The sequence below is a fragment of the Bombyx mori genome, chromosome 15 (genome assembly GCF_030269925.1).
Source record: "Bombyx mori chromosome 15, ASM3026992v2".
In the NCBI taxonomy this organism is placed as follows: domain Eukaryota; kingdom Metazoa; phylum Arthropoda; class Insecta; order Lepidoptera; family Bombycidae; genus Bombyx; species Bombyx mori.
In genome coordinates this window covers 6,537,748-6,648,898 of record NC_085121.1, presented here as the reverse complement: position 1 = coordinate 6,648,898, position 111,151 = coordinate 6,537,748, and the positions used below count along the sequence as shown (strand labels likewise).

General features: G+C 39.5%; 2 protein-coding genes and 1 long non-coding RNA gene across 3 annotated transcripts; 2 read left to right on the top strand and 1 right to left on the bottom strand.

The window, feature by feature from the left end:
• Positions 1–11,926: 11,926 nt before the first annotated feature.
• LOC101735884 (nose resistant to fluoxetine protein 6) lies at positions 11,927–107,453 on the bottom strand. Its single transcript, XM_012692552.4, has 13 exons — positions 107,045–107,453; positions 80,490–80,817; positions 47,905–48,086; positions 45,510–45,709; positions 40,177–40,303; positions 36,435–36,507; positions 31,994–32,102; positions 31,281–31,436; positions 29,792–30,277; positions 29,055–29,224; positions 22,645–22,821; positions 17,110–17,306; positions 11,927–13,410 (listed from the first exon to the last, which is right to left on the bottom strand). Exons 2-13 carry the CDS (start codon positions 80,737–80,739, stop codon positions 13,279–13,281), a joined length of 2,259 nt encoding a protein of 752 aa, XP_012548006.1. The 5' UTR covers positions 80,740–80,817; positions 107,045–107,453; the 3' UTR covers positions 11,927–13,278.
• LOC119629592 (uncharacterized) lies at positions 56,896–61,258 on the top strand. Its single transcript, XR_009975100.1, has 2 exons — positions 56,896–59,873; positions 60,876–61,258. It is a non-coding gene; the product is annotated as an uncharacterized LOC119629592 (long non-coding RNA).
• On the top strand, positions 75,444–76,193 carry LOC134200273 (uncharacterized; the record flags this gene model as incomplete). The annotated part of the gene is made up of 1 exon (XM_062672823.1): positions 75,444–76,193. A coding segment is annotated over one exon (540 nt), but the record flags the coding sequence as incomplete, so codon positions are not given.
• Positions 107,454–111,151: the final 3,698 nt, after the last annotated feature.

Sequence of the window (111,151 nt, the reverse complement as noted above, 5' to 3'; positions counted from 1 at the left end):
AGACTTTGTACAGAATACGTGCTACCTAAATATTTATTAACATTTAAAAATTAAATTTTAATCTGCGTAGCTACCCAAAACTTTAGGGTAAGTGGCGAAATTTAAATCTCACTTTTGTTCGTATGTTAAATAGTTTTAAATGAAAACGAGTCTCGTCACTAGCTTTATTATTTAAACCGGCGGCACGGCCACATTCAACTTCCATACAAATTGCAGCAATTAATTAATCTCGTATTCATTAATCTTTATAATTGCGCAAAAAAATGTCCCCGAATACAAATCCTTTTCGAAGTCTAATTTGTTTTGGCTTCGTCCAGTTTTCGTTTTAATAAATAAAGCAGCTTTCGAACAATTCAGGCTAAATTATCGCGGCAGAGCATCGTTCACGAAAATTTTCTTCGAAATTTATCAGGAATGGTTTACGACATAATGTTTTCCAGTAAATAATAAATCAATTATTACGTTTTTCGAGTAGCAGTCTCGTGAGCTGGGTCCATATTTCATAGCCACGCGAGATCGTCGGGATTTTTCCTAATTTATGGTTGTTTGTTGAGAACGTAACGTGTACACGTTGAGATTGCTTAAGAGAAATACATTATGTATCCGTTTTCACATACTATTCACCTGTCTAAGTGTGTGAGTCGTGGCGTAAGATAATTCAGCAATACGTTTTAGATGGGTCCGCTTAAAGCAGTTTGTAGGCAGCGGCATAGCTCTGCTCCTGGAATTTCTGAAGTCCATGGGCGACGGTAACCACTCACCATCATGTGGGTTCATCTGCAATAAAAAAAAAATGCTCCCTTTTGCTGGTTTCAACGGAATTTCATATGTACATCTACATAGAGCAGCAGCGCGTAGACTTGATCAAGAAACGATGGAGTTACTTATAGTAAACATGTTTAGAACGTAAACACACTGTTCTTGAATAGTAAGACATTTCTTCGCAATGTGAAGCATTTCGCAAGCCTATTTCTGTCGTGAAGCAGTAATGCGTTTGAGTTTGAAGGGTGAAGCAGCCGTTGTAACTATACTTGAGACCTTAGAACTTATATCTCAAGGTGGGTGGCGTATTTACGTTGCACATGTCTATGGGCTTCAATAACCACTTAACACCAGGTGAGCTGTGAGTTCGTCCACCCATCTAAGGCAACAAAAAAAAATCTGTATCTCTGAGGATGCCTCAAGCATTAATATTAACATTTTTGTGCGTTAATATTTCCATGTCGATGGGTTGGCTAACTCACACATAAGCTTATGTTAAGTGGTTCCTAGAGCTCGTAGATGTTTCGATATCGTAGTCAGCACCTATATGTACCGATATTGTCAGCCTTAATTGCATTGTGATGACACCTTTATGACTTTTCAAAGCACCAATATTTTGTCTTGCGCCAAGAACATGCTGAGACTATACGAGCACCGGAAAATAATCAAAGCGTCAAAATATCCATTATATACATAAAGATCTTTCTTTTAATAATTAAAATAAAACCACTGGAACAAACTCAATCATTGGGATTGATCAAAAGGCAAAAACATGAAAGCAAATCAATCATCTAAACGGGAAAGAGGTATCGTATTTTCGCTTTATCAAAAATTCGCTGTTGCTTTCGTGGATAAAGTTTGAACATTGATGATAGAGCATTCTTAAAGCGTTTGTTTGATTAAATTAGTTACATTGCGTCAGGTTGAATTACATTAAATTAATTTAAGAATTTGTATTGATAATCAAGCCGTTGATTTTCGTTTAAGTTTTCCCATAAACTGAGTATGATCTCTCAATTTTCGTTCGAAAATAAACGAAGATTTCTAGACATGTCAAAATTTTTTTTAACTAAAAATAAAGGTATTTGTAGGTTTTCTCGAAGCAAATAATTTCAAAGTGATGCAGTTCGAAACTTTAATTAATTATGATTTAAATTTGTCTGACAAAATCGAAATTTGTTTCGTTGCGCTAGACTTACTGTAACAGATTCCAGACATGAAATATTTACCTACAATTATATACTATTATACACAATTATATAATACAATTACATTTACCTACAAAATGTCTACCAACAGACGCGAGAGTGATCTTGTATTTTAAACACTTTTTGTATTAGAAGCAAAAAGAAGATATGAAATAAACTAGATGATGACCGAGCTATGCTCGTTTTTTTTTTTGATAACGCCATCTTGTTGTCTTTAAAGCGGTTAGTTGCCCTCAATTAAGAAAAATAGTATTATTATTCGCCAATAGATGTCGGGAAGAGTTGATTATTGAAAATACGAATTTTATGAAAATCGTTGGAGCCGTGTCCGAGATTCAGATTATATATATTAATATACAAGAATTGCTCGTTTAAAGATATAAGATAAATGCTTTTAAACGATATCTGATTAGTTACAAGTTAGTACGAGTTAGCTATCGTGTGAGTGCGGTGGTTAATGTTCTAATTTTATCGAAGGTAGCGGTGAGAACATTGGGCGTGACAAGGGGACCATCAGATAAGGAGCTCGATGACCTGCGCCCTACGAGTTCCTCCCTGATTGTACCGCTTGTTCCTACTTAATGGGTTAGATAGTGAGCATGATGTCTGTCCCTAAGTAAAACGACATAGTTTATCATCAATTTTACGCGGTCTTCCTTAATGCTCATAAATTATGCTGCGTCACAATCAACTATTAGCGACGTCGGGGCTACGGCAGAAGAGATTTGAGCTTAAATAAAGTTTCCGCTCTGGTTTTAATGCACCATGATACCTTTTTTTTTACGCCTTAAAAATCTCATCTCATTTTTATTGTAAAATATTTTTTTCTCGACAACATCGCCTTTGCTACAGCCTTGTCTTGGTTTACGAAATGTTATTTGGGCATTTTAAGACCCGTAAACTGTGAAGGACCTAGAATGAGAGAAATAAAATGGAAATCTCACCTGACATAAAAACGAGAATGAGGCGGTATTATTCTCTTAGTTTGTTACGTGATTAAAAATTGAGTAAAATAACAACAGTCTAAAATAAAATGATTAAAAGTAGTATTGCAAAGTAAAGCGATGGTTTTGGCGTTTAATTTTCGCGGATCAAATTATAGATCTCGAATAACTAGGCTTGTGGTGGTAAGATCTTCCGTTACGCTTACGAGTTGTTAGAGTCAGATTGATGGCATTTCATCGCTTTGTAAATAATCTAGTTATTAATGATTTTGACGTTGACAGCTCCGACTGTGTTCTCTGCTGAATAATATTCTGTAGGAATGCGGGATAATTTATATCCTGATTTGTATACTATGGCAATTGATTCTACGATTTTCAAAGAACTACGAAATGTATCTATGTTTTAAGAAATCTAACGAAAACGTTAGATCTATTAAAGCAAAATACATCGAACAAAAACATCTTACCCCAAAACTGATAATTTAATTTTATGTAAGAGAATAAATAGTATTTTACCATATTATGTCATCAGCCCAGAATGAAGTTTAAATTGACTAAAATTGGACTAAGTACATTTCTTTGCAATTGCAGCAATTGATAGATGACACAGACATGGAAGATATTTAATTTGAACCAGAATCGCTCTAACGACATTTTTAAAGTTACTTTGCATACAAGGTCTTAATAGCACTCGGATGGTCGGTCTATCGAGTAATGACGGAAGATCTTCCCTTCATTGTATCATTTATAATGTTCCTTAGATCCGGCGATAGAAATGACATTTTTAACAAAAATACTCTTCAACTAGGAATCGAATTCAGACCCAGTGGTACAATTGTCAGAAGCATTCAACGAGATTTTCAAAGACTTACGACATGAAATGTACACACAGATTATTATCTCATTATGTAGATATTTATAATGTGTTTAAGTTTTAATTTTTTATTTAAAAACCGTTGACAAAATAAATTTTCAAAAGAAAATTTAATCAAACTGTCATCAATCTCTCTCATATAAACGTTTGCTTCACAAAAAATATGCCAAAGTTTTTCCATTTAACGGTAGTCGATAAATGATACTTCCATTGTTTCTGCTTTTACATTAGTTTTTAACATGTTTTTATTTATTGCTTTGATGGGTGGACGAGCTCACAGCCCACCTGGTGTTAATTGGTTACTGGAGCCCATAGACATCTACAACGTAAATGCGCCACCCACCTTGAGATGTAAGTTCTAAGGTCTCAGTATAGTTACAACGGCTGCCCTACCCTTCAAACCGAAACGCATTACTGCTTCACGGCAGAAATAAGCAGGGCGGTGGTACCTACCCGTGCGGACTCACTAGAGGTCCTACCACCAGTAAAAAACCAGTGAAAACTGTATATCTAGATTGCTGTTACAAGTAGTGTTTTTTATAATTTAATTTAAGTTAAATTAACTTGTTTCCTTTCAAATTCAATCCTAAAAGGGATTGTTCTTTTCGGTCGGCACAATTTGATAATGTAAAGATATTTTGGAATTTATTTGAACAGAGCGATATTATTCGGCAAGCCCGTAAAGGCCCGGAGGCGACTGAGAACTCATTACACAGCGTATCTATGGGCCAATCTGGGCTTTGTTTTGTTTTATTACTTTTATCGTCCTTTGAATTTAAAGCTATTTCACTGCTGCAAACCTTTGGTATGGAAATATACTCTGTGTGCAATTATTACAACTATTTATTATAACTTTTTATTTTTTACGCTTTCTCGTATCACATGCATATATCATAGTCATTTATCTGTTTTTGTATGATATTATATGTTTAACAGTAATTCTTAATAATAACCTTCACAACTAATAACAAAAGATTACCTCTGTTTCTTCTCTGTTTTGCATATAGAAAAAATTAAATCCATACCGCGTAATTTTCCTAATTTGTGTCCAAATGACAGAAGCAACTTTAGAACCAAATAACAAAATACTTAACATCTCCCACCAAAATCAAACCTAACGATAATATGATGTAACAATACTTCGAACTGTTCAGACATATTTACGCTAATGAAATATATTATGGTATTTACTTGACTTATGGATGTACTGAAATATAGAGAAAAAATAGGAATATATTATAAATTATCAGATTATATGAATGATATGATTATGCGTTTTATGTTTTATGTAAAAAAGTATTTTATGCCGCGATCTTCGAATACAATTGCGTGCGACTTATGATTAAATATTTTATCAGGATTCTTGTCATTATTCTAATCCCATATTTTATCAAAAAGATATTTCCTTTTCAGAACGAGATGATAGTATGTTATTTTTATTTATTAAATTAGCAGATTGTATTCGACCATAATGTAACTTTATTGCGAGCGGGTTATTGATTCGATGTAACTAGAATAGTAGTTGTCGACGTGATTGGGCGAGGGTCGTGATACAGCCGCAAACGACGTGACTTATCCTTCACTAATTTATTGGAAAACTTTCGCAAATTCACACAACATTAGTTTCTGAGAACATCGATATTAATTACTTGACTGGCGAGGCAAAGGAAAATTTATTAATGTCTTAACATCTACATTTTTTTTAATTCACAACGACTTGCATCATTTCATATAACGTCTATCTAATCATCTGATTTAAAAAAAAGTTAAATATTTTAGATTGTTTCCCCTATCTAATCGCTGGTAGCCTAAGGGGATGTTCCAGAAATTTAGTACTAATAAAACATTTTCTATTTAACTAGAAACGTGACAACAAAATGTAATGTTACGCGCTGAGATTCGGGATAAATAAAATTCTACCGAATTACAAGTTAACACCGTATTAGCACTTAGACCACTTAAACTCTTCACTATACTTTAACATTCTCAAATCGCTTCTTTCGCTTCGCTTCAGGTGATCCGTTCGCTGTTTGGCGTCGAGTAATTCCCCCATCCCTGCAACGCTTTTATAGTCGATACCACATCCCTAGAAGTATCGAGAATATTCAACACATCTCTAGTATTGTGTTTCCGCTATCTGACAATAGATGGCGTTGTACTTCTCGAGCGTTCTAGGTGCTACTAGATCCTTCGATATTCGTTCGACTATTCAGCGATAGATGGCGTTACTCTTCCCGGCGTAACAGTAATAATTTTACTTTAATGCTATAGTACCATTGCTCAACTAAATCTGATACCTGGTTCGATGTGTTAGTGCATGTGATAAGATAACTGTTTTTTAAAACTGACTTCGAGGTATCTTTAAAATATTTAATATTGATTAGAAATTTCAAATTGACGAGAATCATGGAGATGTGAAGATATCGATCTCTTTTATGAAACGACTCGCGCTTTCACTAAGGGGCAGAAATGTCTTTAATTAACAGTCAGAGCGCTTTTTTCAGTTGAATCGGCCGAGCAATTAGTAGATCTTCGAGTTAACCAGCGCCGCTCTTCGCTCGGCACTTTATCTTAAAGAACTCGTTCAAGAAAAATATTTTTCACGCCGTTAAATGAAAAAAAAAAATCTTTAAAGCGTATAAATGTGGCTCTTTTGTAATTTGATTAAAGATTAAATAAAGCTATTGTAAATATGTCTTTTGTACATAGACCTATCGAAAACCTATCGAAAACGTTTGGTGGAAATAGAAAAACTTAAATTTTATTTTATGGCACTAGACTGATAAAGTAGCCATACGGCCCATCTGTGGGTATTATTTCCCGAAGCACGTAGAAGCGGAAAACTGAGTGACACTACTCAACTTGAGACATTAGGTGAAAGTTTCAAGTGTCTTGTTTCCACACCGACCCGTTTGGGCTCATGATTTACCCAATAAAAAATACCTGAATTAATAAGGACTGTTACATGTGCATCCTGCTGGGTAAATTGGAACGAACCAGCAGAGAAATGGGGCTTCTCATAAACAGAGCAAAGACCAAAGTTATGGTGGTCAATCGCAGCCATTCTCTCACTATGACCAATAAGCTAAACCTCTAAGTCGTAGAAGATTTCATTTATCTGGGCTCCGTCATAGCTAGTAATGGATCCTCCGAAAAGGACATCAGAAGGCGAATTCGTATGGCAAAGAGAGCTATGTCCCAAATGGACCGTTTGGGCGGACAGAAACATCTCGAGGAATACCAAAAAGGAGCTCATCACCTCCCTTGTCTTTTCCATTTTTCTCTACGGCGCAGAGACTTGGACCCTCAAGAAAGCCGACCGCCACCGCATCGACGCGTTTGAGATGTAGTGCTGGAGGAAGATGCTCGGGATTCGTTGGACAGAACACAGAACCAACGAATCCATTCTTACCGAGCTCAAGATTCCAATGCGCCTCAGCACTACATGCGCGCGGAGGAGTTTCGAGTTCTTTGGACATATCGCCAGAAAGAGAGGTGACAATCTGGAAAAGCTGCTGGTAACAGGCAAGGTATGCGGAATAAGGCACAGAGGCAGAAATTCAATGTGCTGGTCGGACCAAATGCGCTCCACTCTCAATACCTCAGTCCACGTTGCTATCCACACAGCCGAGGACAGGCAGGAATGGCGCAAGATAATGCAGGAGAAAGTTATTAGAGGAGGCCACGACCCTCAGCACTGAGGATTATCGACGCAAGGAGTTACATTGAATTAGAATTCGTAAAGGTATCTACTGTTTTGCGTGGCGTGATCGTACAACAACCCACATAACATCCTTGAATGAAGCAGAACCCATGACTGGATGCAAGGCGAGGCGTTTCGAGTGGAGCAAATGTTTTCCGCTACTGCTCCACCATTTAGCTTCAGAGATGTGCTGATGGATCCACCAGATCCACTCTAGGGGTTATTAGATTATTGTTATTTTTTTTTTTTATTGCCCTGGCAGGCAGCACGAGCATACGGCCCACCTGATGGTGAGTGGTTACCGTCGCCCGTGGATTTCAGCAATGCCAGGGGCAGAGCCAAGCCGCTGCCTACCGCTTAATACTCTCCACAAGCCTCGTTTGAAGAAGGACGTGTCATAACGCTCGGGAAACACCGTGGAGGGGAGCTCATTCCATAGTCGGATGGTACGTGGCAAAAAAGACCTCTGGAAACGCACTGTCGATGAACGCAGCGGTTCCAGATGACATATCATCCATAGATGAACCCTGGTCAGATGATGACTAATTCTAATGCATCAATACAGGTCATCGCACTCATTGAACTCGTCGTATAGTTTGATTTGATACTTACCCCTTGCACCAGCCCGGTGAGATTCTCGCTGGATCCTTAGAGGGTTGAAATTTACGAAGCAGCGGTCCTCGAGCCTAAGAAGACCTCAAACTTCTTCGAAGACGTTCAACCACTATTAGAAAACTTACGATTTCATCTACCTATCATACTGAACGGCGTCAGAGCTTACTACATCTATCGATTTAAAAAACCTCAAAGCGCCATATGATAAAAAATCTCGCATTTCTATAATTATTTAAAACTAGCGGATTCGGCAGACTTCGTAGTGCCTCAATCTATAAATAAAAGACCCAAACTTTTGTATAAAATAAACTTAAAACAAACAAAAGGAATCCGTCCAACGGGGGACACATCAAAGGAAAAACAAAATTGTTATTTCTATTTAAATGCCAGCATTTTCATATTTATCTACCTTTTAAACCTTCTCTGGACTTCCACAAATAATTAAGACCAAAATTAGCCAAATCGGTCCAGCCTTTCTCGAGTTTTAGCGAGACTAACGAACAGCAATTCATTTTTATAATCTATACTTATTATATAGATGAGTCTATTACTACGCTGTTCTCTGGTATAAAATCAAAATGAATTCTCTCTTAATTCTCGCTCGGGAACAGTGATGACATTACGAATGGAAACCACATTTTTGACTGAACTAAGGAAATAAAATGCTCGTTAACATCACAGACCGTACAGACCTAAGTACGTACGTGATCTGCATTTTAATTCACGAGCCTCGACCCGTGAGAGCTCTCGAAGTTAATCAGAAACCGTTCCCTGTATTATACATACATTTTAATACGTACAGGATAAGTCAGATGTCGAATTGAGCTATTTTACTAAAAAAAGAAAAAATGCTAGTAAATCTTTGGAGTCTACAATTCTATATCACAATTCCTCTTGATTAAATTTCGAAGTAGGGAGTCGTGTCCTTCGACTTGTGAATTGTGAAGTTTGAAACTCCTTTTAGCTCGCCATGTAAGTTCACGGCACGTTTGATTGCTTCGAACCGCCTTTTGTTTTCGATTCCAATAGTAGTTTGCGATTGTTTCGATTCCCTTTTCTTATTACACTCTTGTTTGTGTATGTAGATACACTTATGTATGTAGCACACGAAAAAATCTGAGATTCAGATGAGTTCAGGAAATAATTAAAAAAAAATATTTCGTAAATTCTTTGAATATCACCAAAAGCTACCTAGATTCAGATGAGTTCAGAAAATAATAAAAAAAAAATATTTCGTAAATTCTTTGAATATCACCAGAAGCTACCTACGAAGTTACTAGAATTCTAGTTTAAGCCAGATAGCGTTTGTGTTGAAGTTAAAATATTGTAGCTATTATTTAAAGTTTCCCTCAATATTTGTAGCTCAAACACATTGACATAGCGATTTCATTAAAGCTTGCGGTTTTTAAACTCATTATATTATTTCCGAGGTTCCATGTACAATAGAATAAAAGAAATGACGATAGGGTCGATTTGTCCGTAACTATGAAGGCTGTAAAATATTCATTATCAACATCAGCGGCCAAAAGTTGTCCACAGCTGGACATAGGCCTCTCCCAATCCACACTGAGTCCGATCTTCGGCTTTCCTAATTCACCCCTTAGAGGTCATCCTTCGAAGGTCATCGCACCACCTACCCGGGGAGCGTTCCACGTGACGTTTGCCACTGCAGTCTCCACTCAAGAACCCGTCTACTCCAGTAACGTAAAATATTCAAAAAGTTCGAAACATTACAGCGACAATAAAAACGTGAAATTAAATCGTGAAAAGTAGTTGTATTTGCAGTAACTGGGAGATCTTTTTTTTTATTGCTTAGTTGGGTGGACGAGCTCATAGCCCACCTGATGTTAAGTGGTTACTGGAACCCATATACATCTAGAACGTAAATGCGTCAAGTATAGTTACAACGGCTGCCCCACCCTTCAAACCGAAACGCATTACTGCTACACGACAGAAATAGGCAGGGTGGTGGTACCTACCCGCGCGGACTCACAAGAGGTCCTACCACCAGTAGTTACGCAAATTATAATTTTGCGGGATTTTTATTACACGATGTTATTCCTTCACCGTGGAAGTCAATCGTGAAGATTTGTTGAGTACGTATTTCATTAGAAACATTGGTACCCGCCTAGGATTCGAGCACCGGTGTATCACTTAACACGAATGCACCGGACGACTTATCCTTTAGGCCACGACGACTCGACGACATAATACAAAATTTTCTGAACGGGGTTTTGTTGTGAGAATACGTTAACAATACTACAATTTGTGTAATACGGTAAATGTTTTAGTTGATAAAATCACTCACACAGAATTTTGCGTATAACAATAGGGTACATACGAGAGTGTGGCCTTATTAATCTGAATAGGAGCTTGGGATTATAAAGGGCATTTTAACTGGCGTAAATGTAACAACGGATAAGTGGTAGCGGCAGATAGATCGTCTGTGTTTGTGTTTATGGAAGATATAAGGCAATCTCGTATACAATCAATAATTCCGAGTATATATAATGGATCTCCTCCTCCTTGCGTCGTTTCCTCACTGCTGAGGGTCGTGACCATTATACTTCGACATGATTTTACTCCTTGTAATGTCCCGCCAGCTAATAGGAGATGTATGGAAATGGTAGTGCAAGGTAGAGGGGGAAGAGGTCGACCGAAGAAGACATGGATGGAGTGTGTGAGTGACGATATGAGAGAGAGAGGAGTGAGTGTTGAGATGACGGCTGATAGAAGAGAATGGAAGAGAAAAATTAGCTGTGCCGACCCCACCTAGTGGGATAAGGTGGAGAAAAAGAAGAGAATGTCCTGCCAGCGCCTCTGATCATGGGCCGCATGAAGGGCGTATAATGGATATCAACGTCAAAAACGTTCTGTTGTTAGCTTATCTTTTTTTCCCTACCTATACCGATAGCCTTGAGAGGCTATTTTAGCTTCACCCTAACATGTAGGTGAGCTTACGAGGCTCAAACCGGAAGTGTTGCTAACACTGGCCCTAGCAAGAGCAGTGCTTCGCAGAATCTATTACCGGATCGGAAACGCGACCCACTCACTGAGAAGATCCGGCGAGAAATTCAGTGGGCTGTGTCTATGGGTTAGCTTATCATTTTAGTTTATTCATATGAAACACGAAGATTGGAGACTTGACGCATCAGCTGCTCATAGTTCTCTAAAATCAACAAAATCAAACATAATTTAATTTTAACGGCAGAGTTCCCTCAGCGCTGTCACGGTACACAGCGGCCAATCTTTGTTTCGGACATTGCCGTTGTCCACGGGCGGCGGAAACGGCATACGCCTCGCGCTTCGTTCAATCTGCGACGTTAATAAAGAAAATAAACAATAAGGCACCGGCGCAAACCGTCTCACGTAGTTAATTTGTTATACAAACGAACAAACCAAATATTACAATATCTAATTCGATTATATTGCTTATTTATTGAACGTCGTTTGAATCACTTCTAATACTGATTGAATAAATGTACTAGTATCATTTTCATTATTTGACACTAACTTTTACTGGTGGTAAGACGTTTTGTGAGTCCGCACGGGTAGGTATCACCACCCTGCCTATTTCTGCCGTGATGCGTAATGCGTTTCGGTTTGAAGGGTGGGCCAGCCGTTGTAACTATACTGAGACCTTAGAACTTATATCTCAAGGTGGGTGGCGCATTTACGTTGTAGATGTCTATGGGTTCCAGTAACCACTTAACAACCAGGTGGGCTGTGAGCTCGTCCACCCATCTAAGCAATAAAAAAAATATATTTCTTTACATACGAGGACATTATCCTACTTTCGAATTATAAATGAAAGTTATAATTTTCTTTGTCTTCTTTGTTTATTTTTTACATTTATCTTAAGTAGAATATTTGTGATGAATGTCATTCACAATACAGATATGAGGTAACTATATTTTAAAAGTAGGTACTATTGTTCACAAACCTTTCAAAACACAAGATTACCTAAATATTTTTCACAGGACACTAATAATTATGAGTATTGTTTACTAATACAAATTAAGATAATCATTGAAAGTAAAAATAAGGTGAACGATTGAGAGTATTTATTTATTTATTTATTACATATTCGTCAAAATTCATTAATTTTAAAACTCTAAAACTCGCGTAAGGGTTTTAATAGCAACACAACGTACATTTTAATGACTGAGTTAAGTTATATGGTTCACATGTTTTCACGAACATAAAAGTAGCAACTCAGTTGAATATATGATTAAAAAGTGCGGTTGGTAGTTGTGTACGAGAATAACTGGGTCAATGAGGTCTGCGACCCACGGAGGGGAGTTGTTTCTCAAGCACCATGCACACTTGTAAGCTGGGCTCGATAATACAAAATCAAATAGATTCGATTGTATTAGTTAATGTTTCATACATATACGTTCGTAAATTATACAAGATTATTATTGCACAAAAAAATCAATACATACGTCGTCTTATTCTATAAGCCGACAGACAATACGCTTTCAGTCTAGCGCTCGGTAAAACCTTTCCAGAAACTACTTCCAAACAGCGATTTCGAATCCGAAACTATTTGACAGGACGTGAGCTCATACGGTGACTTATGAGGAGTTTTGAGTGTCGTGTGAAACTACAAGAGGCACGGGTTCTGAATATAATATTAAGTAAACTTTAAAAGTAATGATCATCAGGAATGAAACGTGCAATAAGTTCAGCTTTCAAAATTACAACGGTACGCAATGAAGTACATACATAAAAATATCTATGTCGTCACTACACTTTTTTTTTCCTACCTAAGCTGATAGCCTTGAGAGGCTATTTCAGCATAACCTTAACTAGTAGGTGAGCTCACGGGGCTCAAACCGGAGTGATGCTAACACTGATCCTAGCAAGAGCAGCACTGCTCTCCCATGGTGGTGGCTGCGGTCTGAAGTCGCCGATGAAGCAACGCCTTCTTCCTACACGAGTAGTAGATGGCCGTGTCATCGGCGAAGAGCAGCACTGCTCTTGCTAGCTGTGAAGAGAAGCACTTCACAGAATCTACCACCGGATCGGAAACGCGACCCACTGAGAAGATCCGGCGAGAAACTCAGTCAAAATATTTACACGAATTTATGCGGTTGCTAGTTAACTAAGTTACAGATTAAACGTTGTAATATAACATAGCCTTATAGTATATGTATGTCGGAGGTGTTTTCAGTGGTTCTTCATTCTCCTTGTCTCGCCGCTGAGGATCTTGAGTAGTCTGACGGCCGGCGCCTCGAACGCGATTGAAATAGCTAGCGACGCTAAGAAGGCCATTACCGCATACCCCGCATAAACCGCCAGCTGCAATCATATACATTTATTAATTATTTGATCAGAATCGTTTCTATCGATTGGTGCCGCAAGCCAAACGCGTATTTCTTCTTTTAATCGAAGTGAATAATAATAAAAATCTGTTTTCTTAGAAATCGACTGAATATTGTCTTATAATACCGCATTCTCTTCGGATTTTTGCAAATCTTAGACATAATTAAAACTACTTTTAGGGTCTTATAATCTTGCATTTATTAATAATCATTATAATATTTCTGTTGTTTCGAATACTTTTTTACTATTTTCACGTTCACTAATCTAATCTAATTTAAGTCATATTAGATCTGGTAATAAACGGAAATTTCGGTACGCGATATGAATACACTTTCCCTTTTATATATGTACTCACGTGTTTTCATTTATCTAGTAAGACGTAGGCGTGAAAATAGAATTGGTAGCGATTTGTAATTAGCCCCATTAAGCAGTCGCGCGGCTGGCAAAGGAATAACGCGACGTTAGCAGTAAGTTAGTCGGGCAACTGCTTGTAATTATGCACCGGAGCGTGTGCTAATACACAGGTACGTGTTCGTCGTCGTGGGAAACGAGTTAGAAAGGTCGCGTTTTCCTCAAACTTGAGCCAACAGTCGGGCGTTACGTAAGCCAAGGAAACGGTCACATCGGATTCATCCAAATGATTCTTGGAATCCGTTCTCAAAGCCCTTACGTGTTTCTCTGTAAAACCGGAATATTTGCTTCACAATGACAACCCGGCTAACTTGATTGATGATCAAAGTTCAAAAGGAAATACTTCTGTAGTTCGAGTCGAACCTTGTTAGGGGAAACTACCCAAATTACGTGTAGCAAGTTGCTATAAAGACGATCCAAAATTTATACGGAGAACTTAACAAATATTTCTGAAGGCCTGATCTATGAAATTGTTTATTTGAAACAGCAAGTTTATTAGCCTTAACTAATAACTAATTGTTACAGTTAACTTATGATACCTAATCAAATTCCAAACACGAAATAACAATTATCATGATTCGGCTTTAGAGTATTTTCGGTAAAATGATGAAATTTATATTGTATGTCTTCGAATGACAAATATATACATACACCTTTAGTGATATCGAGACTATTGTTATACGGTTTTGGTCTATTTGTTTTTACCCTTTAACAATATTTGACGTAGGTGCGTATATTTTTGATGTCTTAAACAAGACTCGAACTAATAGAAAAACCATTTAGGCCTAATTCAATACGGCTCCGAGGCTGTAACGATATTCAAAAGAAATCTCCAAAGAAAAGGTCAAAGGCCATTACAAATCCATTGGGATAATATGAAACCGATGTTTGTGTTTTTAATATTAGAAGAACGGGTTTAACCGTAGTATAAATAATTATAAGATCTGCAGAATATCTTAATCATATTGTAGTGTTATATAGAAAAATAACAATAAAAGTAAGATAACGAGATTTACAATGTCATTGATTTACGGTAAACATTTGATCACGAGATGTATGTGCTTGTGTAAATCGAACGATAACTAAATATGATATAGAGGTTGGAATTTTATCCGATTCTATCTCTTTCCCACTTATTAGTTGGCCGTACGCGTGAACAGACTTTAAAAGATAAAGTAACAGACTTTAAGATCTCTCACTAAGTCGCGGTTTTAACGGATAATCTCACGCTCAACATCGCAGTGGCGCAGCGCTAATTGCCGAGCATTGTATTTCAGAATAAAAGCAGCGCGTTTAAGGCGCAATCCAGATCCAGACATCGCACTTGCTAATGTGTTAATTAAACACTTCGTATTTACTTTTGTAGTTTATCGGCTCTTCAAGATACATTTTTAATTTAGAAGGATGGATAATTTCATAGCCTATCAGATGCTAAGCGGCACTGGAGTACATAGACGTGAATACTGCTACCGTGAGACATTAAACTGAGGTCTGAAGTGTATGAAGAAAATTAAAGTTGTTAGTAATCTTCTTTTAAGCGAAACGTATGACTGCTTCGCGGCAGAAATATTCTGGATGTTGGTACCTACCCGCACGGGCAGCGGCTCTCAATACGACAATTATTAAAGTATTCTTCTAAGGGAGCTCTTTAGAAACATTGTCCTATATTCATGAACCAGAGAGTGTCACGAGCGACTCTTTATCCCGGCAAAATGTAACGTATTTCATTATTTCTGAATTACTTTATTATTTAAAGCGGGTGAAACCGCTCGTCGCCTCTCCCTGGACACAAAGCCAAAGGGAACACATAGTCCGTATTCCAATTAAATTATCCAAAAATATGTTTACAAAGGTTACACTGATGTTTATATATAATTTGCACGTTTGCCAAGGTTCGGTCTTGGCGTTTATTTTCGGGTGTAAGTTGGGTTGTCGCCGTGTGAAATTTATTGCCGCAATAAGACACGGCCGCGATTTAATCTCATCCTGAATTCCGACTCAAATCGATAAACCTTTGTTTTAATAACGTTGACTTTTTGTTTGGAAGCGATACTATCGGATTACGTTGAACGAAATAAATTGTTAAAAATAAGCTTTTCGTATTTTAGATTCATATGTTGCGACAGCGATAGCCACGTATAATTTACAAGGATTATAATAATGTTTATATTAATTACTGTCGCCCAATATATGACCTTTCTTCATTATGGATAATTTAAATTAAAAATTACGAGTATTTGAAACCTAGTTATAACGTATCAGAAATTAAAAGTAATTAGAAGTAAGGAGTTTTTTTTTTTTTTTTGCTTATATGGGTGGACGAGCTCACAGCCCACCTGGTGTTAAGTGGTTACTGGAGCCCATAGACATCTACAACGTAAATGCGCCACCCACCTCGAGATATAAGTTCTAAGATCTCAGTATAGTTACAACGAGTTAATTAGAAGTAATGTTTTATTGAACATAACTATATAGAAGTGGATGACTTACCAACGAAATAACTTATACTTTTAATCGGTAGTTAGGTTTAACAGCAATTTAAGAAACTTGCGTAATTTTCAGTGCTTTTAAGTTTAATAGCCGAGTTGAATTTCACTAGTTTCGCAATTAACTATTTAGTGCCCGGTGCGCTTTTCTTAACGTACAAAACCATATTAGTTGGTATTCCAATGCCACCACATGCATATCTATATATTAATACGTGAAGCAGAAACTTTGTACTCCTTTTTACGAAAATTGCGCGGGCGGAGGAGTATGAAATTTCCCACACTTATAGAGAATACAGAGAAGGAGTGCAGAATACTAATATATTTTTTAAATCATGCATCAATAATACATTAAATCAATAAAAAAAACACGACACACACTAACATGTATTCGACATACACACACATATTTCAATTCTTTGCTTATTGTCAAACTTTTGTCATTGCTTTATTTTAGTCTGTGGTCAAATTGAGAATGGGTTAAATAGGTATTGTTTATCTTTATATTTATTTGTCTATAGTGTAATCGAAATCTGTGATTATGGAAGTATAATAATCTTTGACAATAAGATCCTTAATAATGTTCAAACTTATAATTTCAGTTAATTATAGTCGAATTTCGACTACTGCGGGACCACTAGTATATAAAATTTCATATTAACTCGACCTATTGTTCCAAAATTAAAATCACTGTCAAAGAGCTTATAACACACCCACACACACATACACATACACACATATTACAGTATCTACATGATAAAAAAATTAGAATACTCACAACGGTAGAGTTTTCCATGTGAAATGGTCCGTCGAGTAAGAAGGATGTGTACATCATAATGGTTGGATGCACGAGGTATGCGCAGTACGTGAGCCGACTCAGCGGCAGTAGTCCGCGGTACGACAGTGCCGAGTTCACTAGACCACCATATCCGCTGCAGCATGAGACAGCCACCCACGCTATAGCTACGCCCCAAGCTGGAGTAACAACACAACAATTAGTAATTTTGAAGTCGTCGTGGCCTAAAGGATAAGACGTCCGGTGCATTCGTGTTGAGCGATGCACCGGTGTTCGAATCCCGCAGGCAGGTACCAATTTTTCTAATGAAATACGTATTCGACAAATGTTCACGATTGACTTCCACGGTGAAGGAATAACATCGTGTAATAAAAATCAATCAATCAATTTTTTACTGGTGGTAGGACGTCTTTTCAGTCCGCACGGGTAGGTGCCATCCTGCCTATTTCTGCCGTGAAGCAGTAATGCGTTTCGCTTTGAGGAGTGGGGCAGCCGTTGTATCGTTAAAATTGAGACCTTAGAACACTTGTCCTAAAGTGGGTTTCGGCATTTACTTTATATTATAGATATGTATGGGTTCCGGTAACCACTTAACATCAGGTGGGCCGTAAGCTCGTTCAACCATCTAAGCATAAAAAAGTAATTTGTTTTTATCTTATAAATGCAAAAAGTTTTGGGATGTTTTAAATGAATAACAGACCATTCGGATTTTTGTAAAACTACCATTTGAACGAACGTTTAGAGAAAATACTTTATGCTAAGCAGCACACGGTAACTGATTCTGCCATGCGCCGATGTCAATGGGTAGTGATGATAACACGCCATCATCGATGAGGTAACTCAACTCAACTGTTTTAATCAGCTAAAAAACACTGTATTAAAGCCGCAAAAAACACTCTATTAAAGCCGCAAAAAATGCCTAAAGAATGAAAATAAGATAATTTTTGCATAAGATGTACAAAAGTTCTTTTTAGAAATAATACATTTTTTCACTAGATTAGTAAATATGTAGTAGTTAAGTATAATCGTTGACCTCCAAGATTGGTACGCTTTACAATGCGGCCACACAACGTTATTACTTAACATAATTACTTAAAGGAAAGTAGGTGAGCTTGAATCAGCAAATTACTATTGTTTTATGTTATGAGATCATTACTAAAGTTAAATTATATATTATGATTACGGGTCCGGTTTCGGCATCAACCTCCATTACATTTCGTATACTTAATAGGCGACAAAAAAGGCAAATTACGACAAACTTTTTTCTTAAATGGAAAATTAGACGAATTACGCAGGAGCTTTTATGCGTTTCGGCCTGAAGGGTAGGGCAGCCGTTGTAACTATACTTGAAACTTTAATCTCAAGGTTGGTGGCGCATTTAAGTTGTAGATGTCTATGGGCACCAGTAACCACTTAACACCAGGTGGGCTGTGAGCTCGTCCATCCATCTAAGCAACAAAAAAAAAAGCTTCTGCATGATAAAACTAAAAGGTTATTTATTCTACAGTACATGTAACCTTGGTAGCAACACATAAATCGAAGTTATGTACCGAACGCCGAATATGTGTAGGCAATTTGAGTGACAGTTTATCTCGTAGTTCGACACAAGAAAATCATTTGTAGCTCGCGAAAAGTGACTTTATGTGAAGTGTATAGACTTTCTGTCACTTTTCCCCAGTCGACAGTCGTTTATTGGTCACGTAAATTGATAAGAATTTAATGTTAATACAATTTTTTTTATTTTCTCTATAACAATCCACGCATTTCAAAGCATCAGCTACTTTTATAAATGTTGTTTAATACGTTTGTATATAAATGAAATTGCGAAGTCGCCGTCCACGCGTGTTTCGTATTTGTGACCTGATAATAATCCCTGGCGGGTCATATAGGAATAATTAATTGAGTTCAGAACAAGTGCCGTTGGATAAATTTTATAAAATACACGACAAGCCTACTTAGTTACTACGAGCCTACTAAGAACGTTTACTTTGCTTCTCCGCTTACATTTGACACAAGAAACTATACGCTAACTGAAAAGGTTAAGAGGAAATAAATAATTATCTGAAGTAATTTGACATTCGCACATATAGCCAATCATTAATAAACATTTTCTTTGTTGCCCCTTTATTAATTTGGATGTGAGCTTAGTACAAGGAATAAGATATATTATTTGATATTTAGACTGCATATAAGCGTATACTCGTTCGAAATGTTTTCATTAAAGCTCTTGACTTATCAGCCGATTTAAACAACATTCAGAATCCGATTTATTCAGCCGTTGCACGTATCTACACGAGGCTTTAATAGGAATTATGGAGACTATTCCAGAGGGGGAAACGCTGCATTCGAAGATTTAGTACCAAGACGCTCATGTTTAATGTATTCGGAGACTCCCAGGACATGACGCCGAAACACATATGTTGCAGCTCACCGCATACTACATTATTTCATATTATGTACACATATTTTCGACAAAATATTGACTAGTATTCATCCAATTATTTTTTACCCTATCTGTCAGATAAGTTGCAGAATTATGGTTCTAGTCATTACCAAAGAAAAACTGTCACTTATAGATTATTATTTTAGTGTTAGTTGATTAAGTAAAGCGCTATCTAAAAAGTGGGTAGTATCAACAGTTTTTTTTTTTTTTTTTTTTTCTCTTTCGGGCCGAGTGTCAACAGTGCCTTAATCCCATTACTTGTTTGCATCTTCTAAAAGTTCTTATTCACAATTAATTCTGTTGCACGCCCCATCAAAGACAGGCACGCGGCAACACAATGAAAAAGCGACGTGAATAGACTCGACTTAGATACTTTTTTACATATATAGTTAAACAGATTTGTCTTTAGTTCGATAACTATTTATATTTGTTAAATTCCATTTTCATTATTATTTTCTGAATTAGCTAGTCGACGAGCTAGTGTTATAATAAGAAAAAAAGAAAATAATTAGATATTTCCTACCATTACAAAAAAAAGTACCTAAATTAATACATATAAATCTTAAGGCGATTAAGGTGGGCGGACACTAGTTGGAACAAACTTTAACATCTATTTTCTACACACGTTCAACTTATGTATTTTGTGTGTTATAGTTTTCGGGGTTCGATTTCTTATGTGCTATTGGAAGTAAAAAAAAAATAGTTCCGTCGATCTCAACTAAAATGTTAAATGGGCTCAAACATTAAGAATATGTCTGTACATAATACGTACGTACACCCAGCGATCTTGGCATTGTCTATACTTAATATTTAAAGAGAAAAGATTTGTTTGTTTGTTAGTATTGAATAGGCTCCGAAACTACTGAACCGATTTGAAAAATTCTTTCACTGTTTGGAAGCTACACTATTCTCGAGTAATATAGGCTATAATCTTTTTTCGAAATAATTAGAGATCCTTACTAAAACTCCAATAATGGAACCCAAGGTGTAAAAAATTACCTAAAATATTCTTTACATTGCGTGCCCTGCGAAAACTATTGATGATAGAATAAAATAATGTACAGCGACTTTGTGGAACACATTATTATTTACAAAAAGTGTCCCGACAGCGTATGTCTAACTATTATAGTTATGCCGCAATAAGTGTTCTATTTTATTTAAAAAAAATAAAACATTGTCAAATATCGTTGAAATTTTTGTTAAAGACCCGAGCGGAGTCGGAGAGGGCCGCTAGTGTATAATAAAATGGAACGTGAATAAGACGTTTTTAATGCGTCGGATTAAACGTATACGAGAGTCTTGTAAGTGGGTACATGTTGAGACGCAGGTGCATTTTCCACGGTCTCAATTTCGACAAATTCCGTAATATGCGCGAAATCTCTTACAATTTGTTAGCAGACGGGCGAGATTGCAGTCGGGATGAAACAATTTGCCTTTTCATCGGTTATTGTTGTTTTCAAAAGATGAACTTCGGAGAGAAGATTTGATTATTTTTACGCTAAGAAAATTGGTTACGTAAAGAAAATATATATTTTTTCTAGATGTTGTTCGTGTCTTTTAGTCAGCTTCATTTTGAGGTTGACATCATTATTGACACTTGGAAAATGTGTCACACATCTATTCGTTTTCATAATAATTTATGAAATGAAAAACTGTTTATTATAAATATTTGTTAGTATAAAGAGCAACAAAACTTAGAAACTATCGGGGATCAGTGACATAACGTCCTGAGAAAGTTTTTGATTTAATTGAGTTCTAGTTTCATCATCATTATACTGAACTCTTATATTAGCATGTTTAGGTCTCTAATTAATGTAATCATATTACATATTAAAGTGAAACTTTTTTAGGCGCGTTGAGAGTAAAATTTAACTCGCGACAGATTCGTTACGGCTAGAGAGAAAAGATACAATTTAGGAAGAGCGAGAGTGAGAAAATAGATAGAACGTCTCGCGAACCACTCGACCGTGGAGAGAGATATACACGCAGCATTTTCTATTTTAAGATAATTTTGATTAGGGGATTAAAAACGGAGAAAACCACAATACCGCACACCGCAAAAGAAGTTTCAATTTTTTCACGTGCACCAGTTGCACCCTCATCTTATTTTTTTTTTATTCTTGTGGCATCTCAATCCACCTGACCTTAAGTAGTTATTGGAGCCCAAAGACATCATAGCGTGACTACCGATTATTTGAGACACGAGGTATATCTTTAAATTATATTGTACAAGTTGCGAGTCGGTTTTTTTTATTTTATTGCTTCGCTGGTAGGACGAACTCACAGCCCACCTGCTGTTAAGTGGTTACTGGAGCCCATAGAAATCTACAACGTAAATGCGCCACCCACCTTGAGATATAAGTTCTAAAGTTTCAAGTATAGTTACAACGGCTGCCCCACCCTTCAAACCGAAACGCATTACTGCTTCACGGCAGAAATAGGCAGGGTGGTGGTACCTACCCGCGCGGGCTCACAAGAGGTCCTACCACCAGTAATTACGCAAATTTGGTTTTTATTATACGACGTTATTCCTTCACCGTGGAAGTCAATCGTGAACATTTGTTGAGTGCGACGTACTTCATTAGAAAAATTGGTACCCGCTTGAGATTCGAACATCGGTGTATCGCTCAACACGAATGAACCGGACGTCTTATCCTTTAGGCCACGATGACTTCATTGTGTGTGGGATGTAACAAAATGTATGGGTTTGTACTTGAAATAATTAAGACTTAATAAAATCATAAATAGATAAATGTTATGATTTGTAGATCCTGTTTGGATATTACAGTTGTGGCTAGTTTAATTTATTTATTGTAATGTTTATTAGCGACCAAACATTTTATAGGTAACACTATTTATATTATATTAAAATGTGATATTTTTTTATTGTGATTCTACCCAAGATTTGCAATAGTGTAATCTTACTCTGAATTTTTCCAAGTTGTATAAATGTCGTCAAATTCATATAGAATTTTATTAATATTTAGAGCGTTAAGCGGTCATTCTACTCTTGTTACATTTCATTGTATAATTACAATGTATGAATAAATAATTTAAGAGTAATAAGTGCGTACCGGTATGTCCAATGCTGATGTAGAAGGCAGTGGGCCACACGTCGAAGTATCCGTCGACCATGCTGAAGATGAGACAGGCGATGATGGCGAGGGCGCTCGGCCAGCCCAACGCCACCAGCCAGTAAGGGATCCGCTTCTGACATCTAGTCTTGTGCAGGTACCAGCCCACTATCATACCTATACGTTATAATGTTCGTTATGGTTATCAATGTTCCTTTCTAATTTTATACATAATTAGGTAGTTTTTTTTTTATTACAATTCATGTAAAATTTACATTGGCGGACTTAATGCCTAAGGCAGTGAATAGTGGTAGGTGCAATGAAATTTATATTAATTTACAAATACATACACAAAAAAGAAGTATATACATACATATATACAAAATCACATATTATTATACATACATACATTAATACATACTTACATACATACAGACATATAATAGTTTATACAGTATTAAAAGGAATATATTAATAAATTTCCTTAACAAATAACTTCATCTTAATAAGTTCATGACGATTCCGCTAACTTTTCCAACAAAATTCGCCGAACCCTTAACTTGAACGCGCAACGGTTAGTAACAGTCCTGATCTCGAGAGGAAGCGCATTCCATAGCAGAACAGATTGCACGACGAAAGAGTTACGAACATAACTAGAACTATGTGTGGGACAACGAATTAATAGGCTATGAAGAGAACGTAGGGCCTGCTCATAGCTGGAGTGAAGATATTGAAAATAGGGAGTTAGATAGGAAAGAGGTCCGGGAGACATAAGTAAGGAATGGAGAGTCGTCAGTGCACGTAAATTACGACGCTGGCGAATCGGTAGAAGTTTGAGCTGACCACGATAGGAAGATATATGATCATATTTACGAAGATTAAAAATAAATCGAATGCAGTTGTTATGAAGACGATCAAGTTTATTAAGAAGGTCTGCATTCAGGTCAAAATAACACACATCACCGTAATCAGTTATAGAGAAGATCAAGGCTTGTACTAGCATAGTAGATGTGGTTTAAAATTTTACACGTAGACTAAAAACTTTTTACAACTTCTGACACCAGTTAGAATGTATTTCTTAGTCGTTTCTGAGGTTATCGGAAATCACATCTCAAATGCGGCCTTGAGACAAAAAGCCGTAGATTAGTATAACGACCCGAGTCGATCTTCAAACAAAATCTCCTGAAATTGATTTAAACTCATTTACGTTATAGGCCGAAGCGAAACCGAGTTATTCTGATTACGTCCTTCAAAATTCACCGTCCACGACAAAACGAGAGATCGTTGAAATGACAACGTCGAGTTGAAACATTCCAACGACTTGTTATCGAATACTCGAGTCGTCCATTCGGTTTTTTTTCAGAGGGTTTTTACGAGCGGCACCCTGACCTACGGAGAGGAGCTGAAACGTTACGAGAACTCTTTCAAAAGGATCGATAAGAACGTAAAAGAGACGCTTCTCGTGCGATTCCAATTTCCAAAGGCCCGTGATAGAGTTCTTTGTTTGCCTAAGAATATTTTTAAGTGCACGTAATTCGTTGTTTATACTGAAATTGTGTTTAAGAACAAATAATATAAATTTTGTGAACAGTACTAATAGATTTAAAACTGATGTATTTATAATATCTTTTTAATTTATTCGTATGTATAAATTATGCTAAATTTAATACTCTTCGTACGCGAAATATGCTTAAAAAGAGGACAAAGTCGTATACGTTTCAACATTTATTATTAAATCATTTAAATCTCTATTTAGCATATTTGTATTTATAAATACTGAATTATAGATATTTTAGGTAAAATGTAGTATAATTTCACTGCGAGCCGTTTCTAACATCATGAATTTGAATGAAAAAGTTTTTTTAAATACAAAAATCTACAATAAGTGATGTGACAATTCCGAATTTTGAACATTGAGATACACTTATATGGCCTATAGGGTTGTATGACGTATAATATTCAATAAGTTGGTGCTATTGTAATGCTTTATTTGTTATTATTGTTTTCTGTATTCTCCATCCATATCGACTTATTCTTCAACTTTAATGACATGGGGAAGAAAGATTGAAGCATTCGCATCGCATTCCAACCAAAGTTTTGGGCTCAAAGTTTTGTTTCACATAAACTACGCCATTTTATTTGTTTCAACAGTAAGTTCCTTGTCATTGTATTTATAGGAGTGGATCAATGTTATTCAATACCAAAATACTGATAAAAGGCAAATTGTTTGGAACGTAAGCCATAAGTCAATTTCGGTATTAATCGAAGTGTTATTATAAAAACTAGTGGTCCCGCAGTAGTCGAAATTCGACTATAATTAACTGAAATTGTAAGTTTGTACACTATTATGTTTGTTTTTTATACTTCTGTAATCACAAATTTCGCCAAGACTACATTATAAAAAATATTAACAAAGACGAACAATATTTAATCTATTCTCAATTTGACAACAGACGTCAAGAACAAAAGTTTGACAATAAATAGTATGCATGCGTGTGTGCGTCAAATACATGGTATGTAGTGTGTGTAATGTTTTATTTATTGATTTAATGTACCTTTTATGCATTATTTAAAAAAAAATTAGCATTGTGCACTTCTTCTCTATATTCTCTATAGGTGTAGAAAAATTTCATACTCCTTTATGCGCAATTTTCGTAAAAAGGGATACAAAGTTTTTGCTTAAAATAAATATATAAATAGTTATTCAGATTTAGTCTCCGTAAATTTACTTTGGAAGCGACAGTCGTATCGAACAAATAAGATATTGATTTACAGATCAATTGAATTGCCGAAAGGTAAATTCGGATGATTACGTCACGTATTCAATTTCATACCGGGAGGGTGTCTCGGAATTCAACGTCATGTTAAATTCGGGTTCATATTTGATTTGACCATCCTTAAAATATTGTAAAATTGGAAATTTAAATTTTACCGATCTTATTTATGAATCTTTCAAATCGATACCTTTCAAATCGATACAATTTTGGTAAGTTTCGGATTTCATAAACTAACAACGCTAACTCTGACAGGCTATTCGTAAATGGCAATACTTAATTTGAAAACTGCACAAGCAAGTTTTTATCTCGCATTTATATATTTTAATTTTATTACTTCCGACATTGTGTTCGTATGAAAAGGAACGAAATTTATCAAGAATATTTTTTATAGAACAAAGGCGGTAGTTAGCACGACATTCAAATGTTGACGAATAACACGTCACACGACCACGAAAACTGTAGTCCTCAAAACAACAAAGACAACAAACCAACGTAGTTTTAATTATGTCTATGACCACTAACAAAAACCGAAGAAAATGGCAATGCTTAGTTTGATCACAATTCCAAACAAAGCGAGAATAACAAAAGTCTAAACAAATGTTCTTTGATAATATTTAAAAAAATAATTGAAGCTAGCCTAATAATCTTAATAGACTCTAATATAATATTATTTTTCAAGCCTCTCTATTTCACAAGGAAAAATATAGCTCGAATATTAACAATCGAACCTGAACATGTACTGAAAAGTTTTTCAAAGGGAGTAGTAATAAAGTGCCCTTTGAAAAACTTTTCTATAGCATCCAATTTGGAGAGAAAGAACACCTCTTGTTTTAATTTCGTTCAGCAGAATGTCGTGTATGGCTCTCGATTCGTTTTGATAACTTTTCTACCTACATCTCGTTCATAATAAGTCCGGTCTTAATAGAGACTCTTTTAACGAGGAAATATAGAGAGTATTAAATTCAAATTTAAGAGTTGTGATTGCACGGGAAAAGCGGACTTAAAGATTTGATTGCAAAGGGTATTTTTTACGACGGTGCTTAGTTTATGAATTACCACTGTTTAGGGATTATTATTATCAAATAAAGTCATTGATAATTTAAAAAAAAATGTGGTGTCGTGGGACACCATGTAGGAACGAAGTTCCTTCGGCTAATGTAGAATCGACACAATTTGCAAAAAAAAACCGTGCTTAATTTTATGTTGGTTTTCTTGATTTTCCTCTTAAATTTTGCTGATTAGTTTTTATTTAAGTACAGGAAAGTATTTAAGAAATTCAGTATTTTAGGAAATAATAAGTTACGTAAAATAAAAATAATATCAATTAAAATAACAAAATATGTCTCTTTATTTTTGTTTGACAACATAAAATTACATAGAAATAGAAATAATTACAAAATAGAGAGAGAAGGGATGAGAGAACGAAAAGAAAGAGGGAGAAAGAGAAAGGTATTATACACTACTCGCTTGTGTATACGACTGTCGCGCCTGCGCACGTCTCATTTAACGGTTTTATTCCACGCACTTTTTTCCACGGATTTTTTCCACGCACTTTTTCCACGGATTTTTTCTTACGGTTTTACTATCACATTTTTTTCAGTTCGGTCGCGCAGCAAAATCCCTATCCCCTCCAAGCCTGCCGTAAGGAACTTCGTTCCAAAAATTCAAACAAAATATGTTTGTAATGTACAGAAAAATTTAACTTGTATGTTTCAAATTAAAATTGAATCAAATTTCACAGTGTTCCTAAATACAACTAAATAATAAGTAGCAGAAGCATTTTTTTTTAAATATTTTTTTTGCTTAGGTGGATGGACGAGCTCACACAGCCCACCTGGTGTTAAGTGGTTGCTGGAGCCCATAGACATCTACAATGTAAATGCGCCACCCACCTTGAGACATAAGTTCTAAGATCTCAGTATAGTTACAACGGCTGCCCCACCTTTCAAACCGAAACACATTACTGCTTCACGGCAGAAATAGACAGGGCGGAAATTTATTTAGCAGAATTATGTGATAACGTATTTGTCCCTAAAAAGTTTTATTACATTTGAATGTTTTTTCGAGTCCAACGAAACGTGAAGTGACAAAACCCAATAATGGAGTTAAACCGATTCCCGGACAGATAGGATTACGGGATCGGGCGGCCGGGAACAGTTAGCATCGCACAGGGGAACAATAAACGAGAATTAACATGACTTATTTAACGTTTTTTTTTTCTTTCTTTTTTTGTCATATTATTATCAGTATCATACAGTATGTTATGTAATACATATTCTATTTGTATGGTTTTTAAATAGTCATCTGTGTTTTTCAAAATTGTGTTGCAAGTATTTAAATGTTATTCGCAATCTACAATGTGAGTTACAAAAAAAAGTTCAATGTAATCCGAATAAAACATTACTATTACAATATTTGTCAGAGACGTTCAGTAGTTTGGTAGCTAAATGAAACGCAGCACGATTCCCGAGAGATCCCGGCTAACTTCGTGCTACGACAGAGCCTAACCGATAGAGGCGCGTAGACGCCATCACAGTCACACATACAATCCAGCCTTCTTGAAGAGCGGTGCCTCCGTCCTAAGAACTGTCATTCAAGAGAAGAGAGAAGAGAAGTCAAGAGAAAATTTCTAAATTGTTCTAAGACAACAAACGTGATTGGTGTACTCAATATTTTTCTTAGCTCGATCACCCTATTTGCCCCTACGATGTCTGACGCTGGTACATGGTAAAACTATAAGGTATGGGTATACTTGTATAACTAATTAAAAATAGAAATATAATCTGTCTATATGTTTGAAAGAACAAAGGTCGAATATATATATTTAGAAGAAATAAAAAGGAATTGCCAAGCTAAGGTTTCGTCTTAATCCCGAAATAGAATTCAATTAACTCTGTGATAATTCACGCATTTCGTATCTATATGTATCGAATTACACTGCTAGTTATAAAATTTAAAGATCTATTTTTTATTGCTTCAACTGCTGTTGAGCTACTGAGGCCCATTGACATTAACAACGCTGTCACCTATCTTGAGAACTCATGTTCTAAGCCTCAGTTTTATTGTCTTTTCTTTCTTTATGATTGAAGAATTGCTGGTGCCCTAGAGGCCTTTCCAGTTTCACCAAGAAAGGTGGGCGAGCAAAGGTTCAGCCAGGAGGGGTGGGATTTGCTAACAGCTGGCCGAGCGCCTCCGAAGGAGACCTAACAACTCAAGAGCAGCTGCTTCGCGAATGAATCTACAACCGGATCGGAATCGCGATCAGCTGAGAAGATCCAGCGAGAAGCTCAGCGGGCTGATGTGCTCCTAGTGTTAGAGCTGAAGGCGTTTAATGCAAGAGTTATATAGCATTTGACCACGCATTTCGTACATTTCAAATTACATTGCTAATAGTATTAAAGAAGCAATTAAAGAGGTTATTAAAATAACAGATTTAAATTACGCTAGAGACATGTATTTACGGGGAATATATCCTCACAAAAAAGCACTACATCCGTATTAAAATCTCAACTAATCAATGACCGGTTTATTTATAGCAAACCAAGCTTTATACGACCGCAGTACGCTTTCGGAACGGTCATTGAATAGTCTACGTGAGGTTTGTAAATGTTAGATTAGTTTTTATCCGCTTACCGACTAAATACGGTCCGATCCTTGACCAGGGCTTATCGTATAAAGGGTCGAACATTTCAAAGGGCTCCTGTATCCTCGCTTTGTACTGTAGCCAAACAGATATATAGATGGTCGTCGCCCAAGAACTCAACATGATCACGCCTAATGACCCGAACGCGATTTTCGGATGTCTGAAACAAACAAAAAAAACAATAATCTATACATATAAATAAAATTAGAGTGTCTGTTTGTAATATTGAAATAACCGCTTTTTACTACATGCATATGAATATATATACGGTACATACACCAAAATAACATTTTTTACAAATTTTTGTCTGTCTGTCTGTCTGTTTGTTCCGGCTAATCTCTGGAACGGCTGAACCGATTTTGATGAGACTTTCACTAATAGGTAGCTGATGATATAAGTAGTAACTTAGGCTACTTTTTTTAGACTAGCTTCGCCCCGCGGCGTCACCCGCAGTTATTTTCGTAGCGCGCGCAACATGGCAGGACTCGCCTATCAATCAATAATAAAATTTAATGGTTCCGAAGCGAAGTGAGGGCGGGTCGCTAGTAAGTAATACTTTTGTGGGAATAGTTTTGTTCTCAACAATCGGCTGATTGCCGTCTCCACCAATCAGGGGAGCCTAATTGAATAAAATGTGGTTGTCGAGAATAATAACTTGCGAGGAATAGAGTAGCTTTGGAAACTAAGAGGTCGTTATATTACATAAATAATGTAAAAAAATACATACTTAACAGAAATGAGCAGCAATATGATCCCGACGACATAGAACTGTGTGTCATTGGCCATGTACCACGACCAGACCATGCACATCTCTCGTTGTGGATACAAATTGTTGATGTACAATAGGTTCCTCCACCACCAGTTGTCGCAGGTGATATGGTCGAAGATCGCCGGCTCGAACACTGTGTGATCGTGGGTGTACCTTAAAGCGATTTCATTAACGCCGATCACGAAGGCGTAAGCTGGTGTGAGTCTAACCACGCGATACGATAATAAAATCATAAAGGATTTTATCATCTTAAATATTTCCTCTTTGGTGTACGATTGAGTCTTTGATTCAGTTATGAATGTGTCTTGGCTGATCACTGAAATGGAGAGCGCGGGGCTGGTGAACCCGTTCATGTTTTTGTTGATGTCCTGTTTATCTTCTACGACTTTCGGCTTGGACTTTTTCTCTTCTGTCCGCAAAAACAGAATCGTGACAAGTATCCCACTGAAACGAAAATAATAATTTCATAAAGACGGACTCGGTGACGCAGTAATTAGCGACCCTGAATGTTGCGCCGAGGGTCGTGGGTTCGATTCCCACGTCGGGTAAGCGTTGTGTGCTGAACTAGTTTGTTTGCTCTTTGCATTGTTGTTTATTATCTATATATTTATACGTTTAAATGTTTATAAGGACGGCTATCAGACTCTAGTACCCATTGCACGGAATTCTAAATTGGGGATGACCGTGTACTATTTGTTCCCTGTTATTATAAGTTATTATTATAAGTAATTTTTTCTTCCTTTATTCGTATAATATTGAAATTATTTTTTTTATTTTTTTTCAATGTACTACGCCTAATAAATTCTATTCAAGAGAACGAAAGGCGGGGTCAATTTCAAACTACATTGTAATCCACTTTATGTCGTTATAGAAGGCTTTATATTTTACCCCAAGTGCGCTGAAATGTATTACCGTAATAGTGTTGGATCGAGGTCGGTCACGATTTTCTTTCACAGTACATGAACTATGTACCGGAAGATATAATACAATGTTTTACACACAAAACTAACCATATACTAAAAGAGATTGGGATCAAAATTAAGAAAGATTAATTGTGTATTACTTGGAGCATTAAAACGAACTGTGATTAACCACATGACATCTCACACCGATGACTTCTTTGCAATAATGCGGAAGAGAAGTGCATCGTTATTGCGTCGAGTCAGAGATAGTGGCAACAGTCTTCTGAAAATCATATCGATGGACTGCTGATTAATAGCTTTTGCAGCAGGCACTTGGAGAAAAAAAAAAGGAATGATATAAAATGTATGTGTTAAAAAAAAAATCCTTCTTTTAGGTTACTAACATAGATTATAAGTAATTCTTACTAACGAAATGTTATGGTTTAAAAAAACTGAAATAAAGTAAAAATAAAATAAATAAATTAATGAGGTTTTACATCAGGGCTTAGTGTGGTTAGGATTGGATCCTAAAATAGATAGAATACCTGATAACGAAGAAGGTGTCGACGCAATAAGAGGCGTTCCCAACGGACTGATACCAGAAACTGCGTTCTGTGATTACACGCATCGCCTTGTTGTCAGCCACATAGAATATTGTCAGGTAAGTGTGAACCATTATCACCCATAACACCGACATGAACCTGGAATATTATAAATTAACCGGTGTTAATCGCGTCTCAACGCGAACACAGGGATCCCAGTAATTTGGCGAATTAATTTAAAGACATTTGCGTCTGCTTAGCTTGCATTAATCAAATATACAGTAAAACTTATATTCTCGCTTGGATCTCAGTTGTGAGACCTATAGTCTAGTATAATGGAGGACATTATTTTTACAAACGATACTTTTGCGTGTTCCACAATATTCTTTTTACTATTTAGTAGTTTATTTTCAGTAAAATTCAGTCGTAGTAAAATTTCAATCTTTTTATAGGACTGGTGGTAGGACCCCTTATGAGTCCGCACGGGTAGGTACTACCACCCCGCCTATTTCTACCGTGAAGCAGTAATGCGTTTCGGTTTGAAGAGTGTGGCAGCCGTTGTACTGTCAAAAAAGTGAGACCTTACAACTCATGTCTCAAGGTGGGTGGCGGCATTTACATTGTAGATGTCTATACCAGATGGGCCGTGAGTTCGTCCATCAAAGCAATAAAAAAAGTACGTTAAATATGAAATATATAATTAAGGACGCGCTAACCTCATTCCATGAAGACACGTGAGAGCGCCGTCGCTAGGGGTGTCCGTGCTGAGGATCGTACGACCGTTCGATAATATCGAGAAGGATAACAATACCTCCGAACATACACCTGTCAAAAGATATGAGAACAAATTTTAATCCATTTTTTTTCTATATTGTGTTCTAAATAGACGGTAATGTGAGGAGAAGGCACCCTAAAGAATCTTGGATGAGCTTTCCGATAGATGAATGATAGGCCTAAATGGGAAAAAAGGACACGCTGTGCCGACCGGTTATCGATATGCGACCGGTACATAATTTGGGATAAGGGCAAGGTGATCTTTGTAATTTTGATTTGTTTGTTGCTTGGTTTTCTATGCAACCCATTGGATAATTAATCGGAGCCACATGAGGACAAAATCTCATTTGTCCAAAATAACAGCTGACTGTATGGTAAGAACGGAACACATGACTGCATTGCAGCAGGAAACAGCAGGATAATCTCATGCTATATCAGGGTAAATCAGTAAAAATTTATTTTTTTTGTTTTATGTTTAATTCCGTCATCCTGAAAGACATTTATGCTGCTAACCCTAACGTCGGGTGGTTGGACAGCCAGCACAGTCGCATCACTCGATAGGAGTAGATCGGGCGTCTTACTCACACTACGACGGTAGATAGAAAAAAATCAAAACCCACGAAAAACTACATCCTACTGCTAAGATAAATTCGTATTTAACTTCTGAACCAAAGACTATTATTATCTTTCAAGTGGCGATAACACGGTAATTACAAAACTACCGTGGAAACTTTGTCTGATATTAGCAAAAAGTACGAATATCCTGCAGAATAATCTTTATGGCATGACAAAAAGAAAAACCGCAGTGCACTAACTTTGCGCGTGTTGTCATAAACTTTACTTTGTAGAAGCTACCTGAGTGTAGTTATGACAGTAAAGCTTAACTTTTTTTTTATATTGCTTAGACTGGTAGACGAGCTCACAGCCCACCTGGTGTTAAGTGGTTACTGGAGCCCATAGACATCACGCAAATGCGCCACCCACCTTGTGATATAAGTTCTAAGGTCTCAAGTATAGTTACAACGGCTGCCCCACCCTTCCAACCGAAACGCATTACTGCTTCACGGTAGAAATAGGCAGGGTGGTGGTACCCACCCGCGCGGACTCACAAGAGGTCCTACCACCAGTACAAAACTTCCTTGTTACATCACTAAAGTTGTTTTATAGAGTAAATATTTATCCGAAATCGGTCCATTATAGACAACAATAATTGAAACCCATGTCGACTTGGAGCATTAATTTCATAATGTTCTGTCGAAATTTTAAATTAATCGTTTTGATGTAAATTCCATATCAAATTTAAATTACTTCCTAACTCTATATTTGTTCAGATAATATATTCTTATTTTAATTTGAATCCTGTTTGAACATAAATGAAAGTTACGAGACTCTTAGGAAGGCGCTCGTGTTCCTAATATCACATTCATTAAGTGAATTACGTGTGAAACTGCCTCAGGGGCTCACAGCGAGCCTCTTACACACTAGGCGGTATTAACTGAGCTCCTACACACTGTATTGTACTCTTTGCACATTACATTATGAATTCACATAGATGAAATAAAATCAAATTTGTACTGATCCGAATGGGCTACAGGTATTTGGGAATTTACTCAACTTAATGAATATAAAAAAAAAAAACATCGCATTATGTTTTCTTTTGTTTTCTTAGCTAAAGTTGACAGATGAGTACATCTATACTAATATCTACAGTGATTTTTACGGATGTTCCGTTATAACTACTGAACCGTGCATCCGATTGACTTGAAACTTGGTATCCATGTAGAAAATACATGTACTTAATGGATAGGCTAATATTTATATGAGTGTTGGACTCCCCTACACCAGTTTCGGGGGCGTTAATGATGAGAATCTTTGCGGGGGTGAGAAATAATAATGTTAATTTTAAATGCCCAGCAAAGCGAACGGGTACAGCTAGTGAACTCATAACTGAGTCCAAGGTAAATATCGCCACATTTTGAGATATGAGGTCGAAGTTGTATTGTAACAATAGATAAAAATATAGATTTGTATGTAGTGTAATATTAAGAAGATTCTATTTCTTTTAATCTTTTGTTCCAAAAACAGATTTGTATTTATAATTATTTTTTATAATAATTATAGAATCTTCAGAAACCAAAGTGGGAGACTTGAATGATTAATTAAAAAGAAGCATTTTTAGAGCTATTTTTTCTATAACTCTGATACTTGTTGAAGTTCAATTGATTAATTTTTTTATGATTGAAGGATTATACTGGTATCCCGGAGGCCTTTCCTAAGATTAACTAGCAGCTGCCTGAGCGCCTCCGAAGGAGACCTAGTGACTCAAAAGCAGCTGCTTCGCGAATGAATCTACTACCGGATCGGAATCGCGACCCGCTGTGAAGATCCGGCGAGAAACTCAGCGAGCTGATGCGTGAGTTAAGTTGCCCGTCGAGCTCTTTGCCGAGTTCGGTAAGTACGGCTACCGGGGTCCCTAAGCCTGCTCCTAGCGTTAGACCTGAAGGCGTCTAATACAAGAGTTATTGGATCTGATGGATCCGTAAGGACATATCTAGAGCGTCGACGGTGACTGGTTTCTGCGTGATTAGGATTCGGGGAGTAGTCAGCGGTGTCAACGGTAAAGCGGTTATTATGACGCATTTCCATATCGAAGTAATGCTCCGACGCTGACTTCAAGTGTTTTCGGATCGATCCGAGGCCCTAGGTCGTCGTGTAAGTCGACGTTCCTCACGAACTACGAAGCTACATCGGTTAACCTGCAAAGCCGGGATTATCCGCTTACAGATCACAGGGTGGATAGAGTCTGCCGAGAATAAACGCGGCACGGTCGCAGACTTATGATTGATTATTTATGTCTTTCATTAAAAAGTTAAGATTTTTTATAAAAATAGTTTATCATCAACCTTTAGATGTCCAATGCTAACCATAATCTAACAGTAGTGGTGAACAGTTTCGAAGAAATAACATATCTTTGCCTCATGCCAACCAGTTCCATAATATTGTATTGAAATATTGCTTGAATTCGCTGTTACACCAGTTCGTTCCACTAAAACAATGAACATGTCACCTACACAGGACAGAATTCAAACTAACTTAAATAAGACAACTTTGTGCAAGTTATTCGAAGTTTCCAGGTAGGTTCCCACATTCATTTCGTTAACCACATTCTTCATACAACAAAACAGAATGTTTATCAAGCGGTATCCACAACAGACTTGTCTCAGTAATTTCGTTTTTAAGTTTTTTTTTTTTATTGCTTAGGATGGTGGACGAGCTCACAGCCCACCTAGTGTTAAGTGCTTACTGGAGCCCATAGACATCCACAACGTAAATGCGCCACCCAACTTGAGATATAAGTTCTAAGGTCTCAGTATAGTTACAACGGCTGCCCCACCCTTCAAACCGAAACGCATTACTGCTTCACGGCAGAAATAGGCAGGGCGGTGGTACCCACCCGCGCGGACTCACAAGAGGTCCTACTACCAGTAATTACGCAAATTATAATTTTGCGGGTTTCATTTTTATTACACGATGTTATTCCTTCACCGTGGAAGTCAATCGTGAACATTTGTTGAGTACGTATTTCATTAGAAAAATTGGTACCCGCCTGAGATTCGAACATCGGTGCATCGCTCAACACGAATACACCGGACGTCTTATCCGTTAGGCCACGACGACTTCAAGTTAAAAAAATTTCTTCACTAATTGTTATTATATTATTTGCCAAGTCCCGGGGCGGTCATCGGTGATCAACTTTATCTAAACACCATCAATTAATTATTGAACTTGTACATGTTAATGCTAGAACTTCAAAAATTGAGTGTTATTTTAACATTAATGCTGATAGTGTAGTTAATATCAATGTTCATATTTGGAAGATGACATGCAATATTTAGGAAGTGTGAAAGCTACAACTAGAGAAAGATAATTCAAACGAATACTGTGTGATGAAAGGTATAAATATAACAAGGAAGATAAGACTGTATATAAGAATCACTAACTGAGAAAATAACCAATGGGTTTGTGTAGAAAATGTTAGGTACAAGTTTTTATGAATTGATAGATTAAATAATAATTGTGACGAATAAGACAGGAATAAATTGATTAAATAATATGATCAATTTATTCCTGTCTTATTCGTCACAATTATTATTTAGTATACAAAATATAAAGGAGAAAGATAATGCATAATTATTAAGGATACCACGAAAATAAGTCACTAAAAACATAAAAAGATTGAATTGGAAAACATTTGGTAATAATTATGTTTAACAGATGTGGTGAGGAAATAGCGTTCGTGTTTCCAATAAATGTTGTATAATAGATCCTATACAATTGTTCGTTGATGAATCTTTTATTAATATGTGAGAAGATTGCACTCACCACATGTTTCCCTGCGAAGGTCTTTGTCTCCATTGTTACGAGTTTTCTCACTGCTTTGCACGCCGTTATTGCCCTGTACAATATTGTTACGGCTTAATACTTGGATCATAATGGTTAACGATGTCTCTGTATTACGATATATCATAATCTTTTGATCTCATTACAGTCATGAAAATAAAGATCACGTTCGAATAATTTAGTTAATTAATTAATTGTTGACTGTGGTTCAATTTTGGATATCTATACTAATATTATAAAGAGGAAAGATTTGTTTGTTTCGAATAGGCTCCGAAACTATTGGACCGATTTGAAAAATTCTTTATCCATTAGAAGCCGACATTGTCCCTGATGAACATAGGCTACTTTTTATTAATTTTTTTTTATTTTATTTTTTTGTTTTCATCTGTGTTTTAATGTTTCCGAAGCGAAGCGAGGGCGGGTCGCTAGTTAGAATATATATTGCATTATCATTTTTTTTCTTTGGTGATTGAAGAATTACTGGTGGCTTGGAGACCTTTCCAGTTTCACCAGGACAGGTGACAGGAATGATCATATCGAGAGTTGAAAGGCAATTTAGTTTAAGCGACGTTTTTTCAACTTTACAGGAGAGCCATTTAAAGCTTAAAATTTGAAAAAAATATCATAAGAACAATACTTTTTCAGCTATTTCATTGTACTGGTGGTAGGACCTCGTGTGAGTCCGCACGGGTAGGTACCACTACTCTGTCTATTTCTGCCGTGAAGCAGTAATGCGTTTCGGTTTGAAAACTTATATCTCAAGGTGGGTGGCGCATTTATGTTGTAGATGTCGATGGGGTCCTGTTAAGGTGGGTTGTGAGCTCGTCCACCCATCTAAGCAATAAAAAAAGAAGAGTAAACTTAGTTGAAATTCAATTCAAAATATCGAACGATTGATACTAACACCAAATAAAACGCACCTTTAATTACAAAGATAGCTGTCGCGTATTAAGCGAAATGTTCCCTAAACCAAGCCTTTCACCCCACGATATTCTTAACGAAAACGGTAGACAGTTACATAATCATATTGAAATGTAATTAAATTTGTTTTGAGCTATCTTGTAAGTTATAATTTATTGTAAGCTATATTTTATTGCGTAGACGGAAGAACGAGGACAGGGCCCGACTGGTCTTAAGAGGTTACAGGAACAAAAAGATATCACAACGTGAATGTCACCACCCATCTTGAGACATGCAGTCGATTGTATAACTGACTAGCTGACCCGACAGATTTCTTAGTGCCCCAATCGATAAATAAAAGACCTAAACTTTTGTATAAAATAAACTTAAAACAAACAAAAGGAATCCGTCCGACGGGGACATATCAAAGGAAAAACAAAATTGTTATTTTTATTTCATTCCGAGCATTTTCATATTTATCTACCTTTTAAACCTTCTCTGGACTTCCACAAATAGTTCAGTAACAAAATTAACCAAATCGGTTCAGCCGTTCTCGAGTTTTAGCGAGACTAACGAACACCAATTCATTTTTAGATTATATCAAAGCGAAAAGTATGACTGCTTCGCGGCAAAAATAGGCAGGATGGTATCAATCCGTGCATAATTACAATACGGCCTGCCTCCACTAATAACTAAATTTAAAATTCAAGTGATTTAATTAACAAAATGTTTCATAAGTTAAGAATTTGCTTTAGTACATATTTAAGTGCCTGTTATCAGCTCACTTTTCCTCATGCCTATAATATCATATTTGAACTTTCATTCATGCGACCGTGATCTACTTCCGAAACCTGAAGGTAGGTACTAATTTTTTATGCCAAGTGAAAGGCCTCGTGTATCCAAATGGGGGCGAGACTGACATTTCAAAGTTCGTAAATTCCAGTGACCATTAAACGCCAGGTGTATGTAGCATGTATGTCCAATCCAAGTCCAATCCAAGTGTAGGTCCAAAAACCAATCGAATCATTATTGAAATAGCCATGACGTAGTTCTATTTTCACCGGCTCGTGTAGACCGACTATATTATAGTACCCCTTAACAGAATTAATTCTCTTTTTATGGAGGTGGATTGTAAAATGTCAAGGTAAAACCCACTTCTCTTAATTTTTTTGTTAAATATAATTATATACATATGTGAAAGTTAATTTAAGTGGCAAATTTACAATAGGTAATCAGACACTAACCATAATCTACAGTAGTTCTAAGCGATCTTATTTTGATTCAAAAACATTTTCTGAAATTATATCAGCTGTTATCAGCGGATTCGCTCCTTTAGAAAAAAATCTATCCCTCGAGAATGGTACTTTTATTGGATGAAAAGCATTCTATTTGTTTTTTGTTCACCTTACAAATTGTTTGGTGACGATGATCGGTTGAGTAGTTAAGATTTGAAAGCGTAATAAACAAACAAAAAACAAACTCACTTTCGTATTAATAATAATGATAATAGATGCTATAAGTATAGATTATATGGGAAAGAAAATTGAAACAATCTAATACTTTTTTACGTTAAGCTGAACAGTAATCACGAAGCAATTTCGGCTAGCCATTGTCCGTTATTTGTGTAATCCACTGTTGATCGCTCATTGATTTTGGCCTCAAATGACGTCACGCGTAATGAAGTTGCTTTCATCGAAGTATTTTGAAATGAGAGCGGTCCAGTCCTCTAATATAAAACACACAGCAGGTGTTTTTATTACCTATTCTGATTCCTATGTTAATTGACGGGCCTTTACATAACAGCCAGTAGATGTGGAGTAAAACAAAGAAGTGGATTTATATGTACAGTTGCTGTTAATTATTTTAATCGGTTATTTGGCCGAGGTCAAGTCGTAATTACGTTACATATGGATGATGGAATATAAGCACTTTTTATTGGGTTCCAACACGAGATTCCATTAATGACGTCAGAGTCAAAATCTGGGACCGGCGATAATATTAAACCAACTGAACAGAACACATATCACTTCGTATCATAAAAATGTAAAAATTCATTTTGTTTGTATTGTATTTTTAAGCCGTTAATATCAATTTAAAGGACGCGCTGTGAAACGATATGAATTGAAAAGATCAGTGAGCCGGTGAATTGCGTGATAGCTCCCACCGCTAACGGTTCGGAGGCTCGCTGCCTTTATCCTGCTCAAACAAATAGGCATTTATATTGCTCAACGATTCTTATGACCAAACCGAGAATTGCTTTTTTTTATTTTATTCTTTTATTGCTCTTGTAGGCAGACGAGCATACGGTCCACCTGATGGTGAGTGGTTACCGTCGTCCAGGGACTTCAGCAATGCCAGGGGCAGAGGCAAGCCGCTGCCTACCGCTTAATACTCTCCACAAGCATCTTTTGAAGAAGGACATGTCATACCGCTCGGGAAACACCGTGGAAGGATGGTACGTGGCAAAAAAGACCTCTGGAAACGCACTATCGATGAACGCAGTGGTTCCAGATAATATGGATGAACTCTGCTCCGATGGCGGGAGGTGCGATAATAAAAAGGAAATGAAAAGATCATCTCAGACAATTCCTTGCTTTAACCAATACGGAATTATTTTTGTGTTATGACACACAAGTCGCTGATATCAACAAAGAAGTAGGTTGTAATGTAAGTTAAATCTGGAATAAACTATGTTTCTAAACAAACATCTTGCTTAACATGTTAAAGTATTTTACAATGTCAACAACTTCTTAAAACCAAATTCATCATGCCTAAAGTTATAGAAAATATGAACTATTTAAAATAAATGTAAGAGAGTACCAACAGGCTTATGATTATCTTGCGCCAGTTCTAGATCCTTAGTAGCTTTGATCATCCGATATCTTCTCTCCAAGTACCCCTCGTAGAATGAAGCCACCAACATCAGTACACAGACTGCCAAAGTCACCGATCTGTTTAAAAGACAAAGGTTATTTTAGAGATGTAAAATTACTAAATTACTACATTACTAAATTACTAAATTACTAAATTACTGACTCAATTTTTAACTAAATTACTGACTCAATTTTTAATGTAAACATAATTGATGATGAGAGGAAAAGGTAGACCTAAGGAGAAATGGATAGATTGCGTGAAAGACGATATGTGTAAGAGGGGAGTGAGCGAAGAAATGGTATATGATAGTGGAGTTTGGAAGGAAAAAACATGTTGCGCCGACCTCAGGTGACTAAGAGAAGGACAGGAGAATGATGATAATTGATGATTTATATTTATGCTTAGAATTACACGGAGACATAAAATCAGAATAATTATTAACATTACTAACAAACTAGATTGAATAATCCAGTTAAAAATGTAATAATTTGATGATTATTTATTAAATACTAGTCAAACTTGTCAGGTTCCGCGCCGCTTACTGACAGTAACTATGTTAGCGATTATTAAAGTAAGAAATAGTTTTAACTCAGTCATATTTAATTCCTATCAGAAGATATAATAAGTTTATTGATAACTAGCGGCCCGCTCCGGCTCCGCTCGGGTCTTTAACAAAAATTTCAAAGATATTTGACGTTGTTTTATTTTTAAAAATACTAGAACACTTATTGCGGTATAACTATAATAGTTGACATATGCTGTTGCGACACTTTTTGTAAATAATAATGTCTTCTACAAAGTCGTTGTACATCATTTTATTCTATCATGAATAATTTTCGCAGGGCACGCGATGTAAAGAATATTTTAGGTAATTTTTTTACACCTTGGGCTTATAATACATTATTGGAGTTTTAGTAAGGATCCCTAATTTTTTTCAAAAAAGATTATTAGGCTATAGCTTCCAAAAAGTGAAAGAATTTTTCAATTCGGTTCAGTAATTTCGGTGCCTATTCAATACAAAGAAACAAACAAATCTTTCCTCTTTATAATATTAGTATAGATAATAAGTCGAAAATAATTGCGGGACGTTAAGCTTAAATAGTTAATTGAACTATTACGACTAGACTCGAAACAATCTGTATCTGACACCACAGCCTTGCAGAGATGATCTAATAGCCTCATCTTTCCGGTTTGAAGCGCCACAATTCGCACGCTAGATTTCGTAGATTTGTTGCATAAACATTATTATAGGTCAAGTTTCTTATTCGAATACATTATTGTTATTTCAATATCATCTGCATATTTTATTATGTCTGTTTACAAATCACCAAGCAAATAAATTATCTCTTGGACGCTATCTCCGCGCAATCATTAACTCGTGAAATTAATTATTCAAATTGGAATTTTATTGGGAATCAGAACGAAGAATCAACGTAAATCACGATAATTTAAAACACAAGATAGTTATGAATAAGTGTTGTCTAGGAATACATGGTATTTATGCGGTGAGATCTTAGAACTCATATCTCAAAGTGGGTGGCGACATTTACGTTGTAGATGTCCATGGGCTCCGGTAACAACTTAACACCAGGTGGACCGTGAGCTCGTTTAACCATCTAAGCAAAAAAATATATAAAAAAATAATGGAATGAAAATATTCAAATTGACTATGCGACGGTGTACAATCAATATGAATAGTGAGAATGCACCATCGGCGTATCTAATGAATTTTCTTACAGGGAACAGTCAATCAGTCGATTAGTGGATTATTTTTGTAATGTCATTACAATTATCTATACTTCTATACTAATATATAAATCTACATGGTTTTTACGGATGTTCCGTTATTACTACTGAACCATGCATTCCAATTGACTTGAAACTTGGTATCCATGTAGAAAATACATGTAGTTAATGGATAGGCTAATATTTATATGAGTGTTGGACTCCCTACACCAGTTGCGGGGGCGTTAATAATGAGAATCTTTGTGGGGGTGCGAAATAATAATGTTAATTTTAAATGCCAAGCGAAGCTCACGGGTACAGCTAGCACACCATATGGTCATACAGTTTCTAAAACAAAATCTACTAATTTGAATTGTTCGTCTTTGCTTGTTTTTTCAGGTTGGCTAGGTAAGCTTTCATTAACTTAATTTATATATGTATTCTATTTGCATTAATTGAAATAAAGCATGTTATCTAAAAGCGTTTATATATTATTTGTTTTCGCTTTGGATCGGCTCCGTTGGCGTCTAGCTTACCCAGTTCATTATCGTAAGTAACGATAAAGAATTAGGACACACTGCTTAAGCACGATAGTTAATGTAGGACTGTGAACTTGTTTTTTTCGGATAAATATATTAAAAACAAGCCTGTATTGTGCCTTTAAATAAGTTATTTTATCAATGATTTTTGAGTAAAACAAATGTCACAAAAAATGCAATTGAATGAATGATGATTTGACAAATATAACTATACTAGGTAGGCAGTGGTTTGGCTGCAACCCTATCATTACTGACGTCCATCATGGACGGTAACCACTTACAATCACATCATCAATCAATAATCACCATCGATCAATCATAAGACGTCCGCTTTGAGTTTTAGATAATGTTGTATCTACATATTCAAAACTCATGGGGTATGCTTCGCCGACCGCATATTATATGGGATAAGTACATGAAGATGAAGATTGTGTTTACATACATCGCTTAGCAAAAGCAATAGCTTTAACATTGTCTTTTGTGAAATCACTTTTACCTTTTTTTTTTTTTTTATTGTCCTTGCAGGCAGACGAGCATACGGCCCACCACGGTGAGTGGTTACCGTCGCCCATGGAATTCAGCAATGCCAGGGGTAGAGCCAAACCGATGCCTACCGTTTCATTGCCTTGTTTTAAGGTAACGAATGATTATTGAAATTCAGAACAACTCCAAATATTAATTTTGTTTTTTCGTTTGTCCTCTCTAGCTAGAAGTCGCTTGACTTGTTTAGTTATTGGGTTCTTATAATTTAGTAAAGTATTTCAGGCGTTCAAAGAGTCATCTGTCTGTTCATTTGATTACTTACTGTGATGTCAGAGACAGGCGTTATGAGCAGCGAGATTAATGTACGTACTAACTGTGTTGCGGTTTGAAGAACCACATTATCTCCGTACATAATGTAATAATTATTACGAGCATCACAGACTGTTACAGAATTAATAGCGGTTGGTTATACACTGATCGCATTATGCGTCTACAGCTTACGCATTTGCTTTGTACGTATTTATTTGCCTCCTGAAATCTGTAGAGCACTACAGAATAGAATAGAATAGCTACTTTATATTTTTTATTTGAGAATATGGAATATGCGATTAATGCCTATAATGACATTTAAAAAAAGAACAGTTTTCAAAAACTGAAGATTTGTAGCTACTACCTAGCAAATATGCCATCAATAATAAAATACTTTTATTTATATAAATTTTACTGCTCATGGTTGAACGAGCTCATGGCCTTACTGATGTTAAGAAGCAATCGGAGTTTATAGACATTTCAACGTGAATGCACCCACCTACCAAGCGACATGAAGTCTCAATGATATTTTATAATGGCTATCATGCTCTTCAAGCAGAACTCTCGACTGGTTCGTTGCAGAAATAGGCAGGATAGTATCTACCTTTACGGGCTTACAAACGACAAGTACATGTTTGGGCAGTTGATGATGATACAAATATGTGTTCGTTTATATCTTACTAGAGATACACGTACAAAATATAGACATTAGAAACAGCAACATGGGAAAGACTGATAGGCAAAAGAAAAAGAGGGCGTTCAAAGAGCAGATGGATCGACGAGATAATATGAATAAAGCAATATCAATAGAAGCAAAGCAAAACCTAGGGAAAATGGAGTAAGCTGTAAGAAGTTTTATACCTTAGTCTTATACGAAGTAGGGTTCTATTTTACTGGTGGTAGGATCTCTTGTGAGTCAGCGCGGGTAGGTACCACCGCCCTGCCTATTTCTGCCGTGAAGCAGTAATGCGTTTCGGTTTGAAGGGTGCGGCATCGTTGTAACTATACTGAGACCTTAGAACTTATATCTCAAGGTGGGTGGCGCATTTACGTCATAGATGTGTATGGGCTCCAGTAACAACTTAACATCAGGTGGGCTGTGAGCTCGTCCATCTATCTAAGCAATAAAAACAAGTTTTATATTGGTAACTTTTAAGAAAAAACCTCTTTTGTACGGTTGTTGGAAATAAAAAGGGCTTATTATTTATTTTTATTACTTTACTAACTAAACGTATTTATATTATAATATTAACTGTACATTCATAAAGCGAGCAAACAAGGCTTGTGCTTGCATGAATGAATTTCAATAAATTTCTCTGCTCCGATGCTCCTTTCAAATAGAAAACTATTGGTAAGTACTCGGCAGTCTACTCTGTCGGGCATTTAATAAAAGGAATATAATATTTGACATTAGCAAATAAATTGCATAGCTTAGTACCTACATATATATATAAATTACGTGATACTTAAATTTTAGTTGTTATACATATGTTTGAAATTTCCGGAATAATTATTTTACCTATTTAGTAAATATTGTGGAAAACAATGTAACATATTGCCAGAAACGTATTACGGAAGTTATTTTTTTATTGCTTAGATGGGTGGACGAGCTCACAGCCCACCTGGTGTTAAGTGGTTACTGGAGCCCATAGACATCCACAACGTAAATGCGCCACCCACCCCGAAACAAGTTCTAAGGTCTTAAGTATAGTTACAACGGCTGCCCGACCCTTCAAACCGAAACGCATTATCGCTTCACGGTAGAAATAGGTGGGGTGGTGGTACCCACCCGCGCGGACTCACAAGAGGTCCTACCACCAGTAAATTAAGTATTGTTTATAAAAATTCGATAAAAAATAACAACCACAATAAAATGAATATACGTGTACACTTGATTTTTTTACCTATTTACGGCCATTTTAGTTTTAATTGCAAAACTAATCTGGTTTGACTGCTGTGACATATTCTTCTTCGTGCGGAGTTTGAAAATAGCTTGAGGCAGTGAACTATAGCTTGGCTGTGCCAACGGTATCGCTCGTGTCCATGGGCCATATTAACAACTCACCATGAAATGGGATGCATGCTTTAAACGCAATGAATAAAATACTAGAACCTAAGAAACTTATTACAAACCTCTAGCACCTGTGTTATTAAAGCCGTTTTGCCTAACATTAGGTTCATTGGCCCCTACCATGAATGCCGCCTCACGACCAGTAATTGTACATACCCTAGTATTTGGAACTTGATGTCGGAGTATACGTCATATCCGCCCGGCACCGGTCTGACTACTAGCGTAACGAGACTGGCTGAGACTCCCAAAGCTGAAGCTTTCGCCACAGTAGCCTGTTCCGACGCTTGCAGTAAGACGCCCAAGGCATCACCACTGCAAGATGCTGGCACACATTCTCCTAGCAGCATCGACCTGCTCTGTACACAGAAAAATGAAGTGAAGAGTTAAAAAGAAACAAAAAACATCGGTAATATAATCGCTCATTATAAATTACTACTCTACGTTTTAATGTCTCTGGAACCTCTGGGTCTGCGGAGGGACTTCGGTTCCATCTGTATTTTGTACCTTATGTTCCATGGGGAGTGCTCTGAGGAATTGTTCGAGATGATACCGGCATCTCGTTTTTATCATCGCATCGCCCGCCACCGCAGTAGAGTTCATCCATACTACCTCGAGCTACTGCGGTCATATACAGTGCATTTCCAGAGGTCTTTTATGCCACGTACCATCCGGCTATGGAATGAGCTCTCCTTCACGGTGTTTCCCGAGCGCTAGGACATGTCCTTCTTCAATCGAGGCTTGTGGAGAGTATTAAGCGGTAGGCAGCGGCTTGGTTCTATCCCTGGCATTGCTGAAGTCCATGGGCTACGGTAAGCACTCACCATCAGGTGGGCCGTATGCTCGTCTGCCTATACGGCAATAAAAAAATAAAAAAAAAGTTTGTCCACTCTAGGTAGAAGTATCGAGCGCAATAAAAAAAAATGCAAAGGTACTAAACGTTAAATGATATTTTACTGCATTTTATGTGGTAAAAAATAATAATAATACGTAAGTGGAAAATTGGAACGAGTTTAAATAACACAACTTAACTTTGGTGTAAACATTTCAAACTGTTCAATCTTGCGTTCGACCGTGAAGCCGAAAGGAAATTGAATTCACTGTAAAAATACGTTCTCAAATTGATAGATATAATGAAAAGTTGAAAGAAATTGAAAAGAAAAAAAAACAACGATCGGAATTCGAATGTTTCACTCCATTTACACGAATAGGGTGGAACTTTTGCCATGTAGTCGGCCACTAAAACTTCTATATTAGAGTTTTTGACGTGCGTTAATCGAATTCTATTTGCCCTGAAAACATATTACCTTTTTTTGCGAACTCAAAACTATTCGGGAAACGGCTTCATAACGAATGTCGTGGCGTTTAAATTTATTTATAGCGTGAGACTATTTTGAATGTGACCGTTTTCCAATTACAGCACAAGAGCGCATTATGCGGCATAATGCTTAACTAAGCTTCAGCATAATTCGGCATTGTGCGTCACTGAGTCGTATTATGCTCTGTAATTAACCATTACTTAATGGTAGTTTTCCAATTACAGAGCATAATGCGCTCTTGTGCTGTAATTGGAAAACGGCCTGTATTTGTTTTTAGTTTCGAAATCATGGTTTTGATACGCGCACTATTGTTTAACCAGTTCTTACTACGATGTTCATTTATTTAGTTTTTTTATTTATTTCTTAGATGGGTGGACGAGCTCACAGCCCACCTGGTGTAAAGTGGTTACTGGAGTCCATAGACATCTACAACGTAAACGCGCCACCCACCTTGAGATATAAGTTCTAAGGTCTTAAGTATAGTTACAGATATTTGTACCGTTGCAAGATAAGAACCCGTTGAAAAAAAAACGGCGTATGTGATGTAAATAGTCGCGAAAGTTTAAAATAGTTATGATATGTTTTTGTGTATCAACTTAAACATCAACACTATGATAAATGAGATTTTTTCCGTAGATAGGTCAACGAGCACACGACCTACTTGATGTAAAGCGCTTACCGGATTTCATAGATGAATGCCGCTAACTAACTTAAGACATGAGGTCTGTGTTTCAATTGTATTATATAAAGTCTGTTACGCCCTTCAAACCGGCACGTGTAGTTAATTCGCGGTAGAAATAGGCAGAATTGTGGTATATACTCGTGCGCACTGGCGCCCTAATACCTAATAAAATTAACTATCTAACCGACCAATAAATTAAATCTAGGTACTATGTACATATAGGTATAATGTGACCATTTTAAAAAATTTTTTTTCTTCAAATTTTTGCTCTAAGCATTGTTTTTTTTTAAACAAGTTTTTTTACTTTTAGCGTTACTTGCTTTTACGAATGCAATTCAAGTAGAAACACAAATAGCCCCGTTTATTTTCATTCAATTTTCAGTTTAATTATGAAAATATTGTTACTAAAATTATTTCCTATTCTTGGTCGCTTACTACATCTATCTCTAAAAAGCCTTGATTGTTTTTTCTAAGAAACACGTATATTTCATTAGATTCCCGACTCCTCTGAGGGTAGTCGTAACTGTAACTGTTTTAAATTATTCACAATTACCTGCGGCAGATGAAAGTTGTCGACGGTGACGTTGATTTTCGCAACGTAAAATGTGGTTGCGAATGGAGGAGTTTGCTCATAGTACTGTTTCTTGTTGAGCTCGGTGCAAGCGTTCAACGACCCCAGCCAATACTCGTTCCCGAATAGTAGATTCGGTCCGTACTGGCCTGACGCGTCGAATACTGAAATTTTAAAATATCAAATTAATGAATTCAAGCTAACATTGCGTATATCAGAGGAAGTGTGAAAGTAGCCCCAGTAATCAACAAATTAAAGAGCGGACGGTTAGCGTGGACATGTGATGATGCGTAGAGAGAATATGCATGTGACCAGATGTATGGAAATGTTAATGCAAGGTAGAGGGGGAAGAGGTCGACCGAAGAAGACATAGATGGAGGGTATGAATGACTATATGAGAGAGAGAGGAGTGAGTGTTAAGATGACGGCTGATAGAAGAGAATGGAAGAGAAAAATTAACTGTGCCGACCCCATCTAGTGGGATAAGGTGGAGAAAAAGAAGAAGATTGCCATTAAAGCTGCCATTTTGCCAGCATACTATTAATGTTGTTGATTAATGACAGACAGACAACAGTTTATGCTGCTTTTATTTATTCAGTTTATTTGAAGAAACAGTAAAATAATATTTTATAAGCTCCCTACATAAAATTAATAAAAAGAATCAGGCCACTTTAGAATTATTCCCCTTTTTTTGACTACCAATTATCATATGTACAAGCCTCTTTTTAGTAATTTTAATCTATAAACGCATGAATTTTTACATTACTAACAAAGAATTGTTAGAAAGTCAGGATTTTTACAATAAGAAATTCAGTAATATGCGGTTTTAAATAGTATGGATATAGTTAATGAGTTGCTAGAATCGTAGGTAAAAGATAGTAGCCAGAAGAAGTCCTTTAGTCGTCTTTTACGATACCCGCGGGAAACATGGGTCAATTAAATTCTAAGCCGGGAAACAAACGTCCACAAAACAAAATTGCCCACCTTGATTTTATTATTATCTCTCAAACATATTGCTATTACGAAAAAAAATAACGAAGCACATTATTTGCCTTTTGTCCAAAACTCTTATTAACCATTAACAATTGAAACGTTAACATAAACCATTAACGTTATCGCTGATGAGAGGAAGCAGCCGCAAAAAGGCGAATTCGTATTTCCCGAAAGAACGCGCTCGGACTCACAAATACTAAATGCTGACTGTTATCTTATATTTCATGTTACGTTATACTGTCTGTTATCACAGAGCTGTTTATCGTAGCTAAAATGAGAACTATTTTGTCCCGATAAATTGACATAGATTATTTCGTATATTTACGAATAGGTTAATGTTGAAAAAGGATTTTATAAACAAACTTTTAAAGTCAACAACAACATGGATAACGACGTGTCCATAAAAAATGACATCAACAATGATAAATAAAATGAACACAAAATTCGGATCACTTGGTTAATTCGTTATAGCGAGAAACTTGATGACATTTCAAAAGTTCCAAAAATTACGAGCAAGATTTATTATACAATATCACTCACTGAATTTCAGCGAGCGAAAACGTTGGAGGGAGATAATAAGTTTTCTAAAGGAGCTCAAGTTTTATTAGAAAATAACGTAGTTCGTCGAGATTAATATTCGTCAGTTCATCCAGCCGAGTATTCACGAGGATCAGGATAAATATATTCGTGTACACGAAGACCCAAACACGACCCGGATCATTGGACGTAGACTGGTTAAGAGAAACGGTTAACACCCGGGCTTAATTTGCTGGAAAGCAAATTTGTTTATGATCTTTCAAGAGATTTAATGTTGATCCTTTTTTGTTGTTGTAAATAAGTTGATAAATTGTAAAGTTTCAGAATCAATCTTCTTTTTTGCCAATCGTTCTCTACAAAGGTGGGAAGCAACGATTCACGTATTCACGATATAGTTTCTATGGCCTTCTCTTGTACGCCACGCCATGTTTGATTTATAAGAAGAATTTAAAATAATAAAGCTGGTCATTCCACACGTTCATCTATCTATCTATCTATATTCTATATCTATATATATAAAAAATGAATCGCTGTTCGTTAGTGTCGCTAAAACTCGAGAACGGCTAGATCGATTTGGCTAATTTTGGTCTTGAATTATTTGTGGAAGTCCAGAGAAGGTTTAAAAGGTAGATATAATTAAGAAAATGCTCGGAATTAAATAAAAATAACAGTTTTATATTTCCTTTGGTGTCCCCCCCGTCGGACGGATTCCTTTTGTTTGTTTTAAGTTTATTTTATACAAAAGTTTAGGTCTCTTATTTATCGATTGAGGCACTACGCGGTCTGTCGGGTCAGCTAGTATTCAATATAAATTTGGATGTACGTCTAAGGTATTAGTCAATACCCAATAATAATGGAAAGGTAAAAGTATTTTTGGTTACAAGGTGAGCTGGAACGTCATTCCGATAGAGGCACCAGTCACGCGCGGACGTGCTCATCGACCACTCGATCGCCCGGCCTTTGTTCGCCCGGCTTTTGTTAGCCCGGCCATTGTTCGCGCGGCCTGTGTTCGTGGTACATCTGCCGACTAAGTGCTCTTCCTGGAAGTTTTTATTTGTTTTGTTTCCTTTTGTTATTTCTGTGTTCGTGGTACATCTGCCGACAAACTGTCTTCCTGGAAGTGTTTAATTGTTTTGTTTCTTTTTGTTATTTCCATTTTGTTGTGATTTTTCTTTGTCCTGCAGTAATCGTGCTGCATCGCCACCTGTGTTCAATAGAACCGCTCAGGTCCGAGAAGTTGGGGCCTCGCCGCAAGGCGAGTGTTTTCTAAGACCCAGGCTAGCCCCACCTGGGCACGTAGACATCATGGACGCTGTATTTGCGGAATTTCTCCGGCTTCGCTACCCAAAGCTCACTTCCGAGTTTCAGGCCTTCAAGGCCGATCACACTGCGAGCCCTCTCGTGGACTCCACCGAGCTCGCTGCTCCTGCGTCGCCTGTACCTGCGTGCAAAGCTTCTGCATCGAGCACCGCAGCCTCCGTCGTGCCTGCCGTTCCCGCGTCGCCTATACTGGCGAGTAAAACTGCTGCGTCGTCCGCCGTGGTCACCGTTCCAGCAGCGCGATCATCCGCGGCCTCCGTCGCGCCGTCCAAAACACCTACTCGTAGGTCACCTGCGCCCGCCTCCTCGTCCTCCGACTCTGACTCGGAGATGGAGGTCGACCTCGCTCCCGCCTCATCGACGGATGGATTCACCCTGGTGCAAAAGGGTAAGAAGCGTGCCGCGGAGTCTCGAGCTCCCGCGGCCGCTAAAATTAGCAAAGCCGCGAACGCGTCGCGCCCCCGCCCTCAGACTCCCGTTGCGCCTCCAGCCCGTGCCACTCCGTCGCCGCGTCCGGTGGCACAAAATAAAGCCCAGACCCCTCCCCCGGTAATCCTTCAAGAGAAGGCAGCTTGGGAACGAGTTTCCCTGGCCCTTAAGGCCAAAAATATCAATTTTACGAATGCCCGTAACCTCGCGAACGGCATTCAAATTAAGGTTCGAACATCCGACGACCATAGGGCCCTCTCTTCTTACCTCCGTAAGAAGCGTATAAGTTTCCACACATATACGCTCCAGGAGGAGCGCGAACTCCGTGCCGTTATACGTGGCATCCCTAAAGAGTTGGATGCCGAGCTCGTCAAGGCCGACCTTCTCGAACAAGGCCTACCGGTTAACTCCGTACACCGCATGCACACAGGCCGCGGAAGGGAGCCATATAATATGGTTCTCGTCGCCCTCCAGCCTACCCCCGAGGGTAAGCAAATATTCAACATCCGAACGGTCTGTAGCCTTTCCGGAATCGCAGTCGAAACCCCACACAAGAAAGGCACACCTAGCCAGTGCCATAACTGCCAATTATACGGGCATTCTTCCCGTAACTGTCACGCGCGCCCCCGATGCGTCAAGTGCTTAGGCGATCACGCCACGGCCCTATGCACTCGCGATCAAAAAACCGCGACAGAACCGCCTAGCTGCGTCCTGTGTCGAACACAGGGTCACCCCGCAAATTACCGCGGATGCCCCCGAGCCCCGAAAATAAATCGCCGCGTCGCCCGCCAAAACCGCCTCCGAGCTTCCGGCCCAGACATCAAAGCCTCGGCACCCTCTGTGTCGCAGGCTAAGCCAGCGTTCGTTCCGGCGCCGGTGCCCAGTGTCTCGGCCTGGGCGAAACCGCTGCCGTACATGAACACGGCTACAACTCCCTCCTCCGCGATTCGTCCCGTCCCCGCGACTCGTCCCTCTCCCGCGACTTGCCCTCCGACCGCGTCCGACAATCTCGCTTTAGCGATCGACTTCTTTCAGTCGATCAACTTTGAGCGCGTTAACGCTTTGGGCGACGCCATTCGCTCTGCCTCCACTGCACAACACTTTATCGCCGTTGTGCAAGAATACGCCGACGTATACGCGTCATTAAATACGTACGTCCTCCCCTCACTCCGCCGGTAATCAATGGCGTATATAAGTAGAATAAAGCCCCTATCCGTAACGATAGGATTTTTTAACGCTTACGGTCTCGCAAATCAGCGTGATCAGGTTTCTGACTTTTTGCGTGACCATCAAATTGATATCTTTTTAGTGCAGGAGACCCTACTTAAGCCCGCGCGCCGTGACCCTAAAATCGCGAACTATAACATGGTCAAGAACGACAGGCTCTCTGCTCGTGGTGGTGGTACCGTCATTTACTATAGAAGAGCCCTGCATTGCGTCCCACTCGATCCTCCCGCACTCGCTAATATCGAAGCATCAGTGTGCCGAATCTCACTGACGGGACACGTGCCGATCGTTATCGCGTCCGTTTATCTTCCACCGGATAAGATCGTTCTAAGCAGTGATATCGAGGCGCTGCTCGGCATGGGGAGCTCTGTCATTCTGGCGGGCGACCTAAATTGTAAACACATTAGGTGGAACTCACACACCACAACCCCGAATGGCAGGCGGCTTGACGCGTTAGTCGATAATCTCGCCTTCGATATCGTCGCTCCGCTAATCCCGACTCACTACCCGCTAAATATCGCGCATCGCCCGGATATACTCGACATAGCGTTATTAAAAAACGTAACTCTGCGCTTACACTCGATCGAAGTAGTTTCAGAGTTAGATTCAGACCACCGTCCCGTCCTTATGAAGCTCGGTCGCGCTCCCGATTCCGTTCCCGTCACGAGGACTGTGGTGGATTGGCACACGCTGGGCATCAGCCTGGCTGAATCTGATCCACCATCGCTACCGTTTAGCCCGGACTCTACCCCGTCTCCTCAGGATACCGCTGAAGCCATAGACATCTTAACGTCACACATCACCTCGACATTAGATAGGTCATCGAAACAAGTTGTAGCGGAGGACTTCCTTCACCGCTTCAAATTGTCCGACGATATTAGGGAACTCCTTAGAGCTAAGAACGCCTCGATACGCGCCTACGACAGGTATCCTACCGCGGAAAATCGTATTCGAATGCGTGCCCTACAACGCGACGTAAAGTCTCGCATCGCCGAAGTCCGAGATGCCAGATGGTCTGATTTCTTAGAAGGACTCGCGCCCTCCCAAAGGTCTTACTACCGCTTAGCTCGTACTCTCAAATCGGATACGGTAGTAACTATGCCCCCCCTCGTAGGCCCCTCAGGCCGACTCACGGCGTTCGATGATGACGAAAAAGCAGAGCTGCTGGCCGATACATTGCAAACCCAGTGCACGCCCAGCACTCAATCCGTGGACCCTGTGCATGTAGAATTAGTAGACAGTGAGGTAGAACGCAGAGCCTCCTTGCCACCCTCTGATGTGTTACCACCCGTCACCCCGATGGAAGTTAAAGACTTGATCAAAGACCTACGTCCTCGCAAGGCTCCCGGTTCCGACGGTATATCCAACCGCGTTATTAAACTTCTACCCGTCCAACTCATCGTGATGTTGGCATCTATTTTCAATGCCGCTATGGCGAACTGTATCTTTCCCGCGGTGTGGAAAGAAGCGGACGTTATCGGCATACATAAACCCGGTAAACCAAAAAATCATCCGACGAGCTACCGCCCGATTAGCCTCCTCATGTCTCTAGGCAAACTGTATGAGCGTCTGCTCTACAAACGCCTCAGAGACTTCGTCTCATCCAAGGGCATTCTCATCGATGAACAATTCGGATTCCGTACAAATCACTCATGCGTTCAACAGGTGCACCGCCTCACGGAGCACATTCTTGTGGGGCTTAATCGACCAAAACCGTTATACACGGGAGCTCTCTTCTTCGACGTCGCAAAAGCGTTCGACAAAGTCTGGCACAACGGTTTGATTTTCAAACTATTCAACATGGGTGTGCCGGATAGTCTCGTGCTCATCATACGGGACTTCTTGTCGAACCGCTCTTTTCGATATCGAGTCGAGGGAACCCGCTCCTCCCCACGACCTCTCACTGCTGGAGTCCCGCAAGGCTCTGTCCTCTCACCCCTCCTATTTAGCTTATTCGTTAACGATATTCCCCGGTCGCCGCCGACCCATTTAGCTTTATTCGCCGACGACACGACTGTTTACTATTCCAGTAGAAACAAGTCCCTAATCGCGAAGAAGCTTCAGAGCGCAGCCCTAGCCCTAGGACAGTGGTTCCGAAAATGGCGCATAGACATCAACCCAGCGAAAAGTACTGCGGTGCTCTTTCAGAGGGGAAGCTCCACACGGATTTCCTCCCGTATTAGGAGGAGGAATCTCACACCCCCGATTACTCTCTTTAGTCAATCCATACCCTGGGCCAGGAAGGTCAAGTACCTGGGCGTTACCCTGGATGCATCGATGACATTCCGCCCGCATATAAAATCAGTCCGTGACCGTGCCGCGTTTATTCTCGGTAGACTCTACCCCATGATTTGTAAGCGGAGTAAAATGTCCCTTCGGAACAAGGTGACACTTTACAAAACTTGCATAAGGCCCGTCATGACTTACGCGAGTGTGGTGTTCGCTCACGCGGCCCGCACGCACATAGACACCCTTCAATCTCTACAATCCCGCTTTTGCAGGTTAGCCGTCGGAGCTCCGTGGTTCGTGAGGAACGTTGACCTACACGACGACCTGGGCCTCGAATCTATACAGAAATACATGAAGTCAGCGTCGGAACGGTACTTCGATAAGGCTATGCGTCATGATAATCGCCTTATCGTAGCCGCCGCTGACTACTCCCCGAATCCTGATCATGCAGGAGCCAGTCACCGTCGACGCCCTAGACACGTCCTTACGGATCCATCAGATCCAATAACCTTCGCACTAGACGCCTTCAGCTCTAGGAGCAGGCTTAGGGACCTCGGTAACCGTACTCGTCGAACTCGACAAAGAGTTCGCCGTGCAACCTAACCCATGAATCAGCTCGCTGAGTTTCTCGCCGGATCTTCTCAGCGGGTCGCGATTCCGATCCGGTAGTAGATTCATTCGCGAAGCAGCTGCTCTTGAGCTGTTAGGTCTCCTTCGGAGGCGCTCGGGTAGCTGTTAGCAAATCCCACCCCTCCTGGCTGAGCCTTTGCTCGCCCACCTGTCCTGGTGAAACTGGAAAGGCCTCAGGGCCACCAGTAATCCTTCAATCATAAAAAAAAAAAAAAAAAAAGAGCTGGAACGTGAAGGCCGTCAGTAAAGAATCCGATATGATACTACTTACTACATTATGTACAACAAGAAGGGTTGTGCCAAAACTATTCGCTTTTATATTTTTAGATATGTCGCAATACACGCTCGTGAAACCCTAAGGCGACACGAATCTAGACCCTTCAAGTAGTCTGTCCTCGGGATTTTATTCATCTAAAATGTACGGAGTGTGTTTTCTATATTACGGAATGTATCCTTTTTTATTGTCGAATTAAATTCTATGTTTGATTTCTGTTCAATTATAACCCACACTATATTATTTTCCTTTCGACCTAATTTCTGTCAAATCTTTCATAGCCCCAGAAAAGTTTTCTATATTCCACATTGACGGTTCATTTATGACTGATGTGAGAAAAAATAATAATATAAGTGTTATATTTATGAAGAAGATTACAACCTAATCTTAGGTTTTTATAACGACAATTGTATATTAGAAAACTATGTAAAGAAATAAAAATTTAAAATATCTCAGATAACATTTAGAATTTAAGAACACAAGATTCTTATGTACAACATAACAAAGGTATATACAGAAAACAATAAAAATTGGTGAAAAATAATTTAGAAGTCGGGATCAATTTTTCTTTTTTTTTTCTTTTGACATTCGTCCTTTACGGGATCCTAGCAGAGTTCTTAAACCGTATACAGCTTTGAAGCTTTGTTTATATAAAGAATCCGTGCGTTCAGACCGTGCTCGGTAATCTCTTTGTAAATCCGTCTAAGCCTCCGAAGGCAAGCCATCCGTACAATTCATCTATTACATGAAAAGGCCGCTCATGTATTCTTCGTAACCCTTGTCAATGTCCACATTCGTTTTAAAAAGAAACTAAAGAAAGCAATATGCATTGAAAAATATCTCGGAAGTTCACTTCTTGAGCGACGATCGCTTTTTTCATTCCACATTTATTTGTTTGCGCAACAGAGATTATAAAAGTAATGAATAATGCAAATATACGTGAAGGCTTGAAGGGTAGGTTCGAACCATTTAGCACCATATAGCAATCGGATACTTTTATCTATTACGTAATCAAATTAATAAAATCTAGAGGATGACCGAGCTTTGCTCGGTATTTTATATTTTTTTGATAAATTGTGTTTTTTTAGAAATTATATTTAAATACGAATTACACATTGATATTTCTTTCCATAAAAAAAAGTTTATATTTAAGTTGATTATCAATAAAGTTGATTATTGAAAACACGAATAAAACAACAATTTCCGAAAATAAATCTTAGCTAGATCGATTTATCGCCCCCGAAACCCCTGTATACTAAATTTTATGAAAATCTTTGGAGCCGTTTCCGAGATTCTGATTATATATATACAAGAATTGTTCGTTTAAAGATATAAGATATTCTAAGGAAAGAAGACCTAGGAAGTGGGCGTGGCCTGCTGACGTAATACAGCAGCGACTTCAGACTGGTCGGAGTTGAAGAGGGGAGTTGAGGACACCACTAACATATTGCCTCGTTCACGGCCTCTTTCTGATCTCGGCACCAGGGATAGACGGACGTTGTACATTCGCGTGTCAACTTAGTTACCCACATTTTGTCATTAGTATTTAAAATCAATAATTGTTGAAAGTTGTATTTTGTATTGTTCTAATTATATTTTTTTAATATTTTGAGTCGTGATTTCTAATTTCAGAAGTGGGATTCCTATTCCATTATCTGCCTTGGCTTTCCTGACCGTTCTACTTTAGTTTTGTCGATTTTTGTGTTTGACAAAAGAATAGTGAAATTTTATTTTTGTAAATATGTCTGATCGAAGTAAGCGTAGGAAGCGCGAGCGTGATCGTACACCTATCCCTGGTATGGAGAAGCGACTTCAAAAGATTTTAGATCGTTTAGACACTTTAGAAAGTTACAGGTTTCGCAATGATACTGAAGGTAGTACGACAACGCCGAGTGCGCGGTTGGCGCATGACGGCGCCATCGCGGCGGCAGCTGTCGCGTCGGGTGAGCCGCATGCACCAATTGCTGTTTCAACAAACGTCGAGTCGCCCGATGCAAGTTTGAATTTATCCGTGCCGTGCTCGAGTGCAACGATCAACTGTTCGGGTACGGGGGTATTGAATGAGGTGGCTGAGAAAATTGCTAATGCGATTGGTGCAATTCCGGTAAGATCGAATCATATTTTTGTGTCGAGTTTCGATCCCTCTTTGCACGATTTTAATTTATGGTGTCATGAAGTAGACCATCTAAAACAAACTAATAGATGGGACGATCTTGAGTGCTTAGCGAGGGTAGGCAATTGTTTAAAAGGTGACGCTAAGTTATGGTTGAATGAGTGGGTAAGTAATGACCGTAGTTGGTCAAATTTCAAGCGCGAGTTTAAGACTTTGTGTCCCAAGCGGTTAGACATCGCCAATATTTTGTTCGACATTATGAAATCGGACTCTGATAACTACCCTACATATGCCGAATATGCAAGGCGTTCGCTTCTGCGGTTACGTATTGTGAACGGATTGAGTGACGAGTTAATTGCGGCAATAGTGATACGTGGCATAACAGACACTCAAATTCGAGCCGCTGCGACTAACGCCAAGTTACTGCCTGATGATTTGGTTAATTTTCTATCTATTTATACAAAGCCCATTAGAATCACATCCGTTTATTCAACCGATTTAATTTATAAGACTGCTACGAGAAAACGAGAACATGTCGTCACGAAAATTAAATGTTTTTCATGTGGAGCTTTTGGTCATAAACAGATGACGTGTCCCAAGAGTGTAAAGCTAGATAGAACTAACGCTAATAATTCACCTTTAGTAGCAACAAATTCGGATAAACTCTCACAGAGAGCCGATACGTGTTCTTTTTGCAAGAAGGTTGGTCACAAGGTTGATGATTGTTTTTCAAAACAACGTGCCGAGTTTCGCGGCAACTCTAACTAATAATTATAAACAGGATGACATTGCTACCGCGGTTACTCAAGGTGTTTCCGTAGATATCCTCATAGATAGTGGGTGGACTATTTCATTGATTTCTGAGTCTGTGAATTTGAATTTGACGTGTCATTGTCGTCAAAAACAATTACCGAGGGCTTGTAAACGCTCCGCGAGGTCCTTGCAACTCTGGCGGGTTTTCCCATCAACCTGAAAGTGTAAATTTCTCACGACTGAGGTGGAGTATTTGAGTAGGACAATCAGTAATGGTCAGGTGAAGCCGATCGAACACAAGGTTGAAGCTCTAGTCAATGCACGAGTACCGAGCAATGTAAAAGAGGTAAGACAGTTTTAGGTCTCTCGGGACATTTTAGGCGTCATATCTCCGGCTAATCAGTTCAAGCGGCATGTATTGCAAATCTAACTCGCAAAAAGTGTACGTTTCATTTGGGGTGAAGATAAAGAAAGAGTTCGAAAGGTCATTGAGCGATTAACCAGTGAGCCGGTTGTTTCTTCAAGACTATGACTTTGAGCTTGAATATCGTAAGGGGACCGCGCTATCCCATGCAGACTACTTTAGCCGAAATGCAGTCAATGTTTATGAGATACCTAAACCTTTAAATTGGGCTCAGATAGCGCAGGCCGCTGATGATGAAACATAAAATTTGCTACAAAAGTTGTGACAGATTCGAATGAGTTCAAATATATAGTTCTAATAGATGTGTTACAAAGTATTGTCTCATGTATCCCATTCCCAGACAAGATGCGACGGAGTTAAAGAGAACTTTTGAAATGGCAATGTCTCTTTGTAGTCCTTCAAAATTAGAGGTCGGATGTATGAAAGTAACACCTTTGTTAATTAGATTAAAGAATTAAGTTGTAAATATACATCTCATTACACCTGAAATGCACCAAAGTAGTGGTCAAGCTGAGCACTACTGCTGAACTGTAATGAATATGATTCGGGTCGAGTCTAACTTTAGACGAGAACATTGTTCTGACATTATAATATGAAAGATACAGCTCACTTTGAACATTACTGTGCAGAAATCAACCAAATATTCACCTTTGTATTTGTTAGTTGGCAGTGAGGGTGCAACGCCTGTCATACGATCCCTGGTGCACGATGTGGCTCTGGTGGCATCGAGTCCTAATCGTGAATTTCTACGTGAACTCGCCCGACAACAAGCTTCAAACTCGCTGGATCAGAACCGTACTCGTCAGGACGCTTATGTTAACAAGCGCCGCAATACAGTGCGCTCCTTTCAAAATGGAGATCTGGTGTTCGTGCGTAAGACAAGCCAAGCTACGGGCAAGTTGGACTCAGGAATGCGAGGGCCAAGTCACTGGCTCCTATGGCAATACAACGCAGGCGGCCGCAGAGTATATAATTCTATGGCGCGGAGTGGACACCAGATGTGTGCACTGCATTCTCTGAAAGTGAGTATAGGTTTGTAGTGTTGTAATGTATTTGTGTAACCTGAGGGCTCTACACTCATACAGCGAGCATCCCGAGGGCTCTGCTCTACAGACACTGCAAGCTCCATGTTCTTATGGTATTTGTTCGTAGTGTTGTAATGTATTTGTGCATCCTGAGGGCTCTGCACTCTTACAGCGAGCATCCTGAGGGCTCTGCTCTACAGACACTATGTGATGTGTTGTAATGTATTTGTGTACCCTGAGGGCTCTGCACACTTACAGCGAGCATCCTGAGGGCTCTGCTCTACAGACACTGTGTGATGTGTTGTAATGTATTTGTGTAACCTGAGGGCTCTGCACACTTACAGCGAGCATCCTGAGGGCTCTGCTCTACAGACACTGTGTGATGTGTTGTAATGTATTTGTGTAACCTGAGGGCTCTGCACTCTTACAGCGAGCATCCTGAGGGCTCTGCTCTACAGACACTATGTGATGTGTTGTAATGTATTTGTGTACCCCGAGGGCTCTGCACACTTACAGCGAGCATCCTGAGGGCTCTGCTCTACAGACACTGTGTGATGTGTTGTAATGTATTTGTGTAACCTGAGGGCTCTGCACTCTTACAGCGAGCATCCTGAGGGCTCTGCTCTACAGACACTGTGATGCGTATTCGTGTACTCCTGAGGGCTCTGCACTGTACGAGGACATTGAACAATCCGGCTCTGTTCGATGTTGTGTATGTGAAGGCCATCCTGAATGGTAAGCCTCCACGGTAGTATGGTGCAAGGTGAGCGCTCTGCACCAGTACTAGAGGACTACCTGATCAGTACTCCTCTGTTGTGTATCCTGAGGGCAATGCACAACGGGCATCCTGAGGGCTCTGCCACGCTCACAAAAAGGTGACTGTGGTCATCTTGGTTATTCTCGAGAGCTCTGACCGAAGATGCCAGAAGTATACGTGTCACCTCTTACTTTCGATATTCTAGTTCTCGGTTGCTAAACGAATCGAAACATGTCTTACAGGTGACGAGCATCCAGTTAGTGAGGCAATTGATCATGCTGAAGCTGTTGAAGATCCATTCTCCGACTCTGATCGAATAACGGGCGAGGACGCACCGCCGTCAGGAGAGGCCGTCTAAGGAAAGAAGACCTAGGAAGTGGGCGTGGCCTGCTGACGTAATACAGCAGCGACTTCAGACTGGTCGGAGTTGAAGAGGGGAGTTGAGGACACCACTAACATATTGCCTCGTTCACGGCCTCTTTCTGATCTCGGCACCAGGGATAGACGGACGTTGTACATTCGCGTGTCAACTTAGTTACCCACATTTTGTCATTAGTATTTAAAATCAATAATTGTTGAAAGTTGTATTTTGTATTGTTCTAATTATATTTTTTTAATATTTTGAGTCGTGATTTCTAATTATATATATTCATAATACATTAAATGATTTGAGATTAGCATTTAGCTTGTGTTTATTTCCGAGTCTGACGGTCGCGTCGCAGCTTTCGCTCACCGCAGTCACGGTCGGTCATCGACCCATTTCGTGGTCAGTTTAATGGTTATAAACTTACGATTTCTTCGAGAGACGTAATTTTAACATTGCCTACACTTATATCTCTGTTCGTTTAATTATTCAGGTCCGTCCGCTTTTTAGTATTCAGGAGTCATAGGGGTCTAATCTAATAGCCGCTATAGGGAAGCTTTTGTTTTATTTTTATGATTACCCCTTCTTTTTCTACTTATTGCGTTTGGATATTTCGGAAACGAAAAAATACAATAAAATATATACACATTATTTCGTATCTAATTGAAACTGAGCCTGTGCCAAAGAAAAACGGTATGCAAATCAAAAATACTTTTATGTCGTGAACGATAAAGGACATTAAAGTCTATCAGATAGTCTCTACCGCCGATGCATATAGGAACGCTACCTACCGCTGTAAACCTCATTTAAAGAATAACATTTCTTAGAGTTGTGATAACACCCAATAAAACCCATGACAGGAATTATCTCTGAAAGCATACTGCATGTACCGGTAGTAGATAAAAACTCCTCCCCAATACTACAGAAACGGGACGATGGAATCGTATCAATAATGTGCTCAGAGTACACGATCGACACACATGGTCCAAAACTCAAAGAGAATTAAAGTTAATCGTTAAGCATCCAAAAACATTCGTCAGACGAGAATGATCGACAAGCAATTTGAAGGAACAGCTCAGAGATCAGAACACGCGTGTAAATTTTAGTTGCAATTAAATCAACCCTATAGAACTATTGCTGTATAGTTCTATCGAGAATGAATACGGAAAAAACGTATGTAGTGAGTATGCATTTTGAAATTTTAAGCAATATCCTGCATGTTGTATATGGAAAAGTAGTTAATTGGCTAATTGGCACGTTGCTCCATTCATTGAGTTACAGCTATTGAATTATTGATGCAACATTTAATGCGTCCAAACAGTTCGCTTGATGCTTGATTGCTAATCAACAACGCAGTACATTTGTTGTCAAATTCCAATGAGTGATTAGGAACTTTCTATGTTGTGGCGAATGACTATTTCCATGTTGATGAATTAATCCGCTTCCGATAGGCATCACTATTCAGAACGGCTGAATGTCAAAGATACCGTGTACCAATCCAATTATAGAATTAAATTGATCCCGTTATTGTTATACGAAACTGAATTGGAATTTGGAGTAGCCGCCGGATAGGCTTCGTGAACCGGCTAGCTCTCTTGAGTGAAATTGTGTGAAATGATTTCATGTTCCTTAAATAAATTGTGTTTGTGTTTTATTTAATTGTTTACATTATTTTGCGAAAAACGAAAAATGTCATTAAAATTCATAACTTTTTGACAACAAATAATAATGATAGGTGAATAATACCTATGAAGTTGCCGTCTTAGAATAATGGCCATTTGAAACGTAATTTATGTATGGCTGGCAATAAATTCTTAATGTAATGAATGTTATCTTAAAAATATGGAATTTTTATCTACAAATTCGGTCATTTGTTTATTGATGTATTGTTTTCCTACTTTTGTATCTTTTTCATCAATATGCGCACGATAAAAATATGAGTAATTATGGAATACAAGTTCTATAGCGATAGAAATGCCGCTTAAACGAATCAAAACATTAATGACGTGTACGGAGTGAACGAAATAATCTTGTGATGCATCTTCAAGGAAGAGTCAAAGGTTATTAGCATTTCGTTATATCTTTCACACGCCAGCTCATCTTGGTTTTTATAATTTTCATATTTTGACCACTTCGTTCGCCATCAAAGGTTTTTTTAACTTAGTTATTTGTGGGCAGGTTTTGAATAATTTTGGTTTTTAATTCTGATAACCCATTTTCATAGCAAGGGGCTCGTGTTCACAATAGACGTTGTCATGGTCACTGTCATCACATCATGAATCTTAAAAATACTTAAGTACTTCTTGTTAAAAAATATGTTTTAAATGTATTTGGTGACCTGGATCGGTTTTTTGTTATTTTGCAAATTTTTTGAGTTATTAATTGCAATTTTGGCGGTTTTCATCTTTTTGCAGAAATGGTATCCCAAGGGTCTATCTATTCATAAGAAAATATTTTGATTTAATTTCTCAACAGTAAGTATGTTTGAAAATATTATTTTTGCCATAAGATCCACAGTATCAAACATGTACCAAAAGCAATGTGCAAGCAACACTTGCTACTGAAGAATCACTTAGTAGTTCTTAAAAAAGTTATGTAATATGGACATGTTGTTAAGATATCTAAGAACCTTTGCCGCGTTTTTGCTCTATTTGGTATACTCGTAAGTGACATTTCGCTTAATATGCGATATGTATCTTTGTAATTAAACGGTCGATTTATTTGGGATTAGTATTAACAATTCGATGTTTTTAATTGAACTTCAATAATTATGTTTACCCCATTTAAATAGCTGGAAGGGGGCCTAAGAAGTCGACGTGCAAGCTGCTCTGCACGCGTTTTACGCAAGAGCATCCGGGTGATGGAAGGCCGCCTATCCTCGACCCACGCTGGTTCTGACCCAGCGGGGTATTCCGTAGGATAACCCATTGTAACCGGCGCCATCTAGGCGGGCTCCGGATAGCCTGCCGACCGAGAGGGCTGGTAGTCGTGGCGCCGACGATCGCCAGTCCGGCGTCCCGAGGGGGAGGGTGATGGAAGAGATGTGCTCCGCACTAAGCGCTTCACTTTCCCCCCTTTGCCTTTTCATGAGTTCTGTCTCATGCGAGGTTCGGACGCGGGTTGTTGATCGACAGGAGGTTTTAGTCAGTTCGACTCCGACATGCCCCGCCCTCCATCCCCAGGGCAGGGCGGAAGTCCGGCGATTTCCTCCAAACCAAAAAAAAAAGCTTTTTTGTAATGATATTTTTTTCAAAATTTTTACTTTAAATGGCCCCCTCCTGTAAAGTTACAAAAATGTTGCTTGAACCAAATAGTCTTTCCACACCTCGATATATTGCTTGTAGCATGTCTGTTCATTTGCCAAAATAATATTTTGATATCAGTTACAATCTTCGCAGCTGAGCTATGTTAATACGTAGCCCAGTGAAATGGTTATGTCCCAATGACGTTGATTACATCAAAATATTTACCACACCAGTCACACGAGTCGGCACGTAACTGATTGAGATACACAGATTATGTCACAGACTAGAGCCAGTTCGACAAGAATACTTCAGTACTTGAGAACTCGCCCGACAACAACTTGTATGTTTTAGAACTGAGTCAAATAAATACTTTCGTGCAATCCCTGTGAAAATTATCAATTATAGAACATTTTTCTTTGAGTTGGGTGATAGACACAATCAGTCTTGGTAGGCCAGGTCATCTGGGAGTAATACCGGATAACTGCTTGGACGTCGTCGATTGAAGTCGTCGTGGCCTAAAGGATAAGACGTCCGGTGCATTCGTGTTGAAGCGATGCACCGGTGTTCGAATCCCGCAGGCGGGTACCAATTTTTCTAATGAAATATGTACTCAACAAATGTTCACGATTGACTTCCACGGTGAAGGAATAACATCGTGTAATAAAAATCAAACCCGCAAAATTATAATTTGCGTAATTACTGGTGGTAGGACCACTTGTGAGTCCGCGCGGATAGGTACCACCGCCCTGCTTATTTCTGCCGTGAAGCAGTAATGCGTTTCGGTTTGAAGGGTGGGGCAGCCGTTGTAACTATACTAAGACTTTAGAACTTGTATCTCAAGGTGGGTGGCGCGTCTACGTTGTAGTTGTCTATGGGCTCCAGTAACCACTTAACATCAGGTGAGCTGTGAGCTCGTCCACCCATCTAAGCAATAAAAAATAAAATAAAAAAACTTCCGATTTCACCTGTCAGTCCTTGATTGCACCGTGTTCATTGTCGATAGGTCCTACACAATGAGGTTATACTTAACTAAATTCGCACACGAACGATCACAATGTATGTGAGTGTGCTGATAGAAAGTAATCTACATATTTATTCAGGTTATAAATTTATGGGCAGGCTATAATTATATTTGTGTAAAACCAATCCATTCGTTAAATTATTTTCCGTTCATTTTATTTCATTGTCATGTTGTTATTTGTTACTGGTGGTAGGACGTCTTGTGAGTTCGCACGAGTAGGCACCACCGCCCTGCCCATTTCTGCCGTGAAGTAGCAATGCGTTTCGGTTTGAAGGGTGGGGCAGGCGTTGTACTGTAAAAACGGAGACCTAAGAACTCTTGTTTCAAGGTAGATGGTGGCATATATCTCGATGTCTATGGGCTCCACTTAACTTACACTTATAATTTGCGTAATTACTGGTGGTAGGACCTCTTGTGAGTCTGCACAGGTAGGTACAACCACCCCGTCTATTACGCACCGCGCATACTTATATCTGAAGGTGCGTGGCGCATTTACGTTGTAGATGTCTACGAGCTCCAGTGACCATTTAACACCAGGTGGGCTGTGAGCTCGTCCACCATCTAAGCAATAAAAAAAAATAACACCAGGTAGGCCATAATCTCGTTCACCCATATAAGCAATTAAAAATACATTATTAGCGCGTGGCGGCGGCGCGTCGTCGCTGAGATCTCCCGATGTTGGAATGATGCCGGCCCAATGCGCTGGCCGTCTCTAATAATCTAGTCATCGAAATGAGCCCGTAATAATAATTACTTTGCATTACAACACTAATTGGACTGTGAAATTTTTAAAACGTCTTTTAAATCTGCACTTGTCCTACATGAGGTAGGTATAAGGTATCTTTTACGCAACGCGCGCGATGCGGTCACGCGCACAAGAAGGTGACGATCATGAAGCAAGATTGTTTTCGCATAGCTGCATCCAATTATAACCATCGGAATAAAAGAAATACTATTATCTGAATCAAGAAATGGGTATTTTTTTTGAAGATATTCTTGATTTAACAGAGAATTAGGATTGAATTGAGAACGATAATAACGAACGCTTATGAATTTATTCATAACTAGCGACCCGCCCTCGCTTCGCTTCGGAAACTGTAATTTATTATTGATTTCTCCACTATTTAATGGATGTTATTATACATATAAACCCTCCTCTTCAATCACTCTATCTATTAAAAAAAATCGCATCAAAATCCGTTGCGTAGTTTTAAAGATTTAAGTATACATAGGGACTGACAGATATAGGGACAGAGAAAGCGACTTTGTTTTATACTATGTAGTGAAGATATTTTTCGAGTCGGAGAGTTCGGAGACATAATTGAAACTAATTTTACGATTTAATCTCGCGTTTTTTATTATCATTATATCGAGGGGTGAAAGTTAATTGAACTTCAATTAAATTTACCTCATTCAAATAGTTTTTTCAACAAGTTTTTTTGTTACGATATTTTTTCTAAATTTTTTTTAACTAAATGTCTCTCGTGTTGTGTGGCAAAATGTTGCTTATACCAAATGGCCTTTTACCCCTCGATATTGTTTTCGGTATTTCGAATACTATAGCTTACGTTAGTAGGAAGCCGTAAAAACTGTTTTAATTATCCTTAATATTTGAATAACTTTTATGAAAATCAACAGACCATTAAATCAATTGCAATCGTTTAACATGTAACAACTACTAAAACCTAATAATGAAAATGCTGAGTTAAATAATATAAATTTACATCTACCACTAATACGTAGGAGTTAAATTCAAATTAATCATTTTGATTTGTCACGGGCTATAATTTTACATCTAAATGAGGACACCGTTACATGACGTACATTGATTAAAATGACATTAATTCTGACGTCAGCGATGTACATGTCAAGGAAAATTCTAGCAATATTCCGGAGAATTTCACAAGGCCTGAGGCATAGTATAGGATAAAAGGTTCGTATTTTCTATTGACGAATTCGTTACAGCGTATACATGTTCTGTTCGGAATTTAGTAATTTGGGTTACATCACATTTTAAAAGTGATTTATCTTTCTTTTTCCTGGATCCCATACTTCGAAAATTCGAATACATTAAAATTTTTAATTGTGTTAAGGACCCATTAAATAATAGTATTAATAATGACGAGTGCCCTCGTCTTTATTGCTGTTGCCATTTTTATTGCTTATGCGGGTGGACGAGCTCGCGGTCCACCTGGTGGTCCACCTGGTCTACAACGTAAATGCCACCACCACCTACCTTGACCAATGAATTCTAAGGTCTCACTATACTTACAACGGCTAACCCCTCAATCCAACCGTAACGCATTACTGCTTCACGGCAGAAATTGGCAGGGTGGTGGTACCCGTGTGGACTCACAAGACGTCCTACCACCAGTAATTACTTACGCAAATTATAATTTTGCGGGTTTGATTTTTACTACACGATGTTATTCCTTCACCGTGGAAGTCAATCGGGAATATTTGTTAAGTACGTATTATATTTCATTAAAAAAATTGGTACTTGCCACCGGGATTCGAACAATGGTTGGTGCATCGCTAGATACGAATGGACCGGACGTCTTATCCTTTAGGTCACGGCGACTTCAAGTTTTAAAGGATGAGACGCCCATTAAACAATATAATTGAAACCTGGGCGTCATCTCTCAAGGTGAGTAGTGACATTTACGTTGTATAATTAATGGATTTAATAACCATTTAACACCAAGTGGGCCTCAACGATAATGCCATACTCACATAAAGAGCTGTCTTTATTGAAACCGAATTATTGAATTTATCCATAATAGCGTTTTCGATTTCAAACTACAGAACAATCTACATACCTGCTAAATTCTAAAGTCTTATTGAGTGTACTAGAAAATGCGAAATTAACCATATATATACCTAACATGCGCGAATTTTTTCGATAACAGTTTTCATAGTCGCGCCATTAGCGTGGTACAAACTCGTCCGACAGAAGCACCCGCCGCCTGCGGACGTGCTCATCGACCACTCAATCGCCCGGCCATTGTTCGCCTGGTTTTATTGTTAGCCCGGCCTTTGTTCACCCGGCTTTTGTTCGTGGCACATCTGCCGACAAAGTGTGTTCCTGGAAGTGTTTGTTTTGTTTTGGTTTATTTTTGTTGTTTCCTTTTTTTTGTTGTTCTTTCTTTTTCTTGCAGTAATTGTGCCGCATCGCCACCTGTGTTCAATCGAACCGCTAAGTACCGAGAAGTTGGGGCCTCGCCGCTAGGCGAGTGTGTTTAAGACCCGGGACAGCCCCACCTGGGTCAGACATCATGGAAGCTTTATTTACAGAATTCCTCCGACTTCGCCACCCAAAGCTCACTTCTGAGTTTCTGGCTTTCAAGGCCGATCACGCCGTGAGCCCTCTCGCGGATTCCGCCGTGCTCGTCGCTCCCGCGTCGTACACCGCAGCGTCCGCCATGCCTGCCGCTCCCGCGTCGTACACCGCAGCGTCCGCCATGCCTGCCGCTCCCGCGTCGCCTATACTAGTGGGTAAAACTGCTGCGTCGTACGCCGTGGCCGCCGCTCCCCTGGCGCGATCATCCGCGGGTTCCGTAGAGTCCGACGGATGTCCTGCATCTGCCCGTAGGTCGCCTGCTCCCGAGCCTGCTGCCTCCTCGTCCTCTGACTCTGACTCGGACATGGAGGTCGACCTCGCCCCCGCCTCATCGACGGATGAATTCACCCTGGTACAAAAGGGTAAGAAGCGCGCTGCGGAGTCCCGAGCTCCCGCGGCCGCTAAAATTAGTAAAGCCGCGAACGCGTCGCGCCCTCGCCCTCCGACTCCCGTCGCTCCCCCTGCCCGTGCCACACCGTCGCCGCGTCCAGTGGCACAAAATAAAACTCAGACCCCTCCCCCGGTAATCCTTCAAGAGAAGGCAGCTTGGGACCGAGTTTCCCTGGCCCTTCAGGCCAAAAAAATTAATTTTATCAGCGCCCGTAACCTCGCGAACGGGATTCAAATTAAGTTAACGTCACCCGACGACCATAGGGCCCTCTCAAGCTACCTCCGAAAGGAGCGTATAAGTTTCCACACTTATACGCTTCAGGAGGAGCGTGAACTTCGCGCGGTCATACGCGGCATCCCAAAGGAATTAGATGCCGATCTCGTCAAGGCCGACCTTCTAGAACAAGGTCTGCCGGTCAATTCCGTGCACCGCATGCACACAGGACGCGGGAGGGAGCCATACAATATGGTTCTCGTCGCTCTCCAGCCTACCCCCGAGGGCAAGCAAATTTTCAACGTACGAACAGTCTGTAGGCTTTCCGGAATAACCGTCGAAACCCCCCATAAAAAAGGCACTCCGAGCCAGTGCCATAACTGTCAGTTGTACGGGCACTCTTCCCGTAATTGTCACGCGCGCTCCCGATGCGTCAAGTGTTTGGGCGATCACGCCACGAGCCTTTGCACTCGCGATCAAAAAACCGCTACGGAACCGCCTAGCTGCGTCCTGTGCCGAACACAGGGTCACCCCGCGAACTACCGTTGCCCCCGAGCCCTTAAAATAAATCGCCGCGTCGCCCGCCAAAACCGCCTCCGAGCTTTCGGCCCAGACATCAAAGCCACGGCACCCTCTGTGCCGAAGGCTAAGCCTGCTTTCGTGCCGGCGTCGGTGCCCAGCGTCTCGGCCTGGGCTAAACCGTTGCCGTACACGAACACGGCTACAACTCTCTCCCCCGCGACTCGTCCCACCCCCGCGATACGTCCCTCCCCCGCGACTCGCCCCTCCCCCGCGACCTGCCCTCCGACCGCGTCCGACAATCTCGCTCTAGCGATCGACTTTTTTCAGTCGATCAACTTTGACCGCGTTAATGCTTTAGGCGACGCCATTCGCGCCGCCTCCACTGCACAACACTTCATCGCCGTTGTGCAAGAATACGCTGACGTATACGCGTCGTTAAATACGTACGTCCTCCCCTCACTCCGCCGGTAATCAATGGCGTACATAAGTAGAATCAAGCCCCTATCCGTAACGATAGGATTTTTTAACGCTTACGGTCTCGCAAATCAACGTGATCAGGTTTGTGATTTTTTGCGTGACCATCAAATTGACATCTTTTTGGTGCAGGAGACCCTGCTTAAGCCCGCCGCGCGCCGCGACCCTAAAATCGCGAACTACAACATGGTTAGGAACGACAGGCTCACTGCTCGTGGTGGTGGTACCGTCATTTACTATAGAAGAGCCCTGCATTGCGTCCCACTCGACCCCCCCGCGCTTTCTAACATCGAAGCATCAGTATGCCGAATCTCATTGACTGGACACGCGCCGATCGTTATCGCGTCCGTTTATCTTCCACCGGATAAAATTGTTCTAAGTATCTGATCCACCATCGCTTCCGTTTAGTCCGGACTCTATTCCGTCTCCTCAGGATACCGCTGAAGCCATAGACATCGTAACGTCACACATCACCTCGATATTAGATAGGTCATCGAAGCAAGTTGTAGCGGAGGACTTCCTTCACCGCTTCATATTGCCCGACGATATTAGGGAACTCCTTAGAGCTAAGAACGCCTCGATCCGTGCGTACGATAGGTATCCTACCGCGGAAAATCGTATTCGAATGCGTGCCCTACAACGCGACGTAAAGTCTCGCATCGCCGAAGTCCGAGATGCCCGATGGTCTGATTTCTTAGAAGGACTCGCGCCCTCCCAAAGGTCTTACTACCGCTTAGCTCGTACTCTCAAATCGGATACGGTAGTAACTATGCCCCCCCTCGTAGGCCCCTCAGGCCGACTCGCGGCGTTCGATGATGACGAAAAAGCAGAACTGCTGGCCGATACATTGCAAGCCCAGTGCATGCCCAGCATTCAATCCGCGGACCCTGTTCATGTAGAATTAGTAGACAGTGAGGTAGAACGCAGAGCCTCCTTGCCACCCTTGGACGCGTTACCGCCCGTCACCTCAATGGAAGTTAAAGACCTGATCAAAGACCTACGTCCTCGCAAGGCTCCCGGTTCCGACGGTATATCTAACCGCGTTATTAAACTTTTACCCGTCCAACTCATCGTGATGTTGGCATCTATTTTCAATGCCGCTATGGCTAACTGTATCTTTCCCACGGTGTGGAAAGAAGCGGACGTTATCGGCATACACAAACCCGGTAAACCAAAAAATAATCCGACGAGTTACCGCCCGATTAGCCTCCTCATGTCTCTAGGCAAACTGTATGAGCGTCTGCTCTACAAACGTCTCAGAGACTTCGTCTCATCCAAGGGCATTCTCATCGACGAACAATTCGGATTCCGTACAAATCACTCATGCGTTCAACAGGTGCACCGCCTCACGGAGCACATTCTTGTGGGGCTTAATCGACCAAAACCGTTATACACGGGAGCTCTCTTCTTCGACGTCGCAAAAGCGTTCGACAAAGTCTGGCACAACGGTTTGATTTTCAAACTATTCAACATGGGCGTGCCGGATAGTCTCGTGCTCATCATACGGGACTTCTTGTCGAACCGCTCTTTTCGATATCGAGTAGAGGGAACCCGCTCCTCCCCGCGACCACTCACGGCTGGAGTGCCGCAAGGCTCCGTTCTCTCACCGCTCCTATTTAGTTTATTTATTAATGATATTCCCTGGTCGCCGCCGACCCAGCTAGCCTTATTCGCTGACGACACAACCGTTTACTACTCAAGTAGAAACAAGTCCCTAATCGCGAGTAAACTCCAGAGCGCAGCGTTAGCCCTCGGACAGTGGTTCCGAAAATGGCGCATAGACATCAACCCGGCGAAAAGCACAGCAGTGTTATTTCAAAGGGGAAACTCACCGCTTATTTCCTCCCGCATTAGGAGGAGAAATATCACTCCCCCGATCACCCTCTTCGGCCAACCTATACCCTGGGTCAGGAAGGTTAAGTACCTGGGAGTCACCCTGGATGCATCCATGACATTCCGCCCACACATAAAAACAGTCCGCGACCGTGCCGCATTCATTCTCGGCAGACTCTATCCCATGATCTGTAAGCGGAGTAAAATGTCCCTTCGGAACAAGGTGACACTTTACAAAACTTGCATAAGGCCCGTCATGACTTACGCGAGTGTGGTGTTCGCTCACGCGGCCCGCACACACATAGACACCCTCCAATCCCTACAATCCCGCTCCGTGGTTCGTGAGGAACGTTGACCTACACGACGACCTGGGCCTTGAATCAATCCAGAAATACATGAAGTCAGCGTCGGAACGGTACTTCGATAAGGCTATGCGTCATGATAATCGCCTTATCGTTGCCGCCGCTGACTACTCACCGAATCCTGATCATGCAGGAGCCAGTTACCGTCGACGCCCTAGACACGTCCTTACGGATCCATCAGATCCAATAACCTTTGCATTAGATGCCTTCAGCTCTAATACTAGGAGCAGGCTTAGGGACCCCAGTACCCGTACTCGTCGAACTCGACAAAGAGGTCGACGTGCAACCTAGCCCATACATCAGCCCGCTGAGTTTCTCGCCGGATCTTCTCAGCGGGTCGCGATTCCGATCCGGTAGTAGATTCATTCGCGAAGCAATTGCTCTTGAGTTGTTAGGTCTCCTTCGGAGGCGCTCGGGCAGCTGTTAGCAAATCCCACCCCTCCTGGCTGAGCCTTTGCTCGCCCACCTGTCCTGGTGAAACTGGAAAGGCCTTCGGGCCACCAGTAATCTCTCAATCATAAAAAAAAAAAAAAAAAAAAAGGTACAAACAAGAAAATATAGCCCTGTCTGTGAATACTTCAACTTATGAACGTGATCATCTTAATTAAATAAAGAAATCTAGGCCAAATTAAATTTAAATTAATCTATGAGTAAACATTGAAATAGACTGTGCCCGATTATGATGTATTAAATGTCTTCGCCGCACAATAATCCCGTGGAATGCGTTGCGGAAGCAATTATGAAACCTAAAATTTGACAGTATATGTGTCTAATACATAAATATAAGAAAAATATATACAAGTTAATATATATAATAAATAACACAGTGCGTACAAATTCGCAAAATTACAATTTGCGTAATTACTGGTGGTAGGACCTCTTGTGAGTCCGCACGGGTCGGTACCACCACCCCGCCTATTTCTGCCGTGAAGCAGTAATCCAACCACTCAACACCAGGTGGGCTGTGAGCTCGTCCACCCATCAAAGCAATAAAAAAAAAGAAGAAAAATCCAAATTAATATTAGAACGTTAGCGTTCGTCACAAATTGTTTTTTCATGTATAATCTGAGAAAAAAGTATGAAATTTTTAATAGCTTTGTCACTTTGTGAGCAACGTAAATGTAAAGTTGGAAGAGAACAAATATAACGGAAGCTTTTCTGTTCGGAGTTCAACAGCCAGTTATATCTTCAAGGCTATTGTTTATGAGTAGGGTATTTCAGAAAGGGAAGTTCATTGATAATACACAAAAGGTTTTCGCTAAGTTCTAAATTACGTAATTGTTTAGTATGATTTATAGTTTAACATAAATATTTATTTTTTAATCTACTCTAAGTAATTAAAAATGAATGTGTGTATGTATGTATGTGTGTATGTTCCATATATAAGGCGAAGCGGCTGGACCGAAATCAAAGATTAGACAACAATGCGGACCGGATTTGACTACTTAATTATTCTTTTCTTTTTTTTTATTCCCCTTGTAGGCAGACGAGCACACGGCCCACCTGATGGTGAGTGGTTACCGTCGCCCATGGACTTCAGCAATGCCAGGGGCAGAGCCAAGCCGCTGCCTACCAAACCGCTGCCTGCTTCGTTTGTAGATAAATAGGGGTGGGTGTCCTGCATCATTCTAACGAGATAAAGTATTACATAACTGTCCAGCATGATATTTATTTCATTATAAATTTTCCCCGAAACTTCCGTGAGTTTCCGGTCAGCTAGTGATATATAAATCTACAGTGGTTTTTACGGATGTTCCGTTATAACTACTGAACCATGCATCCGATTGACTTGAAACGTGGTATCCATGTAGAAAATACACGTACTTAATGGATAAGCTAACATTGATATGAGTGTTGGACTCCTTAATAATAATGACAATAAATAATAATGTTAATTTTAAATGCCCAGCGAAGCGGGCGAGTACGGCTAGTATAATAATAAAGTCATATATTCGCGTAGTATAGACATAGAGACATCAACTTCCCATGTCTATAACGTGATTCCAACAAAATGCCAGCCCCAAATAATCTCTTGATAGCTATACATATTATATACATATAGACGCTTGAAAGGCAAACGTGACTAAGCGACAATAACTCTCGGACGAGGCCGTTTCTCGGGGTGGGGTGGCGCTGGCGGTGTCTCTTGACATCGCCAACGCATTTAACACTCTGCCCTGGACCGTGATAGGGGGGGCACTGGAGAGGCATGGAGTGCCCCTCTACCTCCGCCGGCTGGTTGGGTCCTATTTGGGGGCCAGGTAGGTCGTATGTACCGGGTACGGTGGGACCCTTCATCGTTTTCCGGTCGTGCGTGGTGTTCCGCAGGGGTCGGTTCTCGGCCCCCTCTTGTGGAATATCGGGTACGACTGGGTGCTGAGGGGCGCCCTTCTCCCGGGCCTCCGCGTTATTTGTTACGCGGACGACACGTTGGTCGTGGCCCGGGGGGATGATTTTAGGGAGTCTGCCCGTCTCGCCACAGCGGGAGTGGCCCTCGTCGTCGGAAGGATAAGGAGGCTGGGTCTCGACGTGGCGCTCAATAAATCCGAGGCTCTGTGGTTTCACGGGCCGCGGAGGGCGCCACCCGTTGACAACCACATCGTGGTTGGAGGCGTCCGGATAGGGGTCGGGGTGCAGTTGAAGTACCTCGGCCTCGTGTTGGACAGCCGGTGGGCCTTTCGTGCTCACTTTGCGGAGCTGGTCCCCCGATTGATGGGGACGGCCGGTTCTTTGAGCCGGCTGCTCCCGAATATTGGGGGACCGGATCAGGTTGTGCGCCGTCTCTACGCGGGGGTGGTGCGATCGATGGCCCTGTACGGTGCACCTGTGTGGGCTGAGCCGCGCAACCGGGCCACTATGGCTCGGTTCCTGCGCCGGCCGCAGCGCACCGTTGCCATCAGGGTCATCCGCGGATATCGCACCGTCTCCTTCGAGGCGGCGTGTGTTTTGGCGGGGACGCCGCCATGGGAGCTGGAGGCGGAGTCGCTCGCTGCCGTCTATCGGTGGCGCAGCGAGCTTCGTGCTCGGGGCGTGGCGCGTGTCCCCGAGAGTGAGCTGCGGGCGCGGAAGGCCCATTCTCGGCGGTCCGTGCTCGAGTCGTGGTCGAGGCGATTGGCCAACCCCACGTGGGGGCTACGGACCGTCGAGGCGGTTTACCCGGTCTTTGATGACTGGGTGAATCGTGGCGAGGGACGTCTCACCTTTCGTCTGGTGCAGGTGCTGACCGGGCACGGATGCTTCGGGAAGTACCTGCGCCGGATAGGGGCTGAGCCGACGACGAGGTGTCACCATTGTGGACACGACCTGGACACGGCGGAGCATACGCTCGCTGTCTGCCCCGCTTGGGAGGTGCAGCGCCGTGTCCTGGTCGCAAAGATAGGACCTGACTTGTCGCTGCCTGGCGTCGTGGCGTCGATGCTTGGCAGCGATGAGTCATGGAAGGCTATGCTTGACTTCTGCGAGTGCACCATCTCGCAGAAGGAGGCGGCGGGGCGAGTGAGGGAAAGCTCTCCTCACTACGCAGAAACCCGCCGCCGCCGAGCAGGGGGTCGGGACCGGGGTCGTATCCGTGACCTGGCCCCCTAAGAGCTAGGGGTCCCACCCGTTTTGTGCGGGGAGGGACCCAGACGAGGGGTGGCGTGCTCTGCACGCTCACCCGCAATAGGAAGCCGGGTGATGGTAGACCGCGTTCCCCCGACCGCTCTGGGGGAAGGTGTAACGCGGTGCCATCAAAGCGGGCTCTCGGCCCGCTGAACGAGGGAACCGGTGGTCGTTTCGCTGGCGGCCACCGGTCCGGCGTCCGTGGGACGGTGGGATGGATGTAATGTGCTCAGCGTCAACCCTGTCCCGCCGTTTCAATAGCCCCGACTGGGCTCCGGCCCGGTCCGAGGTAGGGCGCCGGTTGTGAGCGGCAGGAGTTTTTAGTGAGGTTCAACTCCCACATACCCCACCTGCCGCGCGGGTGGGGATCCGGCGATTTTCTCCTGTGGAAAAAAAAAAAAAAAAAGCGACAATAACTGCTTTGTACATAAATGATAGGCAATAACCATATTCGACGCGCAAAAAATTTTATTCTAGGTCTATTAAAATCATTTCAATCCTACAGCTACTACCTAGATTCTACTACAACTAGATTCGTTAAAATAAATTTTGTTTTCAGGTATTTCAACTATAAATTAGTCTACTGTAAAGTTCACGCATTGTCGTTTAGTCACGTTTGCCTTTCAAGCGTCGATATATAGATGTACGTTTTGAGAGGCACACAAATGTGAACACAATAAAACTACGACGTAACGTAATGTAAATACAAATATTACGTTAACTTGTGTTTCGGTGTTGGTTCACTTTTAAAAGCACACTAAAAGACCGACCTACATCACAGGGCGAAAACTTCTGCGAACATTTCATGTGCTTTCCGGCGTAAAGTTCAGGATACAAAGGTTATTATTCCCAGTACGTTTCTTTTTTTTTTTTTTCGTTGTGCCTTAGTCCATTTATCGTAACTTTGTGATATCTGTCAACGCTTACTTTTTGAGTTTGGTATTTGTGACGTTTCGAATACAAATTTATGTGAATATTTCATGTGTCTTATGAAATTCAATGGTGTTTTGCTATAAAATGATTTTACTGTAAAAATACTAACAAATTACGCTTTTATTTTCTATAAATAGTTTTTTTATACTACTGTTTATTTTTATTCATTTTTTAGTTGAATTTCAACTTTGTCTTTTTTTTTTTCAATTTTTTTAAAATTGGGTTGTCATCTGTCCTTAATAAGTACTTATACAAAATTTCGCGTTAATCCGACGTTTTGAAGGGGGTCAAAATCATGTTCAAAGATTCCGTTACAAACATACATATGTACGTCTGAAGCTAATAAAAGCATATTAAAAAGGAGAGTTACAGCATTTCTAATTATTCTAAGATGGACAAACGACCTCGTGGATCATCTGATTGTAAGTAGTTACGCGAATGCAACTGGCCACCTTCAGATATGAGCTCTCGAAGGCTATGATACGGTTTTCCTACACTTAAAATTGAACTAATTGTTCCCACTCGATTGGCTTGCAACAAGTCCTACCATTGGCACAAAAACAGTCGAATCGTTTTTATTGCCTTACTAGTAAAACGAGCATACAGCCTAGATGGGCCACCATTTAACCACTGGCATTCAGTTAAGAATGCCAGGTCAAGTCGCTGCCTACTACTAAGTATTTCCCGCAAATTTAGCTCTGAGAAGGACATGTCACAGCGATCAAGGAACACCGCGGTGGAAAGTACATTCCGTAGCGATGTTAAGTTGCAAAAAAAATTCTCAAAGCACTTCCTATTTAACATACGATACATTACAATAAAAGATCGAAGTACCTCTGTAGATCTAGAAGTTCGAAGATCCAAATACCCAGAGTGGATACTAAAAACAAATTACAACTTAAATGGCTTTATAGGTATACTAGCCGTACTCGCCCGCTTCGCTGGGCATTAAAAATTAACTTTATTATTTATTGTCATTATTATTAGGGAGTCCAACACTCATATTAATATTAGCCTATCCATTAAGTACATGTATTTTCTATATGGATACCAAGTTTCAAGTCAATCGGATGGATGCACGGTTCAGTAGTTATAACGGACCATCCGTAAAATCCACTACCACACCACTGATTTATATATTAGTATAGATAAAGCATGACTCGGCTCAATGAAAGAAAATGAAGATTACTTAAGTTTCTTTAGAAACCAATATTTTTCGAATATTGGAAAGTTCATGCTACGTTATTGAAGGGAAAAGTCTCTCAATGTTTGGGGCTTCTACAAAAGCGCAATGAATAGGTCGGCTGGTCCGTAAGTGCCGGGACCATTCATTCATTTGAGCACACTCATTTAGCTTCATTTACTGTGGTATATTGCGTTGAAATCTTTCCTCGGGTGACGTACTTAATGCGACAAAATACTTTCCTTATTCCGTTTGTTACTGCATGAGTATTAGGCCGATAATTTGCATGCTGTTTAGTCTTGAACGAGAAAGTATATATTCCAAATTTAATAATTAAAACTGATATGTAACTCAAAAAATCTGAACAAACTTATTAAGTTGTAACCAGGCGATTAATTGCATTGTTGTCTTTAATTCTTCTTGATAAATTCTTCACTTTGAACTTAATGGGATATTTGAATTACATATATAGTTACAACGTGTGATGCCATAGGTTTTAATAAACAAAACTATTTTCGTACTATATAATCGATTATCGATCGATATCAAGACGATATCGATTTAAATAAACATTTCCAAAGTCGTGTACATCGAAAGCGATTCTTTTTTTTATTGCCTTTGTAGGCAGACGAGCATACGGTCTACCTGATGGTAAGTCGTCACCGTCGCTCATGGACGTCAGCAATGCCAGGGGTAGAGCCAAGTCGCTGCCTACCATTAAGTACTCTCCGCAAGCCTCGTTTGAAGAAGGAATGTCATAGCGCTCGGAAAACACCGTGGAGTTCATTCATCAAGAAAATAGTTAATGTTTCATAATATTAATTACCAAAGTAGAATCATCGAAGCCTCAAGCCACCGGTATCGTGCTGCCGGTAACAATAAAATTAAATGATAAACAGATATAATTGATAAGAGCTGAATACACAAACAGGTCTTGTTCTCCAATTAACACAAGTAAAGAAAATTAACCTATACTTGTTTCAATAATGATAATTAAGATAGTTGAGTACAAAAATGTTTTTTTTTATCCAAAGCTTAACAAATGCTATGTAACGTTAAAAGGCACACTTAATTTCATATTAATCATGTTCAAGTTTGTTAAGGAATCTCGCTTTCGACAGCTTCATTCTTAAACCTCTAATCAAAAATATATTTTAACTTGAGGTTGCTAAAGAATATCGGCGATCTTAAAGTTGTATGCTTTTCAAATGTTCCTACAGAAACTGCAAATCTAGTTCTAACTGAACTTCGATCATAACACCTATTTATTTATAATCACTATTGTTGCACTATATTGAATAACTAAATAATCTAACTGGCTACATTGTTTATTAATGTTTTCTGCCTGAGGTTACAATCAACGCAACCTTGGGGCAGCCAACAACACCAGATGAATATTTGAGTTACGATCCTCTTGAGAACGGCCGCCGCGCAGACTGCCTACGATTTTATTGCTACATCGCCTACTTACATAATATAATGTAAACGTAAGAAAGATCGTACTACAAAAATAGCGTAATGATTATAATACGTAACCCGTTGGTTTGGATTTGTGTACGTGCGTTGCGGCTTCAGTACACATTACTATATTAATTTACAATGCTATTAAAGCGATGACATCGTTAAAATCGATAATGATTCTTATTTAGTTTAACATTATTTATCTCATCATCATCATTTCCTGCCCTTCTCCCAGTCACCTGGGGTCGGCGCAACATGTTTTCTCCTTCCATACTCTTCTATCATATACCATTTATTCGCTCACTCCCCTCTTACCCATATCGTCTTTCACACAATCCATCCATTTCTTCTTAGGTCTACCTCTTCCTCTATATCCTTCCACATTCATAGTTAACACTCTCTTACCAACCTCATTTTCATTTCGTCTCATCACATGTCCATACCATCCCAAACGCGCACTCCTCAGCTTCTCTGTCACAGGTGCCACTTTCAGACTTCCTCTAACATATTCATTCCGTATTCTATCCATTCTCGTTACTCCACACATCCATCGCAACATTCGCATCTCTGCTGCATGCAATCGCCTTTCGCCTTAACATTATTTATCTATTATTATTATTATTTTTGCTTAAATGGGTGGACGAGCTCACAGCCCATCTGGTGTTAAGTGGTTACTGGAGCCCATAGACATCTACAACGTAAATGCGCCACCCACCTTGAAATATCGGTTCTAAGGTCTCAGTATAGTTACAACGGCTGCCCTACCCTTCAAACCGAAACGCATTAGTGCTTCACGGCAGAAATAGGCAGGGCGGGTGGTGGTACCTACCTGTGCGGACTCACAAGAGGTCCTATCACCAATAATTTAAGAATATTATAAATTTAAGTTTATATAATATTAAGAAACTACTTACTTTTGGAGGCCCAAAGTTGTCCGTCTTGTAAAGCAGTGAGATAAGTTTGAAGGTCTTTCTCGCAGGCTGTTGGCAGGGTAATGTTGCCGTTGAGAATTTCAGACCAGGAGTGGTGGTCGAAAAGACTCTTAATCCAAGCCATCCGTGATTGTCCGGTGATTTCATTAGTCGTATTCACGTTTGCACTCACAGCACTGACTAGCATAATAACCATAGCAGTAAACATAGTTCTATGTTTATTTGAACACATTTTGAATGATAAACACTACACTTAAGTCGTCGTTAGTACGCCGAAAAATCCACTAGTACACCATTCCGCAGTTAATATCTGGAACAAAATGAAAACTTTGTGATTAGAGTTTCATTAATGTCCAAACGGTTCGTGAAAATGTGAATTATGAATGTCGTAATTACTGTTTTAAATCACTTCTGTCGAGGATTTTTGAAGATCACTCTAAATTATATTAAACTAGCGTACCTCATTGCACCATGAGTTTGTGAAGTGCATTTATTAAAATGTCAGTTGAGATATCACAGGCTGAATCTAGTGCATTAGTTTTGACTTCTAAGCGTAAGGCTTAGTTTAGCTTAGCTTTAGCTGGAAATAGGTCATGTGATATTTGAATCTAGTGCATATTTGATAGAAGTTAACGTTACGCTATATACATTTTATATCTATATAAATAATATAGATAATAGATATAGATATAATAATATAGTGAATAATTAATTATACACTCTTCCGAATCTTCCGAATATTAGTACAATAAAGAAGTACATTCGGGCTTTCTAAATAATACGATTATAGTTTATACAGAATATTCTACTCACTTTGAACACAAATAGTAAATGTTTATTTTGGATATTTGGATTTATCTGATTCGAAACATTTTTTGATACGTTGATTAAATTTACTACCTTTCCCTCTACAGAGAAAATGTAATTTACGATAGGCTTTGAAAAACCGACCCTCAACTTGTTCACTGATCTATATTAACAACACAATTCGATTTGTACGCTACTACTGTAGGTATTCTTGTTCGTTCATAATTCAAGTTAAATTTATTTTAACGCGAAACGAAATATGTAGTTATTTATATACTACTAGCTGACCCGGCAGACTTCGTAGTGCCTCAATCGATAAACAAAAGACCTAAACTTTTGTATAAAATAAACTTAAAACAGACAAATGGAATCCGTCCGATGGGGGACACCTCAAAGGAAAAACAAAATTGTTAGTTTTATTTAATTCCGAGCATTTTCATATTTATCTACCTTTTAAACCTTCTCTGGACTTCCACGAATAATTCAAGACCAAAATTAGCCAAATCGGTCCAGCCGTTTTCGAGTTTTAGCGAGACTAACGAACAGCAGTTCATTTTTATATATATAGATTTGTTGAAAAGGAATTCCATTTTATCTGGAAAATAACATAAAAAACTACAAAAATAGTATAAAAGATATAATAACATGGAAAAAAGCGACACATTTAACCATCATATAAGAGTATGTGTACTAGTTAGATGAAGTGTCTACGTCGATGTCACGTCACAAAATTAAAGATAAACGGTAAACATTCAACAGCTCCAATCTAGGGAGGGCTTTCTTCTGTCTCAGGGGAAAGAAACAACGCATCTAAAATTAATTCTTTAAATTGTAATATGTTTATTATGTATGTATGTATGTTTATTATTATTAACATATGTAATATGTTAATTTATCTATACTAATATTATAAAGCTGAGAGTTTGTTTGTTTGAACGCGCTAATCTAAGGAATTACTGGTCCGATTTGAAAAATTCTTTCGGTATTAGATAGCCCATTTATTGAGGAGGGTTATAAGCTATATAACATCACGCTAAGACCAATACAAGCGGAGCACCAATAAAGAATGTTTCAATATCGGGTTTTTTCCCTTTTGAGAGCTTCCGCTGCGTGCGCTGCAGAAACGGTTAAAGTTTCGCTAAAATAATGTATGACAGAATTGTTCCCCTTTAAAAGATCTAAAAAGTCCGCGACAGCATAGACTTAGACAGCTTAACATTTAGACATATTCTAAATGTTAAGGTTGGCTCACTATAACTTTTTTTTTGCTAACCAAATTTGTTCTAAAATAAAGCATTATTTGTGAACTATTCCACGCGGACGAAGTCGCGGGCAACAGCTAGTATTATTATACAAATTCATCTATGCTTACATCTAATGTTCGATGAGTTTATATTGATATAATGTGATTATTTTCTTTGATAACACAAGATGGCGAACCATAATGTAGGCAAGAGTCGAGAATGGAGGCGTCACAACTCTCAGCAACAAAGGACATAACGATTTTCTGTAAGCTTAATATTTTCTCCGTAAATCTTCTAAATGACCATTTCCAAAAGGCTCTGTTAAACTTTAATAGTTTAACGTAACATTTAATGCAGAATTATTGTAACTCAGAGCGTATAATAATCATCTTTCATTATAATTTGAAAGCTCGTAATCTTAATTAATATTTTAAAGATAATTAAAAAACAAAAGATATTGTTTTGTGTGAATATTTTGCTTACAAGTGTACCCACGCGTTTCAATATACCAGTAACGTTATTTATGTATAATATTTTTTTTTGTTATTTTACAATTGCTACTAGACGTTAATAGATAATAATAGCTATAACAAATTAGTACCGTCTCTAATGAATTTATGATTTTGTGACTTGTAAATTACATTTAAAATGTAATTGTTTATATTCATATTTAATGAGCATGTACGTGTTTATGAATATTTAAATCAAATATCTAAATTATTGTAAATAACGCGATGGTTTTCTTAATAAAGTAATCTTTTGATTAATTATCATTATGAATAATCCATCTATAATGATTACATAATAAAATATATGACAAGATTATTTCATAATAACTCTATGTGCCTATAGAAATTTAATTTTAGCTTTCAACGAAAAATATTCAAATAAGATAGTCCGAAGAGTAAAATGTATTTTAAAAACATTTTTTCTAAATTAAAAAAATTCAGCGACTTCTGTGAAGAAATGTAGAAATTCTGCGCATAAAATTGAAATTTCAAGAGACTAATATAGGTCCATGTTTCTTGTGTGTTTTGATGAAGCTAAGAATTGAAGACGGTGCGGTCGAAAGACAAAAGATTTTCGGCCGAGGAACGTTTGTTAATAACACAAAGACAGCAAATAACGAAGACAAAGAGTAATTACACTGCATTCACTGGCTTTTTATGTGCAGCCGGCTCCTATTCAGAATTCCATTTATTCTCTCTAGCTAAATAATTTATTGTTTTTGTAAAATTGATTTCGTACTTTTATTGAGCAAAGTACATTCCAAGTTATTACATTTTTGACCCACGATTTTCCGTCTCCTTTAAGGGGCAATTTTACCTAGACTTATGTCATAATTAATCTGGATGTAACACGTCTGTCTACCCATTTTCATGTGAATGAATACTCTAGAAATATAAGTGCAGCTATTTTTTTTCAAACAAAATTAAATTAACATAAAGCCTAAGCACTAAATGACAGCAAGAGGTTTTCGTGGCTCGTGGTCATCAATAATACGAGGGGAATAGCAAAATAGCGGTCTCCGCTGAGAACTTAAAGTAGTCTTCAGGAAATACCGCGTGCGTACACATCAATCTAGAGCTAGGAGAAACTTGCCTAAAATGATTTCGAAAACGTGAGCTAGCTTTGTGGTTCCAGAGAATGCGTATCAACACTGTTTCCACGACGAAAAGGTAATATTGTGATTATGATAGAGGTAATGCCTGTCAAGTACCTGGGCGTTACCCTGGATGCACCGATGACATTCCGCCCGCATATAAAATCAGTCCGTGACCGTGCCGCGTTTATTCTCGGTAGACTCTACCCCATGATCTGTAAGCGGAGTAAAATGTCCCTCCGAAACAAGGTGACACTTTACAAAACTTGCATAAGGCCCGTCATGACTTACGCGAGTGTGGTGTTCGCTCACGCGGCCCGCACACACATAGACACCCTCCAATCCCTACAATCCCGCTTTTGCAGGTTAGCTGTCGGGGCTCCGTGGTTCGTGAGGAACGTTGACCTACACGACGACCTGGGCCTCGAATCAATTCGGAAATACATGAAGTCAGCGTCGGAACGATACTTCGATAAGGCTATGCGTCATGATAATCGCCTTATCGTTGCCGCCGCTGACTACTCCCCGAATCCTGATCATGCAGGAGCCAGTCACCGTCGACGCCCTAGACACGTCCTTACGGATCCATCAGATCCAATAACCTTTGCATTAGATGCCTTCAGCTCTAATACTAGGGGCAGGCTTAGGGACCCCGGTAACCGTACTCGTGGAACTCGACAAAGAGGTCGACGTGCAACCTAACCCATGCATCAGCCCGCTGAGTTTCTCGCCGGATCTTCTCAGCGGGTCGCGATTCCGATCCGGTAGTAGATTCATTCGCGAAACAATTGCTCTTGAGTTGTTAGGTCTCCTTCGGAGGCGCTCGGGCAGCTGTTAGCAAATCCCACCCCTCTTGGCTGAGCCTTTGCTCGCCCACCTGTCCTGGTGAAACTGGAAAGGCCTTCGGGCCACCAGTAAACTTTCAATCATAAAAAAAAAAAAAAAAAAAAAAGGTAATGCCTCGAACATTTTGTATTATTATCATAACTCTTAGGATAATGTTCCTCTTAAAACGACAGTTATAATATATTATAATCTTAAATAAACATAACTTTGATTCTAACGCCTAATTAACGAAAACTAGTTCATACGCCGCCGTGACTAATTTAAGAATTTATACGTTACGTCTGTTATTAAGTTATGAAGATTATTACGAATTTTACGTAATAAGTAAAATTAATACATTCATTTATAAAGTATAGAGAACCGTGAGTCGCAACTTTGTAGTGGAATATATTTTTCTGCCGGGTTTTTTTTTTGTATTAGGTGACCAAGCCACTTCTTTTCCTGGGTGTTTTTCAGTGCTGAACATCTAGTCTATATAGTCTGACTTTTCCTTGCTCAAGTTTCGCATCAACAATAGATAAAACTACAGGTGGTTCGTTCGAGAAGATATGAAATGTTCGCCGATTCTAACTTTTGTACACATTTGTTTTGTCAATTTTAATAAAATAATACAATGGTATTTCAAGTCATAATACTCAATGAACCTGTTATATATCTGTACTGTTCGAATACTGTGTAACAGATTATATAATGGCCGTAGCAAAAGCGCGAATGTGGTTGTTAATCATGGGAACATTGGTAGCTTTGTGGCATGCCTTCGTGATTGCGGTTTGATGCAATGCGTGTTTGAAATGTTCGGCTGACCTAAATTTCGTGGCACGTATGTAAAGTTTACCCGACTGTACAGATAATTTTATCACAAATAGATGTAAATGTTATTACAAGATTCCTTTATATATGTTGAATATAAATAAAAGACAAAACAAGACACCCAAAAATAAGAAATATGTCAAATGCCACCAACGCTCTAAGCCATGCCCAAAGACTGAAATGGAAATGGGTGGGCCACATGGCGAGGCTACAAGATGGAAGCTGGACCAAAACGATTACTTTGTGAAGCGGCCCAATGGGAAAAATACACAGAGGTAGACCTTGCACAAGATGGCAGGATGACATCACAAGTACAACGGGCAAACTGGATACAAGTGGCCCAAAATAGGGAACATTGGTTTTCGCTGGAGGAGGCCTTCACTCGAGGAGAGGTTCTTGCAAATAAGTAATATGAAAAAAATGTTTTTATGTATTATATGAATTGTTAATTATTGGTTACAAGAAATAAAAAGGCTTTATATTATATATACAAGACTCCTTTGTCACTCAATTTTATTTGGAAGACAGTATATTTAATGTATTGTGCAATTTGTTCTTAAAACATATAATTTTAGTAAACGTATGTTAATAAACGAGCTTAAAATGATTTTAAGTTGCAATGTGCGCTCCTTTACTGATTGGTGGATTTTTGTTGAGTCTAGTCAAAGAATAAGATCAACCAAGTTTAGGGAATGATCGAAAACATAAATTCCCTTAAGTCTATCTGTTATTAAGTTGATAACATTTTGAAGCCGCTTGTGATGAATGGATTAATTGAACTTTCAATATATTTTATTTTATTATTAGCTTTTCCCCGCGACTTCAATTACTTAAAAAATGAAAATATTTTTGAATACTAGAATGTTAAGGAGCTATTTAAAGTACCAAAATCATGCTTTTTAACCAATTCAAAAAGAGAAAGTTATCAATTCGACCACCATATTTTTATCTATGTATGTTCACCGATATCCCGAGAATGCTTGAACCGATTCTGATACTTCTTTTTTTTTTTTCGAAAGGGTAGACTTCCCGAATGGTCCTCTAATAATCAGGATCAGGATCTGATGATGGAATCCTGGAGAAATCGAGAAAAATCTACAATTTTCAAAGCCTGTCTTGAAGTGATTTGGGTGTTTCTTATAATTCTTCTTATTCTGTGCCACCGTGCGTGCAGCTGCCGGCCGGTGCTTTGTACATAAATATTACGCGCTTAATCATTATTTTGCTGCGATGTTATTTTAAAACTGCGAATGAATAATTACTTGTAATGAATAACGCATTTATTTGGATAAGGATTAATATCATCTTTATAAAAACACCTTCACAAACAATGTTTTATATTAGAACAGATTTGGTTTGCTTAAAAAAGGTTATATAGTGAGCCAACTTTAAAATATAGACATAAGCTGTCGCGGACTTTTCTTTAGTACTCGATTCACGTCTTTTTTTGTTCATCTTTTTTTCTCACCAAAATTTTAATATTAGTTAGATATCAATTCTGTTATAATAGTTAAGATTTTTTAAAATCCTTACATAGCGCTGCTTTTATCTCGAAATTGTTGAAAACTATTATACAGAAAGGAAAAATAGTAGTAAGGCATTCTTAATTCCAGAACGAGAAAACAAAAGATTTTCTAAAGTCGCAAACCATGTTTTTTAAATTAAATTTCATTTCGTGCAAATTTCATATGAAGTGAAATGTTTGAATCAAAAAAATACAGACTCATTTTTAGTACATGACTTTAATTATCTTTCTTTTGCGTGGTGCGGCGGATATATAACGGGATAAAAATCAACAAAAACTCACAAAACACGTAGAACCACGGAATAGATCTATTCCGTGCGTAGAACGAAAGGCTGGAATCTAACAAAAACTTTGAAAAGACATTTTGAGCGGTTATTTCTGTCCTATCTAACCTTAATTACGGTTAATTATTTTAATACTATTTTTTTTACTATTCCGAATTAAATGAACTGACATGATGTTAGAGAATATATGTATATACCTACGTATATGTAGAATATAAAGGATATATGTACGTTGCGTAGAGTTTTATATCTTTTGTTAATCAAACCCGTCCGATCTTTGATTTGACTTTGATCCGATCGCTATGAAACTTTACAGGATCACCCGCTAGGCCAATTTGAAAATTACTTATAAATTTCATCGAAATCGGTCCAGCCTTTATATATATACACACAACGACTGTCATATATCTCATAATAGGTTTGTTTGTTTGAAAGCATTGTGAAGCTACGTCGCTATTTGTCGCTTTCCGTCTCACATCTAGAATGCTGATAATAATGCTGATGTAAGTAAATGATGTAGTAGTGATGCTGATGTAAGTAAGTTTTCTGCCAGTGACCGATAAATTCGTTCTCAAACTAAACTCAAATAATGCGATCACCGATCCAATATCGGGAGGGGTTTCGATATTCAAATTTATCGATTCTGACAATTAAGTCGTTCACAACCTATCTAATAGCCGACGTTTTTTTTTTTTTTTTTTTTTTTTTTTATTGCCTTTGTAGGCAGACGGGCATACGGCCCACCTGATGGTGAGTGGTTACCGTCGCCCATGGACTTCAGCAATGCCAGGGGCAGAGCCAAGCCGCTGCCTACCGCTTAATACTCTCCACAAGCCTCGTTTGAAGAAGGACATGTCATAGCGCTCGGGAAACACCGAGGAGGGGAGCTCATTCCATAGCCGGATGGTACGTGGCAAAAAAGATCTCTGGAAACGCACTGTGGATGACCGCAGTGGCTCCAGGTAGTATGGATGAACTCTACTCCGGTGGCGGGCGGTGCGATGGTAAAAACGAGATGTTGGTATCATCTCGAACAATTCCTCAGAGCACTCCCCATGGAACATACGGTATAAAATACAGAGGGAACCGAAGTCCCTCCGCAAACCCAGAGGCTCCAAACGATCCGAGAGAATGGGATTATCGACAATCCGAACGGCCCTCCTCTGTATGGAGTCAAATGGAAGAAGCTGGTATTTGGGAGCCCCGGCCCAGAGATGGGAGCAGTACTCCATGCGAGGCCGGACTTGTGCTTTATAAAGCAAAAGTCTTTGTCCAGGCGTGAAGTACCGCTTCGCTCTGTTGAGGACTCCCAGCATTTTGGACGCCAACTTGGCTTTGCCTTCCAAATGACTCCGAAACTGGACATCGCTCGAAACGTCGACCCCAAGTATCCCGATACTCTCGGAAGGTTGCAGGGATACTCCTTGGAATTGCGGCGCCATGACAAAGGGGTCCTTCTTCGCAGTGAACGCGCAAACTTGTGTCTTTATCGGGTTGAATTGAACCAAGTTCAATTCACCCCATTCGGAGACTCGCCCCAGAGAGTTCTCCACTTCAGACACAAGTTTTGATCGTCTCTCTTGCACCACGCTCCGAGAGAGACTCTGATGGCCGATATATCGCGCATCCCCCGTGCTATCATCTGCATAGCAATGCATGCCATCAATAGACAGCATGTCATTGATATACAGGATGAAAAGCGTAGGGGAGAGCACCGAACCTTGTGGAACGCCAGCGTTAATGGTCATGGTATCAGAACAGTCACCGTCTACAACGACCGTGATGCTCCGCCCATCCAAAAAGCTAGCGATCCACTTGCAGAGACCCTCGGGGATTCCGTAAGATGGTAACTTCGATAGAAGTGCCCTATGCCAGACCCTGTCGAAGGCCTTCGCGATATCAAGGCTCACAGCAAGAGCCTCGCCCTTGCTCTCCAAGGCTTCAGCCCACCTGTGAGTAAGGTATACAAGAAGATCGCCAGCTGAGCGACCGTGACGGAAACCGTACTGTTGGTCACTGATCAGCTGGCGATCCTCAAGATACTTCAGGAGTTGTGTGTTTATAATTCGCTCCATCACCTTGGAAAGCAAGGAAGTTATCGCGATAGGCCTGTAGCTCGATGGGTCCGACCGGTCACCCTTCTTGGGGATAGGGTGGACGTAGGCGGTCTTCCATGAAGACGGAACCCTGTTAGTGCAATAAGAGAGGCGATACAAACGCGTTAGCGCAGGTGTCAGCTCAGGGGCGCACGTTTTCAAAACCACTGCGGGGATGCCATCTGGCCCACTCGACTTATGGACGTCCAGGAGTCGGAGCTCCCGCCTGACTGCACACTGTGTGAAGCAGATATCCGGCAGGGAGCTATCACACCGGGGGATGTTCGGTGGTGTGGCACCCCCGTCGTCCACAGTCGAGTTCGAGGCGAAGAGTTTGACCAGAAGGTCAGCCTTCTCTTTCGCGCTGTGGGCCAGACTGTCATCGGACTTGCGCAGTGGTGGGAGACTAGACCTGCAAAAGTTTCCTTCTGCAGCTTTGGCGAGCGACCAAAAAGCACGGCTCCCGGAGGGATAGCTCTTCAATCGCTCGCCAACTCTAGCAACGTGCTCCGACTTCGCCTTGGCAATTACCTTCTTGTAGGACCTGGAAGCGGCGTTATATTTCCGCCTTTCCCCTGAGATGTTAGGATCCCGACGTCTCCTGGCATTATCCCATGCCACGTATGCGGACCGCTTGAGGCGTGCAGCATCCCTGCTGGCATTGTTATACCAGGGTCTGCTGCGACCCCCAACGGGCACTTCAGAGGAGGGAATAAACAATTCCATCCCCTGGAGCACCACGTCTTTAAGACGGTCCGCACAGACGTCAGGATTAGCAGAGGAAAAGCAGAACCGCCCCCATGGGTAGGATGCGTAAAATTCACGCAATCCATCCCAATCTACTGACATATACCGCCAAACTCTTCGATACCCGGTCGTCGTTTGACGATCAGGACGAGAGAGTGGTACGGCAGCACGAATAAGGCAGTGATCAGACGATCCAAGCGGAGCGTCGACCACCACACTGTATCCGGCCGGATCTGTGGTCAGCAGAAGGTCCAACAAAGAAGGCTCATGCCCCTCGATATCTGGGACACGGGTGGGCTGTGTCACCAGCTGGGAGAAGCCGTAGGCCAAGGCGAAATCGTAGGCAGTCCGACCCGGGAGGTCAGTGGTTCTGGACCCCAACCACTCTTGGTGGTGAGCGTTAAAGTCTCCAAGAACCACCACCTCCGCAGATGGGTACTGCTCAAGCACGCGGTTAGTCCCCTCTTGCACATGCTCAAACAGAGCTGAACCTGCATCACTGCTGTGGGACCTGTACAGGCACGCGTAGATTCGGCTACGGCCCCCGTGATCTACGCGCAGCCACAAGAGGGACAGGTCCCGTTGTTCGAGGCCCCGAAGACGGCAACAACAGACATCAGCCCGGACGAATACGCACACCCCGGCTTTACGCAGGAAGTTGTGCTCCAATACGTAGCCGGGGTACTCAAGGTATGAGGTATCATCCGGAGCAGATATCTGTGTCTCCGTTAAAAAAAGCAGGGCAGGCTGCGCCGTCTCAAGGTGGTGGTGTACGGCGTCAAGGTTGCTATGTAGGCCCCTGACATTGCTGAAATCCACATTAAATGTGGAATGGGGAACCGCCTGTGAAACCCTTTTCTTTTTTTTTGTCGACTTCATAATTGTTCAATTTTCGGAGAGTAGGATTAGGAGAGGTAGGATGTTGGAGGTGAGACCGAGGCAACACCTGAATGAAGCGCGGAACATAGTACGTGCTCGACCACGGATTGCGTGAGAGACCGACGCAGGGCATGGAAGGGCCCCCAGTCCACTCTGCATGCGATCGCCGGGATCCACTCCGGTCTCCGACTCCGGCACGACGACCGCACGACAGGATTTTACACCGGTTGGCGGGACAGCTTCCCGGGGCGGAGTTTAGTAGAGACACCCGGGTTCAGGTCCCCTACTGACCGGCGGGCGGCAGCGGGTACCGTTTCACTGGGTCTCCCTATACCCCCGTCAAACAATCACGCCCCGTGAGTTCGCACGTACGTCTGCTCCGCAAGTTCCAGGCGTCACCAAGACTTACCCCCAACAAGGAAAGGGAAAGGGAAGGGATAGAACTGGCTCTCCAACCCACACGCCGGAACACAGCTAGGCTATTTGGCGGCGGACTCTAGTTGGAGGGTGGTCGCCAGCCAGTCGGACTAGGTCCTACCACCGGTTATGTTTTCGGCTCCCGTTTAGCACCACCCAGGGGTCACTTGTAGGGAATCGCGGGTTAAACCTACGGAAGCGGGAAGCACCAACCCCCAATTTTACCCCCCCCGTTCTTAATCGAAGTAGTTATTTCCTATTAGATCCCGATTGAAACTTAGTTTACGAGTAATATAATACTACAAAACTCTATTTAGTCTTGAAAATTTAATTAGTTTTGTGGATTGTTCGGAGTGACTTGAACGAATAAAGTATTTATTGCAATTCTCTAAAAACAAAAATCTCGGAATAGACCGTGTCTTTTAAAAATATTGATGAAACTACAACCAAATTAGTTCATTAAATGTGAACAAACATGCACAAAGGCGAAGTCAAATAGACAAAAAATCTGGTTGAAACTTAATTTATTAATCATGTTTTTTTATTCGACAAAAAAGGAACATTTTAATTCGGGCAGTAGTCTGAGTCTCATGCATGAGGCTCCCGAGCCCAGGCGGTACAGCTAATGTTCAGGGATACGCTCCTGGGTCAGACCCAACCTGTCGAGTTGGAATGCTATACACCGCCGACCGGGTAGGTTGCTCTTCTATAATACATCCGGCAGCTTAGGTAACCGTCGCTGATCGTCCCATTCTCCTGGTGCTAACGCGCTGGAGTGACAGTAAAATGCGGTGCAGCTTTGACCCCTTCAGACCACCCTATAACCATCATCGGTTAGGCGACTGCCTCCTTCCAACCCCGCCTCGCGGCCGCGACACGGCATCGAGAAGAAGAGATCTCCCTTTCCCATTTCGCCACCTCCTTCTGCGAGATGTAGGACTCGCAGAAGTTCGAAGAAGGATATGTCCTAGAGTTTTTTTTTTATCTTAGAGTTAATAAGCTCTCGTACCTACCTATATTTGGTATGCGTGCCAAAATATGTTCGTACAGCTATAAATCTATATAGCTATAATCACTACATAGTATAAAACAAAGTCGCTTTCTCTGTCCCTATATCCCTATGTATGCTTAAATCTTTAAAACTACGCAACGGATTTTGATGTGGTTTTTTGAAGTGAAAACTTCTTTAGAATCGTTGTGATTTCAAACCGGATGCAACGGAAAAAACGACAGGTAAGAGACACAAATACAAAAATGTGTAGGATGAATGAGACAGAAATATACATACTATTTAATACAGCGCCATCTGTGAGATTTTTTAATACTAACGTGTGTATGAAAGCTCTTGTTGTGAATTTTAATTTAGGATTATACGTGAAATTAAAATATCAATTCACAGAGGGCGCTACCTTACAATTATTTACTAATGACAAAATTTTACATATACTTAAGATTTTTATGATAATTGTATTTTAATTTTGGAAGGTTTCACTTCTACCACGTGTGAATTGCACACATGTATTTTTTTAATAGATAGAGTGATTGAAGAGGAAGGTTTATATGTATAATAACATCCATTAAATAGTGGAGAAATCAATAATAAATTACAGTTTCCGAAGCGAAGCGAGGGCGGGTCGCTAGTCTATATGTATGAAATAAAATCGTTTGCATCGTGGCACTCTATTCTTACGATTATACAGCACATAGTATTGTCGTCACGTTTGTCCCAAATTGCATTCTCTTTGTTCGCGTAGAATCGCTATTTTATTAAATCAGTCGCATCTGGCTCGCATTCGGTACTACTACGGACCCATCAAATTCTATTCCAACAGTATGAGAACATAATAATAATTTTCGGAATAATGAAATTTTATAAGTTTAGCGTCTATAAGTTCGACAGCTGTTATACTGTATAATTGAGACTTAGGTCTCAAGGTAGATGGCGGCATTAATGTTGTGATTTCTATTGGCTCGCTTAACTAGATTATTACGCAAAAACGACTGACTACATAGGGCTACTTATTTAGAATTTTTTTTTTATTGCTCTTGTAGGCAGACGATCATACGGCCCACCTGATGGTGAGTGCTTAGCGTCGCCCATGGACTTCAGCAATCCTAGGGGCAGAGCCAAGCCGCTGCCTACCGCTTAATACTCTCCACAAGCCTCGTTTGAAGAAGGACATGTCATAGCGCGTGGGGAACACCGTGGAGGGGAGGGAGCTCATTCCATAGCCGGATGGTACGTGGCAAAAAAGACCTCTGGAAACGCACTGTGGATGACCGCAGTGGCTCCAGGTAGTAGGGATGAACTCTATTCCGGTGGCGGGCGGTGCGATGGTAAAAACGAGATGCCGGTATCATCTCGAACAATTCCTGAGAGCACTGCCCATGGAACATACGGTACAAAATACAGAGGGAACCGAAGTCCCTCCGCAGACCCAGAGGTTCCAAACGACCCGTGAGAATGGGATTATCGACAATCCGAACGGCCCTCCTCTGTATAGCGTCAAATGGAAGAAGCTGGTATTTGAGAGCCCCGGCCCAGAGATGGGAGCAGTACTCCACGCGAGGCCGGACTTGTGCTTAGTATCCATAAGGTGAACATTATTTGAAGCATAATCATACATATTTCTTACTACAATTTTGCCCGCGGGTGGAACATCTACATAAATTTGATTCTACTCTAGATTCTTAAAATATGTTTGTCTTTTTATCAAAATACATAAAGAGGGTTACTCTGACCATAAAGATGTCTATTTTTATACTCTACTAGCCGTCCTCGCCCGCTTCGCTGGGCTTTTAAAATTAACATTATTATTAGAGAGTCCAATAAATATTAGCCTATCCATTAAGTACATGTATTTTCTACGTGGATACCAAGTTTCAAGTAAATCGGATGCATGTTTTAGTAGTTATAAGGGAACATCCGTAAAAACCACTGTAGTTTTATATATTAGTAAAGATTCCAATTACGAAGTCCCTTTTGGCATTTCTTAAAACGTAACTCTTCACGTTTCGCATAATTTTAAATAGAAAACTTTTTTTGTTCATGGTCGTAAACATCATTTAAAAAATACACAATCAATCATTTTTTATTTTTTTTTATTGCTTAGATGGGTGGACGAGCTCACAGCCCACCTGGTGTTAAGTGGTTACTGGAGCCCATAGACATCCACAACGTAAATGCGCCACCCACCTTGAGATACAAGTTCTAAGGTCTCAAGTATAGTTACAACGGCTGCCCCACCTTTCAAACCGAAACGCATTACTGCTTCACGGCAGAAATAGGCAGGGTGGTGGTACCCACCCGCGCGGACTCACAAGAGGGCCTACCACCAGTAAATCTATATCGTTATACAATTAATTCACACACACAATAACATAATAATAACATCTGTCTCATGGGACTTCCTAATTGGAAAAGAGTATAATTTTTTTGTTAAAAAATAATAACGGTTTTAAATTACGAGCTGTGACGAGGGCATTTTGTATTTATCATAGATGTGTGTTGATTAATTAATTATACTTGTAAATCAACATTTGAAACCAAATCCTTGATTTCGTAATACATAATAATATTTCAAATTTCTTAATATTATACGTTCTATGTAATCAACATAAATATTCATTTGTACACATTGCGTTTGGGGGGAAATAAAGGTACGTGTAATCTAGAACGGAATATGTCAGAAAATGCCAAAACATTTACTTCATTTGCATAAATTAATTTAAATAGATATGTCGTTCGGTATTTATTGTATCGGAGCTCAAATTTAATAATTTAAGCCGTTGTTGGCTCAAAGTAGATTTAACGCAAAACACATTTTATTTTCTGTTTAGTCAATTCCATCAACTTTTTACGACACAAAATAGCTTTCAACTTTGGATAATGCAATAATTGACGAAAAACAATATCGCTCTTCTTAACAACTCATTTAAGTAAATCATGTTATTGTCATGTAGGAAATAATGAATGCATATAGTTTTTGATGGTTCGGTTGAGGCTCGTGTCTTATCTAACAATTACGTCACTAAATGTAATACGAATAACGCGATTTTGAGGGGCCTCTTTCTATCCGCTAATCTCTCTTATACCTCGTCTTTGATGTCCGTTCACCGTCCCTCCTTATTAAATACGGGGAAGACGAATTTTAACGTCTAAATGGTTTTGATGAAAAATAAGGATATTATTTTCTTTTCATTTTAGCGAATACATTATTAATTGTTGTCTACAAAGGAAAATATGCCCGAGGCTCACTTTGCAATATGCGGTGCGGTCATCGCGCATTGATATAAGCCTGATAAAGTGAAAGTATTTTTTATTTCTTCGAATGAAATAGTCTTCTATCTGTTTAGAAAATAAATTATATTATTGGTCTCTCTAGCTTCATATCGCGTATTATTTATATATGTTACCGGCAATCTGTATAATTCAGGTATTCTATACAATAGATATATATATGTATCTGGCTAGATGGTGCGATGACCTCCGCACGGTGGCCGGCAAGAAGTGGATGAGGAGAGCCGCAGACCGGGCTCAGTGGTGTGGATTGGGAGAAGCATATGTCCAGCAGTGGACGACTGTGGGCTGTTGATGATGATGATGATGATGATGATACAATACCTAGGTAATGTATAGAATACCTAAAACGTTAAGGTAATGTATGAAATATTCTAGATAGATATAGATCTACTGGTTTCTCAGAATACAGGAAGTAAAAGATATTTATTTATTTTTACATGAAGAACTATTGTGAAATTTTGAGCACTCCCCCTTCCTATCGTCTTTTACACACATTGCCGGCAGCGCATTCGGAATTGTATAGAATGCCTAGGTAAAGTATAAAATGAAAAATATTTCATACATTAATATTCATACGTTTTAGGTATTCTATACATTGCCTAGGTATTGTACAGAATACCGTATTATACAGATTGCCGGTAACATATATGAATCGTTTATTATCAAAGGTGGCAATCTGTACATTTGGACAAAAAAATGTTATTGATATGTCAATACAGAATATAATCGTCTCCTTCAAAGAATACGGTTCAAAATACCTGCATTAAATAAAGGTTAATACTTAACCTGCTATTTATCTAAGATGTCGTTCAGAAGAGTTTTGTGACTGCCAATGGAATACAAAGTCAATAATTAGTTTTTCTGATTTACCAATAATTGTCCAAAGTCACATTGCCGGCTTTGATAATAGTCGACTTATATATAAAGGTGTTCAATTCTGTGGATTGTCCTAACAAAGCAAATACCGACGTACACGTGTGTAATATACGAGAGGAATGGAGGAGACATGTCGTTTTAATTAAATCCAGTCCTGCGCACGGAACAGCATTGCTTTGCTCCCTTCCGTGTCGACAGATTCTGACTTGTCTATATTCTCGATTTGATGTGAATCTGGAATGCCCGTGACGGCATTTTTTTTAGAATGAGTCAATTCATACCGTTGTTGCTGTTTGTTTTTTGAGAAAAAAATATCATTTTTTGACATGTCTTTCTTCAAACGAGGCCTGCATGTGTCTGTCTAGCATTACCTGGCATTGCTAACGTCCACGACCGACGGTAACCACTTACCATTATGTCAGCTCTATGTCCATAAATGTCTACTAAGGCAATCATTTTTTTTTATGGACTCTTACTGTTTTATTTAAGAAGGATATAATAATCTTCCTACCTACAATCTAACAAACAACGACAGCCTAATCATGGGCAATAAATACCATACGTAATTTTAATAATCGTTAAAACTACAAATTTACTTTCAAAATAAACGAAATACAATTGACCTAAAATCTTTATTTATAAGATGGCGGATTTCTCAGCGCTCATTCAAAATTCAATTATTTATTAACAAATTTAATAGTATCCATTACACAAATGAAATTTTATTTCCTTGGATCCAGAACAATAAATGGGATTTGCGAGACAAGCCTGAATTTTACAGAGAGGGTCTGCTGTAAGTCAACATTACCATATTGATTGATTACACAATCACGTTCACACCGATCTATCAATTTGCCATTTCTGAAAGCGAAAAGCCATTTTTTAGCGTTACGAACGAATCTTATAATAAACTTTTTGTAGGTGGACGAGTACACAGCCCACCAGATAGTTAATAGTGATCAGGGATGCTCAAACGGGCTGAGCCACTGCCCATTGCTTAGAATTCGGTTAAAGCATTGTTTGAAGAAGGACATGTCATAGCGCTCAAGAGAAATCGAGAGGATGATACTTGGAAAATAAGATCTCTGAAAATGGCTTGTGGATTGGCATCGTGATTCTAGTTAGTATACGTGAGCTTTGCGTTGGTGTAATGATATAATTGAAATGACGGGATCATTTCAATGGGTTCCCGAGGACACTAAGAATTTGGTGAAATTGTAATTTGGAAACCAATCTCGATGTGACCTCTTACGTTCTCACCTTACATTCAATGGAGATCCTACTCTTTTTTTATTTATTGCCCTTATAGGCAGACGAGCATACGGCCCACCTGATGATGAGTGGTTACCGTCACCCTTGGACTTCAGCAACGCCACCATTCCATTTATAAGGATACAGTTGAACATTAAATTAATGATTTATTAGTAGTTTAACTTCATTGCCAACATTACAGAAGTATGAGACAAGGAACTGTTAATTAAATCAGGAAAATGTTTACTTCTTCTATTCATTAAATGTATTTAAGTCACATATTTGAAATAACGTCTTCATTTATTATTATCAGAAAAAAAGTCCGTGACTAAAAATGTCAGCAAAGAAACAGCAATAGGTGGTTTATATTGTGGTTATCTACATTTCCTGGAAACATTCACTTCTCTAGATTTCACGTCCGAGAAAATTGTATTCCCGGAAGAATATATTTCTCTGTCCTCTTTATTGACCAAGTAAGTCAATAAAACAAAATACCCATATTTTTCTGTTCAGTTATAAAACTCTAGAACAATATTATGACAGTATATTGTCCGAGCCAACGGACATTTCAGCATGGATTTTATTTAAGTGTTGTTCGTGACATTTTGGATGATTGACGATATAAATATTTTTTCCATCAAATCTTGTGTCATTTTATCAACAAGAATTTGAAGAAAATATATTATTAGAGGCGACTCCCTCTTAAGTCAAAGTCTATGGGCGGAGCCATTGACGACGAGCACTCACGTGGACTCGTGACGTCATCTGGAGGGGCAACTCGTCATCTGGAGGGGCAACCAACCGACCAGCGGGGACATCACGCCACCTCGGATCACTTTTGGTGGAAGCGCGCGCAGCGTTCACTTGTCTTAGATTTAATATTCTGTGTCGATCGTTCCTACCCACTTTTGTATTTTTTTTATTTATTTAAATTATTAAGCCGTTGCTAAAATCAGAAGTGGGATAGGGCTTGTGCCCTATCCGCTTTTGGGTTATCCTGGCGTACAGTTTATTTTTAAAATTTGCATTAAATTAACAACGTAATGACCGATATACGTGTAACTGGAAGCAGGGTAGGAGGACGCTCGCATTCGCCGAATGTTCGAGACCAATATTGGAAAATAATATTGGCGCGTTTAATTGCTTAAAACTCAAATGTGAACGTTGCGCGTGAGTCGAGCCCGCTAGGGTCGCAGATAGAAGACGCACGTCCCTCGACCGCGGACGGTGGTGGCGCCGGACCCGTGGTGGCGTTGGGAATCACATCACCGCCGCCGTCAGAGTCCCGCGCGTACGACGCTACAGACAGGATCATCGGAGCATTAAGTGCACTGTCCAAAGTAAGGTCGAACCATTTTTATATTTCTAATTTTGACCCCAGCGTTAATGATATCGATTCTTGGTGCGAAGTAGATTTTTTTTGTCGGATACCCTCTTATGAAATGTAATAAATCACCAAGTAACTAGCTCAACGACTTTATCACAACCGACCTTACGGTCTATTTTTATTGACGCGATAGAACATGCTCGAGACTGAATGCTCAGTTTCGATGGGTGGAAATAACATTCGAAGGGTTCAAAATGTTACTAGTCGGCACACTCCATCAATACGTCAATTAGACAACAGTCCGACTGTCCAGGTCGGTGATCATGCAAACGGGACGCCGTGTTGTTCCATCGCCGTGTCGATTGTACTCGCGTTTGAGAATAGATGTAAAATAGTTCCACCACGCGTTGTGACAATAAAAAGGCAACTACCACATCAGCACGGATGTTAACCGAATCCATTAGATTCGTAAATTCAGATCGAGCTCATGGTTACTTTATTTCTAAGTTTTACCCTGCCGTGCAATACATAGACACATTATGTAAGGAAGTAGATGGGCTAGATCCTTAACTGGGAAGGCACTGAGTATTTGTCACGAGTTTTGGGCTGTCTTAAGAGTGATGAGCGTACTTGGTTACATGTGTGATTGTCTAGTGATCGGACGTGGGGTAACTTCGTAAAAGACTTTAAGCCGTTGTGTCTGCGAAAGTTAGAGTATGCCAATATTCTTTATAATGCTATGCAATTAGCATCAGATTGCTTTGCCTCATACGTCGAGTGCGCTAGGAGATCGTTGCTCTGTATTAAGATGGTCAGAGGTCTGACTGACAAACTCGGAACTTTAATAATGATACGGGGCATAATGGGCCCTCTGGTTGACTCGCGAACGCTAGTCTACAGATTCACGATTTGATTTAATTTTTGGTGGAGGTCAGGTTAGGCCGAGTCCTCGTAGGGTTCAGGCACTAGTTGAGTCACCAGTGACGCGTAATGTCAAACATTCTTGGGGTTGACTGCATGCTTCGCAGAGATTTACGTGGTAACATAGTTCACGTAGATGTTGTACCGTGGTAACATAGTTCACGCAGAGATTTACGTGGTAACATAGTTCACGTAGATGTTGTAACGTGGTAACATAGTTCACGCAGAGATTTACGTGGTAACATAGTTCACGTAGATGTTGTAACGTGGTAACATAGTTCACGCAGAGATTTACGTGGTAACATAGTTCACGCAGAGATTTACGTGGTAACATAGTTCACGTAGATGTTATGACGTGGTAACGCAGTTCACGTAAAGGTGTGACGTGGTAACGCAGTTCACGTTACGAGTGTATTAGCTTGACATGTTAACTTGGCCATGTCAACCAGACTTTACTCTCACAGTATATTATACACCCGATATGGTAACAGTGCCGTGTCGTCAGTACATCTAACGTAACTCAACAAGAGCCTACTATACATGAACACACTGAAATGTGATGTAAAATGCTCACAAAAACTACTAACTTTTACTAATGGTTCATGGTACCAAAATCATGATTGTAATGCAAACAATCTATTTCTATGACGATATCATAGAACACCCCGATAGCAACGCTGTGCACACAGTGAGTCCTGCATCGTCAGAGATTGAAGACGGTCATGACATCGAGGTGAACGTGGACGTCCACCAGTCAGGAGAGGCCGTATTAGAGGCGACTCCCTCTTAAGTCAAAGTCTATGGGCGGAGCCATTGACGACGAGCACTCACGTGGACTCGTGACGTCATCTGGAGGGGCAACTCGTCATCTGGAGGGGCAACCAACCGACCAGCGGGGACATCACGCCACCTCGGATCACTTTTGGTGGAAGCGCGCGCAGCGTTCACTTGTCTTAGATTTAATATTCTGTGTCGATCGTTCCTACCCACTTTTGTATTTTTTTTATTTATTTAAATTATTAAGCCGTTGCTAAAAATATCTAATATTGCTTTCAACGTGCAAGAAAAATGTTTATTGTAAGGGTTGACCAGCTAATAAGTGAATCAGGGTGCTATAATAAGGATATCCACTTTGAAAATGACTTTATAATAAGCGTGTAGCTTTGGACTGGCTACATTAGAACTAAGGTCAATGTTTCTTTTTATTACCCGTATAGGCAGCCGCGCATACGGTTCAACTGATAGTGAGTGGTTACCGTCGCTCGTGGACGTCAGCAATGCCAGGGCCAGAGCCAAGCTGCTGACTACATGTACGTTTGAAGCTCATGAATTTGCTTTCTTCCAAGAGAAACACTACTGAGGCGAAAATATCATCAATAACAAATCATATTATTCAAAATCCATACACAAATACAGATACATAAATTTATTATTAGAAGTAGTGATGTAAATAATATGAATACCTACTGAGATAAGACTTAACGGTGCAATACGTAGACGAACGAGTTATTACTAAATTTAATCTCGAGTTGACTTTATACATAACACTAAGATTAATTTATTTCTGCTTCAATAGATGAATTATTAATTTAATAAAGTCAGAAACAGAATCATATAAATTGCTTCTGACCTTAATCCTTAATGTCATATAGGTGAAAATGACGCTTCACTCGAGTTCTTATACATATAGCTTTTGAATTAATTAGATAACTAAGGATAAAAAATGATATAGGAAGGAAATTATTAATAAGATGAACCCTTATTAATAATTTCAAGATGGGTGAGAGGGTTTTAAAAAAAAGTTCAAATCGCGATTAGACATAATTCCGTGCAAAGTAAGCGTGGTTGCCGGAATTTAAAAAAAAACGACAGAATATAAAAACCTCAAATGGGCGGTCTCATATGAATATTGCATATCTAAACCTGATTAGCAGTCTAATTAACAGTAAATGTATCGTAATAGATGGGTGGTATCGTAATATATCGCCCATCAGAATCCTTTCAAGCCTATCTGCATTTAAAAGGTCGTTAATTAGCAGCCTACACTTTAGATCATCTAATTCCATTATTGAACACGTTCAACGTTGTATATTATACGCACACAGAAACATTTTATATGATAGTCGGATAAGTACGACTCAGCCTCTCCTGGATCATTTGAAACTTTTTTCAATAATTTTATTCTTATTTTATACCTACTATTGTTGTATTCGCCATTAAAGTATTTCATGATAGTTGTTTTTCCTTTTTGAGCTACGTTATCTTGTGCTTTTGTTGTTCGTTAATTATGTAAATTAAGCATTAAATTCCACTATTATTGTACCATTTAGTTATTTTTCATAATAAAGTAAGAGTAATTAAGTAAATGTGAACACTGAAATTTGCATGTGAAATTTTCAAGAACCTTTTTAAATACAAAAATATTCGAACTTCATTGAATTAAGTGTACTACTTAGCATAAACATAAGTTTTAAATAACGCTTGGCTGCGAAAACGGGGTAGCTACTATAGATTTCCCAAGGTGAATATTATATTTTTATCGAGCCTCACGGAACAATACAATGGAGATTCAAGTGTGCGGTATTGTGCTCGCTGTTTATGTTAAATTTTCTTGTTTACTGTACTTATTATAATGGTCAACAGGGTCTGAAGCTCATAAGTACATATTGGACCTGTAGTTAATTATTTATTTCCAAATGAGTGTACCAGGCTTACCGCAAACAGGGAGAAGTGGTGATTGGTCGTGAGGCGTATAACATCTGCCCACAGCAATGATACAGACTGACGGCAGACAGACTTCAGCAATGTCAGGGGCAGAGCCAAGCCGCTGCCTACCGCTTAATACTCTCCACAAGCCTCGTTTGAAGATAGACATGTCATAGCGCTCGGGAAACACCGTGGAGGGAAGCTCATTCCATAACCGGATGGTACGTGGCAAAAAATACCTCTGGAAACGCACTGTCGTTGAACGCAGCAGTTCCAGATAATATGGATGAGCTCTGCTGCGATGGTGGGAGGTGCGATGATAAAAAGGAGATGAGGGGATCATTTCAAACAATTCCTCAGAGCACTCCCAGAGCATGATAAAGAAATGAATTCCTAATTGCCTAATATAGCTGATATCTATTAAAAACAGTAACCATCTAACATCGGGTGGGCCGTAGCTTCGTAGGTTCTCAATGGAATAAAACTGTTTTGACTACCGTCTGACATAAGCGTAATAATGCAAAAAATGAGATAAGAAACACAACAGAACCAAATCATTAATCAACTACGTCGCATTCCTTTCAACAAGGCCTATACAACGTGAAGTTTGAATTATAAAGTTATGGAGTCTATTGTGCATAGAAACTGCTGTCGTGAGTTTATAAGCTTCGATACGAAATGCTGGAGTCAGTTTAAAGTTTCTGTTCGTGGAATACTAGCATATATGGGTGGACGAGCTCACAGCCCACCTGGTTTTAAGTGGTTACCGGAGCCCATAGACATCTACAACGTAAATGCCGCCACCCACCTTGAGAAATGAGTTCTGAGGTCACAGTATAGTTACAATGGCTGACCCACCCTTCAAACCGAAACGCATTAATGCTTCACGGCAGAAATGGGCAGGGTGGTGGTACCCGTGCGGACTCACAAGAGGTCCTACCCCCAGTAAAAAGAAAACTAGTCACAGTAAAAAGTAAAAGAAGCCTCTTTCTTCATGAATACCTTAAATATTTACGTAATTAAATTCAATCCGAACTCGTTATTGGCGTGTTACCCAGTCTCAGTATTCACATTCTAAACACAACTGATCGAAACAGCACTGTCTATCGATATGTGACCGATGACAATAAATAATTGTATGATATAAACTAAATATTATTTTTTTACTGCCGCAGACAATCAGACGAGTGCTCTCTTAGCCTAGTATTAAAGGGTTACTGGAGGTCACACAATAAGACGTGAATAACGCCGCACATTGAAATAAGAGGTCATTTTGAAGGTCATTTAAAAGAAACTAGCGTCGCTACGTTTTAGAAAATGATACTATTCTATCTTTTAAAACCTTGATTTTTTTTTTGTATTGATTTCACAATCGATTTTTTATTTCGTTCCTAAACCGAATTAACGACAGTTTCTATTCTTCGCATCATCAAAATCCACAATTGCGAAACAACACGAGAATACACTTGATTTCATACAACGTTACATTCTAAGGTGAATTGCGCATACGGATTCATGGTGACATAAATAACGTGATGCAATCTCCGACATCTCGGCGCGGAGGCAAAACCAAGAAACGGTGAAAGTTCATAAGCGCCGGACCTCCTGTTATCGGCGACTCATCGATTCTGTAAATGTCAACATTACGACTTTAACCGATTGTCGAGCAACACAAGAGACCTCAAGCAGATATTTTCCTATTATAAATTTAAGGCGTATTAGTATCGGAATCGTGCGGCAACCGGGCGCGAATGTTTTCTTTCGATTTACGCAATACTCGGTTGCAATATGATTGCTTGCACGAGTATTTCGCGGTTGTAATTAACGCGGTCATGATAATAAACACTACCGATATTTTATAATGCGTGAGCGTCACAATTGGTCAATCCTAAAATGCTGCGTACAATATTATTTGAGTTACTAAATTAATAATGTACTCGTTTATTTGAACGTGTTACACATCAATTTGCTAATTGTTTTGTTAATCCTAATTAACCTATTTGCGATGAATTGTTAAATACATAGTTGACATTCGTTAATTTGTTAACAAGCTCTTGTGTTCTGTAATTTATGAGTGAGGAGGTAAATAATTATCGTGTCAGTAAATGAGTTTTTCTAACACTCAATCTAAAGCAAATGGTGGCCTCATATCGAGAATCCTTGCATCAGCTGACTTTTACTCATATAACTTACTTATTTGAATATGAAACCACTTAATAACTTAAGCTTGACGTTATGTATGTATTATCAAAACTATTTAGCATTTAAATTAATACTAACGAACTAATGTAGGTGAATAGTAAGCCTACATTTTCCTTTCTAAATGTATACAGAGTTTTGAGCAATATTCCCGAAACACATTAACGCGCGTAACTACATGAATATGTTTGGTGACATACGACAAACGAGCTCCTTCCATTATTCCCTCATGTTCGTTTGCCTGTCAACCAAGTTTGGTTGAAAGCCGACATGCACTTAGAGTCTTAATTACTTCAGCCGGCTTAAATTTCTGAATGTTAATGGATCAATATTGTAATGAAACATTGCAATGACATCGCTTAAGCGACATTCATTTGCATAGATCGATCTATTTGATGAAACACACGTGATATTTTAAGATAAAGGATTGTTAAATGTAAAGGTGTTAAGCAACAACAAACAGTGTAGTATTCTATTTCAAAAAAACTAGTTAAAAACTATCGTATACTCTTAGTAAAGATCTGAGAATTAATTTTTTTTTCCTACCTATGCTGATAGCCTTGAGAGGCTATTTCAGCTTACCCTAGCTTGTGTAGGTGAGCTCACGGGGCTCAAACCGGAGAATTGCTAACACTGACCCTAGCAAGAGCAGTGCTTCGCAGAATCTACCACCGGGTCGGAAACGCGACCCACTGAGAAAATCCGGCGAGAAACTCAGTGGGCTGTGCCTGTGGGTTAAATAATTCGCTCGTCGAGCCCTTCGTCGCAAGCGACGGGTTCGACGAGGATGGTGACCGGTGCTTGTAGTGCCTAAAAGCACCGTTAATGGATCAGGAGGATCCGTGATGACGTGCTTTGGGCGACGTCGACGGTTTACCATTCGGTCTACAGGATCGGGTATGTAGTTTCAAGCGGCCACGACAAGAGGGTTCTCATGTCGTGCCGTCTTCTCAAAGTGGCGCAGCGATGCCGACTGTAGATACTTACTGACGGGGTCGAGCTCCAGGTCATCGTGGAGGTCTGAGAATCCAACGAAACAAGCGTCTTATCTTGTTTTTTTAAATATTAAAAATATCATATTTTTGTTTTGCAAGTATCAGCTAAATTATCATTTAATTCATTTATGTTCTTTGTAAAAATAATAATCAAATCACACACATCGTATAAGAAAATATTGGCATCAAAAGTTACATCAATTAAGCTTTTCATAATCATCACTACACACACGATTGCATATTTTAACTAAATTATTTTTGAGTAAAGTATGTATTTAATTGATTATGTTGAATAAATTTTAGTGCTGTACATTTTTATGCTCTCGAATTGCAGACAAAATTAATATATTGTTAAAATCTCGTTTTCATTTTCTTCACTTCATCAACTTTACAATTTTCCGAGCGTTTCCATAACCCCAAACTATTTTCTTGTAGTTGACACGACAATTAAGATTTATTCAAAGCTATTTTTCGAATCATTAATAAATTAATTATTATTAACTGCCTATAACTTTTTATAAATTTAGTTTTTTGTAGCTGTTTAAATACATACAAGATTAAATATATTTAATTAGTTCTAAGTAATATAATTATTTATTTCAAATACCTAATTAATTTATTATTTGCTTGAATAGTATAGACTGATACGGAACAAACATATTATTTTTCTTAAACTTAAAATTTTTACAAAAAAGAATTACCTGTTATTATAATGTATTTTCTCACCGACGACTACTACAATTACACCACTTTGATCAAAAGCTGATCTTCACTTGTTTAATTTACTATCAAAATCTACCGAGAGTTAACATCTGAACGAAAACAGTTATTGAACGCGATGGACGGTGTAGTGGCCGGGCAGTAGGTCGCGCGCTGCGCCGGAGTCGGTGGTCGTACTAACACTGCCAGTGCCATTCCACCACCAGCAGTGACATGAAAGTTAGCATCCACATTACCTACATCTTACTCGCCTCCATTACTCCTATACAGCGAAGTGTGTGTATGATATAAAATAATTTAAATCACCAGCCGAGTTTATGTATACTAGTGGCCCTTCATAGTCGAAATTCGACTATAATTAATTGAAACTATAAGTTTGAACATTATTATGGTTCTATTGTCAAAGACTATAACTCTATAATCACAGATTTCGCCAATGCTACACTATAGACAAATAATAATCAAGACAAACAATATTAATATATCTAGTGAAATTGAGTTGACTACAGATTTTAACAATAAATATATATGCGTGTGTGTGTGTCAAATACATGGTAGTGTGCATAATGTATTTACGATGCGTAATTTAAAAAAAATTGCCACTCTGCACTCCCTCTCTATATTCTCTATAAGTGTGGGAAATTTCATACTCCTCCGTCCGCGCAATTTTCGTGAAAAGGAGTACAAAGTTTTTGCTTCACGTATTAATATATAGTTATTATCAATTTAACAATTTACTGAAATGAAATGAAATTTCAAGTGACAACCCTTATTTACAATAAAATTAATTAAGCGTCGCTGAGTTTTGCCTTAACTGAATGAAAGAGACTAGAATAATAATGCGTAGCGCAATGACAGCGCGAGCGCCCAATATTTAACTCTGACAAATTACCGACCCTTAGTATTCAACGTCTTAAGCAAATACACCATTCCACTGCGCCATATTAGTTAGAATGCTATCATAGCTGACGCCAGCGTTCAGGGTTTGGCGGGTGTAAAAAAAAACAAAAAGCAAATCAAACTTTGTAACCTTTATAAAATACCAATTAGAAAGGAGAGATTTTTCGAATACCTCGAATTCAACCTGAATAATAAGAATTCTTTATCTTAGTCTTGAATTAATTCCATGTTGAGAGCCCAGATCCGGAGGTGGAATGTTTGCGGTCGCAAAGCAACTGAATCACAGCGGAATATTCAATGAATCCGCTCTCGTTCCGGATATTAGGAATTCGGTTTTAATATTTTATAATATTCCCTTCGTGATTTAAACCTTGATTTAGTATTTGTAGGAAAGGAAAATGTATTTTATAGTTTGTTCAAGGCTCATACAAATTTTTGGGTATATAAGTGCAGATGGATTCAAAGTTCAACTGTTTTAAACAAGCATCGGACCTTTATGACCTCCGATGCTTATTATATATTGAGTTTCGCCATTCACCTTGATACATGACAATGTAATCTCTATTACATTGGAACATCCTAGACTTCGAACAAAAGATAGGAAGAAATAGGAAGCAGAAATATGTCGGAGAAAATGGCCGTTGATTTGGGATCCTTCGTAATACGTGAGGAGAAGACTGTTAGAAAGGAATGTAAAGGTTCAATAATAACCTTTTCCCGAAAAGGAAAAGCAGTTATTTTCATTGTAAATATTTCAGTAGCTTTGATAACCGAAACGTGTTTGAATTTTTTATGTCTGGCCAATATCGTACATTGACCAAGAGGTGTCAAATGGGCAACTTCATTTTTATTAACCTTTTAAGGGGAAAACGGGCGACGGTTTGGTCTATTAATATTATGCTGTAAGCAGAATTATTATCTTTGCATTAATAATTGATAATATGCTCAGACACAGGCGATATCATTCTATTACTCTAAACGTTCACATCCAAAAAATATTTTTTTTTTTTTATTGCTTGGATCGGTGGACGAGCTCACGGCCCGCCTGGCGTTAAGCGGCTACCGGAGCCTATAGACATCTACAACGTAAATGTCGCCACCTACCTTGAGACATGAGTTCTATATCTCAGTTTTTACAGTACAACGGCTGCCCCACCCTTCAAACCGAAACGCGTTACTGCTTCACGGTAGAAATAGGCAGGGCTGTGGTACGTACCCGTGCGGACTAACAAGAGGTCCTACCACCAGTAATGAAGCTACTTGATTCATTTGTGACCACGAGAACTGTAAAATATTGAAAACGTTGGAAATATGAAGAATGACAATAATAAACGCGACATTAAGCCATTAAAATAGTTTTAAGTCTTAAGTCTACGACTCGCGAAAGCCAAAGAAAATACTACAAAAATAACATTATTTCCAATATAATAAATAAACAATGAAATAAATCTTAATTAGTCAAATTAGATTCAAATAAGAAAAAGGGAGATCCTTAGATTAATACTCCTGACATGGTGGTATAATCTATTATAAGATTAAATTGTTGACTTTTCATGAAGCAGACATAATCATTCATTGGTCAGTCAATAATGCGGCATCAATATCTTTTGGGATATCTAGCATAACGATATCTAACATGCATACACTATAACAATAGAACATCCATTAACAATAGAACATGCATTAACAAAAAGAAATGTAATCCTACAAGCAATCAGCAATTATATAAACAGTTAAGTGTTTTACATAATCGCGTATGACATGTTAGTTTGTTTAGCGTGTTTTACATACTTAATAGCATGTACGAACCAGTGTTTCTATTGTATAATTTTAGACTATTCTCTTGCAAACATTTCAATCTCGTTGATTCAAATTAATGTTTCATATGTTGTGTTTCTTTTCAATATTCACCTTTTTTTATTGCTTAGATGGGTGGACGAGCTCACAGCCCACCTGGTGTTAAGTGGTTACTGGAGCACATAGACATCCACAACGTAAATGCGCCACCCACCTTGAGATATAAATTTTAAGGTCTCAAGTATATAGGTAGTTACAACGGCTGCCCCACCCTTCAAACCGAAACGCATTACTGCTTCACGGCAGAAATAGGCAGGGTGGTGGTTGGTACCCACGCGCGCGGACTCACAAGATGTCCTACCGCCAGTAATTACGCAAATTATAATTTGTAACTTAATTATAACTAATTGTAACTTAGATATGTATGTAGTCTGTATATTTGTATTCATTTTGTGTTAGACGCCCGGTGTATTTGTGTCGATCGATATAACTATGTCGGGGTTCAAATGCAGCTACAATTCTTCCAAGTAAATACGTACCTATCTACGTACCTAACATGAGTCACAACGGATTGGAGCGGGCAGGCGAGCTCGAGGGTTTACTCACTTGAGGAGGGGTTTGCTAACAAGTGCCTGAACGTCTCTCAACTCAGCGCGAGCAACTGCTGCAGATCGTTCCTATTCAAAAGCTAGGACAGTTGTATACAATACTATTTATATTTCGACCTTATATATTTAGTTTGGGTGACTAATTTTATGATGTTAGGCTAAAAAAAAAGCGTCATACGCAATGCCTTGTCTCATCGTTGATCTTTAAATTAAACAGATGCTAAATGTTATTAGGTAATGCTAAATGTTTATTTCAATATTTCAACCAGTCTTATTGCGAACACAAGGTACATTTACTTCAATTAGGGAGGGTGTAAATGCGCATTAAAATAAAAATATTTGGAATTTTAATTTAAATGTGATTGATGCCGATAAATGACGATTCTAGTCGGGAACGAAAGTCATTCAAAGCTTTGCTCAATCCCCAACCTCGGGATCGTGCGTTCGGCCCGCATTTCCTGCAAAACCCGTTTAACTTAAGACATAAAACGAAGCCCACACTTTCGTCAAAAGGAGGATTCCTACGCAAGCTATGTACATTGTTCATTTTGAACAATGAAACGTACTGTAATTTGGTTCGAATCAAGCAATGAACGAGAGTATTTAATCCCATCATACAACATGCTTACTGAATTATGTAATAGTTGCGTGGCATGACACGGAAGGCGCAGCACTCGGCCAATGGAGCAACGAACGTAATGTAACTAACTGCCTCGACTCTCATGCGAACCACAAATTATACTTTTTTTTTTTAGCAAAATCAAATAGACATAATGAGCAATG

What these genes read in the sequence shown, in the direction of transcription:
- LOC101735884 (XM_012692552.4), bottom strand. Translation starts at nt 80,739, where the DNA reads ATGTGTTCAAATAAACATAGAACTATGTTTACTGCTATGGTTATTATG. An exon ending in GATCGGACCGTATTTAGTCG is followed by an intron (nt 22,822 to 29,054) that starts GTAAGCGGATAA and finishes TATAACGTATAG; the next exon opens with GTATGATAGTGGGCTGGTAC. An exon ending in ACATGGAAAACTCTACCGTT is followed by an intron (nt 13,411 to 17,109) that starts GTGAGTATTCTA and finishes ATATGATTGCAG; the next exon opens with CTGGCGGTTTATGCGGGGTA.